At 41.7% G+C, this 144,179-nt stretch overlaps 4 protein-coding genes across 4 annotated transcripts; 2 read left to right on the forward strand and 2 right to left on the reverse strand.

Moving 5' to 3' along the window:
* The first annotated feature begins 6,990 nt into the window (after positions 1–6,990).
* On the forward strand, positions 6,991–27,682 carry MYLK3 (myosin light chain kinase 3). The gene is made up of 13 exons (XM_075282058.1): positions 6,991–7,548; positions 11,622–11,712; positions 11,880–12,243; positions 13,824–14,200; positions 15,299–15,404; positions 20,428–20,521; positions 21,573–21,682; positions 22,315–22,456; positions 23,710–23,780; positions 23,857–23,985; positions 25,468–25,620; positions 25,954–26,086; positions 27,450–27,682. Exons 1-13 carry the CDS (start codon positions 7,021–7,023, stop codon positions 27,519–27,521), a joined length of 2,370 nt encoding a protein of 789 aa, XP_075138159.1. The 5' UTR covers positions 6,991–7,020; the 3' UTR covers positions 27,522–27,682.
* Positions 27,683–32,189: 4,507 nt separating this feature from the next.
* ORC6 (origin recognition complex subunit 6) lies at positions 32,190–38,532 on the reverse strand. Its single transcript, XM_075282062.1, has 7 exons — positions 38,437–38,532; positions 37,842–37,971; positions 35,803–35,966; positions 35,245–35,334; positions 34,084–34,196; positions 33,845–33,919; positions 32,190–32,386 (listed from the first exon to the last, which is right to left on the reverse strand). Exons 1-7 carry the CDS (start codon positions 38,499–38,501, stop codon positions 32,253–32,255), a joined length of 771 nt encoding a protein of 256 aa, XP_075138163.1. The 5' UTR covers positions 38,502–38,532; the 3' UTR covers positions 32,190–32,252.
* A 3,177-nt stretch (positions 38,533–41,709) lies between these two features.
* On the forward strand, positions 41,710–109,511 carry VPS35 (VPS35 retromer complex component). Its single transcript, XM_075282057.1, has 17 exons — positions 41,710–41,783; positions 52,316–52,414; positions 61,690–61,786; positions 64,063–64,186; positions 64,433–64,615; positions 65,824–66,037; positions 66,135–66,218; positions 67,689–67,798; positions 69,831–69,927; positions 73,020–73,168; positions 77,397–77,604; positions 77,686–77,841; positions 92,694–92,816; positions 94,707–94,886; positions 95,987–96,226; positions 105,762–105,905; positions 107,062–109,511. The coding sequence occupies exons 1-17, from the start codon at positions 41,781–41,783 to the stop codon at positions 107,239–107,241; spliced, it is 2,391 nt and encodes a 796-aa protein (XP_075138158.1). The 5' UTR covers positions 41,710–41,780; the 3' UTR covers positions 107,242–109,511.
* Positions 109,512–134,602: 25,091 nt separating this feature from the next.
* On the reverse strand, positions 134,603–142,527 carry LOC142213656 (histamine H3 receptor-like). Its single transcript, XM_075282060.1, has 3 exons — positions 142,152–142,527; positions 141,436–141,602; positions 134,603–135,550 (listed from the first exon to the last, which is right to left on the reverse strand). Exons 1-3 carry the CDS (start codon positions 142,405–142,407, stop codon positions 134,660–134,662), a joined length of 1,314 nt encoding a protein of 437 aa, XP_075138161.1. The 5' UTR covers positions 142,408–142,527; the 3' UTR covers positions 134,603–134,659.
* Positions 142,528–144,179: the final 1,652 nt, after the last annotated feature.

Raw genomic sequence — 144,179 nt, forward strand, 5'->3', positions numbered from 1 at the left:
CACTGATTCCATTGCTTGGATTCCAAATGACGGTGCATTGAAGTGGTGGACAGGTTGCTCTTCTCAGGGCCCCTACTTGATTTCGAGAGGCAAATTGTGTAGACGACACTATATCTGTCCTCGGCGCATTCCTTGAAAAAACTCTACACCTTCAAGAAACGTGCCCTCGATGGGGGAGTTTTTCTGGGCTGGGTACAAAAGGGAACATCTTCGGACATTCCGGGTCTGGCCTGGCTTCGGCAAAGCAGCTGACCTCTGCCTCTGGACATGTCTCTGCCTCTAGCTACCCTTTTTGGTGCTGCACCTGCCTCAACATCCACACTACTTTCCCAGCTTGACATCCGCCTTGTCCAGGTGGGGTCGGTGTCCTCGTCGTCCACCACCTCCTCTTCCAACTCCTGTCTCGCCTCCTCCTCCTGCACAATGCGCATGTCAACTGGCTGCCCTGACAGCAACTGCGTCTCATCGTCGTCGATGAGGGTGGGTTGCTGGTCATCCACCACCAAATCGACCGGAGATGGAATGGAGGAGACTCTAGTGTTTGAGCATCTGGACACAGATACTCGTCTGTTAGGTCCGTGGAATCGCGAAATGGAGGGGCAGGTTGCGGTACAGTCAAAGGAAGGGAGAACAGCTCTGGGGAGCAGGGACAGTTGGGGTTATTGTTCTGGGAAGATTGGGAATTTTGGGTGGAAGGAGGACAAGACTGTTGGGTAAGAGGAGGTAGAGGCTGACTGGCTGGTGGACAATGTGCTTTAAGCGTTATCCGACAGCCATTGCAAGACCTGTTCCTGGTTCTCGGGCCTACTAAGGCTACTAAGGTTAATGTTGAACTTTTGTGCAAAGTGCAGAACTTAGGGCTCGCCTGATGTTAAGGGACACACGCTGGTACAAGGCTCAACTCACCCTAAGTGCCAAAAACACTGCTGGTGCAAGGCTCTACTCATGCCAAGGGCCTCAATCTCTGCTGGTAGCTCAGCTTAAGGTCCTGTAACTTTGTTTGGAAGGGCTCATGTTAAGTGCTAGAAAAGTGAATTTTGGAAGGTCTTACCACATCACACACACACACACATACACACACACACACACACACTCAAAATGACAGTTAAGGGTGAGGGCTTTTGGAATTCCCATTGCCTATTCCATTTGTGGTTGTCATGGGGAACGTGATTTAAAGGGGTGGTTGTTACTGTTTGTTGAGCTTAAATTGGGGTTTGTGTCCATCCATTTTGGGAGTAAAGAAGGTTTCCAGGTATTTTCCCACTTTGATAGAGGTTTTTTTGAATGTGTAAAGTGTGTAGTTGTTAGGCTGTGATGTTGGGGTAATAGAGGGTCTTTGGTGTGTTAGATGCCCCCAGACATGCTTCCCCTGCTGTCCCAGTGTCATTCCAGAGGTGTTGGCATCATTTCCTGGGGTGTCATAGTGGACTGGGTGACCCTCCAGACACGGATTTGGGTTTCCATCCTTAACGAGTATCTGTTCCCCATAGACTATAATGGGGTTTGAAACCCGTTCGAACACACGAACATTGAGTGGCTGTTCGAATCGAATTTCGAACCTCGAACATTTTAGTGTTCGCTCATCTCTAGTAGTAGGGATTCAGATGCTTATGTATGAAGTTATGACAGACAAATATGAGAAAGATTGCTAAATATAAGACATAGACATACAGTGGGTGAAATAAGTCACCAATTTTCTAAGTAAATATATTTCTAAGGGCTCGTTCACATCAGCGTTGTGAACTCCGTTCTGCAGGTTTCCGTTTCCTGCCTAAAACAGAGGCAGGAGACGGAAACCTGCAGGAGTCTCTCTCACCCATTCATTTGAATGGGTGAGAGAGATGTCCGGCCGTGAGCGGCGGTGAGCGTTTTATGCTCTCTGCCGCGAAACCGGGTTTTATAATCCGGACACAGAGTCGGACATGCAGTACTCTATGTCCGGATAAAAAAAAAATCCGGTTTCGCGGTGGAGAGCATAAAACGCTCACCGCCGCTCACGGCCGGACCCGGTCTGAGCTTTCCGACTTCTGGCATGCAGAAGACGGAAAGCTCAGAACGGACAGGTGAACGCTAGTGTGAACCTAGCGTAAAGGTGCTATTGACATGAAATTCTTACCAGATATTGGTCCAGTCCACACAGGAAAATAAATCAAGCCATCGATGTCCATACATGAAGTTATGTGTAATAATGAGAAATGACACAGGGAAAAAGTATTGACCACATATTGAACACATAAAGAAAGAGATGCAAAAAGCCATGGAATGTCCTGACACCAACTGAAATCTATCAGGAATTAGAAAGCAATCCTGCCACATAGTGAAAAATATCAGCGGCTTCCACTTACGGCCTATAAAAAGATGTCTCATTACTAAGGTGCCCCACGAGAACCTCTCATCATTGGTAAAACCAGCGAGCTGTCTCAAGACCTTCGCAAGACCTTATTGTTGCAAAACATACTGATGGCATTGGTTACAGAAGAATTTGTAAACTACTCAAGGTTCCAGTGAACACTGTTGGGGCCATAATCTGGAAGTGGAAAGAACATTATTTCACCATAAACCAGCCACGACCAAGTGCTCTCTGTAAGATTTGAGACAGAGGAGTGAAAGGAATTATCAGAAGAGTTGTCCGAGAGCCAAGGACCACCTGTGGAGAGCTACAGAAATACCTAGAAACAGATACAATTATTTCAAAGAAAACAATAAGTAATATCCTCAACCTCCATGGCCTGTGTGCACACTCACCACACAAGACTCCATTGATGAACAAAAAGCATGTTCAAGCACGTTTAAAGTCTGCTCAACAACATTTAGACAGACCTGTGAAATACTCAAAGAATATCGTCTGGTCAGAGAAAACCAAAATTAACTCTCTGGATGCCATAATATACACTATGCTTGAAAGCCAAAAGGCACAGCATATCACCCCAAAAACACCACACCAATAGGGAAGTTGGAAGGTGACATCATGGTGTGGGACTGTTTTTCAGGATACAGCACTGGCAAACTTTATACTGTATAATTTAAGGAAGGATAAGTGAAAAATGTACCGAGACATTTTTGATAAAAACCTGCAGCCAACTACAAGGATGATGAACATGAAACAAGGGTGGACATTTCAGCAAGACCATTATCCCAAAACACAGCCAGGGAAACTCTCAATTGCTTTCAGAGAAAGAAAATAAAAATGCATGAATGACCCGGCCAATCTCCTAACTTGAATCCAATGGAAAATCTATGGAAGAAACCAAAGAAGGAGCTCGCTGAACCTTTAGGTTTTGAATAGTGTTTGTGTGGAAGAATGGGCCAAAGTCACACCTGAGCAATGCATGGGACTAGTTTCTCCATACTGGAGGCGTAGCAAAGGCTATTACACGAAGTATTAAATAAATTTCAATAAGCGTGTTCAATACTTTTACCTGGGTCATTTCTCATTATTGATTTTATTTCACCCGCTGTGTATATATCCATACATACGCATATACGGATATAGCAGAGTTAACCTGAAGTTCTGCAGTTGATTAAACTACTGCAATAAGCAGTTTAGCAATTACACAACTTCTAGTTAACTCGGTAGATATAGATGTGTGTGTGTATCTATCTATCTATCTATCTATCTATCTATCTATCTATCTATCTATAGATATATTTTGTCAGGGTCTGGGGTTGCTAGGTGGGGTGGCATAGACACACAAGTCCAGTTTCTTTTAGTCCAAAACAAAGGTAGAGTTTATTTTCACTCAAAAAGGTAGTGCAGCAACAAAAGGAAACAATACAAAAATAAATACCTGCCCGGCTAGGCTCTAACTAAACATAGAATAGGTTATCTCACCTAGAATAACAGAAATCCAAAACCAGTTGAATCATTCAGGACACAGCTCCCAAAAATATGACCTCTCTGTTTGCTCTCCAGCCAAACTATGCCAAAGTGTTGCCGCTGGAGCTGGCTTTTTAACCCCTTAGCGACCCTTGACGTAACTGTACGTCATGGGTCGCATGGGGATGTATGGAGCGAGCTCACACGCTGAGCTCGCTCCATACACGGCAGATGCCGGCTGTATAATACAGCCAGGACCTGCCACTAACAGCAGCGGTCGGTGCCCGAGCCGATCGCTGCTGTTAACCCTTTACACACTGCGGTCAAACGTGACCGCAGTGTGTAAACGGCGCCGGCGGCATGGGCGCCGCCATGTTTCGCCGATCGCCGCCCTCCTGAACGTCACATGAGGGCGGTGATCGGTTGCCATGACAGCCGGAAGCCTATTGAAGGCTTCCAGGCTTGTCTCTGCCCGAGATCTATTAGACGATGCCAGAGGCATCGTCTAATAGAAGTGCTGCGATTTTCCTATTAATTGCAATACTGTAGTATTGCAGTGAATAGTATGAGCGATCAGACCCCCTAGGTTTCAAGGTACCTAAGGGGTCTGATCATAAATGTAACAGAAGAAAAAAAAAAGTTTTTAAAAGTATTAAAAAAATAAAAAAAATATAAAAGTTCAAATCACCCCCCTTTCCCTAGATTAGCTATAAAAGTAATTAAAGAACATTAAACATAAACATATTAGGTATCCCTGCGCTCCAAAATGCCTGAACTATTAGAATATTAAAACATTTATCCCGTACTGCGAACGGCGTAGCGGCAAAAAAAATAAAAACAGCCAAAAAGCGTTTTTTTCAACACTTTGCCTCCTATAAAAAATTGAATAAAAAGTGATCAAACCATCAGATCTTTCCCCAAATGGTATCAATAGAAACATCATCTTGTCCCGCATAAAAAGACACCACAACCAGCTCCATACATGGAAATATGAAAAAGTTACAGGTGTTAGAACATGATGACACAAATTTTTTTTTCTATTTTGCAAAGTTTTTCATTTTTTTAAAAGTATCAAAAAATTTCAAATACTATATAAATTTGGTATCACCGCGTTTGTACTGACACGTAGAACACAGGTAACATGTCATTTGTACCAAACAGTGAATGCTGTAAAAATTAAACCCATAAGAAAATGGCGCAAATGCATTTTTTCTCCAATTGCGCCTCATTCTGAATTTTTTTCCAGCTTCCCAGTACATTGCACAGCATATTGAATGGTGCCATTACAAAGTACAATTTGTCCCGCAAACAATAAGCTATCATGTGACTCTGTGAACTGAAAAATGAAAAAGTTATGGCTCTTGAAATGTGAGGAGGGAAAAACGAAAATGCGAAACCAAAAAATGGCCTGGTCCTTAAGGGGTTAAGCCTCCTTGACGAGGAGACTCTCTGCAGCTGAGTTACTGCTGGAACATCCCCAAAGTGTGGACTGGAGGGGGGTAGAATGACAGGTCCCACTACCAATCCTACCTGTAATTCCTAAAAATCCAGCCCAATACTGAGCATTTACCAAAATGCTCAGCAGACGAAAGTTGTCTGCTGAGAACAAACATCCCTGGAGTTTTCTCATCACACCCACCTGAGTAGTCTCCATTATCTGACCAGCCATCAGCTTACAATAAATATATATATATATATATATATATATATATATATATATATATATTATGTATAACAGTATCTGTATATCCACTACCCCTGGTTCTGGAAAACAGAGTGGCTTGATTGGTCGAGGCGGAGTTGGCATCATGTTTACTTGGCAGGAGATAAGCCTTTCCACACGTAGGGGTGTTACAATGCTGATAGAGGGGTCAGGTACTTCCCCATTAAATTCCCTCCCGATATGATCCAGCAGCTTATCCTTAACAATAGCTGTAGTAACAATGATACTTTAGGTTTTGCTGGCGGAACTGCCCAACTATTTCAGAAATTCTGGAAAAAGCCAAACAGCTAATCCAAGCAAGTCCTCAGACCCCCTCCTGTTTAAAAATCCCTGTTATAGGTCATAACTATTAGCAAAGATTCTTGCGGAGGTAGTCTGATATCTAGCTTCTGTCTCCACTGACTCTTGATCTATCCATCTATTATAATGTATTCAGGTTTTCACAGGGCAGTTCTGTTCAGAACAAGAAATGAAATAACTTCACAAGTGGACATAATATTGTTTCTGGATATAATGCACAGAGGATTAGTCAAATAATGGCAGCTATATTGTATTCCCTGTACATGTACTTTTACCAGGCTGTATGTATAGGAGAATGTATACCTTTACCTTTGCCATAAACAAAAATACTGTAGCTGTGATTTGAATGCTGGTTTTACATCTATAGAGGGAAATAAGCAGCGCCATTTATCTCATGGGAAACAAAGGCTTATCAGGTATAAATTCCACTCGGTTACTTAGTTATATTTCTGTGGTAAAGTATTTCGCCTTCAATTAAACCTCCAGAATGTAGTCCGTATTATGTGGACTTGGCCAAAACCTAATCCTCATTGACTGGATGTGATAAAAACAAATGAATTGTCTGTGTATTTGTAGAGGAGCAGAGAGGGCCCCTCGTCTGATTCCCTTGCCATAGAGCTGGCTGCACTGTATGTGAGCTGTGTATACTTGTCATTGTTGTCTATTTTTAGACGCAAGTCACAGCAGAATCTTTCAGCTTTGTCATACCTCAAATGTGAGATGGACTTTTTGTATTGTTTTATAATAAAACACAAAAAAGTTTCAAAACGATCCTTATACAAGATTCTATTCCATGAGTTTTTGTCATATTAAGATTTGTTATACATTGTATTATAATGGTCCGATGTCATCCCTCTTCTATTGTCAGGCAGTAACCCTGACAATTCTTAACGTGCTTATCCATCACCACCCTCTCAGGAAAGAATTTCAAATGTCCCTGTGACGTCAAAGGACCCCCGAAAAAGTTCACTGGCCAAGTTTAGACAGTTGTTTAGAGGACTCACAATGAGAAGGCAGATAGCACCGGCTAAATCTGTTTGCACAAAAGGAATTTAACACCCGTTCGGCCATCTAGAGTTACCATTGTATAAACTTAAATCCTCCTCATAGATGCAAAATTAGGAGAAGGATTACCAGGGCAAAACTAGATTAAGAGTGTTTGTCTGAGCTACAACAGAAAATGAGCAAGCAGGATTCAATAACATCTTGCTTGGCCAAAATGTATGAGAGCAAATTTGACCATTCTCCAGGGCCTGGAAAATCCCAAGTGAAGTCTCCTGCAGGAATCAATACCATGGATCGGAAACTGAGTCTTCTTAATGAGAAGATGGATAAACTCTTACATTTTCAGGAAGATGTCATGGGAAAACTGGAGATGGTTCATCATACCATGGACGTGTTAGAAAGAGGAATGGACAGATTATCTTCTTCTCAGGGACATGCTCCAAGAATGGTAGAAGGACAATGTGACGCCAAGGATGATAATGAGCATGTCAAGGAGCAAGGTGGCTTCAATGAATTAATCCATTTACTTAAAGTGCTGCATATGGATTCTGTCATCCAACATGAAAAGCTTGATGGTCTTCAGAAAGTGGTTAACACCGTGGATAAGGTGGTGGAGTTTGTAGGGAACACATTAAAAAACTCTAGAATTGTGGACTTTATAATGAAAGGTTCGGTGCCATGGAAAAAAGAGACACATGAAGAGGTTGGTTATATTATTTTTCTTCTAACTGTGTTCCATTGAATATCTATGAAGGCAAAGGTCCAGTTCTGGTGACCTAAATCGTCTTGAATGTGTATGTGGGAAGGGTAGAATTCATATGACATATTAGAGGGTCACCAAATATCTATAAAGGGAAGGCCGCTACACATTTGTCTTTCTAATTCCACATCTTGGTTGCCTTACTTTAGACTAATTTTAGAGCCAAATTTGGTTGGCACATATTTGACATAATTTAGCAAATCACATAATATATGTGCAAATTATGGCAGCATTCTAGTGTGGTTCGCATTTTAAAGCTCCCATTAAGTCTTGAATGAATATAAAAAGCCAAGTCCTGGTTTGGTGATCTCTTAGGGCTATGAAATTGTAAGCTTTAAATATCTCTGAAAGTGAAGGAAGAAATCTACTCATCTTTCATAGGGCCATAATATCTTTGTCTTAAATATTTTTGAAGACCAAGTTGGAATTCTGTCAACCTCTTACAGAGCCACCAATTCTTAAGTTGTTGAATCTCAGTGACATCTTAGACCTAAAGACTTGAATATATGTTTATGCAAAGGTGAAGTTATGATGACCTAGTCTATATTTTCTCTGCACGCTAGTTGTATGCAATCTATTGTCCCGTTATTAGCCAAGAGAAGAACAGCAAATTCAGACGTCATCATAGTATCTAAAATCTCCAATTCTGAGAACATCATGGAACATTTACAACCATACAGTCCTGGACTTGGCCCACCAGTGTAATTCATTCTGGGGTCCCACTAAACAGATAAATATCAATATTACCAATTACCAATTTTTTTTTACAGCATTAGCCTGCTACATAGTCCTTGTCTTAGATTAGGACCCCCTTAGCTCTGTGAGCAAGATGATTGGACGTGGGGCTCTGCAGTTACATTAAGGAGATAGTGCCCCAGAGGATAGTGGTTGACCTGTCTCTACCCAGTTTATTATATGGGTGCATAGGTTTGCCTAGATGCTATATGCTGCCTACCTGTAGGAGGTACAGCAAGTGTACTGTGCCAAACACCATTCCTTCAGAGATTTGGGTCAGGGTCCCACTGGTGGATTCACCTGCTTCTGTGTGGGCCAGTCTGATGCTGCACTGACATTAGCCTCTTGTCTTCTAAATGGGGAACTTTTAGATTTAGTGGTCCTTTAAGGCCTATTTCCAATGAAGAGGAGTGATTAAGATGAAGTTAAGATTTGTAATATCAAATGTGAATGACTCTTCATTCAAGGACTGTGCTTTTCATGTCTTGCTGATCTGATGTGTTTGTAAATTATAGACTAAAGCCTTAAAAATAAGATATTCAGCCGGCGGTGCCGCTTCTCCTTTCTCATGTGATTAAGAGGAGACAGAGGAACCACTTCAGTTAAATGAGATTGATTTCAACAAGCACCTCAGGAAGGACATGTGGAAAATGTGATACAGAATAATTGTACAAACGGCAATATATGTTTATCGGATACTTCTAAAATGGTCACTTTAACTTTGCACAGCGCAAGGTCTTTTTTAATAGTCTTTAGATGAGGTTTGTTAGCACTTGAAAATATTTCTCACCAGATGTCACCTTGAATATCAAACATGCGAATGTCAGCGTGGGATGAATTATAATAATATAATACGATCTAAAATAGAATTGTGGTCTGAATGCTGTATGTTCAAATACACTATTAGCAGATATCACAGTGCATATAATAGCTATCTCCCAGCTTTCTACAGACTCTGAATGACAAACAAATTTGCTATGAAGTGTTGCCTTATACGTGTGGACAGCATCCATCCATTGCTCTACTCTTAAACTATATTTATCCCTGTAGTCCTGACATTATATTCCTGAAGCTGGGAGGTCAGGATTAACAGAACTAAAGGATCCACCCTATACTAAGCTAATCTGTTTATCTTTACTTTTATGGAGACCTGTCACCAGGTATAAGATAAGATAAGATAATCCTTTAATAGTCCCACAGTGGGGAAATAACATGGTAAATCTCATTTGCAGCACCCCTGATCATTTTTCTTTTTCTTATATTTGTCTATCCATTCAAAAAATATAGCTCTAGTGCCTTATATGTGAATTAGTTGATAAAGGGCAGCGTATTGTGTCCACAAGAAAATAATACGTTACCGCTAACTTGACCAACAAGAGCTAATTCATACATAATGTAATGGGGTCATATCTTATGAACAGGTGGACGGATTAAACAAAGTGCCAAGTTTTTCAGGGTCACAGCGACTATCAAATGAAGAATAGCATTTAGCATTTTGTACGTGACAGGTCTTCTCTAACTTTGCTGACCCTCCATTGGTGGGTCTTTGAGATAGACCTCTTAGACGGAAAAGGTTTCTAGCATTCTTCTGAGCATCATGCCTTTTAGCAGTAAACTCCCACATTGTTGCAAAATGTCAGTCTTCATGCACGTCCTGTTAGTCGAAGGCTGTCAAGATATGCTGAGATGTAGTTTTGCAGCAGCTGGAGAGCCAAAGGTTGGGAGATCATTGATCTACAGTGTTGTGAATATTCTATCGCCCTCCAAGGCACTTAGACATAATATTGAAGCTTGACTTCTGCACATTTCCTATCCTCCACTGACAGTGAAAAGGTAAGGTGCAGGCCTCACTTTGGAGAAAATTTTCAAAGCTTTATACAGTACAGATCCTACATTATGTAAGATGAAGCTGCCCTTACACTCTCTAGGATATCGGTGAAATGAGCTCTAAATGAATGATGGCTTCTAGATAAGAATATGAAACATCCCAATCTTCTCAATTTGTTGTACTCTCAGCATCTGCTAAGAAAAGAAAAAACGGAAGTCCAACTTCTAGGGAATGTGAACTGTAATGACGTGCTAGTGAATGTAAATTAACATGCCATTGAATGCCTTGGCGTGCTGCAAGTTTCTTCAGCATTTCTTCAGACTGAGAATGTTGGTTTTACAGCAATTACTGTCTGAAACAGTTGGGGAATAAGCTTTGTAAATTTTAACTCCATATATTCTAGAGATATGGTCAAATGACCTAATCCAAATCCTAGATACAACCTTCTAGATGCCAACATACTCTGACCTCTCTACCGCAGATTTGACCATTATGACCCAAAATTTTGCATGCTAATTATCACATTTTTATAAGAAGATTTCACAATTGTATGTAAATTAAAAATCTGAAAATTTTTAATATATTCTGTGTTTAATTCCCCATCCCTTCAGTATCATTCTTGTTGAATTTGAGATACTGACAACCCTTTCTGATCATGTTCACCTGACACTGTTGTAGGGTTTAATAAATTAGTGAGTACAGCTACATTGTAATAAGTCATTTATCAATATGTCTCTGTTCACTAGTATCAAGTAATATCTGAAAAATGGCGAGGAACAGAAATTTAATTTCAAATTTTATGCTTAGACTCTTACTAAAGCTTGTTTGAGGCTTAGGCTGCATTTTGCGACAATCTGTGTTTTAGCTGCTTTTCTAAATTTATTTATTCTTTTAGCCAAAGCCAGAGGGAAAAGTACACGTTTCCTTTATATTTTCTATTCTTTTTGAAGTCACTCATGCCTTCAGCTCAAAAAAATGTAGTTTTTTTCATATGTGGCCTCAACCGAAAGAGATTTCCAAGACTTGTATACTAAGGACCAATCCTTACCATAGTTCATTAATATCTGATCATTGGGGTTTGGACACCTGGAACAAACCCAGATCAGCTGCTAGAAGCAGAGGTGGAGGCAGCGTGGTGAGGAGCAGGAATCGGTAAGTAAAAAACAAAAAAGCAGGGGATAGCAGCAGTAGCTCTGACACTGACCATGGATAAACAGTATGCAATGAGATTATAAGCTCCCTCTAGTAGTGACAGTAGGTCAATGCTGTTATTTAACTTTGGATGGCATCTGCCAACAATTGTCTTATTAAGGGAATCTGGTACCTTGTTCCAGAAAAAGCAACTTCAGGTCACAATAATGATTTATTGAGAGACGAATCAACACACAATGGACTTAAACCCACATAAAGTAGTTTGCGTCATTTAATGGAAAATGTATTTCCTTTACTTTAGGCTAAAGAAAAATCTGAAGAAAAAGAGACAAAAGCAAAGCATGTGCTCCTCAGCAGAGACTCCCAGGCTGAGATGCAGCGGCCCACAACAGGTAAACCATTATATACGTGACTAGGACTAAAGTTGGGTGTTGTCCCTCTCTTCTCAGACTAAACATGGAATTAGAGACTGATGAATGCTGTCAGCCTCATGTAGTTGCATGTTTTATTGCACAAACCTATTCATGAACTCATGATAACCCTGTTATTTTCCCTCCAGGTAGCCATAAAAGCAATTCTTTGGAAGAGAAAAAAATCATTCTAAAGTCAACTCACAGTAGCAGCCCTCAGACCAAAGGTGGCTGCACAGATGAAAAAACTTCTCTAGATACCGTGCGATGTCCAGAAATCTCTACAACCCCCAAGCCATGGGCTCAGAAAGTAGCAGGTGAAAAGCCTCAAGAGAAAAGTGTTCACATCAGCCCAAATGTTACTCACAGTCAATGTTCTCCCAGCCCAACAGACCAGGACAACAGGCTTGAGGAACGCAAGAATATACCAGAAGAACCTGGGGGGAATCTAAGTTCCAAAAGGAAATCAATCTCCTTGATATCAGCACCTTGTATAGAAATACAGCTTCCCAGGTAAAGGAAAAAATATTCATTGGATTTTTTAATAGGACCCACGGAGGAGTATGGCTAAGGTTAGACAACAGCTAAGGCTGGATTCACGTCTGAGATTAAGTCTCTGTAGGACATTCCGCTGCAGATATCACCTAAAATCGGTGGAGAGAAAGGTCCTGCCAGGAGGACTTTTCTCTCCCAGGTTTCAGTATAAAATCGTATAGAATAAGGAAGAAGTTGCATCTTTGCATCCATGTATTCAAGGAGGATAGTGATGTCTATATCTACAGGCAAAAATGCTGCAAAGTGACAATGCTTTCAAAAATAGAAGTGTTAGTTTATTTTTGTCAATCAACAAAATGAAGTGAATGGACAAAAGAGAAATCTAATTCACACTAATATTTGGTGTCACCGCCCTTTGAGGAGGAGTCCTGATAGGCCCCACAGAGCCTTGGTAGGCCCCATAAAGTGTTGGTAGACCCCACAGAGCCTTGGTAGACCCCATAGAGTTCCGATCTCAACGGCATCGAGTTTTTCTAGGATTACATGATGGGGTAGTAGAATTTGAGCAAACTCACATCCACAGAAGATCTGTGGTTAGTTCTCTAAAATGTGTGGAACAACCTCTCTGCCAAGTTCCTTCATAAACTGTGTGCAAGTATACCTAGAAGAATTGATGGAAGGCAGAGGGTGGTCACACCAGATAATAATGTAATTTAGATTTCTCTTTTGTTCATTTACTTTGCACTTTGTTAATTGACAACAATAAACTAATAACAATTTTAATTTTGCAAGTATTCCTACTTTGCAGCATTTTTTCCACAACCACCTAAAACTTTTGCACAGTACTTCATTCATATATGTATATTTCCTGTGTAAATAAAAAGAGCCCGTTTTAGGATCCTATAGGATCAAAATTTTAGTAATGATTGTTTTTGATAGCAGAGCCCATGCGTTTGTTTTTAGCTACTGTAATATATTTCTGATAGTCTGCCATCCTCTAGGGGATCAGAGTGCCATAGTATCTTGTATGACAGATTAATGGAACAATGAACAACCCAGCAGGTCGCTTGGCAGTCCAGGATGCCCACATATAGATAATGTTATTATCTATTTGATCCCCATACAGTAGAGTAAATACCAGGGTAGCTGCAGTAGCGACTGCTAAAGGGCCCAGGACCTTAGGGGGCCCCTGATTCTTTCTTTTTTTCAATATGCTGTTATGGCCATTTAATACCATATGCAGGGGCCACTGTGGTCCATTATACCGTGTGGAGTGACCAATATGGAACATTATAATGTGTGGAGTGCCCACTGTGGGACATAATAGTGTTTGTAGATGAGACTTTATACTGTGTGGTGGCCAGGAAAGGGGGTGCTATGCTGTGGAGGGAACCCCAAGTCAAAAGTTTGCTGGGGTTCACAATCTTTGCTAGTTACGCCCTTGTCCCTATCTAAAAATCTACTTTAACTCTTACAATCTTGCTATGTTGCCAATCTTACCAACTGTTAGGTGCTAGAATAAAAGAAATTTACTATATATTTTTTTTCTTGAAAAGCTGCTTTAATTAACAAAAGTAATCAAAAATGTTTCTTTTCAGGGAACCTTCTCAAACTCAAGTGGAAAAACAGCAGATCCCTATCTTGGACATTAAGAGAAATTTGCTAACTCGAGACATAAGTAAACAGGAACTGGGAGCAGAAATTACCAATAAGGATAAGCCAGTGTCCTCTGCTGCCAAGACTGTAGAGGTTAAGACCAACACGAGTTCAAAGAAGACAACCGATGAGGGCAAAGAAGGAGACATTGCAAGAAGTGACGGTAGAGAAACCATCCATGGAGAGAAAAGTGGGGTAAAGCATCTGAAAGGGGAAACAGGCAAAAAAGACTGTGATAACTACCAGACAACAGATCAGTCCTCTAGTGTCACCGATGATGCCATTGAAGTGTCAGAAGCCTCTTCTTTACATATAATTGGTGGGTAGATTTATGCATGTATGTATATATGTATACTAACCAACATACAATGATCGTTTTGTCAAGTAGAGAAAACTATTTTACCCATTTTATCTGGATCAGAGACAGCTGGGTAAAAATCCACTGGGCTGGCCAATTACAGCTCATCATTCAGCTTCTATAGTGTGGGGACGCAAGGTTACATGTTTGATGCAGTTTTTGAAACCAGATCCAGAAGTGGATTAGAAAAAATAAACAGTGTCTTCTGTCCTTTATAGATTCTTCTTACTGTTTATGTTTTCCATCTGCACTGACTAAGATTATGGCATTGGTATTTCAGGAGAAAAGCATGCCGATCTTGTCGGGGGTCAGTGACCTCTTTGTGCGCACGCACACACACACACATACACACACATACACACACACGCACACACACGCACACACACACACACGCACACGCACTATTAAAGATAAAGCTACTTGTTAAATGAGAAGTTTTATGATGTCAGGAGGAAGGTGATGGGAAACAAGTGACAGGTCATCTGTGAAGAGCAGGCACCTACAGCAGCACAGAGAATTTTAGGAGAGGAGTGTATGGAGGCCAATAAATGGGACAATATACTGCATGGGAGTCAGTAAAGGCAGTAATATACTGTAGGGGGCAATATACTGTATGAGAGCCAATAAAGGCAGTAATATACTGTAGGTGGCAATAAAGGGGGCAATATATTGTATGGGGACCCTTAGGGACCCTTCAAACCAAAAGCTGTGGACCCCATAGACTATAATAGGGTCCACCTGGTTTTTGCTTGGTTTCCACCCAAAAAGGGAAGAAAACGTGGAGATAAAAGTGCCGCTTGCAGGACTTTTCTCTCCGCATTTTTAAAGTGGAATGGGGAACGAAATTCCCAGGCGGAGACTGGGCACAAGTGTGAACCTAGCTTTAGAAAGGAAATTACAGCTAATTCTCCTCAATAATAGTCCAACGTTTCAGCAGATATTACATATAACTACTAGAACTCCAGCAATGCAATTCATTAAGCTGGCATCTTTACCCATATACTGTATGGGCAAAATCGATGACCTCCATCTTTATACTTGTATGCTACTATCTTGCAGATGACTGTCCGCCGCCTCCTGCACCATTCAACCACCGAATAGTAAGCATCAAGCAAGCCATCTTATCATCCTGCTATACAGTATGCCAACATGAGGTCCTGGGAGGGTAAGTTGCTAACTGTACAGACACATAGGAACATGTACATGTTTTAGTAGCAACCAATATGGTTTTTATAACAGATCATACTCAGCTTTCCTATAGTACTGAACAGCAAATTTGCATTAATGGGGTATTCCCTTCTTGGCTAATCATGGTTGCAATGGAAATATCTGGCCACAAATGCATTTCCGGATATCGCTGCTCTACGCTGTTTCTGTAACTCCACTATAAGTGAATAGCAGCTATGCTGCGTACATAACTGTGAAACTATGGAAGCAGTGTAGTTATATTGTGCTATGCTGCTTCTATAGCTCCCATTCACCTCTGTGTGAGCTATGGAAACAGCGGCTAGCAGTTCCATGTGCCTGGTGGCTGGGAGTGGTGGCCAGTTATCTCGGTGTAGACCATGATGATGGTAATAACCCTTTATGTAGTGGTATGGAAGTAGAATACATGTCACTGCTTCACTTAGTCTGGCAGATATTCTGTTGTCACACAGCTACAGTCTTATGAAAAAGTTTGGGCACCCCTATTAATCTTAATCATTTTTAGTTGTAAATATTTTGGGGTTTGCAACAGCCATTTCAGTTTGATATATCTAATAACTGATGGACACAGTAATATTTCAGGATTGGAATGAGGTTTATTGTACTAACAGAAAATGTGCAATATGCATTAAACCAAAATTTGACCGGTGCAAAAGTCTGGGCACCTCAACAGAAAAGTGACATTAATATTTAGTAGCTCCTCCTTTTGCCTCTAGTCTCTTCCTGTAGCTGTTAATCAGTTCCTGGATCCTGGATGAAGGGATTTTGGACCATTCCTCTTTACAATTCGCGTTCAGTTCCGTTTGATGGTGGCCGAGCATGGACAGCCCGCTTCCAATCATCCCACAGATGTTCAATGATATTCAGGTCTGGGGACTGGGATGGCCATTCCAGAACATTGTCATTGTTCCTCTGCATGAATGCCTGAGTCGATTTGGAGCCATGTTTTGGATCATTGTCTTGCTGAAATATCCATCCCCGGCATAACTTCAACTTCGTCACTGATTCTTGAACATTATTCTCAAGAATCTGCTGATACTGAGTGGAATTCATGCGACCCTCAACTTTACCAAGATTCCCGGTGCCGGCATTGGCCACACAGCCCCAAAGCATGATGGAACCTCCACCAAATTTTACAGTGGGTAGCAAGTGTTTTTCTTGGAATGCTGTTTTTTTTGGACGCCATGCATAACGCTTTTTTGTATGACCAAACAACTCAATCTTTGTTTCATCAGTCCACAGGACTTTCTTCCAAAATGAAGCTGGCTTGTCCAAATGTGCTTTTGCATACCTCAGGCGACTGTTTGTGGCATGCATGCAAACTGCGCTGTATTGTTGACCGATGCACAGTGACACCATCTGCAGCAAGATGATGCTGCAGCTCTTTGGAGGTGGTCTGTGGATTGTCCTTGACTGTTCTCACCATTCTTCTTTTCTGCCTTTCTGATATTTTTCTTGGCCTGCCACTTCTGGGCTTAACAAGAACTGTCCCTGTGCTCTTCCATTTCCTTACTATGTTCCTCACAGTGAAAACTGACAGGTTAAATCTCTGAGACAACTTTTTGTATCCTTCCCCTGAACAACTATGTTGAACAATCTTTGTTTTCAGATCATTTGAGAGTTGCTTTGAGTAGCCCATGATGCCGCTCTTCAGAGGAGATTCAAATAGGAGAACAACTTGCAATTGGCCACCTTAAATCCCTTGTCTCATGATTGGATACACCTGGCTATGAAGTTCAAAGTTCACTGAGGTTACAAAACCAATTTTGTGCTTCAGTAAGTCAGTAACAAGTAGTTAGGAGTATTCAAATCAATAAAATGATAAGGGTGCCCATACTTTTGCACCGGTCAAATTTTGGTGTAATGCATATTGCACATTTTCTGTTAGTACAATAAACCTCATTTCAATCCTGAAATATTACTGTGTCCATCAGTTATTAGATAGCTCAAACTGAAATGGCTGCTGCAAACACCAAAATATTTAGAACTAAAAATGATTAAGATTAATAGGGGTGCCCAAACTTTTTCATAGGACTGTATACATGGAACGTATATAACAAAAATGGTTGGTAAAAGTTATAAGATGGTGCATTTTCACTACAAAAAGTATATGCATAGACATGTGTACGCATGGCAAAGGACATAGCTGTAGAAACCAGAGTAGAGGACAAGAATAATAAAAAAATAAAAAATAAAAAACCTTCATTGCAACTAGAAAACTGAAAAAAGAAAACCTAATGAAAATAGAAGTGAGGTTTATATTACCAAATGACTTCTTTTTCTATGACTTAGCAATGTTCCTGATAAAAAGTTTACATTCCCTTAGGTGTTTCTAAATATTGGGAGCTAGTAAGTAAAAAAAAGAGTGCAGTAGGGGGAAGCAAATACACTTGAAATCAAGCCCATGAATTTTTTCCCCGACTTAACGAATTAATTAACCATGACATTTACAATTTGGCAGTGAAATTGAGTTACACAACAGAACTGACTTCTCTTAAGATGTTTAATCCCGAAAACCGTCTGTTTAAAAACACCTACATCTTGTTTGTGTTGGCCAATGTATAAATGTCACCCAGATCCTTTCGTGAGCCAGTGGAATGTTTAACTGTTTGGTGGAACACAAGGAAACAGCCTCATGTTATTAACCATGTAAGAGCGACACACATACACGGTGCCACCTTTCCTGGCCCCTCCACATATTATACCACTGCATTTATACAGACTAGAATGTCCCAAAGTGGCCTCCACACAGTATAATGTCCCATAGCGGCCCCTCCACACAGTATAATGTCCCATATCGGCCCCACCACATAGTATAATGTCCCATAGAGGCTCCTCCACATAGTATAATGTCCCATAGCAACCCTGCCACATAGTATAATGTCCCATAGCCACCCCTCCACACAGTATAATTTCACAGTGGCCCCTGAACACAGTATAATGTCCCATAGTGGCCCCTCCACACAGTATAGTATCCCATAGCGGCCCCTCCACACAAAATAATGTCCCATAGTGAACCCGCCACATAGTATAATGTCCCATAGCAGCCCATCCACACAGTATTATGTCCCACAGTGATCTCATCACACAGTATTATGTCCCATAGTGGTCCTTATGGCGTTTGTTACATACATTAGGTTCGGTAGAACCTAAAATTTTTAGGGTACGCCACCTAAGAACTATTATTATTCTAGAGTATAATGATCGGAGGCCCAGAGAAGATGACAAACATAAAAACCAGTGTTACCTCTCCAGGGCTCTGGCCCAACTCCTCTTCAATGACATCACAGATGTGAGGTTACTCTTGTGTCAATATGCATCATGACACCGGTCTCACCCACGTGACGTCACTAAAGAGGCCCGAAAACGATAATTAGTACCGCTGGAGCCCAGGACTGGTAAGTAACACTATTTTTCTTTATTTTTATGTTCGCTCACCTCCTTTGGACCTCTGATCATTATACTCAGGGGTCTGAAGAAACCCCCAAGACTTTATGGCGGTGCCGGCTGTTACATCCTCTTTGACCGACCCACCAGCCCCATTACACTTACCTTCCTTTCAGCCTGGGGTCTGGATATCGACAGGAGTAATGGTGAATATAATAGGGCTGGGTCCAGAAATTGATTAGACTGAGACCACACAATGTCAGTGGAAAGGCCAAAAATGTAATATGTGTATGTGACATGACCTACATTATACATATATTACAGTAAAATTAAGAAAAATTATTAATAAATGTTATTTAGAACGTTGGAGGTGGGGCATGGAGGGTTTATGTTTAAAATATAGATTTATCCTGGACAACCCCTTTAAAGGGACCATTATACAGCAAATGCAGAAAGGCTCTAACATCTGACTCCCTTTGTATATTGTCTATAATGTTCTTGTAAGGTTGTTTTGCACAGCTCGCTGATATATTTACATCCAAGGCATGTGACTTAGGCATACAGAAAGCACTGTAACATTGTATTACACAGTTAGTGGACAGCTGGGCGAGAGGCTAATCCATTGTAAAGCGTGAGAAAGATGAGATTTATGCTTCTGGTCTTTCAATGGTGTTTACCATGTACCAGGGCTATTTATAATCGGCGATAACAACAGTACTTTGACAAACTCCCAGAACATCTCTGAGGTCTTGCCTCAAACATAGGAACACAGCTTGTACTTAGAGTACACTGGTTGTGTAACTTTTTCCACTCCTGGAGTCGTTGTTTCTATGGCAGAGTTGGGGTTACCTAAGCTGTCCTAAATATGCCCCATTAGATACGGAGGATTTCATGTGCTGAATTCTGCACTAATGTGTTTCACTTCCTTACATTTATATATATAGTCACTGACGTAAAGGGTAACTCCACCTGAAATGAACACTCCATATTACTTTGTTTAGAATACATTCTTAATTTACCAATGCTGTAGCCTAGGATACTGCTCTGCCCTTTCTAGTTTTTGTTACAATTTATGGTGTTGATCTTGGCAGACTGGGGTTGCTCCTGGTTAAGAGGTTGCCATAGACCAGTGGTTCTATAATTGTGGGCACAATACTATACTACTGAAGCCCAGGCAATGCCAGGAAATTAAACATTATACATTTCCCATTAAAATCAATAGGCTATATGTATAATGTAAACTGAGATTCATTCTTTGCAAGATCCTGATCCTCCTATTCCTATACATCTACTATGCATCATAAAAGATGCAGCTTTACAAGTAGGAGTGATCCTGATCCTCCTATACCTCTGCAGACCTATATATCCCAATACAAACATAATAAGATGCAGCTTTTTATACATCTTTTATGCATGCATTTTTATGTTTAGTGGTTGTCATGGACATAGTGCCATCTGGTGGTTATAAAAAAGAAAGAAAAAAAAAAAGTACCCACTGGGTGGACCATAGCAAGGCAAGATACAGGGCTGTTAAGTGAATACCATACCATGTATTTACTGTACTTTTCATGCATTTTTTTCCTGTTGCTCACGAGGGGGCGCTTTGGCCAAGTTCACAAGTGTGTGGAGATTTCATCTGGACTCCGTCTGGCTGCAAAAATCATTAAAGTTAAAGCACCCAAGGACAGGGTAAGTAGAAGTGCAACAGATATAACTAATATGAAGCTGGTTACACACTTTATTTCTATGGGAATCTTTTGCAGCATGTTTTCCAGCTCCAGCAAACAAAACATGTTTTTTTCTGTGGTGGTTTTATTCAGGTGTTTTCTTATATTTTTCATTATAGTATAAAAGGGCTGAAAAATGCACAGTAAAAGAATGTATGCACAAAAGATTAAAAATGGCCAAAAAAACCGCTCACAATATCAGCATTTTATTACTTCTTTTTTAGTAAAAAAAAAATATGCCAATGTAAACCTAAGAGTGCTTGAAGTCGTATAATTAAATTTCTATACTTAGATTCAGTTCCAGCTCCTTTTGTGGTGTGGTCCTCAGGAAAAAAGAATTGATACAAAGAAGATATGCAAGTTCATTATGTAAAAATTATTTTGCATCAAACCATCGGGGGATGGCAGTAAGATGTGAGGATCCTGCATTCAGAGAGCAAATAATAAGCCGCAAGAATTCTAAAGAAAGTCTTGAATATGACTAAAGTATAAGACATACCGGTATATATGTATGAGAGGGATAATGTTGTGCAAAAATACTTTCAAAGTAAAAATACTGTTTCAATTTTCACCCTTATTCGAATACATTCACGGGTCATAAATATCCCCCACCAGACTGTAAGAAAGATTTGCCTTAAGGCAGACTGAAGTTTTCTTGTTATGCTATTTTTTTCTCACATTAATGTGTATTTCACTATCTTGAACCATGACGTGTGACTTAAACTGCCTAGGAAGGCATTTGCCCTTTAGTGCTGAGATGTATTATGGGATGCCGGGGGTTCTGACAAGCTCAGTGGAATACATTTCCATATTCACGAGCCTCTTAGCGGAAGATGCTGTCAGTGCTCCCATAACATGCTCAGAAAAGGGCACCCTAACCATGCTGGTTGTCATGAGGGTTCCTTGTGGCCTCTAATTATGCTTATAGGCACTCCTCCTCAAATCCCTGGATCTCCAGACTCTTTATCTTGTTGTAATGTCAGTACAACAGTGACTTGTTTTCTTCTTTACAGGATGAGGTGAAGAATGAAATTAATGTGATGAATCAGTTAAATCACGTCAACCTGATACAACTATACGATGCCTTTGAGTGCAAGAATGACCTGACCTTAATCATGGAGTAGTATGTATCACGTCATCGGGGAGAAATCTGTAGCATTAAAAGAAAAATAATTATAATAAAAATCATTTTATTTTTGTAAATAAAGCTTAATTATTGTACAATGTCTAATAGCCTTTAGTGGGAATTCAGCAACATGTCTATGCCAGTTTTGTAGGCCCTGTTTTGTGCCAAATGTGCAACACATTCCCCATAATACACACAGTTCTCATAATAAATTCAGGGGTCAATGGGGTCTGTTGGATTCTGTGTGTAAATCTGCCATGTCATTGTTCTAGTCATCCCATGAACCAGAACAATGGATAGGCAATGCTAGTGTGAACCTAGTGTTAATAAGTGGTAAAGGAAACACATATCCTTAATAAGATATATTGCAAAGTTTCTTATTCTCACATGTACACTTAATTTATGAAACGTTGCTTACAACTGGAGGTACGCTATAAGGAAAAATAGATAATTTTCCTACCTTAGTTTGGATAATGGAACATTGTAAGTATCAGCTTTGGGTTTAATGCCAACCTGGGCACCAGTAAGATCACCTTGGACCTAGTGTAATAATATGCTTTCCTCTAATTGCACATCTAGCTTCATATATCAACCCCTTTATTGTTTTTTTTTCTTTTGTTTCTCTTCAGTCTTGATGGAGGAGAATTATTTGACAGGATCACAGATGAAACTTACCACCTCACAGAGCTGGACGCCATCATGTTTTCCAAACAGATTTGTGAGGGAATTTACTACCTACACCAACAGTACATTCTTCATCTAGATCTCAAGGTAATATACTATTGTAGCGGTGTCATAAATGAACTATTAGGGCATGAGGATTGGGTATGTCCGTATATAACCGCGTCTGACATGCAGGCATCTGATAAAGTTGGGTAAGAATCTTTGGCAGCTACAGAAATATCATATAAAATTACATATCAAGCAACGTCACAACAAATCTTAACTAAGCATCTCCTTCTGTTTAAAGGGGTTGTCCCATCACAAGGATCCTATCTATACTGCTAGTTTATGTAGGGAGGGAGGGGCTGGGAGCAGCTCTGAGCTGTTTGTGTCTGATAAGTAGCGGAGCTTCTCAGATAGGGGAGGTGAGAGCTCCGGGATTTCTGAGCTCTTATCAGTCGGTTTAATTGAATTTGGCTGATAAGGGCTGAGATAGGGAGTCAGTTACCTCTGTATGTAATGCAAACTGACTCAAATCCAGCTCTGCTACATCAGCTTCACACTGTTGTAATTCATTTACAACCAATCCCGTGCAAGTGAAACCCCACCTACCAATGTGCAGAGAAAAGCAGGAAGTGAATAGAGCACAACAGCCTGCAGGTTAGTGAACAAGCGTCATGGGAATACCCCTTTAAGTGTACAGAGCTATGTGACTCCATGGTCCTAGACTATAAATTAACCCTTAGTATATGTGTGTGTACATATGTTACCTGGTAATGTTTCCCTCCAGTGTAGTGCAGAAAAACCAGAGGAAAACTGATGCCAGAAATCTTTTGGATCCATTCTGATGGATCATCATTTATTATGCCAGACATGTCCAAGAACTGTATTGAAAATATAATAAACGCAATAACAAAAATCAGTTGCAAACATTCTGGGTCATATTTTAAAGTAACCCAATGAAATGTGTATTTACGGCCTGTGCAAAGGATAGGCCATTCACATCAGATGTGACCCCTGGCACCCTCGTTGATCAGCTAACTGTACGGGCTGCAGCAGTCATTGTGCCCCTTTATTATATTAGCAGGCACAGTAATGGCTGTATCTGTTATTGCAGCTCAGTTCCATTCAGTTGAAAGGGTCTGGGTTGCTATAGCACTAGTATGATGCTGTGTCTGGCAAACAATAAAAGGGAAATGTAAGTGAGCTGATAGACCGCGATGGTGGGCTTCGAACCCCCATAATCTGATATTGAAAGCTATTCTAAGGATAAACCATCAATATTGCAGTAATGTAAATCCTATAATTATGCAATATAAAAGATTCCTGCCATGACACTAATAATTCTTTATATCCTTCAGCCAGAGAACATTCTGTGTGTCAGTCACACTGGAAACCAGATAAAGATTATAGACTTTGGGCTGGCAAGGAGGTGAGCGATCTCTCTTATCATCAGGCGACCAGCTGAGCGCTCAGTCATGACATTAATGGTTTTTGATCATTTCTAGGTACAAACCACGTGAAAAGTTGAAAGTGAATTTTGGGACTCCTGAGTTTTTGGCTCCAGAAGTGGTGAATTATGATTTTGTGTCCTTTCCTACGGACATGTGGAGCGTGGGAGTCATTACCTACATGTTGTGAGTCATGGGCTGGCTTGGATGTTACATACTCTAATGTTTTCCTGAATCATCTTCACAGACCCTGTCACTGTAAACAAACAGAGGGGAGGGTAACACGAAAGGGGTGGAAGACCCACGTTATGGTTCAGGAGCTATTGACAAACCAGTATGTTGGTTACAGGAGGAATTTAATGGGGCTGTCCATTATCAGAAAGAATAGTCTTTTCTAGAACAGCATCAGTCAGTGCATGGGCTGTATCCAGAATTGCAGATGAGACCTATCCCTCTGGAAAAGGGAACTGCAGTACCTGATACAGCCCATGGTCATAAGAGGTGCTGAATAATGGCCATTTCATGTCCCTGTTATCTTAATGGACGTCACACGGCAAAATTCAATGTCAGTGAATGGAGGCTATTCACATGATTGTTATTCTGATATCCCATTATAAAAGGTGGTCAAAATATAGATCATGTCCTATTTTTGTCTGTTTTTATGGATTCGTCCATACACACAAATGTTTGTGGGGATCTGTGAAAATGCTGCCCCTGGGTCATGTCCATTTCGCACCTTGGTCGTCTAAATGTAGCTTTATTCCAGTGGCGTAACTAGGAATGGCGGGGCCCCGTGATGAACTTTTGACATGGGGCTCACCCCCCGACCAACACCGAAGACCTCAACCAAGTGCCCCCCCCCACATTCCTGCACGTTGTATTATGCGCAATAGTGGCCCCTGCACACAGTATTATGTCCCATAGTGGCCCCAGTACACAGTATTATGTCCCATAGTGTCCCCTGCACACAGTATTATGTCCCATAGTGGCCCCTGCACACAGTATTATGCCCCACTGTGGACACCCATGAACAATTATTATACTCTGGGGTCTTTTCAGACCCCAGAGTATAATAATTGGAGACCGTGAGGGGATACCAACATAAAAAACATTGTCACTTACCTATCCCCGGCTCTGCTGCAGACCTCGGTGGTGTCGGCCATCTTCAATGACGTCCGGACATCACATGACCCAGAACGCAGACCCCGGTCATGTGACGTCACACAACTAGGGCTGAAGCCTGTCTGTAGTGCGGAGAGGTAAGTACCAGTGTTTTTTATGTTCCCTTACCTCCCCCGGGCCTCCGATCATTATACTCGGAGGTCTGAAGACCCCCCCGAGTATAATAATAGTCTTTGTAGGGCCCGTGGTGTCACTGCCTCTGCCAAGATCGGTAAGTAAATAGGGCCTGTTACCGGCTGGAGTAACTCTAGCCGGTAACGGCCTATTAAGAAAGACAAAAACAAAAAACACAGTGTAGCGTCTGTCGCCGGGCCCCTATTGTCCCGGGCCCTGTGGCAGCTGCTACCGCTGCTACCCCGGTAGTTACGCCACTGCTTTATTCTAATTCCAGTGGGAATGACATTTTACAACAGTTTGACACCAGTTGCATTTTACTGTTACTTTTCCCATACTCATTGACCATACTTTTTTTTTTTTTCTCCCCAGACTCAGCGGTCTGTCTCCATTTTTGGGTGAAAGTGATGCAGAGACCATGAATTACATTGTGAACTGTAATTGGGACTTTGACTCTGAGACGTTTGATCAAGTGTCAGATGAAGCCAAAGACTTTATTTCTAGATTGTTAGTAAAAGAAAAAAGGTAAAACTGTGATCATTTCAATAATATACTTAAAGTGGATTTACAAGCATTTCTAAAATGTCAATAAGGGTCTGGTATAGATCAGGTATTGCAATGTAATGAATCTAAAACCTAAGAGAAGAAGCTTCGGTGAGTGGCAGATAGAGGAGAGAGCAGAGGCTAAACATTTCTTGAAAGCCTAGGTAACTGTGACTAAATAGTAGCTCCGTATGTACAGAAAATGCCTTGTTAGATAGCTACACACAAGAGTCAGCCAGAAGTAGCTCTCAGCATAGCTGTATATGCACTATCAATTGTCTTTATTGAGAACCTGTTCTATATTTTGTCTTTTAGCTGCAGACTAAGTGCTGGTCAGTGCCTGAAGCATGACTGGTTAGTCAATCTGCCTTTAAAAGCCAAAAAATACAAGGTGCGCCTTAAGTCACAAGTCCTGCTTCAGAGATACATGGCACAGAAGAAATGGAAAGTAAGTGGTATCTTCTTAAAGAGAAAATGCAAGGGTACACAAACTTTAAGTTGTTCTTATTCGAAGGGCTACGATTAAATTTTAATTTGCTCCAATATACAGTGCACCCAGATGCTACATTGGGTGGGGGGAGGAGGGAGTATTGGCCTCACAGTTTTATTGGTTAGAAGGGTTTTCTGAGATGATCAAACACGTGCCCAAAGCCAGGAATAGTGATATAGACAATATATTACCCCATTCAAACACGCGCTACTCTGTTCCTTTGTTTACTTGGCTGCAGCAATGTCATGTCTGTATATGCACTATATGGCATGAGACTGCTGAATCCAGTGACTGGCTGTAGTATTCATATAGGCACATCATTGCCATAGTCATTGCCACATAGCTTGGCAGGGAGGACCGCAGGGGTGGGGGTTAAATTTATTGTCTACCGTATCATATTGGCTGGTAACATGATGCATTGTAGTGAGGCATAAGCCAAAGTATTCTGTTTTACTCTAGGGGTGCTAATGATCGGTTGGTAAATCAGCGCAACATCTTACCTTGATTTCATTCGTGCAAGTCTGGGGCTATGGGACAGTCTAACCACAAATCTAAATTAATGGGGCCTATCCGGGTATTGGACCCCACAGATCACTAGTACCGAGGCTGCACAGGAAAAATGTGCTGCTCACTTTCTGTACATACATGTAGTGGTGAGTGTAGGTACTGCAGCACTGCCCCATTAAAGTCTATTGGGCGGTGCTGCAGTACTTACACTTGCCGCTAGTTTGTACAGTGAGTGAGCAGCGCAACTCTTCCACACTGTCTTGGTACCAGTCATCTGCTATCAGTCTAAGTAATCGGATAACTCCTTTAAGGCTAAGGGTGCATTCACACTGAGTAAACACTAGCTTATTTTGTAGAGTAAAATTACACTTGTAAATTTTGCTATCCCATTGACTTCAATGATATTTTTTTACAAGTGTAAAAAATACGCCTGTAAAAAATACGCCTGTAAAATGTCATTGAAGTCAATGGGATAGCAAAATTTACAAGTGTAATTTTACTCTACAAAATAAGCTAGCGTTTACTCAGTGTGAATGCATCCTTAGTTCACATTTCCACTGTTGGAAACTCCGCTCCAATGTCCACCTGAAATCATTGGGCAAAAAAAGTCCTGCATGCAAGGCTTTTTTGTCCGCCACCTTTAGTTTTAAAATGACGGACTCCATTTTAGTCAATGGGGTCTATTGGGCTCCGTATGTAACTTATTTATTGTTCTGGTTCTGTGGATCAGAACAGAATGTTGAACCATAGCATAAAATGAACCATAGCATAAAATGTACCATACCAGTTTCTTACATCTACCTTTCTTCTCCAGAAACATTTCTATGTGGTCACCGCTGCAAATCGTCTCAGGAAGTTCCAGCTACTTTCCCCCAAGCCCTCATAGAATAAGGACAGATCTCTGCTATACACAGAGTGTTACATACAGCCATCTGGTCACTGAATACTGTGAGAGCTATAGCAATGCAACGACATTGAGAGTTTGGCTTCTCAAATGTAGTCATTTTGGATATAGTATATGTAAGTAGTTTTATGAGCCATCAAGCAATGGTCTTCAGGAATCTTTAACTCAACCACATCTTCTTAGCTTTCCATAACATGAAGACCGTGAATGCCTTGTCATGCTAGGCCAAGTGGGTTTTATCCAAAGTTTCTTAAAAAAACATCCATTATACAAGAAAATTCTTCTAGTATCTGCACAAAGGTCTTCACTGCACAATGCAAAGGCTTTCATTTCCCTATACAGTAGCCCAAGCTACAAAATTGTTCTATGGCAACCATTGTAAGTTGAAGCCCAAGGCAACTTGTGTCCGTAACTCTACTGTTAATTGGTTCCTGAGACCATAAAATGAAAAAAAAAAAAAAAAAAATTAAAGAAAAAACATATATAGTTAGCAGATCCTTATACTTACAAGTCAAAAAGATCTGCTGGATGCTGTAAATCACTTTCTACAATGGTGATAGTAGCTTTACCATATATTCATTGACACCCCCCTTCCCCCGCCAGGAAAAGAAAAAAAAGTTGCACTTAAAGGTGCAGCTCAACCTGACAAAGTTGGCAATACTGAACCTTAAGTGAAGCATTGCATATTGAGTCTGCTTTCAAGTTACAAAGACCCAGAAAATACCATTGTATGTTGAAAATATTGTACCCTTAGGCCATTGCTACATGAGAATCACTGTATTCACTGCAACAGTATGGTTTCCATTGCAACTTGTTTCATGTAATTTAGGAGCAGGGCTGTGGAGTCTGTAGGCCAAACTTCTGACTCCACGAATGGTTGACAGCCATAGTCAGAAGCAGTAAAGATCCTCCAATGCATTAAAAATCTAGTGACTTAATTTCTGCGAATGTAAATATGTAATAAATAATACATCTAATATAATATTACAATTGTATAATTAAAAAAAATAATTTTATTTTGAAGTTGGAAACTATTTTTCCCCCCAACTTTAACCAAAATAGGTCCCCACTCCACAGCCCTGTTTAGGAAAATGTATTATTGGTAGAACCCAAAGGGTTTGGTATAGATAGCAATTACTCACGATTTACACTGTGGAGTCCTGGCCTGACATCTTACGTCTGCGCTGCTTACTCCCCCTCATGCACACCAACTACTGGAGACTGCATCTACAGAAGTTACAGAGATGCTTTGCTTAGGTTCTGGGACTCTTCTGGCTTTTTTTTGTCCTTCTTGTGAACATAGTTGTGTGTGATTTCTATTGCAAGTTTTAGTAATCAAGTTACTTTGTACATTAATAAACTAATTTAAAAGACTGTGTAGATTTTTTTTCTCTCTTAGGGTGGGGTGTCTAAGCTTTGAAAAAATCTCTAGAGATGAGCGAGTATACTCCTTTTTTTTCTTTTTATAAATGTAGATTGTGAGCCCCACATAGAGCTCACAATGTATATTTTTCCCCTATCAGTATGTCTTTGGAATATGGGATGGAAATCCATGCAAACACGGGGAAAACATACAAACTCCTTGCAGGTGTTTTTTTGATGAGCGAGTATACTCGAGCGAATGCATAGTTTTTGGTGTTAAAAAAAAAAAAAAAGAAGGGCCAGGGAGGGGAATCAAATGTTTACAGCATGGCATTTGACCGAGTACACCAATAACTATGCAAAGGGAGGTATTCGATCGAATACTACTACTACTCGCTCATCTCTAATAATTTCCATATACCTTCTTAGATAATACTGAGTTATTCAGGAAAAGGAGTCATCTGTTTACATAGTAGCATTGAAAGAAAATAAATAAAAACAAAAAAGAGATAGTCACAGGCGTAAGAGTTGGCACCCATGACATTTTTGCAGAAAATGAAGTATTTCTCCCAGAAAATTATTGCAATTACACATTTTGTTATACATGTTTATTTCCATCATGGGTTTTGGAATAACACAAAAAAACCCAGAGGGGAAAAAATGGTCCAGGCACAATTATTGGTAAATAACTAGGTTTCAAGCATGTGATACTCATTCATACTCACCTGTGGCAAGTGATAGGTGTGGGCAATATAAAAATCATACCTGAAACCAGTTAAAAAAGGAGAGATGTTGACAATGTTTGTGTTGTGTGTCTGTGTGTTCCATTTTAAGCATGGAGAAGAGAAAGAGGAGATGAGAACTGTCATGGCACTTGAGAACCAAAATTGTGGACAAATATCAACACTCTCAAGATTACAAGTCCATCTCCAGAGATCTTGATGTTCCTGCGTCCACGGTGCGCAACATAATGAAGTTTACAACCCATGGCACTGTAGATAATCTCCCTGGATTTGAATGAGAAAAAAAAAAAACCAAAAAAACCCCCTGAAAGTTTGCAACGCAGGATAGGCTGCATGGATATAAGAAGCCCTAATCAAGTTTCAAAGAAATTCAAACTGTTCGGCTTGGGGATGTTTTGCTGCCTGAAGTCAATGGGAGTCTTAGTTTTGCATGTGTATTCTTTACACGTGTATTTTGCCAAAATGAGCGTGCGTTTACTCCATGTGAATGGACCCTCAGTTGTCCCACATGGTATCATTCACCTCAGAAGCCCACCAGGCAGTACACGCTTCCTAGTGCCCATCAGACAGGTAGTAAAGATCCCAAGAACCTAATAACGCTCCCATGGACAAGTGATAATGTCTGCCAAATGGCACCACCCTGTAGTTTTAATTTTTTTTTTTTTAATTTCCAAACACCATTTACCCATCCCTGGAGCTCTGTGATGATCCTCCTCCTTTGCAGATGGATGCAGCAGGCAGTTGAGGCCTGAGTAATAGAGCAGGAAGCTAAAGCCTTCTTGCTGCTCTGTTAGGGCCCATGCAGATGGCGTAATCGCACGCTTATTTTTGCATAAGCCACGTGTAAAGAATACACGTGTAAAAATCAGACTCCCATTGATGTCAATGACATTTTTTTATATGTGTGTTTTTTTTTTAAACATGTGTAAAAAGTGTCATTGAAGTAAATGGGAATCTGATTTTTACACGGGTATTCTTTACACGTGTATTCTGCAAAAATGAGCGTGCGTTTACTCTCTGTGCACGGGCCCTTAGACTGAGGGCACATGGGGTTCTTCGCTCCTGAAACTGAGGCTGCCTCAGTTTCCGAACCAAAAATGGGTAGCTGCGACTGGATGCAGTGCATCGGCGTCCAGTTGCGCACTTTGCGCCGGATTAGGCTCAATGAATGGGCCTAGTCAGAAGGAAGGAGTGTCTTCAGGCGGATTCGCTAGGTGAAATGGCCTGAAGAATGAGCATGTCCATTCTTTTTTCCAGGAACCGAAACAAAACAACTCCCATTCAATGGGAGCTGTCTTTTTGGTCAGGATTTTGAGGCAAATACCAATGCACCCAACGAATTGTAACAGCAACTCCAGTTGGGAATCGCTGTGTTAGAACATGACACAAATAAATGTTTGTAGAGCCACAAAGTTTGCATGGAATACTGAGAGTTCATTTTTAAACTCCAAAATAAATTAAAACTCCAAATCTTTATTTGGCCAAAAAACAAAAAAACTACTCACTTTTCCAACTTTCTTTATGGCAAGCTCAATATTTGTTCTTGCAAACAAGGTATGGCAAAATCATAAGATTAAAACCATGTTAATGAGCATCTGAGGTTACAGTAAACAGGTGACTTCACTACAACTTGTATGCAGCCATAATTCAGGGTAGCTTATGCCTTCATAAACATTTTAAAATTTCAGTGCCATTATAACATTCTTCCATAAACCACCACATCCGTCCTCGGCTTGTGTGCTCAGCTCTATTCACTGTAATTGACATTAGCTGCATTACCACACACAACCAAGAGGACAGGTGCGGCACTGTTACTGAAGAAGTCACATCTTGTGCAACCTTTTAAGAGTCACAAGACTTTATAAAACTAGGATGTAAAAACCTTAGGTTTTAAGCTTTGGAAAGGAGAATTTTTTTTGCCTCGTTCACAGACCATGAGCACAACTTGCCTTTCTAATAAACTTAATATTTAAGCATATTAATACTTAAACATTCTACTTAAAATGACAACACCAGAAAGTAAAGGAATGATCGATTTTTTTTTTTTCTTGAAAAAAATGTCCTATGCATTGGCTAGGACCGGACTGCCAGGACCTCCACAGCACTTTACCTGAACTAGTGTAAGCTGCAGTGCTCACTTGAAGTACATTTCATAGCAGCTGTGCCATTCAAGTCAATTATACAACTATGACAGTACTCACTACTATTAAAAATACAGTAAGTGAGCACTGCAGCTCATCTGCAGGGGGGCATGCCAATCTAAAAGTGAAGTCTTCTATGGATAACTCCTTTAAACTGAACATTAAAATGAAATGTCAACAACATAATATGCAAGATGAGGAGGGGCAGACCATCAATTACATTTTTAGAGTCCGGTGAATACACACGAACTTGTATGGAAGCGAATCAGGTGTAACCAGCGCTCAGGAAGATAAAAATAGACATGCGGGCACCAGTCTTTCCTTAATCTTGTACAAAAGGTTCAAGTCTGGTTCATAATTAAAAACAGCAAGTCTCTATCCATCTATGGAAATGATGTCTTGTTTTAAGGATTAAGTTACAAGCCATTTTAGTCCATGTAAGCTGGTTGCATTCCTGTTGTATTTGGCTACTCAGGTTTTGCAGCTTTGGAAGCATTTTCCAAAATTCTCCTCTTCCACTCTTCATAGTCCTTCTCTTTGTTGGCACTCTCAGTGCAGGACTTCTTTCGTGGAACATCCTCATCTTCTTCCTCATTGGATGCTGTTTAAATACACAGGATTTAGAACACAACAATAGACTCTTTACACTCTCTGCCCTTTATTAGAATCACATGCAGAATAAACTGCTGCGAATTTATGAGATGAGCGAACACTGTTCGGATCAGCCGATCCGAACAGCACGCACCCATAGAAATGAATGGAAGCAGCTGTGACGCTGACTTTGCCGGCAGCCAGTGTCACAGGTGCTTCCATTCATTTCTATGGGTGCATGCTGTTCGGATCGGCTGATCTGAACAGTGTTCGCTCATCTCTAGCTACGATCCTATCCAATTATCCCCTTACACACAAAACCAATTTAGGTGGTCAATAGCTCATGATCCTTAGTTTGACAATAAATGCTTATTTAAAATACTTTGTGTTCTTCTTAAGCTTTCTGGAATACTTGTTTTGGTTCCCAATCTTCTCTCCTGTAAAATGGCCACCAGCTACTTAAGCTACTTTATGCACACTGTGCTTTAGTAAACTGAGAAGTCACAGACATTCCTTCCTGCTCATGGATGTCCCAACCCACAGAAGGACACGTGTTGCAGACTAATCAGAGCACAGCCTTCATGCAGTTGTCTAGTGAGCTGGTAGCCATTTTACAGAAAGAAAGAAGGGCCTAGGAGTCAGAATGACTGTCAAAATTAAAGGAGGCAGCACATATTAAGAGTGCATTGTAAAATTTCTATAGTAAGAGGATTTTTTTTTTTTTTTTTTAAACCTCACAGCATTCAAGTGTGTAAGCAGTTATGAGGCTTGCTTTTATACTTTTAGAAATTTTGGGACACATTCCCCAATAATCCTCTTACACACATCATATAATAGTCTCCTTTAAATCATATGCTGGGCCTTTTCACTTTCCTTAGTCTATAGAAAACAAAACAAAAACAAAAAAAAAACCCTGTCTACTAAGCTTTCCAATGTAGATGAATGCTAAACAAAAAGTGTGTTTGTTATCGAAGGCAAAAGCTGACATTACCTAAGCAGATGTCAAATGTGTATTGGAAATATACATCAGAGAACACTTACATACTTCCCAACTAAAAATAGCCTAGGTAGCATGTGATGATAATGCAAAAAATAACAGACTGTAGCTCACTACATCAATGTATCTGGACTTTCGGGGTGCACGACAAGGCTCCTCTGGACTGATGATGAATGGGGAAAAAAAAAAAGGCAAAAAGTCCACACTGCATCTGAAATCCATAAAATTTAACCTTTAATCCAACATCTTTCAGATAGAGTTAGAAAAAAACAAAAAAGTGGCAGTAGGAAACATACAAAAAGAAAGTGTACAAAGACACCTTTGTATGTTTCCTACTGCCAATTTGTTTTTTGTAACCATCTTAAAGATGTTGGATTAAAGGTTAAATTTTATGGATCTCAGATGCAGTGCGGACTTTTTTTTCCAGCATGTGATGATATCTAATAAATCTTAAAATTGTGCACACCTTACCTTTGTCTTGCTCAATACATTCTAGTAAGGTTTTCTGTTTTTTCCGAGGCTGCTGTGTGATTGCCATATTCTCTTCTAGATTGTAAAGGAAAAGACGATCTCAATATACAGGGAAAACACTTTTTATCAGAGAATATACAAGATGGGTTGCAGTCCCATCTCTAATCTCCAAACCTCTCATAAGACCAAAAGCAATAATAACATTCTGTCTAAAGTGGATAAAATTATGATGAACTCACTACAGATCTGGGCTCCAATTTTCTCCAGCTGAACGCACAGACGCTCAAATATGCTTTTCTTTACTCCTGACGTGGCAAGTAATTTGTTCTTTTCCACTTTCAATTTCAGGCACCTAGGACACAATTCATACTTAGACTAGGAGGAGCACATTTATTTTAAGCTACATGCACAAGATGCTGCTTTAATTAAATGTATCACTAACCCATAAATGGTTCTTGGCAATGCTTTTAGCTCTCACCTTGGAAACCAGTGACTGCAAATGGACAATGAAAACACTAGTGATGTCTCGTCCCAATGACAGTTCCACAGAACTTATTAAAGACTGTTGTAGACATGATCATACATTGTCTGTAGTGTCGTTGTTTACATATGGCAGTGTGTGTCCAGAAAGAGCATAATAAAATAAATGCTATTTTTTTTTCTTTTTTTAAACTGCATTCACCTGCTCCATTTGAATACATCCAAAGTGTATAGTCACATGTAGATCTCCTGCATAGACTCTTCCGCCGTTTGCTTGATGCTAGGTTTACACCAGTGTCCTGGTTTTCATTTGTGTGGGACTGCTTGGGGTCCGAATACAAAACTAGCCCGCACAAAAAAAAAAAAAAAAAAAAAAAAAAAGTGGGTACCTGCACACCCCATAGATTTTTTTTTTTTTTTTTAACAAGTTCGGGGGACGGAAACTCTGAACGGAGTTGAAGTGCTGGTGTGAATGGGAATTGGAATAGATTTGTTGCTGAGAGTTTAGCATGTAAATATTCCCTTACAGCTCAATACAACCATGTATTAAGCTTTTTCACATCAGTATTGGCGGAAAAGTTAAAAGACTTTACTGCAGAGGCCATCAAAAACGACCCCCCAAAAATATATTGCAACAACCTGTGCTATTATGTTCAATAAAGTGGTAAACTTTGACAATTATACTCAAAAGAATACATTGGGTACTATTATAGCAGAAAGAATGATATAGGAGAAGCCTTATACAGTTACCCATTCAGTTCAATGAATGCACATGAACTACTACATTGAAGTACCCACCGAAGGAAGTCTCTGCACGAGCCATTATTGCCAAGTTAGCTTCATTTTAAGTATAGGTGAGTCAGATGAGACAGCTTGAACCATATATGGGTAAATTTACCAATCTGCAAAAGCATTCTTACCTGCATGCCGTGTATAAAGCAGCTGTGATAAATAATGGCTTGGATAAGTCAAGGTCTTCCTGCTGAGAATGTGGTAGGCTGGACTCATACCTACACAGAATAGAGATCATTAGGAGTGCAACAGAGGAATGAGCTGAATCATAAAGTTACCATTTGATCAAAGCTTTTGTAACCCCTTCATGACCAAGGACATAGTACTGACTCACAGAATACAGCTAACATGTCATTTTTATGACACCTTTAACACTGTAAAAATTAAACCCATATGAAATTGCCACAAATGTGATTTTTTTGTTTCCCCACTTCCATCACATTTCAAGTTTTTTTTTTTACAGCTTCCCATTACAATACACAAGATATTGAGTGGTGCCATTACAAAGTACAATAAGCCATAATGAGACTGAGGGTCCTAAGCAAAAATCATTATCCAAAAGTGGGTATCTCCTTCAGAAAGTTTGGGAACCACTGCCTATACAATCTATTTTTTTTTCTGAGAACAAAAACAAAAAACAAAAACAAAACAGAAGCAAGGATGATACATTACATTTGCTTTCTGACCTATTGAGGATTTTTGATGCAGTGTTTACAGCCTCCATGCAGCCATGCTGTACTGCAAGGTCCCTGATGCTCAGCTTGGAATCCACCCCCAGCAGGCACTCAAATGACTTTACACAACTGAGATAAACCTTCTTATTTAGTCCAGATAATAGAACCAGATAGTCCTGAAAAGGAAATAATACACTTAATACTAGCTACAGAGAAAATTTAAAAAAAATAAAAATAAATAAATTTCAGAAGATTTTACAGAGGCAACCACAAGTTGAACAGTATTAAAAAAATAATTTTTAACAGAGAGCGAGTGTAAAGAAGTTTAAACTATTGTACTATCCGTTACTGCAAAACCTGTTGCAAAGTTACTTATCCTTGAAATAGTACATCAGTATCAGACTGGTAAGGTCTTATGTGCAGCAAACTACTGATGAGCTGATTGAAGGGACCAGTGTTCAGACATGTGCTACAACCTCTATGCTACTTGCCAAGAACAGCACCATACATTGTATGGTAGATATGCTTCACATTTCATCTTCACCCTATTCACTTGAAGCTGACCTGCCAACACAGTCTAAAGCTTTGTTTGCATCTGCGTTGGTAATCCATTCGGGGGAGTCCGCATGGGGATCTCCCCCGAACAGAATACCAAATGCATTGCAGTGAGAGAACACGGACCCCATAGACTATAATGGGGTCCAAGTGCTCTCCGCACGGAACATACGGACAGAAAAGTACTTTGTAATCTACTTTCATGTCCACATGATTTATGCGGGCAGCGCGCGGAAAGCACACGGACCCCATTATAGTCTATGGGGTCCGTGTGCCTTCACTGCACACCGCTTGCCAGTGCGTTCGTGCGGGGGGCCCCCATGCGGACTCCCGAACAGATTGTCAAACGCAGATGTAAACCAGGCATAAAGCGGTGCTCACCAGATTACCACTGCAAACAGCCGATTTGTGGGTATCAACGATGTTGGACTTCAGCTGACCTAATATTGATGACCAGTTCTAAGAATAGGCCATCCATAGATTAACTGCAGTAAACACCTTTAAAGAAAGCACTATAAATGGCCACTAAAACATCAGATATCCACTATCAAAAATCTCTGAGCAGTGCCAAAAGAGTGAATTTCCTATAGAACTCCTTTTAGAAAACTCAGTAGTCCACAAACAACTATCATCACATTGACTGGGTATTTCCTTTTAAAAACAAAGAGGTCCTCAGCTTTGGACAAGCCATACTTGTTAGAAGGGTCCATTGAGGGGAAAAAAAAAAAGTTATCAACGTTCTGCCCTGCTCAGACCCCTAGGGTCTATTGGTAGATCTGTCAGTAAGAACTTTCCATGCATTGCAATGGAATGGTTAAACTGTACTGTAGTACTGCTCAGGTTCCATTCCGTTTGGGAAAATAAAATCCTATCCACAGGATGGAGCATACCTTTCAGATCAGAGGAAGTTGGACCACTGAAACCCCAACTGTGGTGAATGGAGGATTTTTTTTCCTCGCATTTCAGCCATCTCCAGCACTCCCATTGAATAGAATGGAGTACTGCATATACTGCTCCATTTATAACAGGGGCCAAAAATTCCCTTGGCAATGGGGGTCTGAGCTATCAGAACTAGAGATGAGCGAGTACTGTTCGGATCAGCCGATCTGAACAGCACGCTCCATAGAAATGGATGGATGCACCTGGTACTTCCGCTTTGAGGGCGGGCGGCCAGCCGCTTAACCCCCCGCGTGCCGGCTACGTCCATTCATTTCTATGCGAGCATGCTGTTCGGATCGGCTGATCCGAACAGTACTCGCTCATCTCTAATCAGAACTCCTCTGATCCTTATGTTGTGTCCTACTGTGTAGATTAAGCAATATTTGACCAGATGTGAAAACATTTAAATCAATGGTCTGACTAGAGAATGTTAGGCAGGATCAGGTCCTCCAGAATGGGACACACTTAAAAATGTCCCTTTAACAAAAAACACTCCTTAAAGAGAAATGTCTCCAGTGTTCAGCCGATGCCATAAGAACAGAAAACAGTATTCGCACCTTGTCTATTGGATGATTGAGCGAAGTGGCTGCAAGCTGGAGACACATGACTGCACTACTGGTAGCCGTAGTCAGGGCCGACATCCCGGTACACTTCACCTGTGACAGGCGCAGGAGCTCCTCTGCTTTCCTAAAACAAGGGAAGGGTAAAGGTACAAGAGGATTAATATGGTCATACAGCTTACAGGGCAGAGAACATCAACTTGTAGTTTCTCCTGGTCTATAGAGAGTTCAGAGGTCACTACAGTCCTAATACAAGGCAGTTCTCAAACAAAGATAACAATCCCTATCAGTTGTTATGGGACTCATACAGTTACTGCAGGCCCTCTGAGCTGTAGATATATACAAGTAGTCTCATTGATGAACATTAGCTTCTCCCTAGCCGGAAACAGCTGATAACAAGGAGCAAAGGAATGAGAAACACAAGTGACCCGAGGTGTAGCGCCCCCTAGATGGCCATGCACTCTCCAGTGTATTCAGACTGCAGTCTACCAAATACTAGTGTTCCCAGACAGGTCACAGCAGGAGCACGGCCATTATGAGCAGTGCCAAAAGTCTCCTCACCGGGGCAGCAGGCTGAACTACACGTACGTACCCCAGGACTCTAGGGGAGGTGATCCCCAGCTTAGGGGCCAGTCTCTTCAATGTGTCCGACTCCATGACCAGACGTACTCGATAGTTCGCGGGAAAATCCTGGAGTTACAGCCAATAGGTCTCGGCTAGCCCCGCCCACAAGTCTTATCATTGGCCAGCAGAAAGCCAATAGAATCTTGTGCGGTAGCATTCGAAAAGGAAGTGAGTGGGTAAGGGTGGCGCTTTCCCAGCATGCACGGCGCGCTCCTTGTCCACCAGTATGTAAATGAGTGTGCGAGTGTGAACACGTGATACCGGGAAAACTAGTTAGATTTATGTGGACCCGTGACCTGGAAGGACTGCACTTAGGAAGAGTCTAGATGGAAGTACAGAGTGGTCCTACAGAAACGGCTATTGTAGCCACGCCCCCTTAGTACAAACTAGCCTGCTTCCATATGTACAAGGAAAATGTTTGTTTTCGTACCGTGTTAGCCAGTGGGTTGGAAATATAAAAAAACAAAAAAACTTGATAGTCTTCAGTAGTTGTTACCTTTTTAATGGCTAACTAATAATGATGACAGATTACAACGTTTCGGAACCTCTCGGGTCCTTTCTCAAGTAAATTTAAAAACAAACTTAAAAGCTTTTAAATTTACTGAAGACTATCAAGTTTTTTTTTTTTTTCATATTTCCATATGTACACTAAGGCTACATGGTGACTTTGCCTGCAATTCTCCTCATGCCACTAAAGATGGCCACATCGCTCTATGACTTCTTCACTAACATTAGCGGATAGACCCCATATAGAAGAGCCCCATAACAATGCAGACTCTTCTCCATGGTGTTTGAGGCCCGATTCACATCAACGTTCAGGGAGTCTGCTTGGGGACCACCAAAATGGAAACCTATATGCATTAAAAAGGGGTTACCCAAGAAACCACACGGACCCCATAGACTATAATGAGGTCCATATGGTATCCACACGAATACGGAGAGAAAAGTGTTGCTTGCAGGTCTTCTCTCTCTGTTTTGTGCAGAAACAGAACGGAAATCACACGGACCCCATTATAGTCTATGGGGTCTGTGTGGTTTCTTAGGTAATCACTTTTTAATGCATGTAGGTTTCCATTCGGGGGGTGCCCAAGCAGACTCCCCTATTAATGATATGAACTGGGCCTGATTCACATCTACATTTGGGGAGTTTGCATGGGGAACCCTGGAATGGAATACTGAATGTATTGGCTAGCGGTGAGCTTATGGGGGCGTTCACACTAGCGTCGGTGTCCGACAGCTAGTGTCCAATGCTATTGTCCGCTCAAATTCTTTAGCATCGGACACTGGCTGTGTCCGTTACATTTTGCATTGATTTAAATGGGTCATCATGTGCGTTCTTTACAGTCCGTGTTTGTCCTTAAGTGTCCGTTCACAAAGATGTCCGATTTTTCAAGCGGACAACAAAAACCTACAAGACGCTAGTGTGAACCCTGCCTAAGAAAGCACACGGACTCCATAGACTATAATGGGGTCCATGTGTTTTTCGCATGGTGTCCGCAAGGAACATGAGGACAGAAAAGTACTTCAAGAACTACCTTCCTGTCCACATGACTCGTGCAGACAGCGCAGAAAGCACACAGACCCCATTAATAGTCTATGGGATCCATGTGCTTTCAGTACTCTCTTCTTGTCACTGTTTTCGGTATTCCATTCGAGGGTCCCCATGCAGACTCCCTGAACGGAATACTGAATGCAGATGTGAACCGGGCCGGTCTGCTATACTGTGTAAATAAGATGTACTATTCTGGTTAGGACTGTATAATGCCGTGCCAGAACACTTGCTTAAGTTATAAGAAATATGTTGGGCTGAGGCGCCCCTGCCCCCACCCCACATCACATTTTAATAGGTGATGTGAACATACTGTAGCCTAAGGGTGCATGCACACTAAGTAACGCCGGGCGTGTATGTGAGCCGTACACGCCGGCATTACAGCAGACTGCCGAACACTTCCCATTCACTTCAATGGGAGCGCTCGTAACAGCGGCGTTTACGAGCGCTCCCATTGAAGTGAATGGGAAGTGTTCGGCAGCCCTGCTGTAACGCCGGCGTGTACAGCTCTCATACACGCCCGGCGTTACTCAGTGTGCATGCACCCTAAGGGTGCATGCAGACTACGTAACGCCGGGCGTGTATGAGAGCCGTACACGCCGGCATTACGGCAGACTGCCGAACACTTCCCATTCACTTCAATGGGAGCGCTCGTAACAGCGGCGTTTACGAGCGCTCCCATTGAAGTGAATGGGAAGTGTTCGGCAGCCCTGCTGTAACGCCGGCGTGTACGGCTCTCATACACGCCCGGCGTTACGTAGTGTGCATGCACCCTAAGGCTGGGTTCACACAGGATTTTTTGGACCGGATTTTGAAGCAGAATCCGCTCCACAAAAACCCCTCCCATTGACGTCAATGGGAGCTGTTCACTTCCTTTTTCCGCAGGCGGTTACTTCCCGATTGTAGAAAAAAGAAGCGACCTGCCCTGAATCAGCTGCACTTGTTCGCAGCGCGACACTCCCTCCCGACTAGGCCCATTTATTTGGGCCTAATCCGGAGCAGAATGCCATGACAGTCACAGCATTTTTTTAAATGTCTAAAAAACCTTGTGAACCCAGCCTCAGACTTTAGTCACACCAGTGTTGGGTGACCGTTCGGGGATTCTGTCCCCCATTACATCCCCCCAAACAGGACTTTTCTTTCTGAATTTTTTAGGCGGAAACGGGCAGATCCCATTAACCCATAAACCCCAAAGCAGGTGTTAACCTAGCATAAAATGTACCCAGAGAATTGTCCAGACTGGATACAACTGTAACGCACCCTGAGCTGTGAGAAGTATTGCTCTTCATATAGTATAGTATATAAACCACAATATCTCCATTCAGTGACAGCAAGCAAAGCTCCTGGACACAGTGAGGTAAGCTGCAGAGATTGGCACTACACAGTAATGCAATGAATCTCCCCATTCAGCCATCTCCAAGATATAGCCAAATGGGTCAGCCTATGCGATCACGGTTATAGGTGTCCTACTATATGCAGCATTACTAACTGCACAGTGTATGTGACCGAACACATTCATCCGCCTATGGACACGACTTGTCACACATCATGATGTGCCTTGTGACAGGACAGCGCTGGTCTGACGTCCCACTCAGAGCTGTGGTGTTGTGATTGGCTGCGCCCACTGTCCGTCATGTGTGCCGTATCCAATCAGGTTACAGCACCGTTCACTAGTGGACTTGACCAATGACAAGCGCAGTATCTTAGAGAAGGGCGTAACCGTGTCTGCAGGTCACATGACTGGAAGGAGAAGCTGAGACATCATGGTGAGTTTTGGGGGTTTGTGTTCCCCGATGTGTGTAGGGTGCAGGTGGGGGGATTCCTCGGGGAGGTGCGGGGCGTCATGCTAAAGGCTGTAAGGACTAATGGTGGAGTTATAGACTAGGAGAAGGCTGCAGGGCGGTACTGGGCCCAGGCTGCTGTCTCGTTGGTTGGCCTGTGTCATATTCCGGTTATAGGGGGCCCCACACGGCGGGGGAGAGTGTAGTATGCGATACGTATATATACACCGCATACAGGGCAGCATGTATTCTGCTTGACAGCTGGGACTATTTGTGTATACACAGCCATGGATATTGTATACATAGAGGTATAAAATATACTGCCATTATATATACACATACCTAGGTGTGCTACAAGAGCTGCCACTACTGTAAATGCAAGGGGATGTAAATTGCACCCAATTAAAGATGGACAGCTTTATATTGTCTCCACCCCAAGGCGTCATTGGAAGTGTCACTACTCTGATGTTGTGATTTTGTGCACTGTAGACTTGCAACACCCCAAGGCTGCACATCTTGGGCCTCATTGATTTGCACATATTTTACAACTTGATGCTTGCCTATGGATTTGATGTAAGATGACCTCCTTTTCTGAGTAAACGGTATACGATTAAAGATTTCACATAAAAAGGATCTTTCGTGTCCTCTGGCATCCACAGTATTATATACCACTGGAAAGCTGAAGGTGTGTCAGCTTTGATGGTATGTGCCTGGGTGCCGGAGATAAGAGATATTGATGCCGTTAGTTTTGGCACTGATATCCCTTCAGAGTTGGCAGGGAAGGCCTTAAAGAGGGCCCTTCATGTTCTTGGGCACATGTAGTTTTATATACCGCTATAAAGCCGACAGTGCGTAGAATTCAGCACACTGTTGGCTTTCCCGTTATGTGTCCCGGGGCTGGAGATCTCTGCGCTGTTATAATGGCACTGATCTCTGCCCACCATCAGAAGGGTGTTCCTGACAGTCTAGCTGGGCTGTGAGGAACGCCGCCTCTGACTGTACTTATCCATAGCCATATACTGTCAGAGGGGCATCCCTTACCGCCCAGGAATGACTCGAAGCTGTGAGGAATGCCCCTCCTGACAGTACTCGTCCATTGACCAGGGTTGTATTTCCTTATCGCCCAGCAATGACGCTAGGTGGTAAGGTTTACCCTATTGACAGTGGAGAGATATGTGAAAACTAATGGCGCCGATTTCTCCTGCACCTGGACGCACATTGGGAAAGATGGCAGTACGCGGAATTCAGTGGTATATAATACCACGGGTGCCAGAGGACGTGAAAGGTCCTCTTTAAAGGATAACTTTGTTTTGTGACCTTTCTTAGTTTACATGTACAGAAAAAGCAATTCCAAAAAAGTTGGAACACTGTATAAAATGTAACGTACCCATATTCCATTGACAATAGTATACTTGTCAGAAGTTTAAAGTTAGATATTTTTCCATTTCATTTGAAAAAGTGCTGGCAGCAACACATCTCAATATAGTTGGGACAGGGTTAAAAGGTTTGCCCAGCGACAGCAAATTAGGCCCTGTCCACAGGACTGGTGGTCAGTTGCTGTTTGTGGGTGTCCCCCTACTGGGATCTCTACAGACCTTGAGAATTGGCATGTGCTTTTCCACCAGCTGCTTCATTCAAAACTGGGGTGCAAAATGTCTCAACTCACGAGATCCATGGGGGTTCCAGCACTTTGGGCACTCACTGATCAGTAAGTTACCCCCAGTCCTGGAAAATTGGTACTAATGAAGCTGGTCACATGACATGTTACAGAAGCAGAGTTTCTCGGAAGGAAAGATGATCAGAAGTTCATCAGTCTATGAAAAGCTGTACGTACAGCATGTTCAACGTAAAATTGCAAGCCTGTGGGCCCTCAGACAGCAATGCATTAAAACAGGCATGAATCAGTAATGCTCAGGAATACTTGCAGAAATCATGGGTGCACATTTATCAAGTAAATTTAGTCTTTTGGGGGCTTGTGTTTTTTTTTTTTTTTTTAAATATCTGATGCATTTGCGGCTGTTTTTCTTCCCTCACCACTTTAGCTTTTTGTCAAGGAAAGGGGGCGTAGCCAATGTGGAGTTCCTTTACCTGCCGTATTTATACTTGCACCTATATAAAGAGGACTTTTCACCACCTCCACCGATTCAAGTGCTTGGCATCTTTTAATAGTCGTTGCTCCATTGATTCCAGCACAGTTGGTATTTTTTTCTCTAGCCCTCACTGTTACCAAGCAGCAAGTTCAGGTAGCTTGGATGCCTCTCTGTAATGTCGGAAGGGCAGTGTCAGATTGATATGGGGGCCGTGATTCAGAACTCCAATCAGATACAGTCACTGTCAGAGCTTAGTCACACCTCCTGTCTGCTCCTGCCTGACACTGCCTTCCTGACAGCACACAGCCTATAGAGCGTATCGGACACCAAAACTAACAGCATTGATTGCTAGAGAATGGTGGGGGCTAGAGAAAAATTCCAACTCTGCCAGAACAGTGGAGCAGCAACTATGAATTTAAAGAGTAGGACTTGTTGGAGGTGGTGAAAGGTCCTCTTTAAAAAGGTGCAAATGCACTCTAGTACATGGGCAGCATAAAAAGCTTGTTATGTCACACAGCTTTGGAATCACCACTCCATTTGGTACATTTTGTGCCTGTGTAGCAAAAAAGGTGTAACATACACATGGCCCAATATAGGAGCGCCTAAAATAAAGTGCTCAACATTTAGCAGGGAACTGTGCCTATGGTCAAATGAATCAAAAGGTGAAATTCTTTATGGAAACTGCATACACCGTGCTCTGCAGACTAAAGGAGACAGACCATACAGCTTATCTTCATTGCACAGCCCAAAAGCCTGTATCTCTGGTGGTATGGGGCTGCCTTAGTGCCTATGGCAGGGGCAGCGTAAACATATGGAAGGTTAATATCAATTCTGAGCAGTATACAGAGGTTTACAAAGTATACTTCCATTCAGGCAATGTCTCTTTCAGAGAAGACCTTGCACATTTCAGCAACACCATTTTTTTATATATATTAGAAAAGAATAGGACAACATTCCTCTTCCAAAAGTTCAGCAATTTTTCTCTTCACTTCCCGGACGTTTATAGTCTGCTGTAGGAAGGTGAGAGGATGCTACACAATGCTGGACAGAGCTCTGCTCCAACTTTTTTGAGATGTGTTGCTGCCATCAATTTATAGAGGAGTTTTTTCACAAAATATGAAAAAAAATATCTAACGTTCTACTTCTGATAGCTGTTCTATTGGGAATAAAATACGGTTATGAGATTTCCAAATCGTTGTATTCTTTTTTTTACATTACTCTTTACATTTTACACGTGTCATCTTTTTTTGCAATTTGGGGTTGAAATATGTTTCTACTGATTTTGAGTTATTTCATATCATTTTAATTTAAGGACTGCTTTCTGCTTGTTCTCCTTGGAAGTAGAGAGCAATTTAGCTCCTTCCACTGTCAGACATGTAACAGCTGAGCGCTAACTACAGTATGTCACTGGCATCTTGCCTCCTACAGTGCACTGCTCACTGGTAGCCAGAAACCAGTGGAACTTAAGGGGAGCCTATCACCAAGTTTAAGGACCCACTAAACCTCCAGAATGTCCTAACACTGCTGGAGTTTAATGGGGTTTTCCAGGACTTGCATAGTGATATAACCAGCTTCATTCTATGTATTGATGCACAGGACCCCCACCGATAAGCTGTTTGAAGAAACCACAGAACTTGGATAAGTGCTAAGGCTCCTTCACTGAATACTAAGTACAGCATAGTATATTGCGTATGGACTGTACTTGGTGTTTCAGTGTGGCCCCATTCATTTGAATGGGACTGAGCTGCAAATAGGTCATGTGACAAATAAACGTGTCACCCTGTTTAGGGGAAGCGGTGCTCATTCGGATATGGCTAATGCTTCAAGCAGTTGATCTGTGATCTGTACACCTACCTCATTCACACTTGAAAAAGGAGAGTCTTCTCCGAAATGCGTTGTGTATTTGAGTGCAAATAAAGCCTATTTTTTAATGGTAAGAAGCGCAAACATCTCCTCTAATCTGGAGCTACCACTACATCTTCCTCTGCAAACTTACCTGGATATTCTCAGGACCCAGAGAAGACCTGCAGCAGGCTTACCAATTTCTGTGGTTACACATATATAGTAGTTGTGACTCCTCACAAATATTCCAGGTGAGAGATCATCTATAATCCCCTGGGATTCCCACTTAAATTTAATTTCATCTATGGGGTGGGGAGTCCACTGATGTAAATGGTTGCCTATTCCTTGTGAGTGTTTGCCTGTATTGGCATCCTTATGGTTATATACAGGTAAACACTATGTGCAGCTCGGCGTGGTTGTCTTTCTTTTCACTTTAAGGTGCTGACCTATTTGTTTGGAGCATTGGTTTTGTGAGAGAGCACATACGGAAAACGGGCTCCAGATGGCCGGGACAGACCACTGATAGAGAGAATTGTTTGATCCTCTGTCAAGCACAAGCAGTGCCCAGTTTCTTTGTCTGCTATCCAGATACTGGTGACACCTTCATTATAAACCCCTGCCTCTGCCTGGACCTTTTACAGGCACTTAGAAGAAGGAAATTTGGTGTCATGGCTCCCATTTGTGTCCCGTCATTAACAGCCAGCCACCATTGCCTCTGTCTCCAGTGTTGTGAGGGATAATCCTGGCATGCTGTGGACAGAAACTTTAGTTACAAGTTCAGGTTCTGTTTAAAATCTGACACTGGTCACCATACCTTGGGCAAACATATGGTGAGCTCTTCAATCCTGCCTTTGCTTTGGAGCAACACACTTCCTCAGTTGTTGCTGTAATTATCTGGAGAGCCATCACATATGATATTTGGGCACCACCAGTAGCGATACAAGGGATACTAACGGCTCAACAGTATGTCTAGGACATCGTATGGCCACATGTGTTGCCTTTCGTGGCAGGGCTTCAAACTGACATTTTTCAGCAGGAAAATGCTTGCCCACCCAGAGCAAGGAATTTCCAGGAATGTTTCCACCAGATGGCAACACTTACTTGCCCAACTACCAGATTTATCACCAATTGAACATTTCGGATCATCTGAGTCAGCAGCATTGACTGTCGGCAAATATGCTGCAGGATACCCTATAGAACCTGTATGCCTCTATATCTAATCATATCCCATTTTGTATACAGGCTAGAGCCACATTTCAGTTGTACAAATTTCCCCAATAAATTTCTCGGTTCTCTCTAATATTTTAATCACTGATATATATCAGCATTACATTCCCAACAAAAGAAGTTTCATTCAATTCCAACAACTCGTTCTTGGTGCATTATTTATTTATTTATTTATTTTTAATGAGTTTACCTTCAGAATCTTATAGTGGTTGTCCAAGCAAAAATGGACAACCCTTTTAACGTTTAAATTTGTTGGGGGCAGTGAAAAAAAACGCATACTCGCCTGTCCCCGAAGCTCTGGTTTTCTCCCGCACCTCCTGGTTGTTCTGCTCTGGTGGTGTCTCCCGGGTCCTCTTCCGTCGTTGTGTTGCTTCCGGATGTGACCGCTGAGGCCAGTCAGTAGCTTCAGCACAACTACAAGAGGTGTGGGAGGACACTGGAGCATCGGGGACAGGTGAGGGTGCATTTAAAAAAAAAAATATATATCACTGCCCCCAGCAGATTTAAACGTTGAAAGGGTTGTCCATTTTTGCTTGGATAACCCCTTTAAGTAATGGCCAGTGACTTTTTTGAGGTTGAAGGCTGTTAGAGTTGGGTTATATGGTTATTTTGGCCACAATTCAAGATTGGCGGGTCGCCCTGTGATTTCATTAGTTGAACATGACTTTTTTTCTGACTAGAATTTGTAGGACATGACGGGTCACAAAATGACTCCATTTAATAACAGTTGCTTGTTAGGAGTTGTGGCCGAAATTGCTGTCTAGCCTAATGAGTGAAGTAAATTGAGTAAGGCCAGGATGGTGGCTGGTTGTTCTTTGGAACGCTCTGAGAAATTTGTAAGTTGTCCCCCCCCCCCCCCCCTCCCCCATGAGTTTAAGTATAAGGGCCCATATTGCAGTTGAAGGAAACTTATTTGAAAAATGGATGAAAGCAGATGGCAAACGATGATAATTTGTCAATGTTAAGGAAAAACACATTTTTTTCGGTATATTTTCATAACTAAATTTGCCCCACTGTGTACATATATTTGGGTAATTAATCATATAGGGTTTCTAAATCGATTTTTTTTTTTTTTTTTTTTTTTTTTTCCTGACAGCCACCATCCAAAAATGATTAATTCTCTACAAATATGGATATGATTATGTTCATGGGAATACCCCTTTAATTCGGTGGAAATGGAAGCCAAACTGGCATCAAAAAACAAAACCGGATGCTGCATCTGTTATTTATGCCCATTATTTTTCAGTGTTTGTGTGCCTGAGAGTTTACTCTTCCATTACCTCCGGTTTTCCTCATTATACTATAGAGCAGTGATGGCGAACCTATGGCACGCGTGCCAGAGAGGGCACGCAGAGCCCTCCATGCTGGCACGCGTGCGGTCGCCCGGATCGCTCACCAACAGGGAATCCGGTACAGGATTCCCCGTTGATGAGCGATCACTGCCTTCAGTTGTATGTGCAAATGCACATACAGCTGAAAGCTGTCAGGGTAGGCCGCGGATCGCGCGACCGCGGCCTACACTGGCTGCAGAGTTTGACCTCTGCCCCGACGCGGGCGCGATGACGTCATCAGTGCCGCCAGTGACAAGAAGGTGGATGCCGGCGGCTCTTCAGGGGTGAGTATGAGAGTGGCTCACTGTGTATATGATGTTGGGGGGAGCGCTTATAATACTTGGTGGGGTGTATGATACTGGGGGGGCTTATAATACTGGGGGGAGTGTATAATACTGGGGGGAGTGTATAATACTGAGGGGGTTTATAATACTGGGGGGAGTGTATAATACTGGGGGGGCTTATAATACTGGGTGGGGTGTATAATACTGGGGGGAGTGTATAATACTGAGGGGGCTTATAATACTGGGGGGAGTGTATAATACTGGGGGGGCTTATAATACTGGGGTGGCTTATAATACTGGGGGGTGTACTAAAGAGCATATAATACTGGGGGGGGGGTCCTATTTATAAGCACACAATACTGTGTGTGGATGCCACTGTGGAGCATATAATCCTGTGGGGGGGGGGCACCTACTGCGGAGCATATAACACTGGGGGGCTACTGTGGTACTGTGGAGAATATAATATTGTGTGGTGGGCCCACTGCAGAGCATATAATACTGTCTGGGGTCCCCTCACTATTATATCACACAGTATCTGTTTTATAGCAGACGTGATATTAGTACAGGATGTAAGAATATTACACGGTAACTATAAAACAGATCCTGTGCGATGTAAATAGTGAAAATTAATTGTTCAAAGTACCAAATGCCGAGACCTTTACATTTCAGTACAACGTTGTTTGTATTATTGAAAGCTCTGTAAAGCCCCATATGACTGTAATTTTTGGTCAGTAACTGTCCGCAATTGTGGATCCGCATAGTATTAAGTCTATATTGTCGTGTTGGCACTCCGCAAAAATTTTGTGGGTTTTGGGTTGCAGTTTGGGCACTCGGTCTCTAAAAGGTTCGCCATCACTGCTATAGAGGCAGAGAACAGGCTTATGTTTTAGGAAATTGTTGCGCACCAATAATCTGGTTCCCAGTACACCCCTCCCTATCTCTTGCCTTCCATTGTCCATTGCATTTAACAAGCTGTCAGTGTGTTGTTGGCCTTTGCTGTGCCAGTTTATTTTCATGATTTTTTTTTTTAATTTTTTTCCTTTTATTTCCTCACATCTGGTTTGTCATATGGGTCTGAATTGCTGCATAATAATCCCACAACAATTACGCTGTCGGAGGTGGCAGACTGTGTATAAGCCATTACTTCGATAACAATGATTTGCTAGTACCCGGAACTCCAGCAATATTTAGTTTTAACACAGATTTATTTTTTGTTCTTGAATCATAAAAATAATCTCCATGTGACGGTGGTGGCAATTATTGGAAAGGATGAATATTCAGCCTGCAAGCCTGTGAGACAGTAAACCCTATAGATAGACAAACGCTATCTATGGACAAAGGTTCTACGGCACCTACACATTAAGGCTTACCCCTCGTTCACATCTGTGTTTGGTAATCCATTCGGGGAGTCCGCATGTGGACCTCCTGAACGGACTACCGAACGCACTGGCAAGCAGTGTGCAGTGAAAGCACACAGACCCCATAGACTTTAATGGGGTCCGTGTGCTTTCCGCGCTCTGCCCGCACGAATCATGCGGACATGAAAGTAGATCACAAAGTACTTTACTGTCCGCATGTTCCGTGTGGACCCAGCGCGGAGAGCACACGGACCCCATTATAGTTTATGGCGTCAGTGTGCTTTCTCTGCACACTGCTTGGCAATACGTTTGGTATTCCGTTGGGGGTGGGGGGTCCCCATGCAGACTCCCCGAATGGATTACCAAATGTAGATGTGAACGAGGGGTTATTCACATATCAGCTTTTAGCGAACACGAGATGTCTGTCTTCCTCACAAACTAGATAGCACATGATCCACATGTGTGAAAAAGGAGGATCTTTTTTTCAAAGGAATTCTGTGCTTGCCAGTGTCTTAAAGGGGTTGTCGCACGTCGCATACTTGCCTGTCTTCGCTGCAGCAAATTCTTCTGTCTTCCGGCTTTGTTGCGTCATTGGTGGGCGGGGTTACATATGCAAAGCCAGCGGCGAGAATTTGTTGCTTCTATGTCGCTGGCTCTGCGTGTGTGCTGCAGATGCACTAGGCATCGGACGTACAGCCTTCACAATGCAATACAGACCTGGCATCCGCTGTAATAGAGAGGTGGATGCCGGGGAGTGTAGACTCCGGCACTGGTGAAGCCAGCAGCGGCAGGACCGATGTTGCTATTCTGCTCCTCCACCCCCCCTCCCCTCCGGAATAGCAGCATCGCTCCTGCCGCTGCTGGCTTTACCTGTGCCGGCGTCTACACTCCCCGGCATCCGCCTCTCTATTACAGCGGATGCCGGGTCTGTATTGGTGGCCCCTTCCCTGCCCCCAAAGTGTAAACTACCCCCCTCCAGGCTCGCTCCCGTGCACTTAGCCCCTTCTCCCTCCCCCCTCAGAGCAGCAGATACATCACTTGACTTATGACCAGATAAGTCAAGAGATGTGTAAAAAAAAAAAATAAAAAAATAAAAAAAATAAAATAAAATAAAGTAAGATGGTGGACAAACAAAGCAGTTTTGCTGAAGCAATGTATTTAGGAAAAGTCTTACATTCACATTAACAAGCAGTATAGATAGGATCCTTGTGATGGGACAACCCCTTTAAGGTACACGAAAAGACGAAAACACAAATATGTCACCTATATGCCAACTAAAACAGACATATAGTTTTTCCGGTTTATGTAGACATGGTAAATAGACTGATAACTAATGGATAAGTATACTGTCCATGAAAAACAGATGTGTAATAAGCCCTTATAAAACCAGGGCTTTTATGAATTCATAGACATAATATATAGCATAGGTCCCATTTGCAACTAAAATAGCTTCTACCTTTCATTTTTGCCCATTTAACCTCCATAAGAGAATTTGTGAGATCGAACACTGAGGAAATGAGAGGACCACTAGTTTTCAGTTTACGTGAAGGACTGGCAACCCCCGACACATGTGCCAAGAGTGGAATGCAAGGCATATTTCCCTGCCATAGTAGGGACCCTGCCCAGTCCCTGAGTGGGCGGCATTTGGGCAAACTTGCCCAGAATATAATAAGCGAAGGCCCAGGAGAGGTGAGTAAACATAAAAAAAAAAGTTACTCACCAAGACCATTAAACTGAAACCCTCTGGTGTACTGGCAAAGTAACATGAGCAACTAGAATTCCAGGTATATACTGTATACTATATGCAGTTCTTTATCAAAAAGTGCAGTGTAAACCTAGACTATATAGAGTGGAAACTGTTCTTATGGGCATTTCTTCACAACTGGAATCCTCATGTGCAAAGTGAGGACTACCCAGTAGGTGTCTTAGGCCTCATTCAGACAGCAGTGTTCAGGTCAATATTTTCCATCTGTATTTGTACGCCAAAACCAGTAGTGGACCAAAAGAAAAACAAAAAGAGCTTAATAACCTATCCTAAGGTTATATCATTCATTTAATGGGTGTTTTGGGGGTCAAACTCCCCCCACCAATCGACTGTTCTCTGCACAGTGTAATACTGCAATAGCTAACCTAGAAACCTTAATCACCTAAGACTACAGACTATAATGTGGTCCGCCAGGTTTCCATACGAAAAATGTGGAGAGAAAAGTCCTGCTTGCATTTTTCAAGTGGATTCAGGGATGAAATCCCCGAACAAAAACTTAGGGCTGGCGTGAACCCTGCCTAAGTAGTTCCCTCCAAAATGCGAGAAGTTACCTTGAAATTACCTATGGCCAGCATTGGTCAATAAGTACCTCTATTGACATTGCTTTATTTTCTTCCCAGCCGACCACACAGCAGTCCCCGCAGGATGAACAGGAGAAACTTCTTGATGAAGCAATCCAAGCAGTGAAGGTGCAGTCCTTTCAGATGAAGAGATGTCTGGTGAGTGTTTTGTGGCATAACATGTATGAGCAGCAGCACTTAGGGGGTTGAGGGGGTCGATATAGATATATCTGTACTAATGACGCTGGGTTCACACCAGCGTTTGGGTCTCCGTTATCAAGTTTCCGTCTTCTGCAGACAGAAGACAGAAACCTCTCAGACCGTGACTGGCAGTGATTGCCCATGAGCGTTTTGTGCTCTCCGCGGCGAAACTGTTTTTTTTTTTAAACCAGACACAAAGTCCTGCATGTCCGACTTTGTGCCCGGTTAAAAAAAAATTAAAAACGGTTTCGCCGCGGAGAGCACAAAACGCTCACAGCCGGGCACTTTTCAAACCCATTCAAATGAATAGCTTTGAAAAATGCCTGCAAGTTTCCATCTCCTGCCCAGTTTCGTGCAGGAAACGGAAACCTACAGAATGTAGACCCCGGGAGCAGATGTGAACAAGCCCTAACTGGTGTTGCTCAGGGCCACAGCGGCTGTTCCTCTCTTGTGCTCTGTGTGTATACAGTCAATTTACAAGTATTCAGAATCTACTGGCCCACCTATGGACCAACGTGCTGCAGGATATCGTATCTGTATGCTTCCATGCTCAACTATATTTCATCTTGTATCCAGGCTAGAGGTGGCTGAACAGGTTACTAGAGCCTATTTAAGATGCACACTTTTTCTTAATAAACTTATCACTCAAATCTTATATTCACATGGCAGTCACTTGGCCATGTTAATTTGAAAGTGGTTTTCCCACCTCACCTGTTCACCATCTTGCAGGTTGTAAGCTCTGTTCACTTCCTGGTTTTCTTGGTAAATTGGTGGTCGGGGTTTCACTTGCTGTCTCCTAGGCAAAGCTCTGCTATTTCTCTTCATAACAGTACATGTTTGCAGTCAGTAATGAGGGATGGTTGTAAATAAATTGGCACAGTAACACTGGAAGATGAACAATATGAAGCTGATGTAGCAGAACTGGATTTGACAGGTGATGAGAATTTCAAATTTACATGCTACCGGACCAAGAGTCAGCTTGCAATAAACTCTGTTTTAGGTCTGTGTTTACATACAGAGGTAACAGACTCCCTGTTTCTGCAAAAATCAATTAGCAGACCTGATAACTGGAAGAGCTGGAGATAAACAGCTCAGAAACACAAGCTTCCGAGCACTCAGCTCCGCCTCCCCTCCTGAGAGCAGGGAGCTACATCACTTGTCCGTGGTTATGGAAATGCAGTGTAAACAATGAAGTGAATAATCTCAGATATTAGCCAAACAAAGCAGTTTTGATAAAGCAATGTATTTAGGAAAAGTATTAAATCCACATAAGCTAGCAGTATAAATAGGATCATTGAGATGGGACAACCCCTTTAAAGGGATTCTACCATTAATGCAACTTTGTTTCTAATTACCACGTCGGAATAGCCTTAAGAAAGGCTATTTGTCTCCTACCTTTAGATGTGGTCTCCGTCGCGCCGTTCCTTAGAAATACCGGTACTTACCAGTATGCTAATGAGGTCTCGGCAGCAATGGGGGCGTCCTTCTTCTTCTTCATCTGCCTCCTCCCCTTGTCTATCGTCTTCTTTCTTCGTCATGTCTGACGCCTGTGCAGTCGGCTCTGACAGCAGAGACCCTGTTAGAGCCGACTGTGCATGCTCAGTAAGGTCCGTACAGCCCTCCGACGCGCGAGTTAACTCTACCAGGCGTCGGAGGGCTGTACGGACCTTACTGAGCATGCACAGTCAGTTCTAACAGGGTCTCAGAGCCGACTGCGCAGGCGTCAGACATGATGAAGAAAGACGACGATGGACAAGGGGAGTAGGCAGATGAAGAAGAAGGACGCCCCCATTGCTGCCGAGACCTCATTAGCATACCGGTAAGTACCGGTATTTCTAAGGAACGGCGCGACGGAGACCACATCTAAAGGTAGTAGATGAATAGCCTTTCTTAAGGCTATTCCGACGTGGTAATTAGAAAAAAAGTTGCTTTAATGGTAGAATCCCTTTAATTTCTGTGAATGGGGTTAGTCACATGACGGATATTTTGAGAGGATCCTTCCACTGTAACAGATGAGGGATCTGTGCAAACCGCCTCCCCTCGGGTGAAAAACAGCTGTGAGAAATTAATATTTTTCATGGCTCTTTTGCAGCATTGTCATGGGAATGTAGACTTATATTTTAATCACTTACATATATAATTACATTCACACATAAATAGATTCATTCCATTCCTTCTGAGTGAGTTATTTTGTTGTGAACAAGTTTACTTACTTGCGACCTTTGGGTAATATGATACGGAAAATTGGAATTGTCTGTTTCATCAGACAGTGGCATATTTTTGAGATAGCAGGCCGGTGTGGGACTGTTACTTGGCATAAATAGATTGCAAAGGCCGGCATGGTCGCTGGTTGCTCTCTTGAAAGTTTTGGAGTGGAGAATTTTGGGTTAATGTATGCCAAATGCACAGAATTAAAGGATGACTAACCTCTGCCCACGACTTCTTTTGCGTGTTTTTGGCATCGATAATCTGCCTATATTCAGCAAATTGCTGCTGTCGATGGTTTGCTTGTTCCAGCACTCTGGCAGCTGTTAAGCTGTCCTGCTGCTGAACTTGTTACTCACGCCGTGCCTGTGATTGTTCCGACATCTCAGCAGCTCGCTGGAACGCCATATAATGAGCTTGTTGCTGGCATCAATGATCCCCCTCAGCTCTGCTTGAGGAGAACTCTGACTTCTGGCTACCTTCATAGCTCTCGTTGTTTTAAACATGCTGGGGAAAAGAAGATCTAATTTGTTGTAAAATTCTAAAAGTAGCAAACTGCCAATTTGGATTAAAGGTGTTTTCCCATTCTGTGTGTCAGCACACTGCCTGGAGCAGATCAGATAATATGCAAATGCATGTACAGAAAGAACTGAGGGTTAGCTGAGTGTTTACATAGAGAGATAACAGACCTGGCTTTATCAGAACCTAAGATAAGTTGCTGCAAGAGCAGTTTAATATAGTATATAGTATGTGAACATAAATTCATAACAGTCATGAAGCCATGTCATTTACCTGGATAAAAAGTAGCCTATGTGTTAATCGAGCTTACAAACTATGTGCCAAATTTCATTGTAATCCGTTCAGCCATTTTTGTGTGATTGAGGAACAAACACACAAACATCCAAACACACAAACTTTCAAATTTCTAAAATTAGTAGGATTTTCTCCAATGCCCTGCAGTAAGGATAGTTCTTTTTTTGGCAGTTGCACTTTATTGCTCACCACAGTGAAGTGGTGTAGGGAAGAGGATAAGCTAAACTATAAATGTAATTGGTGGAGGACTGACAGGCAGATATCTCTCTGCACAGATCAGCTGTTTGAGATTACAATACTTCTGGTTCCCATACTATACTTTGCACAGATCCAGAAACTGCTCCGTGCCGAGTATAGTGGCTGGGCTCTGTTACTACAGCTCAGCCCCATTGATGTCAATAGGAGCTTAGCTGTGGTAACTTTGCCAGATCACTATTCATCATACAGAACTATCTGCTACTGACTCGGTTTACAGGGGCCAATGTCAGCCCTTACAGATTTGATATTTATGACGTATCCAAAGATAGACTATAAAGAAAGAACCTGGACATCCCCTTTTTAATAATGTTTTAATTTACATATAATGTAATTTTTTTTTACTGTATTTGGCAGTGTTGCTCTGAATTTATATTGTGCTTCTGCTATAGAATCACAATTTTACTGGTCTAGGAATTAATAGTGTTGTATTTTAGCTTATCCTGAGTTACAACCTATCCTATACTCCATATATTTTCTCATTATTCTGCTGTTGGTGGTGTCATTGGGGGGGGGGGGGAGATTACCCCTGCATTTTCTCTACAATAATTATCCCTTTTTGCGCCCAAAAATGCAGCACTTTGCAGTTTCTGCACCTTGTTTGCCTTATTTACTTATTTTTAAGTAGGTGGAACAGGATGGCTATCAAATCAGGGTCTTGGCCGGTCAAATTTACTATAACTCACGCTAGAGAAGTGTCATGAGTTGCACTTGGCATCTACGTCAGTTCAAAACTTTGACCAGGGTTCTAAGAAAAAGCTCCGTGGTTGATCAATTGTTTCATCTGGGCCTGGACGATTTGTTGGAGAAGGGTCTGATGAGAAAACTGATTTCCCACTCCTCTGTGTGTGGGATCCTTTTATAAGACAAATAGATAATTTTGTAAAAATTGGTTCTAAAGTCCCTTTAAACAAGAAGGGACTCTTTGAGGAATACGTGAGGCCATTTCTTTTTTTTTTGACAGATAGTAGTGGTAAGGAAGGGCAGCAATGACACCAAGCCTCTGGTTGGAGGAAGACTTTCCTTCTTCTCTCAGGCCTGGTAGAACATCTTCTCCAACAGGTAGATTATGGATAAGAAAGGGCATCTGGAAGACTCTTGATGGCAGGGCAGATGGGATCTCAGGACAATGTCTCAGTCCCCAAATTTCAGAGAGTGGGGGTATACACAGAGCTGCATTCAGCTAGAATGTATAGTGTGTATATTGCTAGTAGCTATTAGAAATAGAGATGAGCGAACAGTGTTCTATCGAACACATGTTCGATCGGATATCAGGGTGTTCGCCATGTTCGAATCGAATCGAACACCGCGTGGTAAAGTGCGCCAAAATTCGATTCCCCTCCCACCTTCCCTGGCGCCTTTTTTGCACCAATAACAGCGCAGGGGAGGTGGGACAGGAACTACGACACCGGGGGCATTGAAAAAAAATTGGAAAAAGTCATTGGCTGCCGAAATCAGGTGACCTCCATTTTAGACGAATAGTGGATTTCAAATCCGGGTCATATGAGAATGTGAACTTTGTGACTATGAGACAGGGATAGCTGTACAGGCAGGGATAGCTAGGGATAACCTTTATTTAGGGGGGAATGTTATTAAAAATAACTTTTTGGGGCTCTATCGGGTGTGTAATTGTGATTTTTGTGAGATAAACTTTTTCCCATAGGGATGCATTGGCCAGCGCTGATTGGCCGAATTCCGTACTCTGGCCAATCAGTGCTGGCCAATGCATTCTATTAGCTTGATGAAGCAGAGTGTGCACAAGGGTTCAAGCGCACCCTCGGCTCTGATGTAGCAGAGCCGAGGCTGCACAAGGGTTCAAGCGCACCCTCGGCTCTGATGTAGGAGAGCCGAGGGTGCACTTGAACCCTTGTGCACCCTCAGCTCTGCTACATCAGAGCCGAGGGTGCGCTTGAACCCTTGTGCACACTCTGCTTCATCAAGCTAATAGAATGCGTTGGCCAGCGCTGATTGGCCAATGTATTCTATTAGCCTGATGAAGTAGAGCTGAATGTGTGTGCTAAGCACACACATTCAGCTCTACTTCATCGGGCTAATAGAATGCATTGGCCAGCGCTGATTGGCCAGAGTACGGAACTCGACCAATCAGCGCTGGCTCTGCTGGAGGAGGCGGAGTCTAAGATCGCTCCACGCCAGTCTCCATTCAGGTCCGACCTTAGACTCCGCCTCCTCCGGCAGAGCCAGCGCTGATTGGCCGAAGGCTGGCCAATGCATTCCTATGCGAATGCAGAGACTTAGCAGTGCTGAGTCAGTTTTGCTCAACTACACATCTGATGCACACTCGGCACTGCTACATCAGATGTAGCAATCTGATGTAGCAGAGCCGAGGGTGCACTAGAACCCCTGTGCAAACTCAGTTCACGCTAGTAGAATGCATTGGCCAGCGCTGATTGGCCAATGCATTCTATTAGCCCGATGAAGTAGAGCTGAATGTGTGTGCTAAGCACACACATTCAGCACTGCTTCATCACGCCAATACAATGCATTAGCCAGTGCTGATTGGCCAGAGTACGGAATTCGGCCAATCAGCGCTGGCCAATGCATTCTATTAGCCCGATGAAGTAGAGCTGAATGTGTGTGCTAAGCACACACATTCAGCACTGCTTCATCACGCCAATACAATGCATTAGCCAGTGCTGATTGGCCAGAGTACGGAATTCGGCCAATCAGCGCTGGCCAATGCATTCTATTAGCCCGATGAAGTAGAGCTGAATGTGTGTGCTAAGCACACACATTCAGCTCTACTTCATCGGGCTAATAGAATGCATTGGCCAGCGCTGATTGGCCAGATTACGGAATTCGGCCAATCAGCGCTGGCTCTGCTGGAGGAGGCGGAGTCTAAGATCGCTCCACACCAGTCTCCATTCAGGTCCGACCTTAGACTCCGCCTCCTCCAGCAGAGCCAGCGCTGATTGGCCGAATTCCGTACTCTGGCCAATCAGCACTGGCTAATGCATTGTATTGGTGTGATGAAGCAGTGCTGAATGTGTATGCTTAGCATACACATTAGTGTATTCTACACTTTGGGCGGAAGGGAGGGTTAAGTTTTAATGCCCACAATTAGAATGCATTCTAATTGCGGGCATTAGCTTTGGGCCTCCACGTATAGCGGAGACCCAGTTGCTATGGTGACCGCTCTGCAGCAGAGCCGCCTTCATTATTCTTACAGACTCGGCATCCCGGGAATAGAATGGCGGATTCCGGGAAGGGGGTTTTAGGCCCCGGCACCTGTGCCAGCGTCTAAAACCCCTTTCCCGGCATCCACCGTTCTATTGCCGGGATGCCGGGTCTCTAAGTCCACATTCGGACTATAAGACACACCCTCATTTTCCCCCCAGATTTTGGGGGAAAAAAGTGCGTCTTATAGTCCGAAAAGATGCAGGATTATTATATATTTTATATGTATGCTATCAATATGTAAATGTCATTTTTGCCACAGCTTATTTCTCTTTATTAATCGGATCCATTTTGTACATTGATGATAATAAATACGATGCATTTTCTATATTTACTTTTACGTTATGAAAAAGGGTTTTGCATATGAATGAATGTAGCTGTGTGGGGACATATGACCTATTCAGTTATTTTTTTTCGGTGTTGTGGAAAATGGCTGCTTCCAGCAAATTCAGCGAACCTTTTGTGAAGTGGAGAAAAACAATGGCAAGCCTATTTATTTTAATAGAGTGCAATGAATTAAACCACAAAACATGCTAAAATTCATTCCTGTCTTATCAATCCTCATCTGTCTAATTTCCCATGAGACAGCGCTGAAAATTGTTCTCCTAATCAATGTAAATCACTATGCAAGTGTCTGGGCTGGCAGGCTGAAATGAACCGCCATGAGACGCTGCCAGTGATCAGCCCAGCCTGTCACATCCCACTCCCAATAGCGCCTGATTATTCCAGGACTGTTTGATTGCATGCATTTTTTATTTTCTACATCGTGTAATTAAAGAGCAACAACCGTCACAATGATACTAACAATAACTGTAATATCAGTACACTAATACTGCCCCTTGTATACAAGAATGTAACCACTATAATCCTGACCTGATAAAGTGGATATGACAACTATAATCCTTCCCCCTTATGTACGAGACTATTACTACTAGAATACTGCCTCTATGTATGAGAATTGCTACAATAATACTGCCTCCTATGTACAAGAATAAAGCTACCATACCACTTCCCATTGTATATTAGAATGGGCAGCTATGTACAAGAATATAACCACTATAAGAATATAGTTACTATTGTTGTTCCCCTGTGTACAAGAATAAAACTTACTGTAATGCTGCTCCCTGACTGCATAGAACTAGAATAGAACTGCTATAATACTACCCCTGTATTCAAGAATAGAACTACTATACTGCTGCCCACTATGTGAAAGAATACAGGGTATTCCAAAGGTATAATGGAAAAGGGTGGCTGGGAACATCAGCCTGTGTGTGTGGTATGTTTCTAAGGGGAAGGGGTAAATCTGTATGGCCATTTTGAAAGTTACCATCTTGGAGCCATTTCGCCTTTTTTTCAAATGAAAAGAGGTGCATGTGACATATGTACATATCTTATAGTGTTACATCCGCGTTACGTACAAGTATGGGAATCTGTCACATTTTCCTTCTTCACCATCCCTACACGGCTGGCACCTTCATTACACACCCCTGTCTCTGCCTGGATCATTCCTAAGTTCTTACCAGAAGGAAATTTGGTGTCATGGTGCCCATTGCATGCCCTGCCATTGACAACCAGATGAATGGTAGACTTCGTTTGGCATCCTACACTGGTTAGTTTTCAGTACTGAGTCCTGGTGGTGAGTTCTTCAATCCTGCCTTTGCTGTGGATCAACACACTGCCCAAACTGCTGTTGTGATGATCTGAGGAGCTGTCTGTCACCCCTCGTAGTGATACAAGGGTAATACTTGCAGGAAATCCTGCAGCCACATATGGCAGGATCTCTCTTGGCAGGGTTTCCACCAACATGTTTCAGCAGGATTATGCTTGCCCACACACAGCAAGGTTTTCCCAGGAAAGCAATCATCAGATTGGCTTAGTTCACACGTGAAAAAAGCCTAGCTGATTTTGTCACTGATTTTTCAGCGTCGCTTTTTTTGGACACTATTTTTTGCATTGGACGCTGTTTTTGACACTGTTTTTGACGCTTTTTCGGTCGCAGTTTTTTTTAAGCTTTTTTTTTTTTTGCACTATAAAAAAGTACATGATAAAAAAACGCTAGCGGTTTCAGTCGCTGTTTTTGCCAAAACAGCTGCAAAAATAAGCGACCAAAAACCACTAGCATTTTTTTCAGTGCCCCATAGACTCCAATTCATTTTTTCAGGCGTTAAATGCCTGAAGAAAGGTCATGTTGCTTCTTTTTCTGCTAGCAAGCTAGCAGGAAAAAAAAGCTAGCAATTCACATAGGGCTACATTTTATGGAGGCTGATTTGGCCGCGAAATCAACTGTCAAAATCAGCGTCCATGTCCCTGTGTGAACTAGCCCTAACACTTCCTCAGCCCGCCCGGTTACCAGATTTTTCATCAATTGTTCATTTATGTGGCCAGCTTTGACAACTTAGGAATGTGCAATAACTGTGAGCAGATTTGCCACAAGATATACAACACCTGTTTGCTTCCATGCCCAACTGTATCTTGTATCCATGATACATGTAGCCTAACAGGGTACTAGAGACTTCTTTCACTTGTACGGCTTTCCCCAGTATTTATTCTAATACTGTAATGACTTCGATATATCATCATTCCATTGCAAGAATTCCTTGTTGGTGCGTTATTTCTTTTTTTTCAATAGCTACTATAATATTGCCTTCTATGTACCAGACTATTAGGATCATCCTCTACAGGTATAGTAGTGGAGGCTGTGGCAGTTGTCATTCCTATGATCATGTTTGTTATAATGTATTCATTGTTTTCATGTTGTTCCTTAGGACAAGAACAAGCTGATGGATGCCCTGAAGCATGCTTCCAATATGCTGGGAGAACTTCGCACCTCCATGTTGTCTCCAAAAAGTTACTATGAGCTCTGTATCCTTTCAGTTAACTCCCTGATTTGTTACAGTTGTATAGGTTGTGTAGACAATTTTCTTAAGCTACGTCTCCTCCATTTTAGCTATGTGTCAGGCTCACATTAGTCACACTCCCACTATTTAGACATTGATCACATTTTTTTTTCTTGCGTTTCAAGAAATTTTATTGGGTTTTTAATTTTAGTACAGTACACGATTGTGAAGTTACAAGCATGTACAACATACAATTTTTCCAAATTGTAAAATCCATTCAAATGTTTTGCAATGATATTATTGTACAAACAGTAAGTTGGGCAATGACATCGGTGAAGTTAATAAGTTGGTCCTGAGAGTGGTGTAAATGTATACAAAACAAGCAAACATAAGAGCATCCATTCCTAGCTAAAATGATTAACCTATTGCATGAAAGAATGGTTAAAACCAAAGTTCTTTATTTCTATTACCATCTAAAACCATGTACTCAATATCCATGAATGTCAACCCAAACTCTTAAGGTTCACATCTATTGGAGACTCTGTCGCAGAAACCACCCGAAAAATTGGTGCAGAAAATATCCTGCCCGGCAGACCCCATTATTGTCAGTGGAGTCCGCTGGTCTACTTATGTATCCGCTGTTGTAGAAGTCCAGTTCTCCATCTTTCGGGTTCCCCAATAGACCCGAATGCTAGATTGAACCTAGTGTAAGTGGCATTACTTGAGCATCTATTGATTGCAGAGTGACTCAGTACAGCATGGGGTGTCTATTTTTCACCATCCATGGTGTCGCTATATACTCCCTGGTCCTTGCTCACAACATTAAAGGGATTCTACCACTAAAACACATTTTTTTCTAGTTAACACGTCGGAATAGCCTTTAGAAAGGCTATTCGTCTCCTACCTTTAGAAGTGGTCTCCGCCGCGCCGTTCGTTCAAAATACAAGTTTGTACCGGTATGCTAATGAGTTCTCTCGCAGCGATGGGGGCGTTCCCATTGCAGCTCGAAAACCGACCGCAGCGCCGCCTCTATGGTCTTGCGTATCCTCCCCTTGCTTCTTCAGCGTCCTGTCACACGCCTGCGCAGTACGCTCTGTTCGAAGATTGCCGAACGTACTGCGCATGCGCGAAATTGCAGTGCCCGCACTATGGCTGGGACCGCAATTTCACGCATGCGCAGTACGTTCGGCAATCTTCGCCGAGGAGGGGCCGTCTCACAGGAAGAATCCTAGAGGAAAAGTATATACTATGGGTCAGAGAGGTTGGGCTGAATAGGTATGGAAGGACAGGAAAGTGGGGAGTGAAGAACGAGGGGGGGAGAGGTGAGAGGGGTTAGTAAGGCAGTTACATAGCAGGAAGCAGAAGGATGTAAATAAAAGCAGGAGACACCTGGGGCCCTCATGGTTACATTTATTAACCCATTAATAGACATTTTCTTTTAATAAAAAACATTTTTTACGCAGAAACCCCTTTTAAGTTAGAACATCAGTCAAGGAAATAAAAGGGCTGCAGAGTGAGCTGTTAAACAGTAACAGATAGATTTTGTAGTGAACGGCATTCTGCAGCTTGCTATGTATTGGAATACATGCCAGCAGCAGAGGCTAATAGTCTATAATGTTTAATAAATATAAAATCATTTTTTTTGTTAAAGGGGCTCTATCACTGGGAAAAGTCATTTTTAACTAATCACATCCTTGCATAGCCTTTAGAAAGTCTATTCCACACCTACCTTTAGTATGCAGATTGCCTCAGTGGTTTCTGAATAAGTCCGTTTTTATTCATATGCTAATTAGACTGTTGCACGATACATCGTGCACTCCTCTCCTGTTGTTTCCTATGGAAGACTGCTGCTGATGATGACTCGGCTTCCTGTTTGCCTCACACACATAGGAGATAATAGGAGAGAGGAGGCTGCTGGGAACTTCCTGAGCTGGCTGGAAGCTCATTAGCATATGAATAAAAACGGACTTATTCAGACACCACTGAGGCAATCTACATACTAAAGGTAAGTGTGAAGTAGCATTTCTAAAGCCCATGCAAGCATGTGTTTAGATAAAAATGACTTTTCCCAGTGATAGAGCCCCTTTAAATAACGAATCTTGATCTAATGGTCTCCATAACATTCTCTCAAAGCTCTCCCAAGATTTCATGATTCTGATCAAAATCAGAATTGCAATTCTTTGAAATGGTGAAATTTCCAAATGAATTGATTTATTGCACAGCCCTACATCAGAAGTTAAAGCCAAAGAAATCATACTGTACACAAAATAGGACATTTGACCTTAACATGATCGTCCCTAGACATGGCCATCTCTGATGAGCTCCATTATCTGGAAGTGTATCTAACCGATGAATTTGCCAAAGGAAGGAAAGTGGCTGATCTATATGAACTTGTCCAGTATGCTGGAAACATCATCCCCAGGCTGTGAGTATGGCTGCTGTCAGTTTTCTTTCTTGGATGTGCTATGCCTTATTGTATTTATCAGAAATCTAGCTATATGTTACTGGTAACTGTCCCAGCCCCAGCTTCCACATCTTCACTGATGACATAATCCGTGCTCTTTTTCACCTCTATATTGGTAAATCTGCACCGTTCTGCTTTCTGGGGTTAGTATTTGCCTAAAGGTGTGTACTTGTGACCTGACTGACTGACCTGTGTTTCCTTTCCCAGTTATCTGCTGATCACTGTCGGAGTTGTCTATGTGAAATCGTTTTCCCAGTCAAGGAAAGACATTCTAAAGGATATGGTGGAGATGTGCCGTGGGGTCCAGCATCCACTACGAGGACTTTTCCTACGCAATTACCTCCTGCAGTGCACTCGGAATATCTTACCGGACGAAGGAGAGCAGGCCAAGTAATGATTCATCTTTTTCATGATGATACTTGGGTTTTTATAGTGCAACTGTCGGTTACCTTTTAATTTTGTGTTGTGATAGTTGTTTATAAATGTTTTATTATGGAATTTTTTTTTTTTTCAATTTTAATACTAAAGTTTTCCCTTAGCAACACTAATGAGCGTTGCTAAGGAAAGTCTGTCTTCATTCGTTACAGCATGTACTAGACACCCTGAGAACAGCTACGATTACATGCAGATGAGGCTTTGTAACTTCCCTAGCGTAACTGCTGTAACATTTCCGTATTTAGCCGTCTACAGTTTGCACTGGTAAATGGAACAGCGTTGCTCCCTGTAGCTAGATAATGAGAGAGGAGAAATAGATAAGCAATGCAGTTGGGGAGCTGTGCTAACAACATGACAAGCAAAGTGTACCTCATTGTAAAGTGATTTATACATTTCTTCTAACCCGGCTTTGTTGTGATCGCTTACTGCACTGCTTATCTCTCCGTGCTCTCTCATTATTAAGTACACACAGTATGAAGATCTATTTCCTTGGCAACTCTGAGCGTTGCTAATGAAAAACTTTAGACCATGTTTTAAATAAAACTAATAAAAATTCCTTATTAGGGAGCACTGGATCTGTGTGTTCATTGCCGCACCTATATACAGATCTCTGTAAACCGTGATCTAGCAGCCTGCTATCATCAGTATACAGCAGATCTCATATTGGCTGCTTTCCTCTAAGCCCCCTCTGTTTGGTTAATCTCTGTGATACACTTTATGATTTTAAGGGTTTCCTTAGCAGTTAGCCCAAATGCCTCAGCTCTTATATGAGCACTGTTCAGGAGTTGTTGTTTTTTTTTTTTTGTTTTTTTTTTTAGACTGGGAAATATTTTAGTTTATTGTCACAGATCAGGGTCGAGCTGTGAGTGCGACAATCCTGAAGCTGGCATGGTACTGTAACAAGGACAATAGTATTAGCATATTATTTTATGTAGTGCCCTCAAAAAAAGGGTTAAATGTAATGGCTGCCTTATCATGTTAGACTTACCCAGAATGTGCATAGAATAGTTCCCAGTGGTCTAGCAGTGAGGCACCTCAGATGAAGAACTCTTGAGTTAAATGTTTTATTCTGGATTGCTCATATAACCACCGTGGTTTGACTGAATTGTGTATACTATTGATATATCTTTTGAATAGTGACATTGATGCCCTCTATCTTGCAGTGAGGAAATCACAGGAGACATCAGTGACTCCATGGATTTTGTACTGCTGAATTTTGCTGAAATGAATAAGTTGTGGGTGCGTATGCAACACCAGGGCCACAGCCGGGACAAAGAAAAAAGGGAACGTGAGAGACAGGAACTGCGTATTTTGGTTGGAACCAATTTAGTCCGTCTCAGTCAGCTGGAGGGAGTCAATGTTGAACGGTATAAGCAGGTGAGTAGTATGTGCTTTACATCTGCAGAGCAATACTTCCACTTGGTCTAGATCATTGGTATAAGCCAGAATTGATGGTGTCTGTTTCCTCTTTTAGATTGTGTTACCTGGCATACTGGAACAAGTTGTTAACTGCAGAGATGCACTGGCTCAGGAGTACCTCATGGAATGTATCATACAGGTGAGCGTGGAGGTTATGTCTCCCTTCTGATATAGAGGATAACCTTACAGAGTTTTCTGTCCGTATTCTGCATGCATGTGAAATATAGAAGAAGTATAACTTGAATCAAATGCAAGTTATATTGAATATTTTCCCTAAAAAACTGTATCTGCTCAGCTCTTCCTGCTCTGTAACGTTGTAAGACAGATTACCCTCAAGGATGCAGCCATTTTAATCCTTTCCTGATATCTACCATAATGGTACAGCAGATACCAGGTCTTTAAAGAAGGGGGACTATTCTGAAGTAGAACGGCCACCATAGCCACCGGATCTTCGTTGTATTGCACAGTGGAGACCTAGAGATAATGTTCTTAACAAGAGTCCACTCTCATCACAGGCATTACTTTCTTATATTGCCCACTGAGTGTCCCAGGAATATCTGTACTTTTGCTGTTGTAGGACGGCTCCAGTCTATATCCAGGCATATCAAGGCCGCTTTAACCATAGTATAAACAGTGCAACTACATGTTGCCATTTTCAACTGTCTCAATTTCAACTCTATCTACATTCTCAGGACAGAGAGTTGAATACAGTGGTGGAGCAGGGAGCTGTAAGCTCCCTGCTCCACCACTCACCCTGTGACCACTGCTGTGGTCCATAATTTTCTGATGTCATCCTGCTTCCAGAGATGGCACATACCAGAGCAGGCATGCTTGGTGGGTAACCAAATCAGGTGAGTATTGTTTAATTTTATTGGCACATCTTCTGTGTGGGACCGCTAAATGGTCAATTTACATTGTTTTTTGGGGGGTTATGTTTGAGTATCGTTTACACTGCAATGTAAATGATAACTTTATTCTGGGAGTCAGAAATACGAAAATTATATAGTTTACGTTAGTTTCACATCTGAGCTGGGTGTTTGTCTATCTCAGATCCGTCAGAAATTGCTGGACAAAATAAGTCCTACAATCCCTACTTTTTTGTCTCACTATTTTAGTTAAAAGTAACGCATGTCTGCTTAACCCCTTTAAATCGTTGGGATCTCTTGTTTTTTGTTTTTTTTGTGTGTGTATGCTATTCTTTTCAGTCAGTTTTCCTTTTCCTCTGGTCTTCCAATGGACCAGAAGAACAGAATCCTGATGCAAATGAGAACCTGGCCTTATTTATATTTTACTGCTTCTGCAAAAAACCCCAAAACAAAAAAAACAAAAAAAACAAACAGCCATTGCAGCATAGCGTCTGCTTGGCTATACCGTTTACATCTTCTCTGGATATTGTATGCATAGCTTCTATGTCTGCACCATTTCTGCATCATAAATTCCTAGTGCTTGGCATTACTTACCAGCAGCATACGTGTACAGTGGATGTTACTAAGGAGTTAGTGACCATTCCTCTTATAGCGTTTACTACATTACAAGTAGTTATGAATCAGTAACTTTTATGGCCTAAAATGTTTCCATAATGTAAGTTTGATTATTTTTTTTTTTCAAGGTTTTCCCTGATGAATTTCATCTTCAAACACTGAACCCTTTCCTTCGTGCTTGTGCAGAGCTACACCAAAATGTGAATGTCAAAAACATCATCATTGCTTTAATCGACAGGTAAGCGTACAGCTACATGTCTAGCTATTGTCCCTTATTGGGATCATTCTTTAAGGTTACAAATTGTATCAAGTGGGGAAAAGGCTATACCTACCTTCTACATTTTACAAAGATGTGAAAGATAGTTGCAGTATATGAGTGTCATTCACTATATATTTCAATATACTGATGTTACATTATTCCAGTGATACTCTTACCTGTATCTACCCCAACTCCTAGCTTGCTCTTATGCTATGCAGCTGTTTCACGGAGGCTGAGATACCACAGGTTGGAGACCACTGCTCTTAATGAAGAGTTCTGCACATGTTGTTGTATTTTCCATTTGTTAAGACCATCATGAGGCCTCTTAGCTTAAAGAACTGGTCTGGGACTTTAATAGTGAGCTCATTTCCATATATATAGCAAACCAGTTTATTTAGAAAAACAATTAAATAAACCTTCCTTTCAGGCGCAAAATAAAACAAAATCCTGCTTGTATAAGAGACTACCCTGTTTCCCCGAAAATAAGACGGTGTCTTATATTAATTTTTGCTCCCAAAGATGCGCCATGTGTTATTTTCAGGGGGTGTCTTATTTTTTTCAAAGAAGAATTCATATATATCGCTAAATATAAAAATTAGCATTTATTAAATACTGTACAGTATAAAAATATTTTTATAGATTTGTAGAGCAGGCGATTTTGGACACAGGGATACCTAACATGTACGGTATGTGTTTCACACTATTTACATATTAACCCCCTGTAATACATTACAGACAGGCAACCTGCCTTCAAAAGAAATGACGATTTTTTGCAATGCAATTGCAAAGATCTGATCACTAATGCAATGCATTGCATTAGTGATCAGACCTTTGCAATTGCATTGCATTGCAAAAAAATTGTCATTTCTGTCAGCCTGCAAAAGAAAAGCACTGCAGACAGGCCGGGGAGCCTTTACAAGGCTCCCGGCTGTCATGCCAACGTGACGTCGGCCCTGGAGTATGCTCCAGGTGCCGGCGATCACTGGCGCCAGAAGGGTTAATGCCCACGGTCGGTGCCCACGTGTCAGCAGACATCCAGCGCTAATGCCTCCGGTCGGTGCCCACACACGCTCCCATAGAAATGAATGGAAGCGCCCGGCACACCGATTAACCCCCCGCTTGCCGGCTACTTCCATTCATTTCTATTCACTACGTCTTACTTTCGGGGGAGCACCTTATATTAGGCAAGGCAGCACAATGTCTGCCATGCCTTACTTTCGGGGTACGTCCTATTTTCGGGGAAACACAGTAACTAAGTGGCAATGATAACCTAACTATACGTGTGGCTTACTACAAGCCACCCACGCAAAACAAGCACAATATTGTCTCACTGGACTCGGGGTAACAGGACAGACCCAGACGCCTCCCCTCACTCCCTGGATCTGCACTGGAGTGCAGAATCTGCAGCCTTTTTCTGGCCCAGTTATGAGCCAAGGACTCACACCTGGAGCTGAGGCCTACTCAAGATCCCGTTGCGTGGCCTTTGTCAACATACCAGTTGCTGGTCAAATCTCAGGAGCCAAAAAGCCAATGGATGTGGTAGGGAGAGTCAGGGGAGAGTCACCACTGTGGGCACTGGTAATCTCTTTAGTAGTTAGAAGGTGTGGAACAGAAGAACAAAGACCATGGATGTGATGTGAATATTGCTTTTTTTTTCTATGGGTAAATTTTACCATTCTGAGTTTTATAACCCACTGTTCACCGCTGAGGCCAGTGGATCATGCACTGTTTGTATAAAGGTCACCACTGAGGTTAGCGATTGGCTGCAGGGGTCACCTGACTACAAATGGAATGTCATCAGCAGACCTCACTGGGGATCAGACTGATGGAACTGGAGAACCTATGAAAGGTCAAATTTTTTACTCCCTTTTATTTTTTTTTAAATACTATTTCTAGCTCAGTTGATTTTTAAAATTGAGTTGGACAACCCCTTCAAGGGGTTACAGGTTTTGTTCATCAGCCCAGACATCTGTAGAACTCATTGTGGTATGTTCTCTGGTGTCTTTCATAGGTTAGCTCTGTTTGCACATCGAGAAGATGGACCTGGGATTCCAGCCGACATAAAATTGTTTGACATTTTCTCACAGCAAGTAGCCACAGTCATACAGGTGAGTGCAGACCACAGAGTTGAGGCTGCATAATGCAGAGCTATACTGTTTGCTATACTGAAATATTAGCGCCTTCAGATAGTAGATGTTTAATTATAGTTTTTATATGCTATTAGGCATTATTTTTGTTGCAGTTCTTTGCTATAGGCAAGTGCCAGATTATCAAAGTTTCTGGTTTATTGGAAGCCAAATTAAAGGAATGGGACAATAAATATGTTAAAAGGAACTTGTCAGGTGTTTTTCCCACCCTTAACTTGTCCCACCATGTGCAGCATCAACTAATGACCTTTCCTATGATGCCCATCACTAAGCTTTCTATTGCTGTACAGACAAGCTATAAGCTCTTAAAACCTTAGCTTGAAATATGCAAATTTATCTTAACTAGTCACTGGGACGGAGGGCAGCTTCATCTAGTCATGCAGTCCTTGTATTAAATCACAGCCCATGAGGCCGGCAAGCAGGTAGGATATGATGCTCGTATATCTGACAGCGAGGGAGATGTCAGTCACTCTGGACAGGGTGTGATTTAGCACAATGACTACTTGACTAGCTGAAGCAGCTCCTCATCCCCCATGACTAGTTAAGGTAAATTTGCATAGGCCAGTTTAAGGTTTTAAAGGCATAGAAGTTGACTTTTCAGCAAAAAAAAATCATAGGAGCATCACATGAAAAGTCACTATTTGATGCTGCACACATTGGGATCAGTTTAGGATAGAAAAAGCACCTGACAGTTTCTCTTTAATTGGAAATGTTAGAACTATGTTCCAACTTTATAGCCAATCATGTTATGTTAATTATACTAATCACGCCTTCTCTTTGTCTATACTATGTCTAACCACAGCGACCAAGTAGTTAAGCTTTACCTTTTACTCTCCATTAAACAGCTCCCTCTATGTGCTATCTAGCTGTGTCTCTGTGTGTTTCTCTGAGCCGGCTCATATACTAATTGTACTACTCTGGACTTCAATGTGGTAATATTTAGAGAGGATGTTACTCACACTGTCTTCCTTCATGTTTGTTTACTTTTATAACAGAAGAAAAAGTTCTGCATGCACAACTTTTTCTTCTGTTTCAAACGTAAAAATCATGACAGAAGAAAGCTTTCATCATGTTTTTTATGCTGGGGTGAATGCAAACTGATTCCCAATGGAGGGGGCTCTATTTGCATCTGTGATTATTAATCAGACATTAATAACTGTAGTGTAAACCCACCCTGAGAGTTAAAGTGGTTATGCTACAAGATGGGAATGGGCGGTCCATTCAGCCTGACCATGGCCAGGCTGAAAGTGGGTGTGACTGTTGGTGTATGGCACTCCCATTCACTTCAATGAAAACGTCAGAGATGGCCAAGTTCTTTACTTTAGCAGCACCATCCACCACAAGTCACGCTTCCATTTAACATGGCTGTGGTCATGCTGAGTGCACAGTGGGGCAAAAAGACCCCCCCTCCTCCTTGGAATCGGTGGTGAAGTCTTAGCACTCAGAACTCAGGTATTTTATCCTGTATTCATTGAATAGAAGATAATTATTTTTGTGACAGAATTCCTTTAATTTGGAAGCTGACGTTATACCGTATTTTCCGGTCTATAAGGCGCACATAAAATACTTCGATTTCCTCAGAAATCGAAAGTGCGCCTTATAGTCCGGTGCGCCTTATATAAGGCTTGAAGCGGCGGCACGCGAGGAGTTAAGCGGCGGCCGCCGGCAAAGTCTGCATGCCGCTTCCATACATTGCAATGGGAGCGCGCTATTCAAATAGTATTCGTTCATCTCTAACTATTTGAATAGCGCGCTCTCATTGTAATGTATGGAAGCGGCATGCAGACTTTGCCGGCGGCCGCTGCTTAAAGAGATTCTACTAGAGATGAGCGAGTACTGTTCGGATCAGCCGATCCGAACAGTACTCGCTCAACTCTAGATTCTACCATTAAAAGAACCTCTAACCACGTCGGAATAGCCTTAAAAGACTATTCGTCTCTTACCTTTCCCATAGCCAGCGCCGCCTTCTCCCTGAGCTGTGTTCGCGCCTTCCGTGTCGTCTTCTTTGGGCCTCATGGATGACGCATGCGCAGTCGGCTCTGGCTGCGAGAGCCTGTTAGAGCCGACTGCGCATGCGTCATCCATGAGGCCCAAAGAAGACAGAGACGGAGCTGCGGAAGAAGGCGGCGCTGGCTATGGTAAAAAGGTAAGGAGATTATTCCGACGTGATCAAGAAGGAAGTTCTTTAACTCCTCGTGTGCCGAGCGCTTCCATTCATTTCAATGGAAGCGTACCATTGAAATGAATAGAAGCGGCTGGCACGCGGGGGGTTAAGCGGCCGCCGGCAAAGTCTGCCGGCCGCCGCTTTCAATCATATAAGGCGCACCGGACAGCGTTGCGCCTTGTAGTCCGGTGCGCCTTATATATGGACCTAGGCAGGACTATAAGGCGCTCATGGGTAATGCGCCTTATAGTCCGGTGCGCCTTATAGTCCGCAAAATACGGTACTACCACATTTTTATTATTTTGATAGAAGTATCTGACAAACTGTCATTTTTCAAGCCCCATTTAGGTCAAATGAACAGTGTTCCACATTTTGATGTAATAGTATGTCAGGAGCTTCAGGTTGTTGGTTCACCTTGACATACTTTTATGTTTGGGTATTTGTGCAATCACTATCACTGTGCCCCCATGATCACTGGCAGCATGAGAGCTGCACTACTCGGTCATGTTCCCTCTGCAACTGCCAGGACTGGTGAAAACTCTAGCCACAGCAGTTAACTTACTCTATTGCCAGTATCAAGCCTGACCACTCTGTACAAGGGGCAGCCATGATTGCCAGGGCGGCTCTTTTAAAAGCCTCTGAAATAGTCTAACAGGTGGCTATGGATATGTCTACGTGTAAAATACAGTTGCATACATATGTACTGTTACTTGAATGTTATGTGGTATATGAAAGTTTCTACATGGGATGGGAAAAACATACGTAACGTATTGTTACAATAATGCTACCCTGAAAGCCAAAAATGCTCTGGTTCAGTAGGGGTTAAAGGTATTTTCTTGTGTCAAAGAAATGGATGGTAATTTTGACTCTTCTTGTCTTTTGCTTGCAGTCTCGACAGGACATGCCCTCAGAAGATGTGGTGTCCTTGCAAGTGTCTCTTATAAACTTGGCAATGAAGTGCTATCCTGATCGGGTGGATTACGTTGATAAAGTGTTGGAGACGACAGTGGAAATCTTTAACAAGCTCAACCTGGAACAGTGAGTTGCTGAGAATAATCGAGTTTCAGTGTCATGTCATAAATGGTGCTAAGTCTTAATAGGACTGTAGAGTCTTTTTGCGTTGAAGGTACAATAGACCTGTCTTATGAGAAAGATGTGATACCAGCACTAAAAGGGTTGTCCAAAGTGTATTTCTTGTATAAAGACAAGCATTATAGAATTGACTCCCACAGAAATAAGTGGGTTGTTATTGTAATGAACAAATGAGCCTGGTCCAGAACAGGAGAAAGAGGTATGGTTGATTTTTGCTAGACACATTTGCAAGTAATACCATACTGCCCTATTCCATGCAGCAAAAACAAACCCCTCTTCTAGTCTCCATCAGGTGACTGGGGGTCTTTTGAGTCTATTTAGTGTATACACTAGAGAATCCATTGCTTCGTATGTTAAAGAATCCCATCACCTCCCCACCCTTCCCATAGTAAAAGCAGCCTTAACCATCCATATAGGTAAAGATAGCTTTAATTGGACAAACCCTTCAGCTAAGTCAGCAGGACTAAGCCAGGATAGGTTTTTAGTACCTTGATGTAGACAAAAATATTTCCATTCGCTGGTAGGAAGCATGGATTGTAAAACGTTGTACAAGTGTTCATCTTAAAACCAGAAATCATGTTTTCCAAAGTAAAAACTGAAGTGTCCGTCCTCCAGCCATCCATTTGCATGAATAAGTTATCAAAATCCTAGCAGCAGCTTGAGGTCATTTCAGAATGTGACCTATTTTAACAACCCCTGTCTGTGCTGTTTGTGCAGGAGTGTTCTTCATCGTGTAGGCTGATGCTCTGAACCTATTAGGCTGACTCTCGGCTCCGTCATCTGTGTCTTACCCAGACAGGCAACTGTTGACCCCTCTTCATGCCACAAACAAGTGGATAAATAGCTGGTACATTTAGTTCCCTCCACAGCAGCCACACTAGTCCTGGGTCATATTTCTTTTGTTTGCTATTTGTGAGCATTTTTTTCTGCAAATAATTCAGTTTATAATTTTGCTTCACTGGAGTGGACAAAAGAAATAGTTGCTTAGGCAACTGTTTAGTAATAAGCCATTGTCCGCTGTCTCTTTACGTGGTGTCCTTCAGAGGTAGAGAAGTCATTGTGCACTTCGTGCTACCGCGTTTCTCTGAAAATAAGACCTTTCCCAAAAATAAACCCTAGCGTGATTTTTCACAATTTTTGGTGTATGCTTGAAATATAAGCTCTACTAAATTAAATAAAAAGTGTCCATTAACCATTGGTACTTGCTCACTCTAACTGTTTTGGGTATAAGGGGGATTTGGTGAGTGGATTGCTGTTCATTGAAAAACATAAGACATCCCTTGAAAATATAGTGGGTATGGAAGGTATTCAAACCCCTTACATTTTTCACTTAAAAAAAAAATTAAAATGTATTTTAGCAAATGGCTGCAATGAAACAAAGTTTATTTTGTTTCTCATTAAGGTACACTCAGCACCCCATCTTGATAGAACTCTCCCCCCCCAAATGTTGATATTTTTGCAAATTTGGTCATAAGTATTCAGACCCTTAGCTCAGTATTGAATATTTGCACCCTTTTGAGCTAGTACAGCCATGAGACTTCTTGGGAATGATGCAACAAATTTTTCATATCTGGATTTGGGGATCCTCTGCCATTCTTCCGTGCAGATCCTCTCCAGTTCTGTCAGGTTGAATGGTGAACATTGGTGGACAGCCATTTTCACGTCTCTCCAGAGATGTTCAATTGGGTTAGATCAGGGCTCTGGCTGGGCCAGTCAAGAATGGTCACAGAGATGTTCCGAAGCCACTGCTTTGTTATTTTAGCTATGTGCTCAGGGTCATTGTCTTGTTGGAAGGTGAACTTTTGGCCCAGTCTGAGGTCCAGAGCACTCTGAAAGAGGTTTTCTTCCAGGATATCTCTGTACTTCGCCCCATTCATCTTTCCTAGCCAGTCATCTTGTCCCTGCAGCTGATAAACCCCCCATAGCACAATGCTGCCACCACCATGTTTCACTGTTGGGGTTGTATTGGGCAGGTGATGAGCAGTGCCTGGTTATCTTCACACATATGAGAATTCATGCTAAAAAGTTCAATCTTTGTCTCATCAGAACAGAGAATCTTATTTCTTATAGTCTGTGAATCCTTCATATGTTTTTTGGCAAATTCTATGCGGGCTTTCATATGTGTTGCACTGAGGAGAGGCTTCCTTCGGGCCACTCTGCGATAAAGCACTAACTGTTGGAGGGCTGCAGTGATAGTTGACTTTGTGGAACTTTCTCCCAACTCCCTACTACATCTCTGGAGCTCAGCTACAGTGATCTTTAGCTTCTTCTTTACCTCTCTCACCAAGGTGCTAAGGTGCTCTTACAGTTTACATGTAACCTATACATTTTGTGCGTGTGTGTATATATACCGTATTTTTCGGACTATAAGACGCACTTTTTTCCCCAAAAATTTTTGGGGAAAAGAAGGGTGCGTCTTATAGTCCGAATGTGGCCACAATACAGACCCAGCATCCGCTGTAATAGCAAGGCGGATGCCGGGGAGGGTTAGACGCCGGCACATGTGCCGGAGCCTGAGACATCGCTACACTCCTGCCCTGCATGAAGCCAGCAGCGGCAGGAGTGATTCTGCTATTCCACTCCTCTGTCCCTCCCCGCAATAGCAGCATCGCTCCTGCTGCTGCTGGCTTCATGCAGGGCAAGAGTGTAGCGATGTCTCAGGCCCCGGCACATGTGCCGGTGTCTAACCCTCCCTGACATCCGCCTATTACAGTGGATGCTGGGTCTGTATTGGCGGCCCCTTCCCCCCACCCAAAGTGGCGATATCGCAGGAGCCGACCTGTTCGAGTGACAGCCGGGAGCCTAATGAAGGCTCCCAGGCCTGTCATTGCTATATTACCATTGCGGCTAGTCTATGACCAGCCATAATAGTAATATACAGAATGTCCCATAGACGGCAATACAATGTGGCCTTGCAGCTGTTGCAAAACTACAACTCCCATATATTAAATATTTTTACCATTTTTTGCTTCAAAATTTTTTTCCCCTATTTTCCTCCTCTAAAACCTAGGTGCGTCTTATATTCCAGTGCGTCTTTTATAGTCCGAAAAATACGGTGTGTCTAATGAGTGTTTGGGTGATATCTACCTAAGGTGTATGTTATGTTCTGTATCCAGAGTTCTTGAAAGTATCATACTTCCACAGACCCTGCACAGTCATCTGATAACACAAGGTACATATGGCTACATGAGCTTTGGTAATTTTCCCAAACTGTCAGCAGTATTATAAGTGCAGCTCTGGAGTATAATGAAGGCTGTAAATTTGGGATAAGTAATTTGGTGTATGTGTACAGTGATTCCACCAGCAGAATAGTGAGTTCAGCTCTGGAGTATAATACAGATGCAATGCAGTATAAGGCTGCTTTCACACGGAGTAACGTGCTGCTCATTCTGACACGTAAAAACACTTGTCAGAGTGAGCACAGTAAAACAGAATCCCATTGACTTCAGTGGGTTCGGTTTTATCCGCGCTTCCCATTGAACTCAATGGGAGGCTTTTTTACCTATTGCTTTCAATGTGATATGTGCGTAAGTAAGTGAAATGTAGGTGCACAGTGACTCTGCTGATAACACAGGTTGTTAGTTCTGTGTATGGACTCTAAAATTGTGTTCGCAGGTGGACAAATCTGTTATGTTGCACTTACTGTCCGGGAGCATTATATGGAGGAGGAAGAGTTGAACAGTTTATTATTCTTTTCTTTTTTTTATATTATTTTAGGCTTATGTGTCTGAAGGGCAGGGTCACTTACTGACAGCCTTCTTATACACACACTCATACATAACAGGCTGTCAGTCATCAAGTATTTCCAATTATATCTTGCTTTCCTATAATTTACTCTGTTCTGTGTTTCATAATTACTTTCTGCCCACGTTGTGTAATGTGAGAGGCAACAGCACTTAGAAATTGCAGGAACGTTATTATTCTTAGTTTTGTTGCAGCTGCAGTATAATATAATTGAGTTTGATATCTGATGCATTTGCATGGAACTGATGGCAAACTTACTGCATTACCCTAAATAATGTACACACTTTCTCAAAAGAGTATTGTGAGGACTGATTGCATACAATTCTGCATAAGTCCCAAAATTATATATACACATATTACAAATATGTTAACTTTATAACTAGAGAATACAGACAGGGCTCTAACACATGGTAAAAAATGCACCTTTCAGCATAGCCACAAGCAGCGCGGTCTCTAAGGAACTGACTCGTCTTCTAAAGATACCAGTGGACACCTACAACAACATCCTGACAGTTCTGAAGCTGAAACATTTCTATCCACTCTTTGAATACTTTGACTACGAATCCAGAAAGAGTATGAGCTGCTATGTATTGAGCAGTGCTTTGGAGTACAACACTGAAGTTGGATCTCAGGAGCAGGTAAGGTCAGAGCAGCACTTCCATCCATTTATACGTTTGGAGCTTGTTTACAGCTCACATTACTGTGGGTTTTATTGACAGGTGGATGCCATTATGAACTTGGTTTCAACGCTCATCCAAGACCAACCAGACCAGCCAGCAGAGGACCCTGATCCTGAAGACTTTGCCGATGAGCAGGGACTCGTAGGCAGGTTCATTCACCTTTTGAGATCAGATGATCCTGATCAGCAGTACCTGGTAAGAAATTTATGGCCATTATAATGACAGGACACTGAACACTTGAATGATAGAGGAATTTGTATGTCCTTCGACTGCTCTTGAAGACTAGCAGTAATTTGATTTGTGCACTGTCCATTGATATATAAGATTAAGGAGACTTTGCTGCTTTTTGGATTGTGGATCACCGTGGTCTTGCTAACAGAAGCCCCCACCCTAATGAGCAGTTTTAGTTGGTTGAACGTTAACGAGAATCTGTTACCAGAACCCAGCGTATTAACCCTATAGATGACTAGGCTACGATCATCTGAATGAAATGGTGTTTCTCACTTGTGAATTGGTATTTCCATTGTTGAGATATTTGCATTATTGTTAATGAGCTGTCTTGCGCAATTCAAGTGTTGATAACACCTTCTTTGCTCCAGAGAACTCATTTGCTTATAGACAAAAACAGAGATGTCTTGCCAATGGAGGCACCGATTCACAAGGTGAAAACATTGATTCAGGTGAGTTTAACCTATCAATCTGCGGGCAAACCGCTCATTATGGTGGAGTCTTCTATCAGCAAGACCACAGCGATCCACAGTCTAAAAAACCCCAGTAAAGTCTCATTCTTCTTATACATCAGTGGACAAATCACCAACATGCTGCCAGTCTTCAAATGCAGTCGAAGGACACTTAAGCTGAGTTGATATGCTAGGTTCTGGACACAGACTTGCTTTAATGCTTGAGATGTAAAGGATTTCCTTACAATTCTTGTACATTAGATTATAGCAAACAGAATTACTTATTGCCCTTGTTTCAGAAACTGGTTCTTCACAGATTTCTCCGTGTATGAAATGTCCAAATGATATCTCTTTCCTCACCTCAACACCTCTTTACTTTCATAGGCAGGTCTAGTCAATGCTCTGTGAGCTAAACAGCCAAAACATATGCTCTTACATTGTAACAAACTACCAGTGAGATTTGTGCACCTGCTACTGTGTTTAAGTCACAGAGCATTATGTAGACTGAATACTGTAATGACTACCGATGCGTGTTGTTTTTTTTTTATTTTTTTATAGGCCGTTATGGGCCCTATTTACTTACTGATCCTGGCTGGGCCAGGGTCGGTAAGTGACACTGCGGGCCCCACAAACACTATCATACTCGGGGGTCTTTGCAGACATGGGAGAGGGCTCATGTGCAGCTGTTCCTGGCAGTGGAGAAAGCAGCTATTCGCAGAGGATGTCTTCCCTCACACTCCGATCCTGAGGGGGAGGGTCGGCACAGGAAGCTGCTCAGTGCCAGGAAACTTTTACAAGCAGTGATCTGCAGCCCCTGCATCTGCAAGTGATTTATCTGCTGCCGATCTAGTCCTGAGTATCTCAGCACCAGAACTGGCCACATGCTGCAGCGTGATCCGGACACTTGCTTTCCTTGTATGGGACTGGCTTCTTTACTAAGTGCCCTGGTTGCAAGAGACAGCGGCTCAGCAGCGCATTCCCATCCAAGGAAAGCAAGTGTCCGGATCACGCTGCAGCATGTGAGCCTCAGAAGGCGGAGAAGACGGTGGATACGGCTGTGGCTACAGAGACTGGTCAGGAGAGCCGCAGAGGTCTAAACTAGCACGGAGAGGGCCGCCTGGCTGCTCTGTTTGTTTTCAGGGCAGCCCTCTCCTGCACTAGTTTAGAAAAAAAAAAAATCTAATTGCCCTGGCTGCCGCCCCCTCCAAAGTGCCGCCTGAGGCCACTGCCTCACCTCATTAGAGGTGCGGCCCTGGCTCAAACTTTGTTCACTCAAATTCAATAATTCATTCACTGCAGGGGGTAAGAGGAATGTCTGCTTTGAACATGGACATTAGCGCTGTGGACTCTGGGCTCCGTGATATTAGATTTAGGATACCTCCATCCATCCCCCTCCCACAATAAACAGCTAATGAGCACACCACAGAAGATAAAGCTATCTCTCAGACTGGTCATGGTTTCAGGTGTTATCAGCATTCTTCACCTACAGGTCTAATGGCTTCACTGCTTTACAACGTAAGAGGAGTCCTAAAAAACGGGGAACTTGGGTCTCATAGGTTCCTTTTTAAAGGCTATTCTGACGTGTTAACTAGAAAAAAATGTGTTTTAGTGGTAGAATCCCTTTAAGTATATTCTCAGCGTGTAATAATAGTATGGCACAAAGCAGGAAGGGGTTAAAGGGAGTCAGCAGGAAAATCATTGTGAAACTCTTGACAATACTTTGTAGAGCTGCGTCTACACTTTCCAAAGATACTTTTGCTATTCTGCATTACATCTCCATGTTCATGAAAAATCTGTGTTTTATATTCATGTAAACTAGCTGAAAAGGGCTTTAGGATCGTGTCTTCTCCTGCCAGGGCTTTGCTCTCTACTTTAGATAACCAACCCGATCTGCAGATAAAGTGGAAAATGCCACTCAACCAATGTGTGGCGGAGCAGGGCAGCAGTTAGGGGCAATTATCTACCCTGTTTCCCTGAAAATAAGACAGTGTCTTATATTAAATTCTCTTCCGAAATATATGACCTGTCTTATTTTTGGGGGATGTCTTATGGAGCGGGGGACAATCGGCAGTCATGCCGGCGCTTCCTTAACGGAGTGCCGGCATGACTGCCGGTTGTAGGTGGTGCAAGAGGTGGTGGTGAGGGGGGGAGGTATGCTAGTTCTCCGCTGGTGCTGCTGTTGGTCACGGTGGTGGAAGTGGTTGGCGGGGCTTAGCAGAGATTAGCGAGGCTTCTGGCGGTCGTGCCAGAGAGCCTCACTTAGTGGGCATTGCAGCCGGCTGAACACTGTGCTCCGTGTGCACAGGAAAGCTGGCTGCCTCCTCTGCTGTGATACCACTGTTCCGGCTGCTGTGGGATTTGCTGGGAGAGTGGACTCCCCGCAGCATACGATGCTTTCCCAGCTCATCTTACAGCAGCTGGAACAGTGGTATCACAGCAGAGGCAGCAGCCGCCATACCTGTGCACACGGTACATCGTGCACAGTGTTCTGCCGACTGCAGTGTTTTTGGGATGTCTTATTTTCAGGGGGGGCCTTATATTAGGCAATTTAACAAAACCTCCCCCATGCCTTACTTTTGGGGATGTCTTATTTTCAGGGAAACAGGGTAGGGCCGAAAATAAAGCCCCAGCAGGAGAAGAAACCTAAAGTTCCCCTAGAGACCTTTTCGGCTAATTTACTTAAGATTAAAATGCAAGTTTTCATGAAAATGGAGTTACCATACTGAATAAGAAAGGCATCTTAGGAAAGTGTAGAAGCAGCTCTACAAGGTACTGTCATTCGTTTGATACTGATTTTCCTGCTGACAGACGCTGTTTAAGAACACTGCTACTGTGTGTGAGCATAAAGTCACAGTCCTGAAGTATTAGGTGTATGGGAGGTTCTACACGACACGACTTGTCTGCTGTTCTGTGAAGGTGGTCAGTTTGGTAAGCAGAGGACAAATGTCAGCTTCTATTTAATGTTGACAGGATTAGGATGCTCCGCAGTTATTGGAGGTTTCCATCTTATCTGGCTGCAGATCGTTCCAGCTCTGACTCTATTATATTTCTTATGCATGATGGCTTTCATTGTGCACATTTCATAGATTTTTTTTTTTTTTGTGCTCATTGTGCTACATTTTGAAGCTGCCAATATTCTAATTCTCCATTCTATCAATCAAGTTTTAATATCCTTGTTATCATTTTATGGAATCGCAGCATCAGTCTAGGTGTGAATCATCAGAAATTCCTGCCCCAGCGCCATGCCACTACTGACACCACTAATAATGTTACGTGTGCCAACTTAAGCATGATTTCATTCCTTTTCCTGCCAGTCAAAGGGTCTTGAACCCCCTTCTCATGTAGTTGTCATTTTAAATTGCAAAGTCATTGTTCCGGTTTGTGACTTATTTTAAGTGTATTACTTAGTATAAAATATCCAGTGCTGCCCCACGTAGATTATAGCCACTGAGGATAATAACAATTTTATTAATCTTCCATATTGCACTTGTTAACATTATCATCGCCATTTTCTATGTTTTGATCCATTGGAGGACCTGCACAATAGATAGGTGGACCACTAAAATAGCGATTACATACAGAGCCCAACGGACCCCATTGACTAAACTGGGTTCTGTTGGGTATCAGTGTTTTTTAATTCAAAGTGGCGGATGAAAAAGCTACGCATTTTGTAGCCTAACTTGTACTTTTTAATTCACTTCTCAGAATAGTCTTTGATGAATATGATCTAGAGCTCACGGACAGTTCAGGATACATAGAAGTGTATAGAGAGGGAATGGGGAGGAATAGCTCAGTTGGAGAGAAACAAGCACATTACAAATTCCTTAGGGTAACAATAAGTGCTATCCAAATTTCTCGCATTTTTACAGAGTTTTCCAGAAAGTTTTGACAGTATTGCACTACTGCGCTGAATAAAGTTAGGTAGAGAGATATCTTACTGTTTATCTGCTCTAGGGCAACTGTGTTTCTCAGCTTCTCGCTCACTCCTTTGGCTCTTACTCCTTCTCACTCCATAGATTTCTATGAACTGTAGCCTGACTTCACTGAAAACTGGAAACAGAAGTATTTTAATTTGTTGAGATTTAGAAACAAAGTTGTTGTGTTTTTTTTTTCTTTTCTTTTTTTAATGTTCTCCTGATTTATTCATTTACAAAGAAAAGTGAAATGACAGTAACTGTTATCTTATGGAGCTGTGTGTGTTTGGGGGGGCTTCTGCATCAAAAACAGCTTCAAAAATGCCTAAAAATTCTCCCATTGACTTCAATAGTTGTCAGATGGCACTTTTTTTTGGCTATCTGCGATAAAATAAATTGGATGCCGTAAAAAACAAAGTGCCAAACAAGGGAGGGGGGGTTGGGTGGATTGTGCCGTTATCTTTTGTCTGTTGTGGATATAATGTTGGGTCAATCGGTTTTTCTATATGTGTTAGCTTCTATTGTAATGCTGTTTGTGATGTAGTGCCTGCTGACAAAAGCATCTACAGCATCGAAAATTGTCAGTCTATTATTAGGTTTAGTGGGTAGTAGGGTATGGTACTTTTTTTCTTAAAATATAGTGTGTGAAATGGAATTTTTTTTGCACATGTAGTGGTCTAACAGTTGATCTACCATAACCAAATTCTAGGACTGCAGTGAATACGGTCCCCCTCTGCTCTACTCGCATTTTTATTAAGGGAGCTGTCCATATAACCAATATGTTGTGCATGATATGGAGAGAGAACTCTCTTAATAAACTATAGGTAAATGTAATAATTAAATATGCACTTTATTGTGTTTTGTTTTTTTATGATTTGCCCTGCCAGCAAAACCACTGTCCCCTGCCAGGCCACAGGAAAATTGAGCTACATGACAGTGGTTCTTGGTACAGAAAAGGTTGGGGACTGCTGATATAAAAGATGGGGTTAATAGTAATGTTTCTATTTTTGCATATTCTAGCAAGCTATGTAATACACAGTGCAGTCTTTGGAAGATATTCATAACTTACAAGCCAACTTGGATATGTTACTGAATGTGTGGGCATCCGTTGGCAAATGAGGTTCACTCTGCATAAGTGTACAGGTATGCATCTAGACACGATTTGGGGAGTCGTGTTGAGAGAGACCATGCAATGTCAGTCAGCTGCTTCTAAGGCCAGCAGGATATTGTTATGTGTTATAGTTTTAAAGGTATTTATTGAATTATGGCAGTAATAGGAAATACAGAAAACATCAAGGCAAACAGAAAAATAGCATATAAAATGCAAAGCAGAATAAGTAAGGAGTAAGGCTAGATTTACAAGTGTGTCTGCTCTCCTCTGGGGGATTCCATTCCCCATTCCGCTTGAAAAATGCAGAGAGAAAAATGCTACAAGCAGCGCTTTTCTCACTGCATTTTTCTCTTTTCGGGCGGAAAACCAGCGGACCCTATTATAGTCTATAACACAGTGAAAAACTCAAGTGGACTCCCAAATGGAAACCTGTATGCAGGTGTGAGCCTAGTGTAACTGCAATACAGGTAAAGTCAATATGAATAAACATAGGGAGGTAAAAGGGAGCTTATAGCAAAGACCAAGAAAAGGGATAGAAAGGGGTAACGGGTAGCACCGGAAGTGCAGAGGGACATAATATCAGCAAGATAGAGATAAAGTGTACACGGAATACCAGTATTTATTTAGAACTGAAGACAGTATGGTAGACCCGGGACATGGTACCAATGGATCTAGGGTGCCCAAACCTTATCAAAGACCGGGTGGCTGTCTGATATGGTGGCATTAATTTTTTCATGAAAAATGACGGTGTCAATTGTCCAAAACACATCGATCAACGAGAAGGAAAGATTTCCTCCAGTTGAAGGCAGTGTGAATCTTGGAAGCCATCAATATTTACTGTAACAATTTGAATTGAGCATATTTGAGGTTATCAGACTTAAAGAGGACCTTTCATCAGATCGGGCACATACAGTTTTATATACTGCTGGAAAGCCGACAGTGCCGACAGAAACGCCTGACTGTAAAGAGTTACGGTACCGGGACCGATAGCACTTTACCCGGGGCACAGATCAGGAAAGCGGCTTTCCAGCAGTATATAGAACTGCCTGTGCCCAATCTGATGAAATGTCCTCTTTAAGGTTAAGAAGAAAAATGAGATTGATAATGGGAATGACTGTCAAAAAAGCCGTTGATCCATTCTATGAATGGCCTCCCAAAAATGACAGACGTGAGGGCAAGACCACCAGGTATGGTAGGTAGCGTACAAGTTATTATAACCACTTAAACAGAGGGGCAAAACTGTAGGATAACTGCTATGTAAGCAATGAGGGACCAAATACATCCTATGAAGAATTCCCAAAGACTGTTCTATAAGGATGACCTGCCAACAGTCAGTCTATTAGGCTAATGTCAGGGTAAAATCAAGTCAAGGAGGAGGAGCATTCACCAAGCAGTATATAAAAGAAAGAGAGACACTCAATATAGGCGCAATCTCTCATTCAGTAGAAGAAATCTCCCAATTGAGTGGAGTAAGAGATTAGAGAAAATGGGAAAACCTAAACGCCTCTGATGAAGGCGCAGAGTATGTGTTAGCAAAATATTACTGGTGAAAATCCTCCAGGTACTGAGGAAATCATTGAGGTGACGAAACCAAGCGAACAACGATGAAAAACTCTATCAATCATGACCAGATCGCGGTCCAATCAGGCACAAGGAATATGGCGAGTATTGACTAGATCAGAGAGTAGTTCGGTAGAGATGAGGATCCTAGTATAGTGGTGCTGTGTAGGTGAGAAGCCTGTTTAGCCCCTCTGATTCCCATAAAGTCTCCCCAAGCATCAGCAACATTTAAAGTCTATAGGGCAAAGCGGATCTCTCCGTTACCTTTAGGCGGAGGGATTGTCATGTATTATAAAGTGTATGAACTCATTGGATAGCAATGAAGTATTATCTCTTTACAAAGCATTGGTGCGGCCTCTAGAATATCCAGTTCAGTTTTGTGCACCAGTTTATAGAAAGATGCCCTGTAGCTAGAAATGGTACAAAGCCATAAAACCTGTTAAGGTGCAAGAGAAGTGAATCTGTGGAATAGTCTACCTCAGGAGTTGGTTCTTTACAGTAAGCAGTGAGTCTGGAATAGTTTACCTCAGGAGATGGTTTTTTACAGTAAGAGCAGTGAATCTGTGGAATAGTTTACCTCAGGAGTTGGTCACAGCTGACAGCTTTAATAGAAGCCTACAGTCATGGCCAAAAGATTTGAGAATGACACAAATCTTCTATTTTCACATGATCTGCTGCCCTCTGGTTTTTGTGTGTGTTTGTCAGATGTTTTTATCACATACAAAAATATAATTGCAATCATATTATGAGTAACAAAAGCTTATATTGACAGTTAGAATGAGTTACTGCAGCAAGTCAATATTTGCAGTGTTGACCCTTCTTCTTCAGGACCTCTGCAATTCTCCCTGGCATGCTCTCAATCAACTTCTGGACCAAATCCTGACTGATAGCAGTCCATTCTTGCACAATCAATGCTTGCATTTTGTCAGAATTTGTAGGTTTTTGTTTGTCCACCCGTCTCTTGATGATTGACCACAAGTTCTCAATGGGATTAAGATCTGGGGAGTTTCCAGGCCATGGACCCAAAATCTCTATGTTTTGTTCCATGAGCCATTTAGTTATCACCTTTGCTTTATGGCAAGGTACTCCATCATGCTGGAAAAGGCATTGTTGATCACCAAACTGCTCTTGGACGGTTGGGAGAAGTTGATGTTGGAGGACATTCTGGTACTATTCTTTATTCATGGCTGTGTTTTTAGGCAAGACTGTGAGAGAACCGATTCTCTTGGCTGAGAAGCAACCCCACACATGAATGGTTTCTGGATGCTTTACAGTTGGCATGAGACAAGACTGGTGGTAGCGCTCACCTCGTCTTCTCCGAATAAGCTGTTTTCCAGATGTCCCAAACAATCGAAAAGGGGATTCATCAGAGAAAATGACTTTACCCCAGTCCTCAGCAGTCCACTCCCTGTATCTTTTGCAGAATATCAGTGTGTCCCTGATGTTTGTTCTGGAGAGAAGTGGCTTCTTTGCTGCCCTCCTTGAAACCAGGCCTTGCTCCAAGAGTCTCCGCCTCACAGTGCGTGCAGATGCACTGACACCTGCCTGCTGCCATTCCTGAGCAAGCTCTGCACTGCTGGTAGCCCGATCCCGCAGCTGAAACACTTTTAAGAGATGGTCCTGGCGCTTGCTGGTCTTTCTTGAGCGCCCTGGAGCCTTTTTGCCAACAATGTAACCTCTCTCCTTGAAGTTCTTGATGATGCGATAGATTGTTGACTGAGGTGCAATCTTTCTAGCTGCGATATTCTTCCCTGTTAGGCCATTTTTGTGCAGTGCAATGATGACTGCACGTGTTTCTTTAGAGATAACCATGGTTAACAGAGGAGAAATAATGATGCCAAGCACCAGCCTCCTTTTAAGGTGTCCAGTGGTGTCATTCTTGCCTAATCATGACAGATTGATCTCCAGCCCTGTCCTCATCAACACCCACACCTGTGTTAATGGAGCAATCACTGAAACAATGTTAGCTGGTCCTTTTAAGGCAGGGCTGCAATGATGTTGAAATGTGTTTTGGGGGATAAAGTTCATTTTCTAGGCAAATATTGACTTTGCAAGTAATTGCTGCTAAGCTGATCACTCTTTATAACATTCTGGAGTATATGCAAATTGCCATTAGGAAAACTGAAGCAGTAGACTTTGTAAAAATTAATATTTGTATCATTCTCAAAACTTTTGGCCATGACTGTATATTTGTTTGTCAGAAAATAACAGTTGTAGTTTTACCGGATGTACACTCTACAACACCTCTTGTAGTGTCTACAGTTAGTGAATTTATATAGTGTACATAAGTATATAGGGTATATACTGCTAGGGTTTATTAAATGTTATAGTTTTTCTAGCAATATTGATGTCCCAGGGCTTGTTGAAAGTTATATTACAGATGCTGAAGAACTATAAGCTTTAGATACTATAATTTCACACATATATCGGTATTCTAAGGGTATATTCACACGGCGGAAACCTTTTCCGCCATGTGAACTCTCTGCGAGGCTAGCCGCATTGCAATGCTGATGCAATTCTTCGGCATCCTGCTCCTGATTGCGCCCGAATAAATGGGCCTTATCAGGAACGAGTCTCGTGCCGCAGACGCCGCAGCTGTCTCAGCTGTGGAATCCACGGGAAGAAGGGGCATGTTGCTTTCTTTTTGCTGCTAGGAAAAAACAAAACAAATGGATTTTGAAATGGAGTCCACGTCAAAATCCGCCTGCAAAAAATTCTGTGTGAACAGACCCTTAGGTTGCCTGAGCTTGTTGAGAGTTGTAGTATTATACCACTGAAAGCCCCAGGCATGTAATAAGCTTTGTCCTTGGGCTTGTTGAGTTTCTCAGCCCCTAGAAAGAGACAGTCTGCAGACAGACTATTGCTCTATTTAGCTTCATGTCAGTTCGAAACGATCATTCACTTCCCTACTTTACTGATCTATGTGATAAATGTAAAGTGAGAGAAGTGGGACTGAGCGCGCCGATCCTCTCTTCTTAGTGTAAACGAGGTCACATTCGGTACGCCGACACCTCTCATTTTGCAGCGGGAAGGAGCTGATTAAGTCACCTCCTGCCGAGACTTGTTACTTTTCCAGCAGTGGTTTTAGTTGCCGCCTTTGACGCTGCTGACAGCTCATCCTTGTCTTGAAAAGAAGCAATTTCCCCAAAGTGTCCTGTGTGTACCGAACAATTGACAATGTAATTCACAGCCTTTTATGCCTAGTTTAGCTTGGTGTTCTGGGGAGGAGAAAGTCTCCAGTAATGGGTAAAGTTTCACAAGCAAAAATGAGGGTGTAAATTTATCCACTTATTGTAGAATGAAAAAACTGATCAGCATGTATTCATTGGGTTTTATTATATCAAATGGGACGTTGTGCCTCGGAACTGTGCAGAAGTGACAATGCCGATTCTTCACAAGAAAATAGAGACCCAGCTGTGTCACCCGCAGGCCACACCTTCTGTTGCTAAGCAGCAGCCCAAGCCTATGGACTTCAGTTTGCTTTTTGGCTACTGTAGTGGTGTATGGAAGCCGCTCTCTATGCTTACACCAAGCCTCTTCCAAAGCTGTTGTATCCCTTAGCTGTTAGGGCTCAGTTACACCTCTGTTTTATAGGGATTTGTGATGTCTGTGTTCGAGGACTCCATGCAAACCCATTGATTTTATGTGTATACAGATGTCATTGAGACTTGCTCTGTTTTGGTCCGTTTTGCAAACCACGACTGCCCATTAAAGCCTTTCACGCATGTGAAAAAAGGATCAAAGATGGCCAACATACGACCCAGAAACGTGAAGTATCTTGTGTAGTCCATGATTAACATGGACCTCAAATGTCCTTATAAAAAGAATGTGTGAATCAGTTCATAACTATATACCGGTACAAGGTTTCTTTGGGGGAGGGGGGTGGCTGGTGCCCCCTTTCCTTGCCCTCCCACTGTATAATGCCCATTGACAAAAAATATAATGTCCCATAGCTTCCCCTCCACACAGTATTATGTCCTATAGTGGCCCCTTCCTACAGAAGGTGAAGTGGAGGTAGCCATCAGTAGGAACGGGGATCGATAAGTAAATAATTAGTTAGGTAACGGTTTATTTAATAAAAAAGGCAGCAAGGGCCCTGTAGATAACACTGAGAGCAGTGAGTGATGTCACTTGTCCTGCTTATTACACAGGTCCAGTGCTATGGAAACACTGTGTCATTAATGGGAGATATCATTTCATATAGCAGGAAAACAAAGCATTATTGCTAAAGCAACATATATAGGAAAACGCTTCAATTTACATAAGCTAGCAGTATAGATAAGATCCTTCAGATGGAATATCCCTTTAAGTACTGTTTCGACTTATATCGTTGGCTCCATTCAAGATCACATCTTGAGGATTATTGAAGAAATTAACATTGACTTGATTCATATGGTTCTACCATAACCTATAACCGTGTGCTATTGCATATTGCCTCTTAATAAATTAGACATATGTCTTGCCATCCAAGTGATAGAATCTCAATCTCGCCTGGTAGAAACGTTTGAGAGTGGGGCTTAGTGAGAAGGACGTGGTCTCTATGGCCCTGCGGAAAGTGACATAAATTATAACTGGTTTTTGCCAGTTTCTGCAGGGCCATAGAGGCCATGTCCTCTCAGTAAGCCCCACCCTCGCTTAGTTATGTGACTCCTTATCTCCAGAGTCCCTATACATGAATTGTACGGCAGCTTAGATCAATACTCCAGTATTTATTCTAGCCAAGGTGCTGAGGGGCCTCTTCTGTAAGCGCTAAGTGATTCATTATCTTATTCATTACTTATTTAATTGGCTTAGATTGAACCATGCTGCCACAAGTGGGAATTTCTCCAAAACATCATGGCTTTTAATCCCTGCTTGGACCGCACTGTAATGAATTCCTGTGTTTTACTTTTCGCTTTAAATTACCACTTGCCCTGCTTTCCATGATTAATCGAGACCCACAGGGGTTGGCAGCACGCAGATGGTCTTATACGTGTAAGGAACCTGAATTCCTTATTCTTTTACCATTGATCAGCTTCACAAATGGGGATATTGTGCATTATCTTTGCTCCCAGAAGGTTGGATTGAAGTAGAACCTTTGAAAGCTTCTGAAAATCCATATGTACGTACATGAAGTGTACCTGGGAGCCGCGCTCTTACATGCTTAATTGCTTCGTTTAGCATGCTCTTAAGATGTGTAGACGTGGGTTTAATTTCAGAGAAGCCTTTAATTTTGCTCTGCCACTATGGGAGGGGGGGGGGGTTCTGTAGTTGCCCGATTATTCTTGTATTAATCTCTGGTTCTTTCTCGTATGGAGAATGAATATTTTTTACGAAGAAAATTGCAAAGCACTTAGTTCTCTGAATAATAGTTCACAGTTAGTCTTTCTGGTAAATTTTATGGTAAAACTGTATATGTTCTGTGACTACATAAGTAGACCAGAAATCATAACCCATCAGTATCCCAGTTTTGGGTGTCACTGTTTTCTGAGGTGTCCATACATAATAGGCGTATGTCAGCAAGTCCTTCCTACCGTCTAATGTGTGTTAGATATGTAGACAGTGTTTGCTTGGCAGATGTCTGGGCGGTGGAGATTGACATGCTGAATTTCAGCATACCTGATCATTTGTTGTCAATGGGGATAACCTACCACCAGAGGTGTCAGTGTCCGCTCTTTCCAGTTGAGTATGGTGAAGATGTATGGTCAACTTTAGATAGGCAGCAGGGAGCTCTTTTACTGATCATTTGTGTGTATGTATGGGAAGAGGTCTAGTATCATAAACTGGCTTTACCAGCATGCTTCCTACATTGGCTGCTGATAAATTGATAATTTCTTATTGGGCAAGACCTGCTATGTAACAAGTCGTAGTTCCCAGTGTTCATTGGCGCTACGGTCAGTCTAGGTAATTACAATGGAGACCCGACCTATCTTGCTCTTGCTTTTACAAGGCTTGCGACTCAAAGAGCTGTGTTGTATTTTTCAGCTGTTCAATAGCTGGTGGCATGGGAACAGACTGATACTAGCTTTCTATATGGTCCTTTTCTGTAAGGAAAGCTGTATACAACAATGGCTACCGGCAGAAGGAACTACTCATTTTGTTTTATTTTAGAGATTTTCTATTATCAACAAAAATATAATGGACAAAATACAGTGGGATTACTTTAATCCAGGGTTTGATAGTCTGTAAAGTATGAAATCCTCCCACATTAAGGAACTGCAGTGTATTGTGGAAAGAGAACAATAGTCCTCTGGCATCTCTCCCGTCCAGTCCCATCAATGATGGGGATGGGTTAAAGGGATTTCTCTGTATATAACATATGTATAGTTTGCTGTCTATGCAAGTTAATGTACAAATTTTATTTAAATATCTATCTATCTATCTATCTATCTATCTATCTATCTATCTATCTATCTATCTAGGGATCATATAACCTCCAGTTATAAACAACTGAATCTTTGTAATATATATGAAGAGGGGAGGAGGAGAGGCTGCTGGAACAGAAACTTAAAGGGATCCTATCATTCAGAAGTAATTTTTTTCTCTTGAACATGTCGGAATAGCCTTAAGAAAGGCTATTCGTCTCCTACCTTTGATGTCCGCAGCCACAAGAAAAATGGCCGCTTACACAGTAAGTAAGCGACCATTTTCTTGTTGCCTGTGGGCATGCGCAGTAGGCTCTGCCCGAGGCCTACAATTTTCAAAGCCTGCGCCGGCGAAAACCGGTATTTCAACGGAACAGCGGAGAGAAGAAGACATCTAAAGGTAGGAGACGAATAGCCTTTCTTAAGGCTATTCCGACGTGTTAGGGACAAAAAATTACTTCGGAATGATAGGATCCCTTTAAATAATGGCTGCTGTGAGGAAGAATCTCTTTTGATACTGCTGTGTCTTCCAGATAACTTCTTAGACTGAGGCAATAAATGGATTAAACATCCAGCAGTCTTCTCCCCCCCCCCCCCCCATAGAGTTCTGTGTTCCATAGTTACTGAGATGGATTCAATGCAAACAAACTGATTGAATACAAGAGAAGCTTATTAAGTAGATCTGTTTCCTACATCACTTACTAAGATATATTATATTCACATGCACTATTCATTTAGAATGTTAAGGTATATAAGCTACTGTACCATACTGTCAGCTTTTTATCAGTTTGTACAGTAGTGATTCTACCTTTTGGGAGCTCACTGCATCATATCGCACCATTCCTATGCCCGCACATTCATGTTAAAATAAGCCTTTATTTTCTACGCTCCTGGTACACTGCAGTGTCTTAGTAGCACAGATCACACACATCTCATGTACTGCTTAAAGCATTACTACATGTTCAAATAGCTTATTTTCTGGCATCATCTGTGTCATTAGTAAATATTGTTCAGAATTAGGAGGTGCTGTATATCTGTATATACATCCTGACTGTTTCAAATGGTGATATCTCTGGAAATAACATATTTCGTAGAAGTCAGCACATCTCGAGGAGGAATCCGTTTAGTAGAATCCCTGTTCTATGTTATAAAATGTCAGAGACATAACAGTTTGAAGTGTCCCGCCTCAGCTTTTCTCTACTATACATGAGCCCACCCACCTGTATCTCCAGATTTGAGATGGCAATAAACAGGGAAACTCCATTCCTACGGTAATCAAAAGTAATAAACTGTTGTGAGGGGTGAAAAATGTAATTGACTGGGTGACCGGGTAAGGAGGCCTCAAACCTGGGAGACTCCTGACTAAATAGGGGGCGTTGCAACTACCACTACTGGTTTCTTTATTTATTTATTGGTCACTTTCTTTGATTTTTTTAAGATCCTGAATACGGCTCGAAAGCATTTTGGGGCAGGAGGAAACCAGCGGATCCGCTTCACGTTACCGCCTCTGGTGTTTGCGGCATATCAGCTCGCTTTCCGATACAAAGAAAACTCCAAAGTAGTAAGTAATTTTTTATTTTTTTAAGAGAAATGCATCGAAAAGCTGTTATTTATAGTGTATGTTCCTAGTTTACACTATCACTGTGTGATCAGTGGGGTCCAACCTATGGGGCCCCCTATCAATACTAAAAATTAAGAGGACACAGTGCTGTGCACAGTAGTGTCCTGACCACCAGTTGCGTGGATGAACTGCTACCTCAATCCATTCAAGTGGGTGACGAGGGGCGCTGCTGTTCAGGGGGAAACAGTGGCTGGGTGCAGGCATAAATCAGATGTGAGCCTTTCATTCTCAGGATTAGCAAAGATTTTAGGGAGATGAAAACCCTTTATAAGATGAAAATAACCTGCTAAAGGGATTGTTTTATTTTATTTTTTTTTCAATATTACTATTTATAAGATCATGAACAATTGAAATACAAATATATATAAATAATATATTAATCAGCGGATGCCATTCACCCAGTTTTGGATGAACCTATCAGAAAATATCTTCAGGTAGTAGACCTTGATGAACCCTCTAAAATTTTTCGTGTCTCAGAGGTGAGCCGTGAGCCCTGTATTGTGCAACCTCTATAGCTGTTAGAATTAAAATATAATGACAATGTATAGAAAAACAATAAAATACGTAATGTTGCCCCAAGGTTGAGCTTTGCCATTCTATTTGGCTGCCTAGTACTCTGCCCCCTAACCTATATATTGATATCTCCTGATATGTGGTGACCAATGTTGAAAATGGGTGCTTCAGCATTTGCTGCCACACTCCCGATGCACCAATCATCTCATTTGCATATATATTAAGTATTGATTTTTCTATCCAGCAATGTTGTGCCGTGACCAAATATGTTCACTGTGTCACTTAATTCCCTTCTACAATTGCATACAGTATAAGGGTATGTTCACACATATATTTTTTGCAGGGTGATTTTGAGGTTTAATCCGCTCAAAAAATGCCTCCCAATCATTGGAGTCAGTAGCAGTTTATTTTTCAACTAGAGGGAAAAAAAGTGACATGACCGATCTTCAGTTGGATTCTGCATGAAATCAATTTGGGCAAAAAAGAAAAAAATGGGATGATGTTTTTGACAAGATTTTTGCAAAAACTTTGTTTTTTTGTTTGTTTTTTTAAAGTGACGTTTTGAGGGTCATACAGTTTGCTGGAGTAAAAAAAAACACATACAGTTGCAACAAAAACACTAGAAAAAAAAAGCTTCATAAAAAAAAAATAAAAAGTTCCTAATTCCTGAAGCAGATTTTTTCTGCCTGCCATTCTTCACTTTGTGAACATACCTTAAGGGTAAGTTCATACGTGGTTTTTTGGTCCGGAACCTGAGGTGGAGGACGCTTCAGGTTCCGGACCAAAAACCAGGTATCCGCGATTGAAAGCTGGTGCACTGCATCGGCATCCAACTGTGCACTCCGCTCTGGATGAGGCCCAATGAATGGGCCTAGTTTGGAGGAGGGAGTGTCTTCAGGCTGAATCGCGAGGCGAAACGGCTTGAAGACCTGAGCGGCTCCCATTAATTTCAATGGGAGCCATCTTTTTGGTCAGGATTTTGAGGCGAATACGGACTCAAAATCCTGACCAAAATATTCAGTGTGACTTACACTAAATGGTTTAGAAGCCATTTTCAAGATTCATACTTTCTTGAAAACCAGTGTGATTGCCAGCTTTCGCAGGGTCCTGAATGGCAGTTTTCCTTAATTTTGAGTGTTATCCTGGTGTTCTGGAACTAAATAACTACTTTTTTTCCGTTCAGAAATCAGGTGAGCGGGAATGATGATGGCGGTCATACTGGTTGTCACCCAGCTTTCCTAGATAGCGTTATAACGTAATTGCTGAATGACTTGTTCCTCCATGCAGTGTATTGCAATAAATTGTTTCTCTACGCAGGATGATAAGTGGGATAAGAAGTGTCAGAAGATCTTCTCCTTTGCTCACCAGACGATCAGTGCATTAATTAAAGCAGAATTGGCTGAGTTGCCCCTCAGACTGTTTCTACAAGGTGCTTTGGCAGCTGGAGAAATTGGATTTGAAAACCATGAGACAGTGGCCTATGAATTTATGTCTCAGGTAATGACCCATCTGTGCCTGTCATTTTCTCTTCTTTTTTTTTTGCTTGCTGTCACTTTTCTTATGACCACACAGGCCTTCTATTCAATTATGGAAATATGTTCATGTGTTCAAATTGCTCTTGTGCAGGACAACAGTTCCTGTCCTTTTCCACTTATGGCTCATGACACAACAGCAGTCCGATCAAGACTTTTAACCCCTTCTGGCTGCAGGCATATTTCTATTTTCATTTTTGAATTTCTGCCTTCCAAACCGCATAAATTTGTTTTTTTTCCATTCACAGAGCCATAGGAAAACTTAAGGTTTGCGGGGCAATTGTACTTCATAATGGTACCATTTAATATTCATACAATGTACTGTACTGGCAGGGAAATTGGAGAAAAACTACGTTTGTGCGACATTCTTATGGGTTTTGTTTTTACGGTGTTCACTGTGCAGCCAAAATGAAATGTCGCCTGTATTCTATTGACCAGTACAATTCTGGGGATACCAAATGTATATAGTTTTTGTTTTATGTTATAACCCCTTAGAAAATTCAAACCTTTGCAAAAAAAGAAAAAAAAAAAAGTAATTCTTGGGTTCGCCATATTGTAAACCTGCTGTTCCCTTAAAAGGTTTATCCAAGAATCATAGGAAACTCTAACACCGGTTCTCCATTGTACAGTCCTGATACACTTTCCTTTCCATGCTGAGCTTGCCAAGCTGGAAATGCAGAGGCTCACGTGACTGCTTAGCACACTAAATGACCTCAGGGGCCATGTGAGCCTCTCCACTTTCGACCAAGTGAGTCTTCGCACAGAGGGGAAAAGTGGATTGGGTGGGGGGAATAAGGGGTCAACTTGCAGAAAGAGTTAAGTTAGTCAAGACACATGTACCCCAAAATAGTGGTATTACACACTATAGCAAAAAAAGTGGTAATATTCTGATTCTTTATCACTGGTTGGTTAGATTATAGTAGTTTTATAATTACTATATACTTTCTGAACTGAAGAGTTTTTCCATACGCATACTGTATAGTCAATCATAACAAGCTGGTCTTGACTAAGTTTTTTATTTTTTTCCATTTAATTGACATATATGTATTGATGACTGGTCAACAGGCATTTTCGCTGTATGAAGACGAGATCAGTGACTCTAAGGCACAGCTGGCAGCTATCACCCTGATCATTGGAACCTTTGAGAAGATGAAATGTTTCAGTGAGGAAAATCATGAGCCACTAAGGACGCAAAGTGCGCTGGCTGCCTCTAAGCTCCTGAAAAAGCCGGATCAGTGCAGGGCTGTGAGCACTTCTGCTCATCTCTTCTGGTCTGGTCGCAACACTGATAAGAATGGTGAAGAGGTGAGAATTGTTGTCGTAATGTTTTTCTTTGTCAATATTAAGTAGATGAAGCAACCTGTAACCCATTGAAATATTTTGTGGAAGGCAATGTCTTGTGTTCTTGAAGGGGTTGGTCAGGAATTTTTATATATTACCTAATACTGATCTAATACTGATCTTTAGGAGAGGCCATAAATATCCCATTTATATGGGGCCATGGCCCCACACAGATCATCTCTTTTGGGAGTATGTCCTATCCTTATACTATTAGCAACCAGGGAGTGCCGGTACTGAAGTTCATACCGCTGATCCGTGCAGAGGCCAGGCTGTCGGCCCCCCTCCGTTTTTTTGTTTTTTTTTGTGCTTTATCTAATACCATTAGAACTATCAGACATGTAGGTGGTAGCAGACGTGAGGATGCACCTAATACCGTCAGGGGCAGCAAATGGGGGGGCGGGGGCTCTCCTCCACCTCTCTTGTGTCCTGGCACCCGAATGTCTCCAGCGCCATCTCAGCCCTAGATTCTCCTCCCCTACCATGAGTGCCGCCCCTCTCCCACCTTTTACCGCTCGCTTGTCCTGGCTCCTGAATGAGGTTGGGGAGGGGCAGCACTCGTGGCGAGTGAGGAGAAGATAGGACTGGTATGGTGCTGGAGACATTCGGGAGCCATGATACACGAATAGTGAGAGATGGGGGAGGGGCGGCAGCCATTTCTCTAATTAGGGTTACAAATGGCAGGGTAAGTGATGCTGGGACCAGGGAAGGGAGGAGGGGATTTGGGTTTACCTTATGGAGAGTTCCGCTGGATTCTCCATCCTACAAGACCCTGCTGCGCGGTTTCAGCACAAACGTAAGGGGCAGAGTTGTGGCTAATGGGAGAGGGCTTCCTCTTCAGGAGATGAACTGATAAGCAATTACGGAATGCTTGAAGCGGCTGCAAATCCCGCGCACCTGTTTACGTAAGGGACTGAAGTCAATTGAAAACAAACTGTCATTAATCTGTTGTGGTTAAAAGACAGAAAAGCGTTGGTAGTACACACTTTTCTGTCTGTTTAAAATAATGGACAGGGACATACATTGACGATAACTTTTTTTTTTTTTTTTTTTTTTTTTTAATTATTATTGAAGGCAATGGGTCCACTGGCTGACATGTTTTTATAAGGCAAACAGCTATAAAAACGTATCAATCAGGTGGACCTATATAACGTGATGTGAAAGAGGCCTTAGCTGTAGCTTTGTCTTTTGCCTCTTCCCTCCAGCAGCTGCTACCTCCTCCCCCTTCCCTCTCCATAGACCTCTATCAGCAGTATGTAACCTGAGCTCCAGTGAGCAGAAAACCTTTCTCATCTCTCAAGACTGATTTAACAGTGAATTTGGAGTGAGAATACAGTTTAGGAGGGAGATGAACGAAGGAAATGAGCCTGATAAAGATATATTACAAAGTTTCCAATATTCACACATACTATTGCCTTATGGAAAGTTTGCTGAAAATATGGTGTCTCTTCAATGTACTCATTCGTAAAGTGACACTCTGGGCAAAATCCATATTTTATACTGGGTGGCGGTGTCCAGTGTGTTTTTTTTTTTTTTTTTTTCTTCCCATTATTATTATTTAAGTAGCAGGTAAGGGGTAACTGTGCGAGTTTTTTTTTCTTTTGGTGATAAAAATAGTATTTTTAAAGTAACTGTGGAGTTCCCCTTTAAGACAGGAGAATAAACTGCATTTTTATTTTCCATTTTAGCTCCAGATACACTGAGGGGAGATACTTAGGATAGACAGATAGGAATAAAAGGAACCTTACAAATATTCTCTGCACATCTTGAGATGTTATACTACCCATTACTGGGTAAAAGAATTACAATGACTATATACTTGTTCTGCTCTTTGTATATGGAGTGTTTCCTTTTAATTTGTCGCTTTTCTTGTTCTTTCATATCAGTACTCAGGGCACTTGTCAGACTTTCCTCTTTTTAAAGTGTCTCCATTACTTAGAAAGAGCACTTTAGTGATTAAAGCCTTTGGTAAAACCAGCTTGTTCATAAAGGTATTTAGTACATTTTGTTACTTAATGGCTTGCATCAAAAGCGGCTTCTACTCTTGACTATACTGATGCTTAAAGGAATAGATCCTTCAAAACTATTTAAGTGACATCAACAACTGTACAGACCTGTTTGTGCTTCAACTTCTTCATTATGTAGCCCCTCAGGGCTTGCTGGTAGTTGTAGTTTTACCACGGCTGCAGAGCCTCAGATAGGGGACCATTAGTTTTCACTAATGCTTGGGACTCCCCTGTGGTTGACTGACCCCTGCTGGAGGAGTATATACAGCTACTATAACTTCTATCTATATGAATGACTATCCATTTCTGAAAATGGCCAAATTGAGTCTGTCACCTCTCCATTCTGGCTCATAGTTAGGGTTTCCAAGAAGAGAAATAACCCCCAATCTCCTCTCCTCTTCATGGTTTTCAGCTCAGTCCAGCAGGTACTTCAGAGATGCAAATTGTAAAGTACAGTTACCTCTGACTCTTACATACATAGATAGTGGGGGCACTGCTCTAGCATGTATCAAGGCTCAGCAGCTAAGAGCACTTTCCAGAGAAAGAGAAGAGAATATGGGTGGCTGGGATCAGACACTAAGATATCAGCTTGACTACCAGAGCTAGATTAGGGAAATGGTCTGGAAGCGAGGAAACAAGCTATAAAGACGAAGAAAATATACACAACTGTATCTGACATACTGAGCAAGATCGTTAAATGTGTTGTGTAAAACTTAAGTTTAAATGTGATCCTGTTGGTGGGAATAAAATTCAAAAGAAAGGGGCTAAAACTTAATAGGATAAAATGTATTGTGTATGTATCCACTACTGAAAGCCACAGTAAATCAAATGACAAAAAAAGTGCTACACAATTCTAATATATATATATATATATATATATATATATATATATATATATATATATATATACTAGAGGGAGGACCCGGCTTCGCACGGGTATATTACATTTTATGTTTGTGTACTGGCCCCATAAGAATTGTCCAATTTTGCACTGGTGTATTTTGTATGTGGTTTGTGTGTATGTCCATAAGCGTCATGTGATTATGTGTATCTCATTTTGGATGTCAGTGAAAAACCTGTGATCAGTTGTTATGGATACCTGGAGTAAAGCTGTATCTAATCCTTCCCCGTGTAGTACTGTGTTTAGATGCAAGTGTCTAATTCTTGTTGGTGTGGTACTTTGTGCAGATGCACATATCTAATCCTCCCCATGTGATATTGTGTGAAGAGGCACGTATCTAATCCTCCAGTAAGTGAAACTGTGTGCAGACGCGCGTATCTAATGACTCTGGCGTGTGGTACTGTGTGCAGATGCGCGTATCTAATCCTCCCCCATGTGGAACTGTGTGCTGAGACACGTTTCTAATTATCTGGCATGTGGTACTGTATGCAGATGCCTGTATCTAATCCTCCCCTGTGTGGTATTGTGTGAAGAGGCGCGTATCTAATCCTCCCCCGTGTGATACTGTGTGCTGAGACGCGTATCTAATTCTCTGGCTTGTGGTACTGTGTGCAGAGGCATGTATCTAATCCTCCAAAGTGTGGTACTGTGTGCGCACACACGTATCTAATCCTCCCCTGTGTGGTACTGTGTGAAGAGTCGCGTATCTAATCCTACTGCATGTGGTACTGTGTGCAGACGCGTGTATCTAATTCTATGGCGTGTACAACTGTGTGCAGACGCGCGTATCTAATCCTCTGGAGTGTGGAACTGTGTGTAGACGTGTGTATCTAATCCTACGGCATGTGGTACTCTGTGCAGACGTGTGTATCTAATCCTATGGCGTGTACAACTGTGTGCAGACGCGCATATCTAATCCTCTGGAGTGTGGAACTGTGTGTAGACGCGCGTATCTAATTCTACGGCATGTGGTACTGTGTGCAGACGCGCGTATCTAATCCTCCCCCATGTGGTACTGTGTGTAGACGCGCGTATCTAATCCTACAGCATGTGGTACTGTGTGCAGACGCGTGTATCTAATCCTATGGCGTGTACAACTGTGTGAAGACACGTGTATCTAATCCTCCCCTGTGTGGTATTATGTGAAAAGGTGCGTATCTAATCCTACAGTGTGTGGAACTGTGTGTAGAAGCATGTATCCAATCCCCCGGCATGTGGTACTGTGTGTAGATGAGCGTATCTAATCCTCCCCCGTGTGATACTGTGTGCTGAGACGCGTATCTAATTCTCTGGCTTGTGGTACTGTGTGCAGAGGCATGTATCTAATCCTCCAAAGTGTGGTACTGTGTGCACACACACATATCTAATACTCCCCTGTGTGGTATTGTGTGAAGAGGCGCGTATCTAATCCTTTGGCGTGTGGAACTGTGTGTAGACGCGCGTATCTAATCCTACTGCATGTGGTACTGTGTGAAGACGCGTGTATCTAATCCTATGGCGTGTACAACTGTGTGAAGACACGTGTATCTAATCCTCCCCTGTGTGGTATTGTGTGAAGAGGTGCGTATCTAATCCTACAGTGTGTGGAACTGTGTGTAGACGCATGTATCCAATCCCCCAGCATGTGGTACTGTGTGCAGACGCGCGTATATAATCCTATGGCACGTGGTACTGTGTGTAGACGCGCGTATCTAATCCTCCCCCATGTGGTACTGTGTGCTGAGACGCGTATCTAATTCTCTGGCTTGTGGTACTGTGTGCAGAGGCATGTATCTCATCCTCCAAAGTGTGGTACTGTGTGCACACACACGTATCTAATCTTTCCCTGTGTGGTATTGTGTGAAGAGGCGCGTATCTAATCCTTCGACGTGTGGAACTGTGTGTAGACGCCTGTATCTAATCCTTCGGTATGTGGAACCGTGTGCAGACGCGTGTATCAAATCCTTCAGTGTGTGGAACTGTGTGCAGAAGTGCGTAATTAATTCTCTGGTTTGTGGGACTGTGTGCAGACCCGTGTATCTAATCCTCTGGTGTGTGATACTGTGTGCTGATCTGTGTATCTAATCCTCTGATGCGTGTATCTCAGTTTGGATATCAGTGCTGTATTGTGCATGTGGAGTGACCGTGCGTATTGCAGTTGGAATATGAGTGAAAGTCTTGCAGGTTTGTATTGGCTAAGGGGGGGGGGGGGGGGCAATGTGTTTGAAATGCTGTATCTCAGCAACGGTACGTCCGAGCGAGTTGGAGTCTCGTCTTAAACCTTCCCGGATATCTGAAGTATCTCTGTACCAAATTTGGTGAAGATCGGTCCAGTCGTTTGGTTCGCATTAGAGCACAGACAGACAGACAGACAGACAGAAATTCATTTTTATAATATAGGGAGATGCTAGTGCTCCATTTATGTCAGATTTTTTGTATTACTCCAAAATAAAAGTAGGCCGGCTTCGGCAAGAAATAAGGGGGAATGGTACATGAACTATAGCGAATCCCTATTATTGGCATATAAATCTCCAGAAAACCTATCCTCTGAGCCGTGGCCCTAACCAACCAGAACTTGTACCAGTAAGGGCAGGTTCACATCTGCGCCCCGGTCTCTGTTTTGCAGGTTTCTGTTTCCTGCCCGAAACTGGACAGGAGACGGAAACCGACAGTCGTTTTCTAAACCCATTCATTTGAATGAGTTTGGAAAGTGTCCGGTCGTGAGCGCCTGTGAGCGTTTTGTGTTCTCCGCAGTGAAACTTTTTTTTTTTTTTTTTCTTTTTAACCGGACACAAATTCGGACATGCAGGACTTTGTGTTCGATTAAAATAAAAAAAAGTTTTTGCCACGGAGAACACAAAACGCTCACAGGCGCTCACGGCCGGACAATGTCTGCCAGGTTTCCGTCTTTTGTCGGCAGAAGACGGAAACCTGGAAACTGAGATCGGGCGCTGGTGTGAACCCGCCCTCAATGGCAAACCTTGATTGGTCATACATACCAATATGTTCCAGGAAGAATACCCAGACATACCATCTTTTGCCCAGAATATACTGGGCTTGTTAGGGGAGTAAAACAAAGCAAAGGGGAACTCTGAAATCGGTGGTACTCTAGTAATAAAAGGTTGTTGAAAAGTAGCAATTACATGAGAATACCCCTTTAAGACATTCAAATGACTGAACAGAGTCTCTATCCACTGATCTACCAGGTCTTTTCTCTTTAGTATATAGCCCCATAACTAGTCAGGTTTGTGGCTGAAAGGCTGTCATAGGAGCCAATATATATTCATCCCAGGGACAGCTGAACAACAGCTTCAAAATCTATCAAAAGAGGGCAAGTCTGTATTTTATGAGACTTTTTCATAAAAAGGCATTCTAAAAATATCTGGACTCATCACCACTATTGAGATGTTCGCAAATGTCTTTTTGATGTTCTTGATGGGAAAAACTGCTTATTCTTTATAAATGTTTTCATGTAGGTTGTAAAGAAAACTTCTATTGTCGGCCGTGCCTTTGCATGTTCTTTCATTAAGTTTTGATATTAAAGTGTTGGTGGGAAAGAATACATTAAAGGGCAAACTTTTGGCCTTTTTTTGATTCTCCAAACCTCCGTCAGTCTCTCTCAGTGCATCTCGTGTGTTGTCCAGCGGTGTCTTTAAAATGCCTGGGGACACTGTTCATCTACCGAAAATGTACTTTTATTGCTTATATAAATTAGGTCCTTCAGGTCCAGGAGAGCGAGCAGAACAAGTCAAGCTCTCCATGTCTCGGCACTGCCCCCTGCTGTGATTGCCACAGCCCCCCCCCCACCCCCCACATACACACACCTACCCCATGACTCTTACTTTGCTTATGGAATAATGAATAGATGTCACTCATTATAAGGGCCCTGCTGGACACCACATAAAATGTAAAATTGTGCTGACTGGTTTACTGTAATGTCTATACAAAGCCCCTATTTCTTCCAGTTTCCTGCCCCCTCACCCCAAGAGATCAGTGACCTCTTCGTTTTATCACAGAGTCACCCAGACTCCCTAGAAAATGCATTCCCTGCTCTCTTCTTCCATTATCTGTTTTTAGATTGGGCATACTATTGAGTTTCCTACAGAGCAGGCCATACAGGTTTGTACCTGAAACCATCTCATATTTGCAGTGTGTAGTTAGGGGTTAATAATCTCAAGTTGCAGGGGAAAATGCCTTATTCACTTGAAGCCAGCCATGAGTGGTCTCAGATCAGCGGCTCTCTCCAAGGAAGCTTCATGTAAACTGGCTGGTTCTGCCAACGTAAGGGAGCCTTTTCTGGATATTAGGGGTGGTCCATTGCTGGGAACTGCTCTTGGTAATGTCCCTATACATAAATTGAGACTTAAAGTGTTGGGCAGTTATATAACCCTTCAGTATCCAAAAAAATAACATTTGTTTGGTGAAACTGGACATCCCCTTTTAACAGGAGACTATTGATGTTTTCCATGTTGCGGCAGCTGAATTCTGGAGCTTTCCTATTACATGGATTTCTGGTTACCGGAGTTTGGCATCAGATAATCCAGAAATTGTGATATAATACAGAACAGCACAGTTAGGCTAAATGCTAGAAGATTCTTTTTCACATGCCCATCTGTCACATATGAGTGTTGCCAATGTTTTCTGCTGACAGTATATGGAAGTATTGATTTTCTGGACGTGTTGTGTCAAAGGTTCATCAGTTTTTCGCCGTCATGGAAACAGACCAACCATTTCTAGAAAAAAACACAAATACTATATTTTCTTTTTCTTGCTATTTATTTATTTACACAGACCCATCGAATTATTGGACACGCATGATCAGTAAAATTGACCAAAATTTATTTTTATGGACTTTTAGGCTGAAGATAAAAAGTGAATAATGTGAATAATTCCATCAAAATCAATGTGATTGTGTTCCAAAATCTGAATCAGGCCTAACAATTTAGGGTTCCAGGGGCCTTTGGTCAATCACAAATAACATCAGACTCTGTATCCTTCCCCCACTATAGTATAAACTCTCTACTGAGAGACCAGGTTCATTCTAGTCACATATTGTTAGAATATATCTTAATGGTTATAATAAAGATTACTTTTTAGGCAAACCGCTTTCATTCAGTGATATATGTGTGTGTGTATGTGTATATATATATATATATATATATATATATATATATATATATATATATATATATATAATTTTTTTTTTTTTTGGGGGGTGGGGGGGGCATCGTCCATGTGCTGTCCTGTATAGGACGGACACCACATGTATAGAACATTGACACGTTACCGCCATTGTTTATATTCACGTATCTGTTTTTTTGCATGGCTCTTTGGTCTGACCCATTGTAGTCTGCAGTCCTAGTTTACCTCACATTACACATGGAGCTGACCTTGATTGGAAAAAAAAAAAAAAAAATGGATGAAAAACTCTGCATGTGATTTCAGTTAGGGAAGATTTATAAACCTTTCATTGACATGTCACAGTGTTATCAATGCAATAAGAAAGGAATTTAATCGTATCAATACTCTTCGTACTTGCTGACAAACACGATCATCTTGTTCTCAACCACAAAAACACATTTCTGAGAAATTCCATTATTCTTTGTATTCCTACCATGGCTCCTCAGTCCTTGAGCCATATTGAGATGAAATTATGAGTATTCATAGGATACATAACAAGTGCCAAGGACTATGTGACGGGGGTTTAATTGTTTTACGTGTTCAACCTGACATGAGTCACCCATGCTTTCTTAGTCACTCCTCCTTTAATTTACCTTTTGTCCTCTACGCTTTACATAGCAACCTTGTATGACATGGTAGATTCACCCGCAATGAAAAGAATGTCTTTCTTTAGAACACTTATCAGACTTAAAGCAAAACTACATCTTGGAAATATACTTTTTGTCTAGCTTGCAACAGTCTGCCACTTACCCAGTGTGTCAGCTCATTTATAGGGCAATCTGGTTTCCTCTTGTGGTCTAGAGATGAATAGGGGCCGTCCTAGATGGGGTGTTATCTTGTCAGGCAGCAGATCCCTGGTTATAGGTACTAGAGCTGAATTTTGCCCCACTGTGCATATATATGGCCTGTAGATAAATTATAACAGTACTATCCAGTGTTGGTGGGATAGGTCATCAATATTATATTGGGGGTTTGACACTCAGCACCCTCACCGATCAGCTGTTAATGCAAGGTGTCAAGCCTCTACATATCTGATACTAGTGACCATTATTTATGATGATATGAGCTTGGAAAATCCATTTTAAGTCTAGTTATCCCCCCCCTCCATAACTACATTGTAAGTGTCCAAGGCAGACATAAGCAATCAGTCTAGCAGATAATTCATGCAGGCATACTGACTCCTTGCAGCTGCTTACTCTGACATCAGGGATCACATCTAGTATTAATATGTTGGAGCAGCTTTTAAGCTTTTTTTTTTTTTTTTTGTTCTTTCCCTAACTCTGCAAGTTTTTGGGTTAGTCTCCCTTTTACAAGGCTGACTAAATCTTGGTCTGGTATTATTTTCGTTCTTAAATTCTTAGTTTTATTGGACCCTGTCAACAAGAAAACTTGTAGAATTTTCTCTCAATTACTCTGTGTTTTCACCTCATCTTAGATTCACAGTGGCAAACGAGTTATGGAGTGTCTGAAGAAGGCTCTGAAGATTGCTAATCAGTGTATGGACCCCTCCCTTCAAGTGCAACTCTTCATAGAAATTCTCAACAAATACATCTACTTCTACGAGAAGGAAAATGATGCGGTACGTGAACACCTCTCATCAAGTCTTTCTTTCTTCGCTCCCCCACCCCATCATATTTTCCTGCAGCAAGTTTTGAGGATGTTTTTGAAGCTATGTGTTACTCGGGATCAAATGCTGGTGATTTAGGTGGGATGTAGAATACGGATGCAACATCTCCTCAGATCTGGAAAGAAATCCTTTAATTATCCTCCTGTGTGATAAGACATAGTTCTGTCATCTCAGCGACAGGTTTTATTTAATGTTTTATGGATTAGTATTGAGGTGATGTCCCTGTCATCCATTGAAGACTTGTGTCAGGAATGATGAGTTCTCTCCGACCTTGTGAAGGTTTAGCAACATGAGAGATGACAGGGTGAAAGGGGGGTCTGCACATTAACCTCTTCTCCAGCAGGTCTAAGGATTTGTGATCCTTCGGCACTGGTGATAATTACTTGCTACTTGTAAACTAATTATTTGACAACGCTTTAGCGTGAGAGAAACTCGCAGGTTCATTTATCTCAAGACACTGCTTATTTTTCTAGACAATCTGAAGATCTGTCCATTTTCCAGTATGTTATATATTTATAACCAGGAATACAAATCTAAAGTTCACCTGTTGTCAATGCAGATTGCTTATGGTACTCAGGGGGAAGATCGTATACTTGCAGAACAGTTTTCTAAGTCTGAACAGGGCCAGCTGTTTCCACTTTGAGAACATCTCTATTGCTTTACTGTTTATACATTTAGGTATGGGACTTTTGGCTGTATTACATTTTCCACGGTGCATAAGGGAGGAGGTTACAGGAGTTGAAAATATGATGGAACCTAGGGAGCAAACTCTAGCACAGAGGGATAGATGCTGAGTAGCAGAGGCTGGCACAAGGGGGGTAGGAGCTGGCTTAGTGTTAGCAGATGGCATAGTGGGTTGTAGGATGTGGAGCAGGGACTGCCATATGGAGATGGAGGCAGGTAGTGTTTGGGAGGGAGGACAGGCACTGGATGGAGGCCAGTGGGCAGAGGCTGGCAGATAAGGAGTAACCATAGGTCTGGCTGGTTGACAGTAGAGAGAGGAAGAAGACTGTAAGGCTGCACAAGGCCACATGTGGGAGAAAAGTTGACAATTACTTTTAAGCATTGTAAGTATATCCAGAGGATGATCATGGCATTGTTTTTTCAGGTCACTGTTCAGGTACTGAACCAACTGATCCAGAAGATCCGTGAAGACCTTCCCAACCTGGAGGCCAGTGAGGAGACCGAACAGATAAACAAACATTTTCACAATACTCTGGAACATTTACGTCTACGAAAGGAGTCTCCAGAGGCTGAAGGTCCCGTCTATGAAGGTCTCGTTCTGTGAAGTAAACCCCGTTCGTCCTGTACGATGCCCTCCGCCATAAGTTCATCTTCTGTTATTCTGCTCTGATTTTTTTTTTTTTTTAAATCTACATTCTGATATTCTTTTTACCCCCTCAGTTATAGATTGTGCCTTTTCGAAATGCCAAGTATTAAAACCATCAGTTTCCAAATCATTTCTGAAAATGACTATGAAGGTGTCATACGCAGCATGCCTAGAAATGAGCCTATTCTTTTAGTCCCTTCTGCTTTTTATGCTTTTTGGTAAATACATTTTCACACCAGTGCGTTAGAAATAGAAGTAAGAATCTCTGCAACTCAAGTTATTGTTCATATTTTAAAAAGGAAAAATTCTGGCTTCCGGCAGCCATTACTAGGGGTTGCTTACCACATGCTGTCCGATTATCGAGTTAAGTGTGTAAGCATTAAGCTCCCTCTAGTGGTGGCAGCAGGCAACCTAATTTTGATCTTCTATGTGTAGGAGATTTTCACCTCTGTATTAGAGAAATGGAACGCTAACCTCTATGAAGATATATTAAGGAATGAATTAGCATATAATTCGTTGGAAATATAGGAATTTAAAAAAGAGGTTTTAGGGTGTACATTCACTTAAAGAGTAGTTCCTCAGGAAACACAAAAAAACACACACCATTCCATTAAATGTAAGGCATCTGCTGCCTAATTTTTAATAACAGACAGTTATGGTTATATCTGAATCTAAAAAGGCTGGGTGCCGACCATTATGGCCCATACAAATCACATAGGGGCAGTCCTCTAGATTCCCCAGACTTCTGAATGGCTTATATGCCCAGTTATACACCACCTTCTCCTTTATTGCTGCATAAAGAGAAAATTTGCAAATTATCATGTTAAACACCATTAATGCAGTCAGCAGCTTGCTATCTCCTCCATACATCTGAGGATATTTATTGTGATGGGTCAATGTAATAGAACGCCTATCACTGTTAAACCTAATTCTCTTGATATCCAGAGCAAAGGGCTAAATGCAAATAAGGACAAGGAAGCCAACCTGATATACTATATAGCCAGTACATTCCTAGAATATTCTAGAGTAGTGCTGTATGTCATCAGTCCGTCTGACGCTGTAATCCACTGGCAGGCTAGTTCTACTGTGACGCATGAGATGTCCCTGGCAAGGGAGATCATACATCAGGGAATACAGTGTGAATCCACTCAAATTTCATTGCATGTCCTTTCCAGGAAGATCCTTTGAGTAACTTATTTCTGCTTTAAATGGACTCCTGGTATACAGAATTATTCTAGGACTTTCACATTGGCTATAAGGCAGGTTAGGCATATTGCATTTACTTGCTTTTAGTCCTTAATTCTGATTCTCTAGTGAGTTCCTGACTATATTATTGTTATATGGGAGGGCAGTAGTGGTGATATTTAGTTTATTGGTTGATGCAATAACTTGTTGTCTTCAACTACCAGCAGCCTCCAAACAATTGGTTGGGTGTGTCATTGAAATTAATATCTGATATTTTTGTGGAGTTTAATAAATGTGGATGTATGCGCTCTACAAGTGAAACCAAAAAACAATCTATCCTTACCCATGTAAATTTAGCTTGGCTAAACACACGTGTGTACTCCCAAAGCGATGAGAGGGAAGCTGGTGATGATTCACTTTTTTGCCCTGTTGCCGGATTCCTGGTGTGGCAGCCATATTTCCTTATTTCCAGAGGCCTCCTTTCAGATGTAACTAGAAGTGGGTACCAAGAGAAGGAGAAGCATTAAAGCGAAGGCTGATGTTTCTCTCTTTTGAATACACTTCTGGGTTTGAGACAAGAAGCTATCACAATAAACTGTAAGTGTGATCCCAGTCTTAATCTATATTACTGTTACCATAAGGCTTCTGTCTCCCAAAAGACTTTGTGGTGTGAGACCTTCACTCATACATCCCCCACCCTATTCAATTCTTTTTTTTTTTTTTTAATAAAGTGCAGCAAGCAGCCCCCAATAATTTCAGCTTGTATAAGAGCATGCATAGGGACTTTTAAAATTCCAGAATTGACTAAGTTCTATTCTAGTGACTGGGGTCCTGTGTTGTCCAGTGAGGGCCAGTACTGTGCACAGACCTCCTTTATCATCGGCGTTCATGTTCGACATAGTGTAAGAAGAAATCCTAAGAACATTTGTGATCTATATAGTGTATGTATAACCATTCTTGTAAATTTAGATATAAATGCGGTATGCACATTTATTCAGTTTCATGATTTGCACCGTGGTATAATAAAATGAATATTAACAGTTTAGATTGGTGTCTTTTCTATAGGTTGACCTGAGTGTAATGTTAGTAACATAAACCTAATTATATTGCATAATCCTAAACAAGATACTGCTCTACAATATGCAGAAGCAAAGTGTTAAACGTGTCTTTGCCGAACCAATCTCTCCACGTGAATTCTGCAAGATACCTTGGAAGCAAAGCCAAAATAACACTCCTTTTGATCTTGATGCGAGTCTTACATTTATTCCAGTATGACGCTATATGTTGAATGTGGGCAACATTTGCAGAAACAAAATGAGTGTTAATCACAACAATCCAAATTTTCATGACTCAAATTCAGCGCTGGTTGAATATTGTGGGCAGCTCAGGTTTTAACAATTCTGTGAGGAACAACTTCAAGCTTTCAATTGAGAAGGCATAACTAAAGATAAAAAAAACCCAAAACCTCTTACCTCATATAAAAATTTGGATAAAAAGCGATCACTGACTCACAGAATACAGGTGACGTGTAATTTTGGCCGTAAAAATTAAGCCCTTAAAGTCATGCCAATGCAGTTTTTCTTGAATTCCACCCCATTCTGAATGTATTTTTCAGTTTCTCAGTACATTGTACACGTATCACATTGAAAGCAATAGGTAAAAAAGCCTCCCATTGATTTCAATGGGGAGCGCGCGGATCTGTTTTTTTACGCCGCTCACTCTGAACGAGTTTTACGTTCAGAATGAGCGAGCGTAAACTCCGTGTGCAGGCTCCCTAAGATGAGTTTTCCATAAATTCGGTTTCAGTCTTCAACACTTCAAAAACAAATTAAAGGGTTTTGCCCCCTATCCTTGTTATTTATACCCAAATAAAGGAAACTGACGTTTTTATGTCTAAACTGCATGTCTCATTCAAGTGTCATCTCTCCTTAGAAATAAATTGACTTTTATAGTATATCCTTCAGATGGACTTACTTTAACGATTAAGGGAAGAATCAGAAAGTACCTACGTCTTGGCTCACTCCTACCTCTTCAATCAATTTGTTTCATCTGTATTACTTCAAAAGACGAATAATAAAGTATTAGATTTCACGCTGGTCGACGACAGGGCCGACTTCAGGTCAGCTGCAGGAAATTGAATTTGTGCCACGTCTTATATCTCATCGTATTACTTGGAGACGTAATTTACACTGAACAAGTCAGCTGCCAGGATATTAAGACTTTTCTGTGATTCTTCTGCAGATGAATCTTAAGCTTATCCCTTATGTCTTGCTGCCAAACATGGCTGAAGATGGAGCATGTAGTTTCATTTATAGAAATGTATGCCTTGTGCTTTGCCTGAGATTTTCTCTGTTAATTGATAACTAATGTCTTCAGCTGCGACCACGTGAGTGTTTTAAATTGCGCTCCCCTGTTCCAAGAAGAAGAAGGGCAGAGCGAGTGTAGTAACATGACTGCAGAAGAAGACTATACAAAGTTTTTAGTCTAAATAGAACCATGGAGACTAATATTTGGGGGTTGCTGGTGTTCTGATTTGGTTGCCCAGGGTCTGATTAGTGATGCCGGGTTTGCCCCGCCACATATCTGGTTGATCCTGCTCATAGTGGAGGTTGTGAGCCTGTGTCTGCATAGGCTCACAGCTTCTTATACACTGTGCAATACATTGAACCTATTGAACATGTGATCAGAAGATTGCAGGTTCAGATCTCCTATTGGGACAAAAAATAACATTGTATAAATAAATAAAGCCCCCAAAATCCAATTTTCCCATATAAAGTGTTTGTTTTATTATGCAAAAAAATAAAAACTACATATTTGGTATCAACGCATCCCTTAAAACCTGAACAATAAAACTAAAACATTATTTAATCTGCATGGTGAATGACACAAAACAAAAAACATAAAAAACTATAGGAAATAATATAAATAATTTTTCACCATCTTGCCTCACAAAATGTTCAATAAAAAGTGACCAAAAAGTCAGATGAACCCCATGATAACCAATTAAAAAAAAAGCCCTCAACCAGTTCCGTCAACTAATAAATAAAAATGTTACGCCTGTCAGAAGATGGCAATGTAAAAATAACTGATTTCCCCCCCCCCCCCCCCCCCAAATTGAATTTTTTCTGCAAAATTAGTAACTAGAGATGAGCGAACACTGTTCGGATCAGCTGATCCGAACAGCACGCACCCATAGAAATGAATGGAAGCACCTGTGACGCCAGCCGGCCGCCGGCAAAGTCAGCGTCACAGGTGCTTCCATTCATTTCTATGGGTGCGTGCTGTTCGGATCGGCTCATTTTGGGCTTAGGAGTCCATGGGGTTATCCACAAAGTGACAGCTATTTGTGCATGCAAACTTCTACAAAGAAATCTGTCAGCCACAAACTGCCCAGAGTGCAAGAATTGAAATGAGTAAATGACAAGTTATACTAAATCTTTTGCCACAAAACTGAACATCAATATGACCCACTTCTCCTGCACTAAAAGTAAGTGATACATTTATCTATATTTTTCTTTTAATGAATGTAACAGCATGTCACCATAGGTGTGGACCCCTGTCTTACTGAACAGATTTGACTCCTAAGGGAATACTTAGCACTACTCCTAAGGGAATATAGAGATCTGGACTTTGCTGCAGGGAAACCACCAGGTTGTTACATCTTGGATTAGTGTCTGTTCAGTGACAACTGATTCAGGTGGGTCAAGAGCTGCCAAAGTGACAAACGGTGACTTGGTCGAGGAAACGGGCCAACATCAGGACAGGCAGAGTTCATTCCACTAAGTCAATCGGGCAATAAATCAGGGCAGGTAGAAAAGGATCAGAGCCAGGTAAGAGGCCAAACTTAAGTAAAGAGAAAATCCAACAGTAGGAAAACACTCTCTCAGTATCTAACAAGAAACTGTTTTGCCCTGGTACTTCTGAAGAGGGGAAGAAGTCTTAAATAGCCCACGTGCAGGGAACAGACTGGGAACAGACTGCAAATTTTACAGCTTCTTAAAGGGTTCATTCTACATGCAAGGACTGGAGCACAGAACCTTCAAGAGAGAGGATGCCAGCGGCCATGCCCAGATGGCTGTACAGGTAATATGTCTCCTTTAGTCTGTTGACTGTTTCTGGTTTCATGGCATGAATATTATAACTTTATGCATACTGTAGCCTGCTGCATTAACATATGCAACTCTTATTTACTATGTGAGTAGTTCTATCTTTTTGTTATAACCAAGATGTTAACCTTTGATTGTGGAGCCTAGTCTTCTCTATTCATGTAAACAGCATTGTAAAATCAGTTAGGGGACCTGAACAATGGAGAGCCAGACCTCTAAAACTGTGGTTATACACAGACCCAATTGTCTCTCATGTTCATGAGAGTCTGACAACAAAGGGTTCCCTCTGGAGTATGTCGTGGGGTTCTGAAATTGATGGTAACATACAGGCCTGGAGACCACGCTTCACACACACGGCTTGCTCAGGCATCAAATGAATTCTGTTTTTTGTATCAATATCTTCAATTCTTATAGTGCTTTTCTGAGAACATGTCTAGACATTACAAGATTAATAGGTGGAGGTTTCATTGACAGAAAAAGATAAGAAAAATACACGGTTTACCCTATGTATCCTCTCACAAGGAGGCCTTCAAGATAGGAATCAGCAGCTTACGCACAAACATGTCCATGTCTACATCCTTTCACACTCTGTGATCTCACCTCGTAGCATACAATAACTGTAAATATATTTTAGAATACAAAATGGATGGCAGATACAAAATGGAGGATTAACCATGGAGGATTACCTCAAACAAGTCAATCGGATTCTTCTGTATTGACCTGTATTCTCTATCCTACAGCAGCTATAGTATAGCTCTGTAAGTTGGAAGTTACACTTTATCATCAGGAGAGCCACATATTGGAGACCATCTTACTAACTTATCCCATTGTGTGATAAGGCAGATGAAAGAAGATGACTGTCATCCTGAGATGAATTTTGTTCATTGAGTTGAACCTCTACAATAGACAGCATTTTCCTCCATTGTGTATTTGATATAACAAGGTGAAAGACAATGAGTGTATTGTGCACAGTACAGCTTATATCATTGATATTGCTGCACTTTTTAAGTGTCAGTTGTACAGCATTGTGAGCAATGGGAAGTCTTTTTTCTAATTCATCGATCCACATCCATCTACAAGACTGCAATACTCCATTCCCTCCCTCTGATTCTATAAGAAGCGTAGATGGTAAGTAAAGATTCTTATTTTTACATGATGTATTGTGATTGTGAAAAAATTGTATTAATCAAGTGTATTAATATTGCTGTTGCAAATTTACAAGGCCAACACTGAGAATAGTTGAGCTGTCGACAAGCTTTTTTGACTGGCTAGTTCCAATGGTTATAATGACAAAAACATTATAGGAAGTGCAGGACAACTGGTATAAGACAATCAGGAAACCTAGGACTAGTACAGGATAAGTAATGTATGTACACCGTGCTCCACCAGAATAGTGGATGCTTTGTGTTCAATGGTAGGCAGAGATTGCAACAGGATTGAGAAAAAAAATCGGCATCCTGCCTGATCTTTTCTTGGATTCCACGGCTGATTCAGCTATGGGTCCGTGGCTTGAGAGTCCCTGCAGATTAGACCCATTCATCCACACCATCAAATCAGCAAAGGTAACCCGTGATGGAATGCCAATACCCTGCATCATCATTATGTTGTGGCAATCCCACAGCTACAAAAAAATAAAAACCTCAATATCATCCCAACCAGCAGAGAGAGAGTGATGAATTTGCCCATTTTATAGGAGGCTAGTCAAAGAGAACGGTAGGACTTGTGTCCAAAAAGACAGGCAGAGACTAGGATGTGATTCAAATAAAGCAGTTGGAAGGACTATCATCTGAACAGGGCAGGCAGACACTTATCAGACATAGGAGATCCAAGTGGACTTATGTTTTTGGTTTTTTTTGTAGATTGTGAACCCCATATAGGCTAATGACTATATTGTGAGCCCATATAGAGCTCACAATGTGCATTATTCCCTATCAATATGTCTTTGGAGTGTGGGAGGAAATCCATGCAAACACGGGGAGAACATGCAAGTGGACTTATGTCCAAACAGGACAGACCAAAACATACCTCAGATACACAGACAGGAGGATAGTATACATGTATTCAAACACATCATTCATGAACATCTAACTGAGGCATTGCAAAGCCAAGCTGTTATACATGCAGGTAGAAGTGATTGGCAGGAGGAGGGTTCGTGGGTAAATACAAAAATATTTAAAAAGAGGACCTTTCACCACCTTCAACAAGTCCAGCTCTTACATGAAATACTAGTTTCAGCTTCACGGATTCTGGCACTGTTAGAATTTTTTCTCTAGCCCCCACCATTACTGAGCAACCAATGCTGTAAATTTTGGTGCCTGATATGCTATTTAGACTTTGTTCTAGTCGGGTGGTGTCAGGCAGGAGCAGGCAGGGGGTGTGATTCTGAGCCCCAACACTGACTGCCTCTAGAGCTCTGAATCACGGCCTTACCTTTGCTTGGAAATGGTGGGGGCTAGAGAGAAAATTTCATCTGTGTTGGAATCAGTGGAGCAGTACCAATTAACAGATGCTAAGAACTAGAATTGGTGGAGGTGGTGAAAGGTCCTCTATAAAGGAACAGGTACGCTCACAAAGGTAGCTCTGCTGCTAGGTCTGCTGGGAAAGCTAGTATACCAGCAAGCAATGAGTGCAGACGTTACAGTTACTAAGAGATGGACATTCTCTTTTAGACATTCCTTCTTATGTTCCAATCTGTAATGGAGTCTATTCAGTACAGACTCCATCCAATATTATGCACAAAAAAGTCTTGCAAGCTTAACTTTTTCATTTGGCAATATCAGGGAGAATAAAAATACCCAATGGATCCCATTATAACCCATAGTGTTCCTCAAGATCTGTTGTTATCTGTCATTGGATGGATCCATCATTATTGATTAATCCGCTCTTCTTGTCCTCTGACAGACTATAAAAATGAATTGAATAATTCAGATGTGAACGCACCCTAAGAAATACATTTGTTTTTCATTGTTCACTTAGCTCAGCTTTGCCACTAACCAAATAGAAGCCGCTGGGGCACAATTCATTTTTTCTATCAAATTGAACAGGAAAATTTACAGTCTAAATGCCCCAGAAGCGCACTTTAAAAACAATACTGAAAATCTGTGATCTGTGTTTCCATGGCGATGGTGCAGTCTTGAGTACGCATATAGGGAGCTGAGCTGGAAGTTTTTCGTCTTCTCTTGTGAAGTAAATGTTCCTGCTGAAGAAAAATAATTACTTTTCGACAAACGGCGGCCATGGCTTGCCGCACAGATCATAAGCTTGCTGCATTAGCTGAAGACAATAAAACCATCTTCCATAAATAATATATTCTACTATATTCTTATATATTCTTCTGTTACACTATATATATATATATATATATATATATATATATATATATTCCTAATATTACTTCTTATATAGTTGCATTCATATACTATCTCTATTCCTCCATAAGGTCTGTAACTCACATGAGCAATCATCACGATGACTACCTGTAGCCATGACTAGGCAAGGTTCACTCCAAACAGGTTTATATAATATCTACTGTATATATTTCAGTAGTAGCCATTAAAATCCATATACGGTGAGCTCCCCCTGGTGATGGCTCCAGGTAATTATAATTCTGCAATTTATAAAGTTGGAAAAACAGTTCTCCCTGTAGTATGCAGCCGGTGTAGGCAAACTGTGTCATCTAACCAGTATGACTATGGGCTACTCATGGCATTGTCAAGATGGTTCTCTGGTTTACATCCTTTTACCCCTATTTGTTAATCTGTTCTCGGCTGCATGAGACCACCAGATCACTACATCTAGTAGTATCAATGTAGGTGAGAGATGACCTGCCAAATCAAGAGACAAAGAGATTTGGCAGAGAAGTGATTGGGGTAAGTGTCAAGGTCTGGGGTGGCAGAGTTCATGTGGAGTTAGAGGTACAGGCTACAGATCAAGCAGCACAAGTTTCGATGTCAGAAGCAAGATAAAGTGTATATTTTCCCCAAGACAGAGTGTATACCTCATTTATGTGAAAGCGTGCTTCTCATCATATATGAAGACTTGGCTCTGGGGTTATGAAGACTTGTTTTAGTAATGGCAGTCTTCATAAATCTACTCAAAGTGCTGAAGTGATGATAGGCATTTAATACAAGCAAGAATACAGAATATAAGTAGTCACTTACCTTAACGTCAGCTCTGTCTTGGGGAGCTCATTTTCAAACCAACAGCCCAAGATCTTAATGCAATTCACAGATAGTAGCAAACCAGTAGAGATCTAAGTCAGATGAGCTATCTATTAAGACACAAATCAAATCAAAAGAGCTTTATTGGCACGTCCGAATATACATTTGGCATTGCCAAAGCAAAGAGAGTGGTTGGTATGGCGGGGAGTGTGGGTTGGTTGTGGCGTACGGGGGTGGATGTGTGATTAGTAGGGCGGTTGGGTTGGCACTCTCAGAGCTTATGTACCCCATATCCTCTATGTAGATGGAAAAACTAGAATGGGTATAAACCCATAATGCACTTAATTCTAAATATCCTACAAAGGCTTCAAGGGATCCTTTAGTTCCTAATTTTAATTATAGTGCTTCTCCGAAAATAAGACAGGGTCTGAAAAAACAGCTAGGGCTTAATTTCGGGGGTAAGTCTTAATTTTTTCCATGAACAACATTCACACTTTTGATCACTTTTTATTTAAATTTTTATCAGAGGTGAAACAGTGAAAAAATGGCGGTTCGGCATTTTTGATTTTTTTTTTTCCCACTGCGGTGATCACCATTTAGGAAAAATATTTTTATAAGTTTGTAGAGCGGTTGTTTTTGGACACAGGGATACCTCATGTGTATGTGTTTCACAGTCATTTTTTTATATTTATATGTATTCTAGTATTCTCAGGCGGCACTTTCGGAGGGGGCAGAAATTTCTTCTTTTTTTTTTTTAATTTTAGTTTTTTTTTTCCAAACTAACCCAGGATGGGCCACTCTGAAAACAAACTGCACTAAGGTGCAGATGTCTTACTGCCGGGTGAAAAGGAAGCGGCAGCAGCGGCAAGGTAGGTAAGTAAATCTTTTTTTTTTTTTTTTAATTTAATAGGCCGCTACCTGATAGAGTATCCCCAGCAGTTAGCGGCCTACTTACCTATCTCCCCGGGCCTGCTCATGGCCACCCCCATTTCCCCTTCTGCTAAAGGATGCGGGGAGCGGTTGTGAGCAGGCTCGGGCCCAGGCCGCGAACCCCAACTACTGCTATTATTATTATACTCGGGGGTCTGAAAATAATCGGAGCCCCAGGGGATGTGAAGGACCCTGCAGTATAATAATCAGAGACCCAGGGGAGGTGAGGGAACATAATAAACACTGTTACTCACTTTGCCTGGATTCGATGTTACTCCTAGCAGACTTCAGACCTATATGGTAATATCCCAGACCACGTAACGTCTGAGACATTACCATGAAGGCTTGAAGACTGTGCTAGGAGCAACATCAGATCCCGGAGAAGTGAGTAACAGTGTTTATTATGTTCCCTTACCTCCCCTGGGTCTCTGATTATTATACTCCAGGGTCTGAAAAGACCCCAGAGTATAATAATAGTTCATGGGTGGGCCAGTATGGGGCATAATAGAGTTGGGTGGGCAACTGTGGGGCATAATAGTTGGGTGGGCAACTATGGGGCATAATAGAGGTTCCAGGGTCCACTGTGGCCCCAGAAATCTTTATTATGCCCCATAGTAGCCCCTGAAACCTCTATTATGCCCCACAGCAGCCTATGCAACCTCTATTATGCCTCACAGTGTCCCTTGCAACCTCTGTTTTGCCCCACAGTCTATTGTGCCACTTCAGGAGCCGCTGTGGGGCATACAAGAGGCTGCAGGGGCCGTTATGGGGAAAAATTTCACATGCAAGGGACATTTATAAAAGCGTTCATTAGGGGATATTATGAATAGAAGAGGCATTATATATATATATATATATATATATATATATATATATAGGGGTTGGGTGCGTGGAGAAGTGAGAAGACAAAGATGTCTGTGTTGCAAACTTTACAGAGTCAAGTTACAGCTGGAAGAAGTGGTCATGGCGGTCCAAAGGGAAGAGATGGGAAATGTGCAAAGATGTCTCCTGTAACTAACAAAATATTACTGCACTGTATTCACTGTAAGGTTACCACTAGCACCTCACCTCCCTCTGCTGCCTGAGGCAGACAATCAAAAGACGCCAACCCCCTCCTCCCTGGTATTCACTATTGAGTCCGAGGTGGGGAAGGGCATCTTTTGATTGTCTGCCTCAGGCAGCAGGGAGGCGAGTTTTACCACTGATCAGGCTTCTTTAGATGTTCTTTTGCAAACTTCTGATGCTGAATTTTATGGTGAGGATGGAGCAGAGGTTTTATTCTGATGACTCTTCCATGAAGGCTATATTTGTGCTGTTATCGCTGAACAGTTGAACAATGTACCCCAACTCAGAATCTGCTAAATCTTCCTGAAGTGAACAAGCCTTAACCCTAATTGGGTAATTCAGGTCTGAGACCTTGGTCAAAGTTATCTGAGCACACAAATCTGCAAGGGTTCCCAACCTTTTGCAAGGTATTCCTTTCCTTTTTTTGCTCTAATATTGTACTCAAACATAATAATACACTGATATAGCTTCAAAATTATAGACTAGAATCTTTAACTTTATGCCTTTTAAAGATCATTTCATCTTCAACTTGCTTTACTGTTCACAATAACAGTCATTTTGACCAGGGGTGCCCAAACTTTTGCATGTCACTGTAAGTAATTACTTGAATAGCAGCAGCGCTGTATACACTCCCCATAACACTAGCAGCTTCCAGCCCCCGGAGTCTGCTGCAACAGCTGATCTACGCAGAGTCCAAGTGCTACATAGGTTATCATTATGAAAACTCGATTTGAGGCTGTAAAACCCCAGTAAAAGATATCCATTATACCACATATTTTACAGTGCATTTTATAACAGAACTTCACTAGTTTCATGCATCCTCTGCACACATTCATGATGCAGACTATATCCAAATTATACAGTATTTACATCTATGATACCTAAAAAAAGAAAAAGGTTCAAACATGAGATTTCCATTCAAACTTCTGTCCCAATGTTATTGTTTGTAAACAAGCTGTAGCAAACTGCGGAGGTAAAAGAAAAAGATGTTGCAAATCTGTCACAAAATCTGTTCCACATTATCTTTATTCTTTTTAAAACATAAATCACCATGTGACATATTCATTTAGTATCTAGGTAGAAACACAATTAGAAATAACAGGAGAAACATAAATTATATTATCTCAACTTTATTCCTATTCACTTATTTCTTCCCTTCTATCATTTATGTTTGTTCACTGCTTTCACTAAATCATTCATAGATGTTTGATGTCTCTTGAACAATGCGCTAAAACTTGTACAATAGTACATAAAGCATGAGCAGCTCAGACAAGAAGATGAGGCATTGTCTATAAATTCAGTGACTAAGTGATTCAACTTTAGCTGTCACTTCTATTATCTCTTCTGTAGTGTAACCCTCTACATGCTGGATGTTTTCCCTTCAAGCTTCTTGTTCTTTCTTAGGCTACATGTACATGACCGTGCACTTTGTCAGTGTGATAGCTGTGTTTTTCATACACAAATATAGACCAATCGAGACTCGATTATTACCATAGCAAATGTACTTCAAATTGGTCTTGTAAACGGTTTTGAAATTTCAATTGATCTGTCAAAGAAATAGGGATCTTTGCTTTATATTTGTCTGCAGCTCTCAAGTGTATTATTCTCCTTCTATGAGTATTAAGCTCAGCCTACTAGAGTTGGGTGAACATCACAAGATATGTTCAGTTTCAGGTAGTTCAAGACCAAGATTTGTGTTGGGTCAAGCAAGTTCAGTATGGACCACAGCTTAAATTGGTTTAAAACATAGTGAAGAACACTGTCAGGGCTCCTAGCAGTGTATCCATCCAATTTCTAGCTCTCTATGGCAACCAGAGCCAAATTATGTCAAAGTGAAAGTGAGATGTAAGTTTATGGAACAACAGATGATAAGCAACTGCTGAAACGCACCATGTGAACGGAGCTTTACATCAGAGTGAAAGTATCAGTGGCCTAGGACTGATGCAGCTATAGAAAGATAAAAATAGGTTAAGCAAAGATGGGGGCTCCTAGCTGAGATATGAGAGAAGGAATGGTTATGTTTTTTGAATTTCATTGGATGGAGTTGGGTCTGAGTACAATGCCAGTGACATCACTAGCTGAATTCACTGCCAACTTTTGTCTTGTTACAGCACTTGAGACACAATGGACTGGAGCACTCCCATGGAATAGGACACAGCAAAATATAAACACAACCATTTGGGACATTTTTTAATTAAAAAGATGGATGATATAATGGGTTTCAATACCTGCAGTTTGAGGAGAGCGGCATAACAGCTAGCTCTACATTTCTGTAGTATGCCCCACCTTGCAGGAATATATGCATATAGACAGTGGCGTAACTAGGAATGGCGGGGCCCCGTGGCGAACTTTTGACATGGCCCCCCCCAACCGACACGGAAGACCTCCACCGACCCCCCTCCTACGCATTCCTGTATGCTCTATTATTCCCCGTAGTGGCCACTCCACACAGTATTATCCCCCATAGTGGCCCTTGCACACAGTATTATCCCCCATAGTGGCTCCTGCACACAGTATTATTCCCCGTAGTGGCCCCTCCACACAGTATTATCCCCCATAGTGGCCCCTGCGCACAATATTATCCCCCATAGTGGCCCCTGCACGCAGTATTATCATGCATAGTGGCCCCTGCACACAGTATTGTACCCCATAGTGGTCCCTGCACACAGTATTATCCCCCATAGTGGCCCCTGCACACAGTATTACCCCCATAGTGGCCCCTGCACACAGTATTGTACCCCATAGTGGTCCCTGCACACAGTATTATGTCCCACTGTGGACACCTATAAACAATTATTATTCTCTGGGGTATTTTCAGACCCCAGAGTATAATAATCAAAGACCCAGGGGAAGAAAAATATAAAAAAAACCTCTGTTGCTCACCTATTTCCCGGCTCTGACGCTGTCGGCCTCCGAAATAGTCCATCTTCAATGACGTCAGACGTCACATGACCCGGGACGCAGGCCGGGGTCATGAGACGTCAGACGACTAGGCCGAAGCCTTCCCGCATCGTGGAGAGGTAAGTACCAGTGTTTTTATGTTTCATACCTCTCCTGGGCCGCCGATCATTATACTCGGTGATCCGAAAAGACCATCGAGTATAATGATAGCAGCGGTAGCGGCTGTCACTGGGCCCCTAATGCCCCGGGCCCTGTGGCAGCTGCCTCTGCTGCTACAGCGGTAGTTACGCCACTGCATATAGACATTATTTATACATAGTGTCTGGTCATATCGAGACTTGCCTCTTGGTGTCCCACTTGAGTTTATATATTTAGAAGTGATACAGGAGGGTGGGAGTATATCAGAAGTTATTTTCATGAAAGCTGTTTATTGGGGTCATCAACTTACTATCACCATTCCCTAAACATTTATATATACCTCTGGAACATATGGTGTGGGTGTTCCCTTCATCAGATCAAAATAGGAACAGGTTTAATGGGATTTATATATATATATATATATATATATATATATATATATAAAGGTTGGCCAAAGATTATAACCTGTTTACTGAAGATTTCTTATTATAGTGGTAAATACTCTATAAGGTTTTTGAGATCGCATGTTATGTTCTCAGATGTTCTAAAAATACCAGGTACAGCTATGAAATCCCATATGCTATGCAGAATATTTATGCATTATATCGTTCTCTAACACCATATGTTTCCTCTCCTGAGTAACAAGGAAATTGGTTACTAGATCCTGTATCCAGTTTGGATTAATATTTCTAGTTATCTCCTATCCCAGGCCATAGTGGGCAATATTATAGTACTTAGTTTCTATCTATCTATCTATCTATCTATCTATCTATCTATCTATCTATCTATCTATCTATCTATCTATCTATCTATCTATGCTGTACCTGTGTAATTTGTATGGTAATTTCACATCTCTTTAGGACTTGCAGCCAGATGTCACAACTGCAGGTGTCAGTCTGAAAGTAAGGTTGCCCACTCACCAGTTGGAGGTTCCAGGAAGTAGGAAGTGGTGAGGTCCCCAAATACAGTCTCAGATTCTTTTGAGCCATAACCTAGCATGGAGTATGTCCCCTCCATCTGCGGTGCTTCATAGCCAGGCTTAAAAAGCAGATCTGTTCTTTGTTATATTCCTTTTTATGTTAACTCATTTGCATATATATGTCTTTTTTGTTCCAGCTTTTTTGTTTAGCACTGTACTATTTGTGTACATTAAATCTAGAATGTATTAGGTTGTCCTTGGTGTCTCGTCTACCATAAAGTTAGGGGTGGTGGCAGCTATTTGTGAGGATGTGATTGTAGAAGATTGCTTCACTCCTGTGTTGTCTAGTGCGATTACTGAGCCCATCAGTAAGACATCAGTATTATATATTGCACATGGAGAGTGGGGGCCGTGCATAGAAGCAGTGTTATTGTGTATATATATATATATATATATATATATATGATATTTATTGTGATGTAAATCCTGTGATGATATTCAATCTATTCTCATTTTATTTTTACCACACAATAGCATTGGAATTGAGTGAATAACAACTTTCTAAGTTGCCCGAGTTATGAAAACTATGCCACAAAATAATGGATTCTCATTGATGAATGAAAAGATACCTTTTTCCTAATATAAATGCAGAATTTTTTCATTGCTAGACCTTTACCCATAATTCATTTATTGCTACAAATGCAAGTTTTCCCTTTGTGGTTGACAATAGCTGAGGAAGGGGCATCCACAATCAAAGGACGGAGTAGGTAGTGTATTATTCAGTATGCACTAAGAAATTCCCAATTGTATTCTATCTTGGCAGATGTAAACAATTACAATGAACGGCTTTACATTCACTGTGACTGAGCTGGAAATATCTATTTCCCAGCATGGAGTATATCTCCATTGCAAGTGAAACTTGTGCAATTCTGTTACATTTTAGTAAGCTGTTTCATGTCTTGATTTCTCTTGTGTTGAAGCGTTGACTCTGTAAATAGGAGCCAGATTATAACAGATGATAACAGCATTTGTAAAGCAATACAGAGTATGCCATGCATTTAAATGAGTTGCTAAAGAAGTGCTAGTGTGACATGAAAGTGTTCCTACCAGTTCAGATCCATACAGTCATCTATGGGGCGCAGTATTATAGTATTTTATGCTTGTGCCTAATGTAAATTATATCCTACTAATCCTATCCTACTAATATTATAAATGTGAAAATTTGTGTGCTTGGATGTTTGTTACTCTTTCACGCAGAAACGGCTGAACGCTTTTGGATGATATTTGGCACATAGATAGTTTGTAACCTCGATTAAAACATAGGCTATTTTTTATCCCAGTAAATGACATGGCTTCATGACTGTTATGAATTTATGTCCACATACTATATTAAACTGCTCTTGCTGCCAGGACTATCAGCTAATTGGAATTTGCTGATAAAGCCTGGTCTGTTATCTCTCTATGTAAACATGTAGGTAACCCATTCTGTACAAGCAAACAGAAGACAGAGCCAGAGGGAGGAGGGGAGACACAAATACAGAAAGTTAGAAGCAGACTCTGGAGGCAGCGTGTCCGGACACTGACTTAGGGAAAACATCTTTATTCTTTAATAGAAATGGTCAGTTTCCCAATTTTAAACATGCCGAGGAAACGAAAACTGAATTTGTCACAAATTTCCAAAAACCCCCCAGAGCTATGAAGGTAGCTAGAATTCAAAAGACTTCTGATCAAGCGGAGCTGAGGAGGATTGAGCAAGCTAGTTGTCAAGCGGCTCTTAGACCAGCCAAACTGTTGGAGCAGGTGGATCATCGACGCTAACAACACGCTCATCATATGGCGTCCCAGTGAGCTGCTGAGATGCCGGAACAATCACAGACATGGAGCCAGGAACACGTTCAGCGGCAAGCCAGCTTGGGAGCTGCAGAAACGCTGGAGCAGGCGGATCATCGACACCAACAATACACTCATTATATGGTTACATAGTTACATAGTAGATGAGGTTGGATAAAGACATGAGTCCATCAAGTCCAACCTATAACCCTACAATCCCCTACAGTGTTGATCCAGGGGAAGGCAAAAAACCCCATGAGGCTCATGCCAATTGCCCTATTTCAGGGGAAAAAATTCCTTCCCGACTCCAAATCTGGCAGTCAGTATAAAACCCTGGATTAACGTGTCCTTAAAATCTAGAGACCATAACCCATTATATTTTTCTCTTCAAGAAAGGCATCCAGGCCCACTTTGAACTTGTTCAGTGAATCCGCCATCACCACTTCCTGGGGCAGAGAGTTCCAGAGCCTCGTTGTTCTTACTGTGAAGAATCCCCTTCTATGTTTCTGGTGAAACCTTCTCTCCTCCAGACGTAGAGGATGTCCTCTTGTCACTGTCCCTGGCCTAGGAGTAAAAATATCCTTAGAAAGTTCTTTGTATTGTCCCTTCATGTATTTGTACATTGTTATTAGATCTCCCCATAGACGTTTTTTCTCTAAACTGAATAACCCCAAGTTTGTTAATCTATCATTGTACTCCAGTCCACCCATTCCCCTAATCAGTTTGGTTGCCCGTCTTTGCACTTTTTCAAGTTCACTTATGTCTTTCTTGTATATCGGGGCCCAAAATTGTGCACAATATTCTAAGTGTGGCCGTACCAGTGATTTGTATAGAGGCATAACTATGTCCTTGTCATGAGAATCTAGACCTCTTTTGATGCATCCCATAACTTTATTTGCCTTGGCAGCAGCTGCCTGACACTGGTCATTAAAGGTAAGCTTGCTGTCCACCAAAATCCCTAAGTCTTTTTCATTGACAGTCTTACCCAGTAATTTACTATTTAGTACATAGTCATACATTTTATTACGTCGCCAAAAGTGCATTACTTTACATTTGTCAACATTAAACTTCATTTGCCAAGTCTCCGCCCATGCTTCCAGTTTCCTTAGATCCCCTTGTAATATTCTACTATCCTCCTCATTATTGATTTCCCTACAAAGTTTAGTATCATCTGCAAACATAGACACCCTGCTTTGTAAACCCTCTACCAGGTCATTAATAAAGATATTAAACAAGAGAGGACCTAATACTGACCCCTGCGGCACCTCACTGGTGACTGTGGCCCAGTCTGAATATTTACCATTAACAAGTACTCTCTGTTTCCTATCAGTGAGCCAGTTGCTAACCCAAATGCATATGTTTTCCCCCAGTCCCAACAATCTCATTTTGCATACCAACCGTTTATGTGGAACAGTATCAAAAGCCTTTGAAAAGTCCAGATACACCACTTTTACTGCATTACCCATGTCCAGTCTTGAACTGACCTCCTCATAGAAGCTGATCAGATTAGTCTGACAGGACCGATTCCTCATAAACCCATGCTGATTTGGTGTTATAAGATTATTTACATTGAGATACTCCAGGATAGCATCTCTTAGAAAGCCCTCAAATATCTTTCCCACCACAGAAGTTAAACTTACTGGCCTATAGTTTCCAGGTTCCCTTTTACACCCCTTTTTGAAAATTGGCACCACATTTGCTATTCGCCAATCCTGTGGAACAGACCCAGTCATTACTGAATCCTTAAATATTAGATACAAGGGTCTATCTATGACCATGCTTAAAGAGGACCTTTCACCATTTTGCCGACAGGCAGTTCTATATACTGCCGGAAAGCTGACAGTGCGCTGAGTTCAGCGCACTGTCGGCTTTCCCGATCTGTGCCCGGTGTGAAGAGCTTACGGTCCGGTACCGTAGCTCTTCTATGGTCAGAAGGGCGTTTCTGACAGTTAGCCAGAGACGTCCTTCTTCACAGCACAGCCAATCGCGCTGCGCTGTATGAGCCGGGAGGAACGCCCCCTCCATCTGCTCGCAGTACTCGTCCATAGACGAGCATTATCAGGGAGGGAGGTGGGAGTTCCTCCCGGCTCTCACAGCACAGCGCGATTGGCTGTGCTGTGAAGGACGTCTCTGGCTGTCAGAAATGCCCTTCTGACCATAGAAGAGCTACGGTACCGGACCGTAAGCTCTTCACACCGGGCACAGATCGGGAAAGCCGACAGTGCGCTGAACTCAGCGCACTGTCAGCTTTCCGGCAGTATATAGAACTGCCTGTCGGCAAAATGGTGAAAGGTCCTCTTTAATTCCCTCAGAACTCGGGGGTGTATACCATCTGGACCGGGCGATTTCTCTATTTTAGTGTTTTGCAGGCAGCGCTGCACTTCATCCTGGGTTAAGCAGGTGACATTTAATTGAGAGTTAACATTACCCCTAATCATGTTGTTGGCCAATGGATTTTCTTGTGTAAACACTGTAAAGAAGAAGGCATTTGTGTCCCAGTAACAATCACAGGCACGGTGTGAGGAACAAGTTCAGCAGCAGGACAGCTTGAGAATTGCCGAAATGCTGGAGCAGGAGGATCATCGACGGCAGCAATTTGCTGAATATAAGCGGATCATCATTGCCAACAACACACAGACGAAGTCGAAGGTAGAGGCTAGTATAGTTATATTTTTGCATGTAGAGGACAGCATTATATTGTGGTACATAGTAGATTTATTCTTTTACATAACGGGCATCATTGTAGTTGTATTTAGGGTCATTATTATTATATATTATATTTTCTTATCCTTAGAAGGCAGTATTATAGTAGTTTTATTCTTGAACATAGGGGGCAGTATTGTAGTAGTTACTGTATATTTTTGTGCATACAGTATAATAATACTTATATCCTTGTCTCCTCAGATCTGGCTCAGTTAGATCAAATAACTTGTGCGGAAATTGGCAGCAGCATTGAATAATGCCACCATTAGCTATATGGACAGACTCCTATAAGAGGAGAACATTGGCTTCTGTTTTATGTTTAATGTGATTAAACTGTTCCATCATGGAGCATTTTAATATTAGGCAGTAATGTCATTTTATTGGGTAAACCCAGGCACAGTCCTGGTACAGATGGCTCTTAACCATCAATTCATTTTTGTGGCTACTTTTAATAACAATCTGTCATAAGCGCCTTCAAGAGAGAACGCTAATTACCATAAGAAATAATGAGTTCCCACTCGCTTACAGAGGATGAGCCCAGAAAAACACCATTTTGCATATTTTATGAGAATAAAACATTTAATTAGACTTGTATTAGGGTTTAATTACATTGAAATAGAGTTGTAGGGACACATAGTTATTTCATAGATCACTGTTGTTTTAGAATTATATTATATTTGATGTAATTACTGGAAAAAATAACAGTAGACAAAGTCTATGAGCCCAGTCTTCACTATCCCTGAGCCAAGGCATCTGTCACCAATCTAAACTATATCTTGGAGCACATATTTATATCTCTTATATTGTCTACTAGACAAAAAAACAAAATAGACAAGACACCGAGCAACACTATAGTATAGATCCGTCTGGGAATAAAAGTTGGCAAATATTGCAAAATGAAATTGCAGATATGACCAGTTGGCCTCTCACCTTTGGTTGTTGTGAAGAAGTCACAACAACAAAACCGCGTGTTTGTTGACCAAAGGCAAAAGTAGCAGCAGCTACCGCTTATAACATTGGAGGACGGGGCAAAGACAGGCAAATTGGAAGTAGGAAGGGCTCAAAAAGTGGTCCGCGTTCACTGGTCAGGGACCGAAGGAACAGCTGAAGATACTCGCTATATCATTTATTGATGTAACAGCATAACACGTTTCAGGATATTAGGGCACTTTCTCAAGGGCAAGAACTCTGACAGAGCCATGTAGAAGGAGCAGGGATGTGATGTACAAAGTGCCCCCAGAAATCTACCAACAGACTAGGAACCTGACAAAGTGTTGGGATCTCAGTCAGTGTCCTCTTCCAGTGTGAAGCCCTGACTCAGATCCCAACACTTTCTCAGGTTCCAGATCTGTTGTCAGATTTCTGGGGGCACCTTGTACATCACATCCATGCTCTTGTGTAAAGGGTCGTACATGCCTACCCTGAAACATGTAAACTTATTTACTGTCTTATCCTTGTTACTTGGCTCCTTGTCCTTTGGAATTTTTATTGTCTTTTTTACAAATATGAATTAAAAGTTATATTTTAATTTTTTATGATGCTGGAATTTTATGCCATTTTTTTCCATAGTACATGATATGGCTGGAAACCACTGCTCTGGAAGTGGCAGGTTTAGTGAGTGCTCAGGTTCTGAGGCTCCAGGGAAGTTAGTGCCATGCAAACCCTCCACCATCTACTAATACTGATGCACAATGGCTGCCAAGCAGGAGCAGGCAGTGGGTCTCCTCTACAGAAATGGGTAGCCTTTGCTGAATAGACAAATAACTTTTCATCTATGATATGATGAGTGAAAAGCCGGTTCGAACTTAAAAGACCCTCAGAATTTATAGAGGGGGTACCCAAAAGTTTCCAGAAAAGTTGTTTTTGAAGCGTGTATTTATTTTTTTGTACAAAATTTCTTCAATCTCCTTCAAAGTCCTCTCCTTTAGCGGCAATACACTTGTCAAATCTCGTCTGCCATTGTTCAAAACATTTTTTAAACTCATCTACTTTGATGTGTGCAAGCGCCTCCGTCGTTTTCCTCTTCACCTCCTCCACATTGGCTAAACACTTCTCCATGAGGTTCCTCTTCATTCGTGGGAATGAAAAAAAGTCACTGGGAGCCATATCGGGTGAGTAGGGTGGGTGGGGCAAGACAGCCATGCCGTTTCTTGCCATGAAAGTGGTCAGCAAGATGGCAGTGTGGGCTGGGACATTGTCGTGGTGGAAAAACCAATCACCAGACTGCCACATTTTGGGCCTTTTTCGCCGCACACTGTTGCGCAACCTCTTGAGAACCCCCAAGTAGAAAACCTGGTTGACAGTCTGACCTGTTGGAAAGAATTCTGAGTGCACAATCCCTTTTGCATCGAAAAAACAAATTACCATTGTCTTCACATTGGACTTCACTTGAGGAGCCTTTTTGGCGCGGGGCGAGGATGGTGTCTTCTAGTGGCTTGATTGTTGTTTGGTTTCCGGGTCGCAAGCATAGCACCAAGACTCATCTCCATAATAATTTTAGTAAAAAATTCTGGGTTGGTTTCGGGATGTTCTTTCATGGCACAGCATGTTTCGATGCGACGCTCTTTCTGTTGATCAGTCAAGAGCCGCGACACAAATTTTGCAGCGACCTGTGACATCCCCAAATCCTCTGATAAAATGCGCTGAATTGAGCTCCTACTCACTCCAGACAACTCTTCGAGTTCCTCAATGGTTCGTCGTTGATCTTCACGCACGAGCTTGTTGATTTTTTGGACACTTTTGTCCGTTCGTGAAGTTAACGGACGTCCAGAACGCGGTTGATCATCAATTGACATTTCACCATTTTTAAAGCAGGTGAACTACAAGTAAACTTGAGTTTGACACATAGCGTCACCCTTGTAAGCGGTCTTCAACATTTGAACGGTTTCTGATGCTTTTTTCCCGTGCAGAAAGCAAAACTTCACAGCTGCGCGCTGCTCATAAAACTTCTCCATGAAGAAAAACGACGGCTGAACAAAACAGTTCTTGCAAGAAAATTCACTGCGGATAGACGAAACCTTCCACATCAACACCGCTTGGCACACTGACTGAGAAGGCGTGGTTGTACAAATAACTAGCTGCAGAATCGCATACTACGAAAACTGTGCGCACAGCAGCCTCATTCTGGAAACTTTTGGGTCCCTCCTCGTATACTGCCACAGGAGTCCACACAAGCAAAGTTTTTCTTTCGCACTTCAGATTAGGAGCCGGATCTGTCAGATGACAGGCACCACAGTGTCCATTGGGGGTACTCAGTTGGAAGCTTTTTCATGAGGGGGTGCTTGGTTTGAAAATGTTGAGAAACACTGATCTATCTAATCCCTGTGAGTGATATTTATATTATTAGTATTATCTACAGGTAAAAAAAAACACTTGGGGGAAAATTTAAGATAAAAGTGGATGTTTCATCTTCGCTTAAAAGGTTTCTAAGCTTTGAACAATTTCTACTTGTTAAAAGTGTACTTTGACAATAGGCAGATCATTAAGTGAACCCCCTTGGCTGTCTGGTGGGCCAGTCTGACTCTGTTTCTACATGATGGGATGGAAAAGAGCCAAATAGCTAATGACCAGCCATGAAAAATGAAAATGTCCTGCACTCATGGGTTCCAGGTATTGGTATAGGTCTCTATGAAGATCTTTTGCAGAATGCTGCATTAAAACAAAGCTGTTTTATTGTACTAAAACTCTTCTCTTACCCGACTTTGCCAGGTTTGTGTCCCCCTGCTGCCACAGACTCGGTGACGAATTGTATTTAGTATCAAGAGGAAGAGGCTAACCCGGAGATGAGCCGAGCTGAGCGCACGGCCAGCACTGCTACACCAGAGATGTAGCAGTGCTGGCCGCGCTCTCAGGTCGGCTACTCCGGAGATGAGCCGAACTGAGTGCATGGCCAGCATTGCTACACCGGAGATGAAGCAGAGCTGGCCGTGTGCTCAGCTCAGCTACTCTGGAGATGCAGCCAAGCTGAGTGCACGGCCAGCACTGCTACACCAGAGAACCGCTGAACCCTGCTGCACACTCAGCTCTGCTGCATCAGAGATGCGCTGAACCCTGCTGCACACTCAGCCCTGCTGCACCAGAGATGTAGCAGAGCTGAGTGTGCGCTGAATCCTGCCTCACACTCAGCTCTGCTGCATCAGAGATGTAGCAGGGCTGAGTGTACGCTGAACCCTGCTGCACACTCAGCTCTGCTGAGATGCAGCAGAGCTGAGTATGAAGCAGAGATGAGTATGCAGCAGGGTTCATCGCACACTCAGCTCTGCTACATCTCTGATGCAGCAGTGCTGAGTGTGCAGCAGGGTTCAGCGCATCTCTGATGCAGCAGAGCTGAGTGTGCAGCGGGGTTCAGCGCATCTCTGATGCAGCAGAGCTGAGTGTGCAGCAGGGTTCACATCTCCGGTGTAGTCGAGCTGAGCGCACGGTCAGCACTGCTACATCTCGGCATAGGAATGCATTGACCAGCATTGATTGACCGAATTCCATACAGAGAACAGCATTCGGCCAATCAACGCTGGTTCTTCCGGAGGAGGCGGAGTCTAAGATCGATCCACAGCAGTCTCCATTCTGGTCCGATATTAGACTCCGCCTCCTCACAGGCGAGCCTCCGGCAGAACCAGCATTGATTGGCTGAATCAACGCTGGTCAATGCCTTCCTATGGGAAAAAGTCAGCTCACGCATATTGCAAGCTGACAGGGATCCCGACCAGATAGAGCCCCAAAGAGCTGGGTGAGTAACATTCCCCTTAAATAAAGGCAATCCCTAGCTAACCCTGCCTGTACATCTATCCCTCTCTCACAGTCACATAGTTCTCATATGACCCGGATATTAAATCCACTATTTATATAAATTGGAGGTCACCTGATTTAGCCAACCAATTACTTTTTTCAATTTTTTTTCAATGCCTCTGTTGTCGTAGTTCCTGTCCCACCTCCCCTGCACAGGTATTGGTGCAAAAAAAGCGCCAGGGAAGGTGGAGGGGAATCAAATTTTTAGTGAGTTTGCCACCTGGTATTCGACTCGAATCGAACATCTCGAACAGCCTGATATCCGATTGAACATGTACTCGATCGAACGCTGTTCACTCATCTCTAGTCTTGTACATATAGGGGTTAACGTGTAGTAGTTATTTTCTTATACATAGAGGCAGTATTGTATACATAGTAGTACATAGGGACATTGTTATAGTAGTTATATTCTTGTACTTAGGCAGCAGTATTATAGTAGTTATATTCTTGGACATAGAGAGCACTATTATAGTAGTTATACTCTCGTGTGTGGGAAGGCAATATTATAGTAGTTATATCCTTGTACATAGGGAACAGTTATATTCTTTTACGTAGGGAGCAGTATTATAGTAGTTATACTCTAGTGCATAGGGAGGCAGTATTATAGTAGCTGCGGTGCTGTGAAAAATTTGCCCATTACAGATTTCTTTTGTTTTTACACATTTGTCACACTTAAATGTTTCACATTATCAAACACATTGGAATATCAGACAAAGATAATCTCAGTAAATATAAGACACTGTTTTTAAATGATGATTTAATTTATTAAGGGAAAACGCTATCCCCCCCAAAAAATTGGCCCTATGTGAATTCCCTCCCCCCCACATCAATTAACTGTTATTAACCACATTTTTGTGTGGGTGAGTACAGTTTCACTAATTACACCCGGGCCTGATCATACCAGACCTGTAGAATCAAGACATGGCTGAAAAAGAACCTGTCAGATAACATGAAACAGGCTAAAGGCTGCAATATATTATGCCCTGATTTGAAGAAATTCAAGAAAAGATGAGATACAAAGTTGGCAAATATACTCATTGTTAGGTACTATATCATATCCAGTGTTATGCCCCATGTTGCAGAAACCTTCTACTCAATCCATGGCAGCCGGTTAGTACACGGTCGTGTGCAACCAGTTTTAAACTGAATTATCTTGGCAAACTTTCTACCTATAAAATACATGTACACATCCAAATCTAATGTACACTTCATGGACCTTGATGTACCTTGATATACTAGAAAATTCCATCTTGGGCTAGTCAACCTTATTATGAATTAAGGTTTGGATTATGAGGAAAGAAATCGGTGTCATGAACTCCACTGCTTCAAAAACTTTAAAATGTGAAGCATATAATTGATGTTGTTAAACTCCACATAAACAATGTTACAAAAAGATTGTGAAAATGCAAATTTCTTTATTAGTCGTTTAATGCCCTTAAAGGAAGAATTGAGACATCGATTAACCTTGTGTACATATACAGTAGGTCCCTGTGAACCCTGTGTATAGGATAACTCTTGTCCAGGTCTTGAAGAAGTGTCAGAGAAATGACTATGCTTTAACAGAGCCTGGGCTATTTCACGTGAGATCCAACCATGTTAACATCAAACAATGTTTCCTATATTCTGTAGGTCAATGCAATCACAGTGATTCCAAAGTTATAGTTTTTTTTATTATTTTTAACACATATAAAAAATAAAAAAACTTTCAAAGAAACAAAAATTTTTTGTGTCACCATATTGTGACTCTTTCAACTGTTCTTTTTTTTATACATATTTCCATGTACAGAGCTGTGTCTATGATACCAGGATGTTCACCATATTAGGTGCAGGGAAGCCTAATGTTTTTATGTTTATTTTTGTTTATTCACATTTGTATTCTAGAGATAGGGGGCGATTTACATGTATATTTGTTTTAAGTTTTTTTTTTTTTTAACTTTTCTTTAGCTCCTTCAGAGGACTTGACCCTGTGATCACTTATACCATTCACAGCAATACTACAGTATTACAGTCTATGGTAAAATCTCTACATTAATATTGAGCCCTACCACAGGTAGGGCTCAATATGATGTTTCTCTGGCACGCCTAGGAACTTTCAAAAGGTTTATGGCTGCTGCTGTAACCAAAATGCTCCTGTGATCTCACTATGTGGGAGCTGTTCAGAGACCCAGTTATAAATGTGAAGGTTGACGTGAACCTTGATGTAATGGCCACATCTGGCTGCGGCATCTGAAGGGGTAAATACCAGTGATCAGAGAGTTCTCTGATCTCAAGCATTGCCACTGAAGCTCCTATTTCACAGGCTATAGCGCCTCCTTTGCTCCTCAGTGGATGCCATATTTAAAGACGCAACAAGCACAGCGATATTATGGTGCTAGTTGGGAAGGGCTGAATCTCTAAATGTCCTTGATAATTGCAATATATATCCTACATAGCATGTATAAAAAAATAGTTAATGATTCCACTGAACTACCAAACAAGTCAATGGGCCAAAAGAGGTTCCCCTAAAATACTGTTCTCTTAGGAATATTTTCTGGAGACCTTCCATTGTATGGTGATAACTACTTCATTGATTACTTCATTTATCCTGAATTGATAGAAATCCAAATGATGTATTTTGCAATCTTTCAGGATGTTTCCAAAATCCGCTGGTCGATTTACATAAAAATATGAGGATGTATTTTTACTTTTCCGGGACACAGAAGTTTCATAAAGGCTTTTCTGAAACTCATATGGCAGAGGGGATATAGTATAGGGTTGATGGCAGAATTTAACCAAAGAAGCCAAAAGGAGATTTCATAGAGATAATGTTGAACGCAACGTCCATGGCACGCTGCCCTGATGATCATTAACAGTGTGTAGGGTGCCCAGCAAAGGCCAAAGACGCACACAATAATGGCCAAGGACTTGGCTACTCTCTTGTCTCTTGAAAGTCTAAATCTATTGGCGATACTACTAGCCATGTCTGTCCTAACATTACTACAAGCATTTTCCACAGTTTTGTAAAAACAGTCTTGATGTTTCTTGGTCTGAACTTCGACTTGTAATGGGGGAAGATCTTGGTTTATATTGAGGTCCAATGTGTTGCCCTTGAGTCTTTGGGACCTTCCACCTGCAGGACAGGTCTCTGTCGATGTCAAACAGGTGGTCTGTTTCTTTACATCAATGTGAGGCCTGTCAACCGGTTTTACAAAAAAGATTAAGTGTTCTTTCTTTTTCCTTTGAAAACTCATCTCACAGTGTTCCTGGCCTTGAGCCATTTCTTCATTCCGCATCATAGTCCTCTTTTTGATATTGATATAGATGCTCAAATTAAAATATGTGACACTAATAAATGGTGTGAAGAACTCTACTGTTGAGGCTATCATTAGGAAATACCAGTTGTAGTAAAATTCTACGTAACATTCTCCTTCGGGTAAGATGGTGGCTTTTGCTATGTACTCCCAGCTGATAATGGCTGGACCGTAGAGAAGGAAGGCGGCCACCCAAACGATCAACATTTTAAAGACTGCATTTCTAGTCATTCCTTTTTGGGCTCTGTATGACACCTAATGCAATGAAACAGAGAAATTAGAAACCTGGAGATAAAATACAATATTAGGCAGAAGGATATCTATAAGTGGATATTAAATTTAAAGGGGCCATCCAACTTCCAAAAATTCTGCAAATACATCCACAACAGTGCTAAATACTAATCATTTCTTTGTGTAGCCTTTGCTTGAGACTCCTTGTATCACTGCCATTTACATGCAGTGAGTATGAACAAACTACGATTCCCATAATGAATCTGCCTGCTCTCCCCTCCAATGAAATCACAAGTAATAAATCACTCTCATATCCGAGGTCACATGATGCTGTGATGTTTTGTTTGGAAGCTCACTCCCCCCTCCACCCTGTTAGCAATAAACACAGGGAGTGAGAGAAGACAGATGCATCATGGGAAATGTAGTTTCTTCACAGATTCACTGCATGCAAATAATAGTGATACAAGGAGTCTCAAGTCAAATAAAGCTAAGGAAAGGCTTTACCGCTGTGGATGTATTTGCAGATAATTTTTGGAAATAGGATAACCCCTTTAACTCTGATTAAACATAACATTAAAACTATCTTACTAGTATTGTGTAAGGCCTTTTTGTTCTATCAAAACTCGGCAAGACATGGGGTCCACAAGATCTGTGAATCTATGGTATCTGGCACCAATATATCAAATATTTAATTCCAGTAAAGCTGGCCATACACATTAGATTTTGGAAGGCCAAGATACTTTTCAGACCAGATAGGTGCCCATGAGCCTGTTGCTGGTTCCTTGGACAATGTCATGTATGATAAACAGCCCATAACAACTATCACTCAGATGCTTATGCTGTTTTCCTGCTTTCTACATATCAGCTTCAAGAACTAACTTCACTTAGTATTAATCAGCCATGTTTTGTATATCATGGGTTAATCAATGGTAAATTGACTTTTACATTCATTACTTGTTCTGTAATGAGTGAATTTGGTCTCCATAACTCTCTGCATCCATGTGGCTGTATTATCTGGATATCGGCACAATGAAATCACTAATTTTGCAGAGTATGCCATATACCAGTGTTATATTTCTATATTCCTGCTGTGTCAACATTCCTAATAAATATCTGCACTTGTGCTGCCAGTCACTTTGTAGCATTTGTTCTGCTGCTATAATTTACTTTCAGTACAGACCCCTCGGACGCGGCTGGCAATGATAAAACACTTTTAATTACAAGGTTTCCTTCTCTAGCTGTTTAGTTCTTAATATATCTGGTTTTTAACAGGCTGGTTTACATATTCCTTGTGTTCAAAGGGCACAAATTGCTCATTGGCTGTATCTCTGCTGAGCCAGTTAGTATAATTATAGGTTTGGATATGTTCGTAAAGGGCAGCAAATAAATATTGTTTCCATAAAAAGAATGAAAAATGCAGTACACTGTTGTCAATGACATGATTCATTGTGACCTCTAAGGGTCACTTGGCTTAAAGGGGTTATGTGAGCATTTTAAATCTTGGGCAGTATACTCATTGCTCAATATGAGCATGTTTACTTATATACATACCTGTCCACCATTGTGCTGTTTCATAGTATTGTGTAGCACTGCAGGGGCTGGAAATTTATTACCTTTTGGACAAGTTCTGATGCTAATGACAGCTGACCCTGTCTGACTGAGAGACACTAAAGTATATTCCTAGGTCATGGCTGGACGAGTACATGTGTAATTGAAGTCCAAACAACAGATCAAGACAGGGTAACATAGATTTTAAGTTAAGTATCAAGCTGGAGGTCACACACAGTTAGACAGCAGCACTCAGTAAAGCACAGCTTCATAAGACCCAGACTAGACTAGACTAAGAACGTAAGTTTCTCAGACACCTGCTCAGGAAAGGTGCCTTATATAATAAGAGACCACTGGGAATTGGATGGGTATACGTACCCCATGCACATATTCACCGTTTAAGAAATAGTAAGAGAGCATGTGTGCCTAATGGGTGCTGAAGCCTGTGAGTAACTTGACAGTGGTCACAAACTACAGGCAGAGGCCTGCCTCTTCCAGACAGGGCAGAGAGGATCTACAAAGAGAGTCCCAGAGACTTAGCTATAAGACCCCATGATAAGTGCAATTCTAGCAGTTCATGCCTACTGACATGTTATATGTCACATCTGGCATAGCCACTAGTTCCTCCTCTCAATCACACTGCAGTACATGTATCTTCTTTGCTGCTCCTAGGGTGTGAACTTGCTCCCTTACTGGTACTTAAAGAGTCAGCGTGCGCACACCCTAAACCATCACTGCCTACCTTTAAGTATTTAAGGTGTTCTCAGTACAGAGGGTAACTATTTAAAAAGACCTGGTTTAATGTATATTTTGAAAGCTCATTAGTTCCAGTATTTTGACCAGGTCTGTTACCTGATCTTGCACTTGGTATCTGTGTTTGACCATGGCTTGCTTCTGACCACTGCTCTGTGCTGCCTAACCTCCTGTCTGACTTTGACTATGTACATACACTTCTTGCCCTCCGTGCTCAGACTGCTCTCTCCTCCATGACCCCAGTGCTTTCACCAATATTTCTTTGCCTGCTTGAACAGCTGCTTCATACTATGAATGCTTCAAGAGACATTGATCTGCTGGTTCCTGTAGAGAGGTCTAGATTCATATATAGGGTTAAAGGATGAATACTAGGGAGACTGTCTAGACAACATCTTTAGGAATGGTCCAAAGTCAAATTGGTTTGTAATCAACTGATAGATACAATAGGTACACATAAATACTGCAAGGTACGATCATTACTGTTGCTTTTTTTGTATTGAGATTTAGAAGCTTTTAGTTATCCCTGTGGATCAACCCACATGTAACCCTCTTACCCCCCGTATAGAACACTGTCTGGCCACTAACAGCTGATTTTTTTTGGTTCCACTGGCAAAATTCCAGCATCTATTAAATTGCCATTACAAGTAACCACATGATTCCAGGTTATAACAAATGGGGGTTAAAAGAGCTGAAGAGATAGCAAGAACACATGGGTGTTACTTAGATGTGAGTATATACTATGTCCAGTCATAGACAACCAGTGATCATGTAGGAGACGTGTCTAACACTTGCAATCCCTTGCTTATAAAAAAAAATAAAATAAAAAAAAGGGCAGAAGGAAATGGAGGAAGCAAGAAGTGAGACTTGACCATTGACTTTTTAGAAACAGGAATCAGGCTACATTGGAATGTGCTGAATGGAAAAGAGATGGAAGGGCATTTGTAGTTATTTTTTTACTAGGTAAAGGGAATCTGAAAATCGATAGAGCCGATACTAGAATTAGCTTAGCTTGTCTTTGTATGTAAGTAATTCTGCCATTCTTCCACAATGCTCCTCCAGACGTTTATGGAGAGTGACTACTTGTTAGATTTTCAGTAATAAGAGGGTTCTCTAACCTGACATACACAAGTACAAGACATTCTGCATAAAATATCAATTACATTTATTTTTAGTCTTTGTCACTTTCCTAGAAATGAGACGGAAAACCATTGGAGCGGAGAAATATCTGTCCTAAGTGATAGGAAATGAAACTCACTGATGCGTACCTGGTTAATGCGGGAGTCTCAGAGGATCGGGGGTTTGGAAAATCATGTGACATTTACATGTCCTGCCCTCTTCGCCTCCTCTTGTTGCTGAGGTCTATCATTCATAAATGATATTGTGAAATAACTTAAGGATTTCCATTCACATTGCCGATAGACATTTATTCAGCTGTGCCTATTTTGACTCCCCAAAGGGTATTTCTACTTCAACCATACAGTAGAACACTTCAATTCAAATCAGTTGTGATACTTAGTTGAGTTACTTAGATACTTAGTCTATGTTATTAAGGGTCTGTTCACACCACGTTTTGACAATCAGTTTAACTGATCAGTTTTGCGGAGACAAAAAAACTGATGCATAAAAACGGATCAATTCCTATTTGTTCTTTTATTGGACAAAAAGTGTGATATAGCCTATTTTTCTGGCCTACAGTATCTAATACATTTTTATTTAATATTGACTCAAAACTGATCAGTTAAGCTGATGATCAAAACGTGATGTGAACAGGCCCTTACTATGTCAAAGATTTATTAACCTTCACTATATACAGTACATATATTATTAGAAATATTAGAAACTACAGTGGTGAAGTCTTATTGTATTTCATTGCTGGAACCAGCACTTTGTGTATAGAAGCAGCAGTTCTAAAGGTTCAGCCAGATCCTCAAGTGCTCTCAATAGTTCATTACATGTATGCCAGTATATTCCATACTGGTAGCTACAGGGGATGTAGCAATGACTATCAGGCCCTGGAGTCTGCGGGTGCCCAATGGGCTCTCTACTACATAATAAAACACCAGCATTATAGAGAACACATAGAAAGTGCGGACTCCCATTACAGATTTTTCATTGGGATCCAGGAGCTTCAATCTACATTTCAGATTCGAGCTGCTGCCTTCCGTACATAAAGTAATAACAATTAAATACAATAAGACTTTAAAGGGAGAGGCTATAGGTGAAAGTCTACATTGTCTTAGGGCTGGAAACTGGGAAAATGGGCGAGTTCACATGTTTGTAACATATTAGACCTGTCTAAATGTATTAATATTAATTATTATTATCAATATGGATCTGAACAGAAGCTAAAACTGTGATCTCCAATCTGTGGTTCTCCAGTTGTTGTGAACATGTAAGTCTCAGTCAAAATCGTTGACATCACTGATATTATTATAGATTAAACATATTGCTTGGCTATAACTGGCCACTGTTTGTGAACTTTATCTTCCCTAGAACTAATCCTACTTTGTTAAATATATGCTCATGTCCCTTAAGAGCTGAAGATAAAAAATGGCTTCCTGTCATACCCACTGCACCAAACACAGACCATGCCCTCACCAGTAATAGACATTCTACTTAGTGTCTTATCATATCCTATTTTCACCTTCTATAATAAGTCACACAACCACAGTGTAACCTCTTTTTTCTAGCATGGATTGCTGTGTATACAGGATGTCTCTTTCTGCTGCCTGCAAATACTATTGAGAGCTGCCATGTGGCCATCTGAGTTCTGCCCCCCCATTCTTTTTTCCTAGCTCTTCTGTGAAAACACCCCTTCTACCTCTCATATAACCTGGGCCCTATAGCCTCCTTTTCCATATACTGCCCACAGTCATTTCTCCATGCTCCATTGACTTCCATAGTTTTATCAGCAGCAGTTGGTTCAGCTTGCAGGACTGTGGTGACAATATTCTCACAGTGTAAGGTCCTGGCAAGTATATAGTATTACAGTGTTTTGTAGAAACCGGAAATAAACATGGCTAAAGGTATTAGATATGGGTACCTTGAATAGCTACAAAAAAAGAAACATAGTGTTGCTTTAAATACTACATTTCTATCTTCCTACAGCCACCACTAGAGGGAGCTTGGGTGCTACCTGCATAATGCTTATACATTGAACACAATAATGAAAACATATGCAGTACAATTTTAAGCTTTCTTTGGGTTGCAGGTATTTTAGCTATAAAAACCACATCATGTTAAAAGGACATTCACTTTAAGCTACTAGACATCATGTAGAAGGAGAGTTACCGGGACATGATTTATTGGCATCCAAGAACCCGAATGAATGCAAATCTACATTGAGACACATATTTAAAGCTACCCACCTGCAGTCTACATATACAAAGTTTTGGGTACAGTTTATTGCACCAGAGAGGAAGAGTGCTTTCAAAATGGTATAGAACAAGCATTAAAATTATAGGTAGATTGTGTTGTATAGGAATTCTTTTTACTGTACATGAGTGACTTGCTGGGACTTGTACAGGTACATTAAGTGACTCTCTGTTTGCAATATAACACAGACTTTCACATTGCTGCAATACAATGAAGTCATGAAGCTTTCTTACCGCTTTAGTGACTGAAATGAATCTGTCATAGCTGATGAGGACAATATTGAAGACAGAGGCAGTGCAGAGCAGATAGTCCATGACCAACCACAACTTACACAATCCTTTTCCAAATTTCCATTGTCCTGTCAGGACATAGGGAATATAGAGAGGGATACAGAACCCACCTAAGAATCAGACAAATAAAAGGAAATCTCAATCACAATATCAAGCGTCAATTTGTATCCATAAAAAATGGTTAATTTGACCAGAGAAAGTTATATAACATATTATACATTTACATGTCAATGCTGCAAGTGGTTTTCTATCATTATGACTGTTAGCAGTGGTCTACAACTTGGGGCTCTCCAAATCATCCCATCATGCCTTCATTTGTAAGGGTTCACTGGAACTTGCAAGTTGCAACACCGGCTGTTGAAATGAACAGAAGAGTAGGGGAATATGAGAAAGGTAGACAGACCTCTTAGGTCCTCAGTGATCTCCATTCTGTATTGGGAATATTACCATTCCAGTTGAGCACTGGAAACCTCAGGGTGGCTGAGTCTACCTCTTTCTCATTCTACTAATCAATCCTTTCTCCAACTTGTGTTGTGAGACAACTCCCAGAAGCTCAGGCATGCTGGGTGATGTAGTTTTCCAACAGCTGGAGAGCCACAGGTCACCGACTACTGTTCTTCAGCTCCAGACCTAGTCAATGTTGTCCGTAAAATACTCACCCACTAAGAAATCAGCAATAGCCAGGTTGAGGAAGAAGAAATTTCCTTGAGTTCTTAACCCTTTATCAACCACAAAAGCCAGAATGACCAGAGCATTGCCCAAGACAGTTGCTAGCACCATGAGGATCATGAGAACAGCCAACAATATGGAGACACTGGGAGTGAACTGTCCATAGTGCTGAAACTGTTCCTCACCGTTTGCTAAGCATTTATTCCCAAGCTGGTTGTCTTCTGTTGAGCTGTTCACTCCTGACATAGCTGCTGGTAGGAGTCAAGGAAGGGGGGAATGAAAAAAAAACATAAATTCCAGTGCAAAGAGTCATATCATTCAAGGGCAGAACCTACTGTCCAGACAGGTGGAGTATGGCAGAGAGGAGTTTGATTCATCTGTGTTCTGAAATCCAAACTCCAGGCTTTCTGGTTGCTGCAAATGCTAAGCACAGATCCATTAAAAAAAAAAAGCAGATACATAAGAGGCAATGTGAGTACTGAGCAGAGAAATACAGCCCTATAGCCCCACCTCCAGGAGGAAAGTGGTATAACAGTCAAATATGATCAGTGTGCAAGTCAATACACAGCATCTCCTGCTATTAAGATAGACCTACTTTTAACATTATAATAGGCCCCTTGAAGGTGCTTGAAAGGACTACATCAAATGCCACTAGGCAATGTCTCTACTAAATTAGGTCTAATTGTCTTAAGTAGCTTCTAAGTGTCCGTAATGGCTGTTCTTAATATTCATGTATTCATATGGCAGTAGCTGGAATGGTTTTGCATATTCTGTTTCACAATCAGCTGTGGAAGAGAGTTCTGTAATATGTCAAGCTGACCCTAACCCCACTAACCTGTCTAGAAATAGTTGGTTACAATCAATGAACTTTATCCATCCTATAGGGAAGAGCTATGAATCCTGTGGGTCTCCAGATATTGTTAATACATAACTAGCAGCCTTCAGCTGTCATGGCATGTGTGGGGAGGCAGTGGTGCAGACCCAAACAGTGAAGACAGGGACACAAAATGCGCTGCAAACTGGTTTATTTACAAAAAAGACAGAAATCGAATAAACCTTGGCTTCAGGCATGAAAAAATACAAAACAAAACACAGCCTTAACTGCAGGCAAAATAAAATCTCTGCTTGTCCGAGCGCTACACAGTAACAAAAATAATATACGTGTGGCTTACTGTCAGCCACATGAACAAAAACAAGCCAGTCCAACTTGGTCTCACCAGACTCAAAATGTCAGGGCGAGTCACCACCTCCTCTCACTCTCAGGTTCTGCCCTGGTCTGCAGGATGAGCAGCCTTTTATGGGTCACTTATGAGCCCAGGATCTACACCTGGGCTGAGGTCTACTCCTGATCTGCCCTGGACCGCGCATACGTCAGGAACCTGCGGCAAATATACCTTGACTCCAGCACGTCGCCTGTCACCTTCTCACACATGGTAGATTCAGGCTAAGGACGACTGTTATAGGCGTCTGATATGTATAAAAACACATTATTCAATTCCAGCAAAAAGGGAGTAGGGGATAGGGCTACAGGAAACCTAGTAGGGCATACCCCTCTACCTCTAAATACCGAGGTAACCGCTACTAAAGTGTGGTGAGTCTTTCCAGAAAGATACAAGGAAGGATAAAGAGAAATACAGGGGAAAGAGAGAGAATGAGGGGATGGATGAGTAAAACTAAAAGAAAAGGAAAGCTCATGGCTATACTGGACTCCTGCCTTACAGGGCTCACATCGCACCAGAACAAATAAACTATAAATGCTACAGGACTAAAACATATTCACATATTCACATATTCACCAGTGGCCCAGCATTACTTGTCAGTGCTTTATCGAGAGCTCCTAACAAGGCTAATAATGAGATGAAGGAGCCTTGTATTCTATACTGCTATGCTGGGCATAATAGCTTCTGAGAGCAAGTGTGTGTAAATATGAGCTCCTTCAGACTCTTAAGACTGTACTTCTACTCTACAGATATGCCAGGTTACTATTAATATCAGCAGATTAGGTCAGTACAAGGAGG

The sequence above is a fragment of the Leptodactylus fuscus genome, chromosome 7, assembly GCF_031893055.1.
Source record: "Leptodactylus fuscus isolate aLepFus1 chromosome 7, aLepFus1.hap2, whole genome shotgun sequence".
Taxonomy (NCBI): domain Eukaryota; kingdom Metazoa; phylum Chordata; class Amphibia; order Anura; family Leptodactylidae; genus Leptodactylus; species Leptodactylus fuscus.

What these genes read in the sequence shown, in the direction of transcription:
- VPS35 (XM_075282057.1), top strand. An exon ending in GGAAACATCATCCCCAGGCT is followed by an intron (nt 64,187 to 64,432) that starts GTGAGTATGGCT and finishes TTCCTTTCCCAG; the next exon opens with TTATCTGCTGATCACTGTCG. An exon ending in ACGAGAAGGAAAATGATGCG is followed by an intron (nt 105,906 to 107,061) that starts GTACGTGAACAC and finishes TTGTTTTTTCAG; the next exon opens with GTCACTGTTCAGGTACTGAA.
- MYLK3 (XM_075282058.1), top strand. Translation starts at nt 7,021, where the DNA reads ATGAGCAAGCAGGATTCAATAACATCTTGCTTGGCCAAAATGTATGAG. An exon ending in CTGACCTTAATCATGGAGTA is followed by an intron (nt 21,683 to 22,314) that starts GTATGTATCACG and finishes GTTTCTCTTCAG; the next exon opens with TCTTGATGGAGGAGAATTAT. An exon ending in TGGCACAGAAGAAATGGAAA is followed by an intron (nt 26,087 to 27,449) that starts GTAAGTGGTATC and finishes TTTCTTCTCCAG; the next exon opens with AAACATTTCTATGTGGTCAC.
- ORC6 (XM_075282062.1), bottom strand. Translation starts at nt 38,501, where the DNA reads ATGGAGTCGGACACATTGAAGAGACTGGCCCCTAAGCTGGGGATCACC. An exon ending in AATTGGAGCCCAGATCTGTA is followed by an intron (nt 33,920 to 34,083) that starts GTGAGTTCATCA and finishes TTTACAATCTAG; the next exon opens with AAGAGAATATGGCAATCACA. An exon ending in ATGTATTGAGCAAGACAAAG is followed by an intron (nt 32,387 to 33,844) that starts GTAAGGTGTGCA and finishes GTATTTAAACAG; the next exon opens with CATCCAATGAGGAAGAAGAT.
- LOC142213656 (XM_075282060.1), bottom strand. Translation starts at nt 142,407, where the DNA reads ATGTCAGGAGTGAACAGCTCAACAGAAGACAACCAGCTTGGGAATAAA. An exon ending in TATTGCTGATTTCTTAGTGG is followed by an intron (nt 141,603 to 142,151) that starts GTGAGTATTTTA and finishes TCTGATTCTTAG; the next exon opens with GTGGGTTCTGTATCCCTCTC. An exon ending in TCATTTCAGTCACTAAAGCG is followed by an intron (nt 135,551 to 141,435) that starts GTAAGAAAGCTT and finishes TCATTGCATTAG; the next exon opens with GTGTCATACAGAGCCCAAAA.